The following is a 144,179-nucleotide window of genomic DNA, read 5'->3' as shown; positions in this document are numbered from 1 at the left end:
TAGCATTACATCTGGGTTCCTATCCCTTGTAGAACCTATGAAGGTGGGTTTGTGTTTTGAGACTTACCTATTCAGGGCACGCTGTGGGTACTGACATCCTTTGCCAGTATCCATGGGGCCTGGACTGATAGGTGCATGCCACCCCTAGCAGGTGGTGCATTATGTCATGCTCAGCATGTCTTCACAGGCTGAAACACATTGGCTCCCCTTTGACTAACTGCATTACTTCAGCCAATTATTGCAATTGATCATCCCATCGTCATTTTGTGGCTTCATGCTTGGTGAGAGTGGATGTTAGTCAGGATGCTCAGGTGTGCATATAGTACATGGTGTTACATTACGTAACACATAGCATTCATGCCTCAGGTGGTGCTGCAGGGCTGCCTCTGTCGGATGCGCATATTACACTTCCCTGTACATGTTTGTGAGCAGGTCATGTCATTTTAGGCATCCATGTTATTATTTGAGTGAGTCAGAGGGGGTATCATTCCCAGGGTTCCTACTGAGCCAGTGTATGTGCTATGCGTTGCCTCTTTGCCAAGTCCAGGGCATACTGGGCACGCCTCCTTCTGCCTACTGGGGCAGGCTCAGGTTGTTCCTCCTCCGAGTAACGCTCTGCCTGTGATGGCCTTGGCAATGGTGGGGGGCTGTTTGGCCCGGCCCTATGCTGGTCCTGCTGCAGCTGTTTTCGCAAGATCATATTATGTAGCATAGCACATACCATGACAATTTGGGTACATGTAGTTGGTGTGTACTGCAAGGCTCCACCAGATGTGTCCAGACACCGGAACCATGACTTGAGCAGCCCAAACACATGCTCTATTACATTACGTGTTTGTGCGTGTGCCTCATTATGGCCTTCCTGTTCAGGTGTGTGTGCGTTTCTGATGGGTGTCATCAGCCACGGCTCCAGTGCATAACCTGCATCCCCCACTAGGTGTCCGTGTGGGATGTCCCCATTGGCAAATGTCTGGTACAGCTGCGTCAAATGCCAGATGTGGGAATCGTGGTAACTCCCAGGTCAGCCAGCACACACATTCATTATTATGCCCTGGGCATCACACACGACCTGGCAGTTGATGGAGGGGAAGCCCTTGCGGTTAATGTAGGCCCTACCCCGCTCACCGGCTGGTGCTTTGATGCATATGTGCGTGCAGTCTATTGCACCCAGTACCTCAGGGTATTCCGCTATTTGGTGGAAGAGATGCATATTGCTGGCCAATACCTCACGGGCATTGGGGAAATATACATAATCACCGACATGTGCTGACATGGCATCCAGGAACTGGTGCAGTACCCTGGAGGCTGATGCCTGTGATATCCCCATCATATCGCCAGTTGGTCTCTGGAAGGTACCTGTTGCTAGTATTCTTAGGCCAACACATACCTTGGTTTCCACTGGGATGGGTTCCCCTCTGTTGGTTCTGTGTGTGAGGCGTGGCCTGCACAGCTTAACAATTTGCTGCAGGAGCTCTCTATCCACTCTATAGCGCTCTACTATCTCCAGCTCATGTATCCCGTGGTAGGTGACCCTGGGCCTGTACACTCTTCTCCGTCTCCTCACTGTAGGTTGTCTGGCACCATCTGCATTGTCACCACCCTCAGTAAGTCGCCTATGTCTCATTATGACAGCTATGGCAGCCCCTAACATTTCTGCTCTGAGTGAAGCTTTTTCACTTTTCACTTCTATTAGCTTACTCCTGTCTTGCAGTGTCTTTTAAGGGAAACATCCTGCACTACTGTTTGCAGAGTTTTAAGTGCTGGGCTGGGCTACTATTCTGCCTGTGTAATTGCCTGCTTCTAATTGTTTTCACCTGCTAGCTTCAGCAGTTATCCCTGCTAGCTTCCTATTAATTCTGTTGCTTCCTTTTTCCTCTCTGTTTCCTCCGGGGGGAGCAACGTGCATACCATCAGAAACACGCTCACAGTGGCTTACATGCGTGCACACGTGCTTACACGGTTCAGAATCTACTTATTCGGGTTAAAACGCATGTACACCCACGTAAACACTGTTACACATCTGCCAACAGCCTCCAACATACTCAGCCTGCCCTACACACGCGCACACCCGCACAAACAGTGTTAAACATCTCCCAACATGCTCCCACATGCTCAGACTGCCTTACACACGCGCACACTGTCCTGCTCGCGCTTCATGACGCGCACACGTGCGCATGCACGCCCAGCAAGAAACTTTGGTGTAAGTAACAGTGTACACCTTCCATTTCTTGACTTTCCATGACTTATCTAGTGGCACACCTTTTTCCATGATCTGTGCCTGTCATCTGTCATGTTACACTGGCCTCCAAAGAACTGCATTTCTTTCTACCATTCCCCCCTGTGATGTCACCTATCTCCTACTCTATTCCTCCCCTTATGTATCTCTTACACTACTCAGACTGTGCTCATTTGCTATGTGACTGTGAGATTCAGTATCCATACCCTCATTTACATGAGATTGCCTACTAATGCTTAGTTACATGTCTTAGACTCAGCTTCCCCCCTTAGCAACCACTACACGTGGCCATGTTGTTTTTGGTCTGCTGGTCCCTGCATTGTCATTCCATGTATTGCATGAAACCCACATTTGTGGGTTTATAACCTTCTTTTTTATGTTTTTATAAAGCGCAGCCCGTTTGCGCGGGGCTGCGCTGGGTTTAAACATTGGCGATCGCCGAAAAAAAAAATTATAATTTTATTATTTTGGCATCGGGTTATTTTGCCAATGGCCACATATTTGGCCATTGGCATGCTGCCTGAGTCATATGCAACCTTTTTTTGGAGCTGACATGGCTCCGTTGCGGAATTTGCAGAAATGTACTCGGTTGTCAACTGAGTACATTTCTGCAGCTAAAACGTCTCCTACACGGACTGGTTTCTGCTTCGTGGATCGCTAATATACCTCATTTGCATACCTTTCGGATGCAAGTGAGGTATTTAGCATGTCCACGCCCAGTCCGTGTATGAGACGTTTTAGCTGGTTTCTTACACAGAGCTTAGGGCTGTTCCTGGATCGCGAGGCTTGCATGGAGTGTTGCACGTCTCTTACACTCCGTGCAAGCCTTCGTGAATCCTGCCCTGGATTTGTATGCTTGAAGTCACAAGATAATACATTTATGTTTGTGATAGCTTTTTTTCTATTTTTTTCCCATATGAGCACAAGTGTAACTGGTTCAACCAGCATCCCACACCCTCAGCTCTTCAAGTGAAGAGTTAAATAAATTTAAAAAAAGCGCTTCACTGTAATAAGCAAATCAATACATTTGCTTCCCCCATTGGATCTTGATTTAAAGAGAGATCAGGACTGGCTGATTATACTACCTTCCAACATTTTGTGCCCACAGCAATTGCAACTCTCACCCTGCCCTAGCTACACTACTGCAGATGAAAGCTAAAAGCTGCACATTTGTTTCAAACTGACTATTTTGTAAAGGAGGCAGTTTGATAAATTCAGTTCATTCTGACATTAATTTGACCATAACTACAAATTACAACCTCTCTGTTTGCTAATTCAATACATTATTCTAAAATTTTCAGGCCAGTACAACTAGATGGTCAGACTTGTACTGCACACTACACAATCTGACCATAATTAAGGAAAGCAGAAAACAGAGAGCCAGATTCCAAAAACATTCCTCTCAGTGCAAGTCAGCCCTGATTCCAAAAGACCTGCTCTTAATGTGACTTACTTTGGTGTATGACTTATCTATAAACAGGCTTACACCAGAGGCCAGATTCCAGAGCACCTGCTCTCAGTCTACTCTCGGTGTAAGTGGTCATTTACCCTGAGAGCAAGTCTTTTGGAATTGGGCCCAGATTCTTAAATATATACATGTCTGCCAGAAGAAGGATGCTGTACTGACATGGTATTACATTTAAAGTGACAGAAAATATCAGTTTTCTGAGAAAGGAGTTATATTTTGCTTTTCATGGAAGGAAAACAAGCTAATGATATGATTCAGATATATTCTAATTTTGTTAGCTTGTAAAATGTCAAATGTGAATCTTGGTTGTGAGCCAAATGTACAGAGTACTCAAAGCCAGTGGAGGACAACTGGTGGTGCTTAGCATTACAGAAATATATCTCTAAAACAGTTTAGCATATTTTAATAAACTTGTCAGAATAATATGTCATGGTCCCCAGCTACTGAATACACTTAGTTGAGGATTTAAGGTGTAAATACTTATACCCAACTATATCTTCTTACAATTTACTTCACTGCATATGAATCTGATGGAGGCGATCATAAATCAAGTCTGCAAACATTCCCTTTTCAGGATCTATGCATAGCAGTTTTACTTAAAATATAATGAATATTAAGTAAAGATGTATTTGAAATAAGCAGTGCATGCATTAGCATAAGGAGAAGTCATATATCCAACTCAGATAAAACTGAGTATAATACAGCGTGCTGGACTACAGCAGCAAAATGCAAATGAAAGCCTACATTTCTTATGCAAGTCAAAAAGGCCATTTGTCAGACTCTCTTTGAAATTTGTTCATACCATTTTAAGGGGAAACAAAAGAATTTTCAGCTAAAAATACACATATTCACTGAAATTTTCCCATTATGAATATCATTCTAGATCAGTGCTGAAATTGGTGTCTGCAAATTGTTACCTTTAGCCAGTAAAAATTTGGACATGGCAACCTTGCAATCAAAAATATTGCTTTGTCAAATTAAATATATAGAATATTTATTTCTGAAGCAACAACAACACAGTCAATATATACAATAGATATGCGTGTATACCAGTGTCTGAGCAAAATACATATACCTATCTCATATACAATATACAAAAACAGTTGTTTCCATAATAAGTGTCCAGGTTGTTCTTAAAAATATCTAAACTATTGCTTGCTTTAATGTAATCTGGTAGTGTATTCCATGCACCAACTGCAGTCACAGAGAAACAGTTAGTATACTTTTCATTCCCATAGAATCTTCTACATGGGTTGTCGGATTATTTTCTACTACTTTTTGATAACCCCAAACATTCCCAGAGGTAGTTGTCTCTAAATGCACTTTTAACCTGAATAAGGGCACATGTTAAATATCTATATGAGACACTGTACAAGTTGAGATATTTTAGTCTCTCATAATGACTTAAATTTTCACAACCATTGATGCACTTGGTACATTTCCCCTGTACTATTTCAAATTTATTTATGCTTGTTTTCTTATAAGGTTTCCGTATTGCTATTCCATACTCAGGTTTAGGTCTAATGCAACTAACAAATAATGACGTCATAATTTCTGACTTCCTAGACTTTATAAATCTTTTATGCAATATATAGTTCTGTAACTATCATTAACCAATTGGTTGATATGATTAGAAAAACTCAAAGCTGGATCTACCCATGTACCTATGTCCTTAAATGAATCTACAGTTTCAATCACAGTGTGCTGTATTAAATATTCACCTTTCAATTTATGTCTCCCAGCTCTCATATTTTTTTGTTTTTGATGTATTTATCAGCAAATTATTCTCCTGTGCCTAAATGGTCAATTTATTTAAGTTCTTTTGTAGACATGCCCTATCTTTAACACATGTTTAACATATCTTTAACACATGTAATCAGTTTACCCAGTTTCACGTTATCTGAATGCAGACTTTGGAACACCTCGTACAAAAAAGATACATCTGAAAAATACACCCCAGGATTCATGAAGCTGAAATCTCCATGCAGGAGCAGTGCAGGTGCTCCTCCACGGAATATGGCCACCGAGCGATCCAGGAAAGTGCCGTTTTGATGTGCACGAGCCTGCCTACAGAAAAGCCTTGCAGTGTGCTAATAAGCTCATTTGCTGGTGAAAACCATGCAAATGAGCTGATCTAGTGATTCAGAAAGTAGGCAGGTCTCTATGCAGGAACAGTGTAGGGTGCAGAAATGTATTTGGCTACATTTCTGCAAATTAGAAAACAAAGGCATGACAGCCTCAAAGAAAGCACATAGTCCCTTAATTAGGCATGCCAATGGCCAAATACATGGGCATTGGAATGAAAAATAGTTTATTTTTGGTAAAATAAAAGTTTTTTTTTTTGGCCAATCTCGGCCATTTAAGCATAGGGCAGTGGCGAGCAAATGGGATTGTGCTGAAAATACAAAAAAAAAAAAGGAAAAAAATCAAGTTTGAGAGAAATCTGCATTTTGCCATAATAGTCAATGGCATGCAAAATGAACACAATACCAGTGCATAGTGGTTGCTAAGGGGAAAGACTCAGTGTAAGTGTGGTAACTCAAGAGTAAGGCAGTGGGGTATTTATACTGAATCACAAATTTCTTTTTTAAGTGTCGGACTGCACCTAACCATGTAGGTGCTCCAACACCATGGTGTAGACAGGAGGAGAAGCTAACATAAAAAGGGGGTGTATCACAAATGCTGTAAGCACATTGGAGCTCAGTGGCCCATGTTTGTCCTTAGCTAAGCACAGCTAAGGCAGGGTGTGTGTCAGAGGCTATATTTCCTTATTCCATGAAATGCAGAGCGTGCTCATGTCTAGGATGTGCCAATTCTTCTGAAAAATATTTACTTTAGCTATACAGGTGTGTGTGGCATGCACCAGGCCTAAAACACCAAAAATAAAATCTCACAGGGAATAGCAGAACTGTTGACATTTGAGCACCGGGAATGCGTGGTGCACATCTGGGCTGCAATGGGGAGGAAATGGGAAAGGGAAACTGCAGAAGGAAGGCAATCAAGGAGAACAATCATAGCTGGCAGGTGGAATGTATCAGAATCAGTCAATTACACAGGCAGCAGGCCAGTGCACTACTATAAACTATGCAAACACCTTTCAGTTTGGCTTTTCCCACAGACTTTACACCACTGCTGTGCACATTCGGGGGAATTTTAAACTGACAAAACTAACATGTTAGGGGCTGTTATTGCTCTGAGCTATCAGCATGTGCTAGAGACTAAGGGTAGTGAGGAAGAAAATGCTGACAACCAACTCAGACCAAGGAGGAGCAGAAGAGTGTTCAGACCCAGGGTAACCTACCAGGGGCTACATGATCTGGAGATAGAGCAATACAGGGTGGACAGGGACATACTTCAGCAACTTTTTGAGCTATGCTGGCCTCACCTCAGAGCCAGAACCAACAGAGGGGGGCCATCACAGTGGATACCAAGTTATGTGTAGCCTTAAAAATACTAGCTACAGGTACTTTCCAAAGACCAACTGGGGATATCATGGGGGTCTCACAGGTATCTACATCCAGGATACTACACCATTTCTTGGATGCCATGCGAACACATGCCGCTGACCACATTCACTTCCCCAGCACTCATGAGGAGAGGACCAGCAATATGCATCTCTTCCACCATGTAGCAGACTACTCAGAGGTACTGGGTGCCATAGACTGCACGCGCATCCACATCAAAGCACCACCTGGTGCATGGGGTAGGGTCTACATAAACTGCAAGGGCTTCCCCTCCAACTGCCAACATAAACCACAAGGGCTTCTCCTCCAACTGCCAGGTCATGTGTGATGCCCAGGGGATTACCATGAACATGTGTGATGGCAGCCCTGGAAGCTAGCACGACTCCCACATCTGGCATTCGTCACTGCTGTACCGGGTGTTTGCCAGTGAGGACATCCCATATGGCAAGCTGGTAGAGGATGATGGCTACGCACTGAAGCCATGGCTGATGACACCCATCAGAAATGCACACACCCACACAAGGATGCCATAACAAGGCACACGCACAAACAAAGATCATTATAGAGCATGTGTTTGGGAATACTCAAGTCACAGTTCCGCTGCCTTGACATATTCGGTGGAGCCTTGCAGTACTCTCCAGCCACACGTGCACACATGTTCATAGTATGAGCCATGCAACACAATATTATCCTACGGAAACAGCTGCAGTAGGAACAAAATGGGAAAGGGCCACACAGCCCCCCACCATTGCCAAGGCCTCCACAGGCACAGAGTGACTCAGAGGAGGAACATCCTGAGCCTGCCCCTGTAGGCAGATAGAGGCATGCCCAGTATGCCCTGGCCTTGACAAAGAGGCAATGCATAGCACATACACTGACACTGTAGAGCCCTGGGGACTGATCTCTCTCTCTCTCTCTCTCTCTCTCTGTCTCTGACCTGCACACACAGTAAAATGGATGCCAAACATCACACCACCTATACCTGACCATGTATAGCAGTGTATTGCATGCATCCAACCTAGTCAGCCCTCAAGCACCGCCCTCACAACAGCTGCAGGCACAAGGTAAGCCAGTCTCTGTAACAAAATAAACTAATGGAGTTGAATTTTCTGATAGCATATCTAAGGTATTGATCAAGCATGTAAGGGAATGGGGTGGCTAACTGGGTTAACAGCAAACAACTGACAGCTCTGTGGGACAGCAGGAAGTCTATCCCCAGTGCTGCCCTACCCACACCATGCAGTACCACCCTAGTTGACAAATACCACTGCAGTATATGTGGTGCACCAAATAACTGGGGGGGTCATAGGTCAAGTGCATGGATGTCAAAGTGGGGGTCCCATACCCACCACCAACCCCACAAAGCAGATAAGCTGTAGAAAACCATACAGAAATGCCTGGCAAAGGTCCCCACATGACGACATCCATGAAATCCCCACCCACAGACTTTTACACAGTGATATCACAGCAGGTCTGGCAATGGCAGTATGGCTTTGAAAGGTAATAAGTCTGAAACTGCAAATGCATATGCCAGAACAATCTGACCTGTGGTTGATACTGTTATGCCAGTAGTCTGAAAGATAGGGCACATCACTATGCTAAATGGGACCAACATGTTAAGCAAATATCAGCACAGTCTGTGCAAATGTGTATCGTGTACAGTTGTCACCCCCCCCATAGTCCCATAGAAATGCAGCAACCTGTTCCTAGCCTTAAGCAGCATCCAGCTGTCACCCAGAGTGATGGCACAATAGTAACAGAAAGCAATTGTCAGTGACCCCCACAATCAACTTACTGGTGCCATCCCAGGGGTGTTTCCTGCCAGCAGCCTGGGAACATATGAGCATTAGAATGCACTGCTCTACTACAGATGGCCTGCATCTGTCACACCTGGCCTACAGGCTTCTGGCAAATGCCTATGCCTCACCCACAGTGCCCTTTAGGGAGCGTCATGGGGTCCATAACACCAACATAACACAGTCCACAAAATGCAAAGAAAGGCCATACTGATAACTGCTAGGAGCAAACCTGCCAGCCTCAGGGAGCCAGAAATATTGACAAAGCCATGAATAATGGGATGATGAAGATCCAGAGAGAAGGACACCTGTTAAATACTGCTCTAATAATGTTATAAAGTTGATGGAATGATTTGTATTAGCATGGAATGTCTGGTGGGTATGAAGTCTGAAACTACAATGTCAACTGTCAGTAATATCTGACTTCATCCCTGAGTGACTTGCAAAACACTTTTGCTGGAAAACCACACTTGTTTGGGTAACCAACAAGATATATGAGTCATGGATGTGGACATTCTGTGATACTCTGTACAGTCGACAGGCAAGGCCAGGAGTTTAAGCATGGGAATGCACTCACTGCAGGCAGGCCTAACCCTGGAAGATGGTGACATGTCTGCACCCACAGTACCCTGGGCCACAGCCATGGGGAGTAACACACCCCTCCCTCATCACTCATCTTATGCAACATCCCGACCCCAACATGTGGCCATCTAAGCAAAATGAGGTGGGCCATATGTATACATGTGTGACAAATACACCCCTCCAGGCTGGTCAAACAGTCTGACATACACAAGACCCTCCAAGTGCAGTCAACCATTGAGGAGAATCCAAGGCAAAGTACTGGTAGCTATAGGCAAACATGTCTGCTAAGGACGCACCCCCCCACATATCCTATCCCCTACAAAGTTATCTGGAGTCTGCCTGTCACCCTGATCCTGTTTGACTTATATTACCCAACTGTGGACTGGAAATTAGACCAGGCCAGAACATAAATGCACAGAGATTCCACCATTTTAATATATCACCAAGGTGCTGGACCATTTCCACAGCACCAGCAGTCAATTGCTTGTAGGCATGCTCCACAACAGGCTGGATTGTGCAAGAATGCATAGCATTTGGCTTATAAACCTGGTAGGTGTATCATCCATCCTGTATTCTTCTGGTAAATCACTGTGATGATCTAAGGAGGTATGTCACGAGGTACTGAAACAATACATGACAGTGTCAAATGACATATATGACAGATGTATGCTAAAACAAGCCCTGTAATCCTAGCAACCCATTATTACTGAGATAAATTGTCACAATCACTGTATGGCCCATTGTCCCCACATTTTGATAGGCTATCTCCAGATATATTGCACCAACAGGTTGAGAGGTATGGCTGTAGCACAAAACAAACTACTGGAGTACAACAATCCCTGTAATGGAGTCCCACATATACTATAGAAGAACACAATGGGCATGCTCATACACTTAGAGAAATGTCAGTAGGATCTAGGAATGAACAGGCCTTCCCCACCCAGTGCACTTCCCATCTCCCCACCTTAGCAGTTCTGAAGATGTAAAAGTGTGTGTGTGTGTGTGTGTGTGTGTGTGTGTGTGTGTGTGTGTGTGTGTGTGTGTGTGTGTGTGTGTGTGTTCACAACTAAAAGCTTTATGGTCCATTCAAACCCAGTACACTTCCCCTTTCTCTACTTTAACAGTCCTGCAGATATCAGTCATCCTAGAAGTGTCTTCCATCAGGCCTTAGCCCCATAAGCTCTATGGTGCGTGCGATAACTGTATAACACAATAGTACAAATAACTAGTTAGGTATTAATTCTAATCTCAGTCCTGCAAATATATAAGTGCGTGTTGGTGTGTGTTTGCAACTAAAAGCTTTTGGGTCCATTCAAATCCAGTACACTTCCCCTTTCCCTACATTAGCAGTCCTGCAGATATCAGTCATCTTATAAGTGCCTTCCATCAAATCTTAGCTGCATAAGCTCTGTGGCACATGATAACTGCATAACACAATAGTACAAATAACTAGTTAGGTAGGAATTCTACTCTCAGTCCAGGTGAATGTAAAAGTGTGTGTGTGACAGTTGTGTGCTCAAGACTAAATGAATTGTGTGTTTATTTATAGGTGAAACAGTTTTATGCCATTCCCACCCACAACACTTCACACTGCCCCACCTTATCAGGCCAGATGATGTTAGTCCCTTATCAGCAACTTTGGCCAGCTCTTAGCCCTGTAGGCTCTGCAGCACATGCTGTAAGTGTGTAACACTATGGTACAAATAACTACTTAGGCAGGGGTTTTACTTTCACATCTGGTAAATGTGTGTGTGTGTGTGTGTGTGTGTGTGTGTGTGTGTGTGTGTGTGTGTGTGTGTGTGTGTGTGTGTGTGTGTGTGTCTGTTTTATAGAACAAAGTATTTTGATAAGTTTAACACCCACTGCCCTACTTTTTTCAGTCCTGCTGATGTCTTTCCCCATATCAGCACCTTTGGCCAACTCTTAGCCAAGTAAGTTCTGTAACACATGTGATAACTTTGTAATGCTATGATGCCAATAGCTAGTTATGTAGGGGTTCTACTCTCACATATGGTAAGTGTGTCTGTTTGTAGGATAATGTATTTTGATAAGTTTAACACCCACTGCCCTACTTTATCAGTCCTGCTGATGTCATTCCCCATATCAGCACCTTTGGCGAACTCTTAACCCAATAAGCTCTGTAGTACGTGCGGTAACCATGTAACATTATGATACAAATAATTAGTTAGATAGGGGTTCTATTCTCACATCTGGTGAGTGTGTGTACGTGTGTCTCTTTGAAGACCAAAGTATTTTGATAAAGTAGTGCAGTGGGTGTTAAACTTATCAGTTCTGCTGATGTCTTTCCCTTTATATGTTCACAAGTGTGTAGTAAGCTAATGGCCCAGGAGCCTTTAAAAGCCTAGCACATAGAAGGGCCCTGCCATTGTGCCACCCAGTGTTACTTCCCAGTGCCTGTACCAAGTATAGCCACTGCAGTGATCCTTGGGTTGAACTGTCTATTACCCATCCACTCATCAAGATTTCTCTGGAACAGAGTCAGCTAGCTGTTCTGCATAACATGTATGGGAAGTGTATTCCAGGGCATGTGCAGTCTCTTGGTGAGGGTCCTGTCCCACCAGCATGTTGTGGTGATTGTGGTACTGGGTAGAGATCTCTGCAGTGTGTGGTGTGGATGGATTTATATGTAGCATTTCTAAAACAGCTGGGTCAGACATGACTTTGTAAGTCAAGCACAGATGGCTGCTAATTAGGTGATATGACGCAGAGAATAGCTTGGGTCTTCTGAGTCTGTCTGTATAGGATGTGTGTTTAATGCCTAGGAATGCCTTTGTAAGGTGCTTCTGTGGCCTCTCTAGCTGTAGCAGTTGTCTAATGAGGTACATGGCAAATGGGCCATACTACTTGAGGAGTGGTCTAATGAGGGAATAGTAGACAGAGATCATTGCCTCTGTCTTCCTGGATGCAAAACCCTTGGTTATGCACTGTGCCATATAGAAGGACTTCCTGACCACAGTGGCAATGTGGTGCTTGAAGGAGAAGTTGCTGTCAACCTGTGTCCCCAGATCTCTTATAATGCCTACAGTGTTCATTGGGCTCCCATTGATGTAGTACTTACTGGGAACTGAGTGTTTTGTCAAAGGGGATGATTATGCATTTTGTGGTGTTAAGCTTCTAGCCATGGTTTCCACATCACTCATTGGTCTCAGTGAGGCCTTTCTGTAGGATGTCTGCATCACTTGTGGAGTTCATGATAGCTCCCAGCTTGCACTTCTCTGAGAACTTGGACAGCCAGAGTTCCTCCGTGTTGGGCTGTACTCCTGAGAAGTCAATGCTGGACAGGACACTATCCAGTATTGATCCCTGTGGGACTCCACTCGTGACTGCTTGCCAGTCTGACTTGGAATTTGCCACTATCACATTGTGTATTCTGTGAACCAATTTGCAAACCATCCACTGATATACGGGTTGATGCCTAGTTTTTTGGGTTTATTAATAATTCCTGACTGAGGAATGGTATCAGAAGCCTTGGCCAGAATGTGGTAGGCTATATGCAGTGCCTTACTGTCATACATAGCCCTGGTCACTCACTAAAAGATGTCAACCAGGTTGATCTGCCATTCACAAAGCCAAACTGTGTGGGGTCCAGAGTTAGGAGAGCACCCATATTCTGGTCAGTCAGGTCCCTGATGATGAGGTCCATACCTGTACATAGTAGACTTGTCAGGCTAAGGGCCCAATAATCCCCAGGGTCTGTAGATGCTACCCCTTTATGGAGAGGGATGACTGTAGCAGTGTACCATTTTGGAGGGGCAAAGCCTGAGGTGAGGCTGTGACTGAACAGGGCACACAGATGTGGTGCCAGATCTCTTTGTATGTCATATAGAACACAGCCACTGATATGTCAGGGTCCCATGGAAGCTATATTCTTGCTTATGGACAATGCAGGTCTAATCTGGCCTGCAGTTATGCTGGGTGCCTGACATTCATCTGCCATTGTGATTGTCTCCTTGGGGGGGAGAGGGGTAAAGCTGGTACTGAATATGTTGGCAAGCCTTTGGCCAATATCTGTTGTCTCAAGATAGGAATTAGCATTGTGCAGTAACTCCCAGCACTTGTGGTTATTGCTGTGGAGGTTGTTGATATAACAATCAAAGGCTTTTGTGATTGTTGTCGGTGTCTGCTGCAATTCTGCCTTCATAGCTGCCTGTAGGTTATTCCATGAGGAATCCCAAGTTGTGTTTGAGGATAATAAGGGGGTTCTCCAGTCTTGGGACACCACCTTTTTCTGCAATAGTGTCCTCCTACTGTTGTACACTTTAGTAATGGCAGGGGACCATCACATTGGCTTCCAGTGTTTAGAGGACAGTGTCTGGGTTCTATTGGCTATGGTTAGTACCATGCATCCATGCACCTGTTTGTGCAGTGCATATGTGTATGATTTGACAGTCATGCAGCTATTTCCCATTGGCATGGGTGCAGTGAAGTCATCGACCTCTGTTTTTATGACTGCAAAGTCTGCTTTGGAGAGGTTTTGCAAGGTGGTTACCTTTGTGGGGGGTGTGGGTGAGATGTTAAGCTCCATGTTGATTACATCATGTTTGGATCTGACCAGGTGGGAATTAACAACTGTGGTCAAGCAACAGTCCCATATGTAAGTAATCAACACAGGTCAAGGTTGTTGCATCATGTACTAGGGGTCAGTATGAGCCAGTCCAGGCCATTTGATCTGATGAATTCCAGGAAGCATTGGGCCAGCGTCCTGGTGCTTGACTACTTTCCCCAGGTGATGGAAGGGTAGTTGAAGTCTTCTACTTTGTCAGTGTTGGGTTGTACATTCATAGATGCCAGGGTGTTGAGGAAAGTGCATTGACAGACTAGGGACATAGATGGGACCGATAGCAGGTTATGGTGTGGATTGCACTATTACCCAAAGACAGTTGTTCCGGAAATACCTCTGATGCATTATGCTGGGATACTAGTCTGGAGGTGTGCATATCTATTATGAACATGGAGACAACACCACCTGTGGAGGTGTGGTCCATGTTTGGGGGCTGACAGCTGTGGAATGCGTCATAGCCTGTTAGTGCATGGCTGCTATCTGCTGCTGTGAACCACCTCTCTGTACAGCACAAATGTCAATGTCCTCCACTCTGAGGAGTGCCTTAAGTGACTGCATCTTGACAGTTAGATGTCTAATGTTGAGCAGCATGACATTCAGATTGCATACATGCCTAGCTGTTGCGGTGGTAATTTGATTTGGAACACTGCCTAATAAGGCACCATAGGGGTGGCAAGACACTTACCCTGGACCTAGAAACACAAGGCTGACAGATTTAGGTCATCTCTGGAAAGGCATTGAGGTCTGTATTTCAACTACCCCACCATTAACTGGGAAAATTACTCATGTACCAACTCTTTTGCTCAATGTTTTCTGTAATTCATAAATTCCAATGCCTTGGATCAACTTATCCACACCTCCACCAGGGGCAACAATTTCCTAGACCTGGTCATTACCAAAATGGGTGACCGGTGTTTCACACCAGAGGTGAATTCGTCATTGGTCAGATCCGACCACATGCTAATCACCCGAGACATCCACATCCCGCCGCCACTTCCCATTAGGGAAACCACAGTAAAAATTGTCTCTATAGCCAACTTCACGCTTCTTAAGACAAAAGTGGCAAACTTCACGGCACCCATGCAGATGATCAATAGAGGTACAACTGCTGAATCCTATACAAATGCACTTCATAAGCACTTACACAAGTGCATGGATCATGCTATCCCTAACAGAACCAAGATGCTATCTTCCAAAAAAAGGAAGTCAATCTGGTGATCCCGTGCCATAAACAAACTCTACAACAGAAGAAAGAAACTGTTGCAAAAAAGAGTAAAATCCCATGATTGGAGGAGCTCCCTGGTCAGCCTCAGTAAGAAGCTGAGATCCCTCATAAAATCCTCCAAAGCTAATTATAAAAACAAAATTTCCACTGATTTTAAAGACAACCGGAAAGCATTCTATAGCTATGTCAAGAATCTCAATGGCAACACTCAGATCTGCTCTGAGTTACAGCACAATGGCAAAAAATATACGGAACCAACTGATATTGCCAACATCCTGGCAGATAGGTTCAGTGCCTCTCACCCCCTAAAAGGATGATCTCTATACTGGAAGAATGCAAAGTTCCTGTAATCATGGCAGAACAGGTAAAAACCACACTCTCCAAAGCCATGAAAACAGCATCCATGGGACCTGACAACATCCCAGGCTGCATTCTACATGAACTGCAGAATGAACTGGCACCCCACCTAAGCACCATGTTCAATCATAGCCTCACCTCAGGCTTTGTGCCCACTGAATGGTGCACAGCGATGGTTATCCCACTCCACAAAGGGGGAGCCACCATGGACCCTGGGAACTACCGCCCAATTAGCCTAACGAGCCTGGTCTGCAAAGCCATGGAACGTATTATCATGGATCTTCTACACAAAGACATTGGTAATCTCCAAACTCTGGACCCCACCCAGTTTGGGTTTGTAAAAGGCAGATCATGTCTCCCAAACCTGATAAACTTCTTTGAAGCAGTCACCAAAGCCATAGACGAGGGTAAGGTGGTTCATACAGCCTATCTAGATCTCACCAAGGCTTTTGACACCACCCCCCACTCTGGAATTATAGATAAACTCACTAAGCTAGATATAAATCCCTATGTCACAAGATGGGTTGCCAACTGGCTCACTGACAGAACCCACACTGTGAAAGTAGCAGACACCAAATCTGACTTCAGACCAGTGACAAGTGGAGTACCATAGGGTTCAGTCCTTGGTCCTCTCCTGTTTGGTATCTACTTTTCTGAATTACAGATTAACACAGAAGATCTCTGGCTAATGAAGTTTACAGATGACTGCAAACTAGGAGCCATAATTGAAACTCCTAACAATGTGGACATTCTACAAAGGGGCCTCATGGAGACAGATGCCTGGTGTCAAAGCCATGGCCTCAAGCTCAATGCCAAAAAGTGCATTGTCAACCCTTTGGTAAAATCTCTGTACTCATGAGCTGCCACATAGGTAGTAGTCTACTTAACACCAAAAGTGTGATAAGAGACCTTGGGACACAGATGACAGTAGTCTCTCCTTTGATAATCACATTGTCACAGTAGTCAGGAAATCCTTCTACATGGCACACCTCATCACAAAAGGTTTCTCATCCAGGAAAAAAGAGGTCATTGTTCCCCTCCACTCATCACTCATTAGACCCATTATTGAGTGCAACGCCCCCTTTTGGTATGTACCTCAAAAGACATGTACAACAACTGGAAAGGCCACAGAAATACCTCACAAAGAGGATTACCAACCTCAAACAGATGCCCAAGACAGACCATCTCAAAAAAACTCCAGCTTTACTCCATCACATATAGCCTACTCAGAGGCAATCTCTGCCTAACATACAAAGCTATGTCAAATCCAGAGCTGTTGGACATGCTCCACTTAAAGAAATCCCAATCCCTCCAAGCTACACACTCTAGGGACCTAAACCTTGTCACCACAATAAACAGAACATACTGGAGGGATAGATTCCTGTCCCAGAGACTTCCCATACTCTGGAACAAACTACCTATCTATATCAAACAAAGCTCCTCATTAGCACTCTTCAAAAAAAATCTTGATGATTGGATGGAAAATAGAAAATTCACCCTGGGGATCACCTCTGTGGCTCTGCTCAACAGGGGCACAGGAAAATAATTTTCTTGGGTGGCGAAAGCCAGGGTACATTTTTTGGCTAGGCTTATATAGGCCCTAGGGCCAGTAGCCTATACTTATGATCCTATGAACCTATGTTATCCAAAACAGTGTAAGAAACTTCTCTGTGTGGAAGCTTTTCAGTCCATATATCTCTAGTTAATCACTGTATATTAATCAGATCAGCCAAAAGTAGTAGAAGTAGCAAACAAACTCATCTTAAGTAAAAAAATAATAATAATAAATGTATAATTGTACAGAATTACTAAGTATTTGAAAGTAATCCAAGCAAGGCAGGCAGTCTGTTTCCAGTCAAAAATTCTTTATTAAGTACACAAATAAGTGATCCAAGTAAAACAAAAATAGAGTAATAGTTTCCTCACAAGCTTTCTAAATATATATACACACACACACACATATATCTATATCTATATATATATATATATATATATATATATATATATATATATATATATATATATTCTTTTTATCAGGCAAGGGAGTGGTTTATTGTGCTGTAAAACAAAGTGTTATTGTTACACATGTTAAATTCACATCCCTTCCCGCATCAGTGTGACATTCAAGATCGTCCTGACCTGCTTAGTAGTTGTCATAATAATATAACCCTTATGTACTTTAAATAAAATTTATAATGATGTGGTACCTCTTATTTAACCAGATTATTAAGTAGATTTTTAAGTCTGTGATTTTATCCAAGACAATTAAATACATACCTGGAAATATGTCAACCTTAGTCCATTTGGAAATCAAAAAATATATATACATATACACTTTGCAGGTAAAAAAAAACAATTGTAAATATCATATTCTATTTTCATAACCTATTGTTAACAAAGATTGCTTTTGTCCTTCTAGACTTCTTCAGGTCTGTGTATAAGAACCCTAAAATCTATCTATAAAATATATATATAATTGTATAATTAGTTATTATTGTTATTACACATCATTTTGAATAAGGTAGAAAAAAGAGAACCAGAAAAAGAAAAAAATAATAAGAAAAAATGTATGATGATGGAAACAAAATATACACTTAAATTACAACTGATTTAAAATGGTACTTAAAACCAACTGGTAGAATAAAATAAAATTAGTCATGTAAACAATGTGGCAATTTTCTAAGTTCCAGTGCACTTTTAATTGAACAGTAGTAGTTTAGTCCAGGCTTCCTAAAATAGTTCAGCTTTAATTGCCACGAGTTCATGTTTCTCCAGAATATTTGGGATGTCTCATTCATGATCAATCATGTCTATGTGATCCAGGATTTGGAACTTAAAACCTGTGTGTCTTTTATGAAGAGAAAGGTGCTTGGCTAGTGCATTATTTTTATATCCAGAGTGGATTTCTGACAGATGACATGAAATCCTACACTTGAGTTTATTTACAGTCTTGCCCATATAGAATGCATCACATTCATTGCACTGTGCCCTGTAAATTACTTTTGTAGTGTTACAGTCATCCCCTGCACTGGTCTTAATGATTTTCTTTAAATAAGGGCAATAAAAACTATCACCTTGCTGTATAAATATACAAAATGTACAATTAGTTTCACATCTTTTAGTGTTCCTCCCATATGGTCTAGGTTTAAATCCTACAAAACTTCTAATGTTCCTGGCCTTCCTATAAACAAAGGATGGGGATTCACCTAAGATTTTAATCAGAAAAGGGTTCCCTGTGAAAATGTCCCAGTTTTTTTTCAATAACATTTTTGATACTGTGATAGTCCAAAGTGTATGTCAGGATGCAGCTATTTTTGCATTTGTTATTCTCTATGGAATTTCTTAACATTCTCCGACAACACTCCACAGAAGCCTTTGACATCACAGAAGAATCAGGACAAGAACATAAGCCACAGAGGCAACCAGAACCAACAGAATGTTCTACAGGATGAATTACAGGACTACCAGGACAACCAGAACCACAGACAATCCAGCTACCAGGAGCAGCAGCACCTTCACAGAGACCAGTTTCTTCAGGAAGACCAGTATTGACAACATAGACATCAACCACCACACCAATACCAAAGCCAGCACCAGTAACAGAACAAGAATGATGACCACCACCAGAGCCTCTCCCCCTTACAAGGTTCCCCCACCACAGCCACAGTGAAGCATACTACTACAACCTACCGAGATTCCAGAAAGCAGAGGAGGAATTCCAGAGGTCTCATACTCTATCCATGAACCCCCAGGGAGACAGGAGAAACAAACAATGGAAAGGGGTGAGGGAAATACAATACCTGGGCAATCCCAACTGGAACCCCAACTACAACCCAGGTCCCAGGCTTACAGAGAGGAACCAGCCACAATAACAGGTACAACAGCAACAATAACAGGTTCCACAATAACAGGTGCTCCACTTATCTGGAACCACTCTGTTAAAGCACTGACTGAATATGAAGAGTGTGTTGTCCAAAGGACTTACTTTTGTACCAAGCTGCAAGAGTGAGGTTGCTCAGATACTGATAGACCTTAAAATGTTTGTGAGGAAGCTCAACTTAAGGGTACAGTTTCATGGCAAAAGTAATGACATTGAAAATAAGCCTATTGATGAAACTTTAAAAAGGCCTAGCAGCTATTGTCCACAACTACATCAAAAATTAGCTGCTTTTGAAGTGAAATGTGAGATAGATATCAGGAAACTCCTTAAAAAAACTCCTAAGACAAAACTTTATAGCTTAACACTGGGAGAAAGAAAAGCATTGATTGAGCTAGGCAATGATAAATCCAGGCATGTAATGAAGGCAGACAAGGGAGGAGGTATACTTGTGACTGATGCCACTAGCTACAACCAAAAGATAGAGAACATGCTGGAGGATAACAGATTTTATGAGTTATTTACCATGGATGACATAAAAAGAGCATATGATTTATGGAACACTAATCTCACCACATTATGGTAAGAAAAACTTATTACTGAAAATCATTATAATTATTTATGGAGCCCTTGCCCACGTTTACCTTACTTTTTTGGAATACCAAAGCCACACAAGAACAGAGAAGACCCACCTTATAGACCGGTGTTAGCAAGTGGAGGTTACCTTACTGAAGCCACAACCATTTATCTTGATTACTTGCTGAAACCTTTAGCAGAAAAGACTGTCATACATAAGAGATTCAATGGATTTTTTGAGGAAAATAAAAAACATTACAGTGAAGCCTGACAGTATTTTATTAACTATTGATGTGGAATCCTTGTACACAGTGCTCCCTTACAATTACTGTATAACAGCAGCTATGGAGTCTTTTAAGAAACATAATCAAGGTACACAGACATAACTGCAAAAGTTAAGCAAGCTCATAAATCTTGTACTGGACTTCAATTTCTTTACTTTCAATGGCAAACACTACAAACAAAAAATATAGCAATGGGGGCTGCCATAGCTCCCAGCATAGCTAACATAGCCCTGGGCAAGTGGGAGGAGGACTTTGTTTTAAACAACACAGACGACATGCAGCATATCACTTGCTATTTATGTTTTATTGTTGACATCTTTATTGTGTGGGAAGGTGACACCTTGCAGCTTGGGGATTTTATCATTTACCTCAATCAAACAACCCCCTTCTTGAGGTTTACCTCTTCCTATAGCTATACTTCAACCACTTTCTTAGATATGCAGATTTTGAAGGACACCATCAATAACAGAATCACCACTGATCTATTCAGAAAACCAATGAGGGTTAACTTATTACTCCACAGTAAAAGTCTTCATCCTACAAAAACCAAGTATAATGTAGTGAATTCCCAAGTCTATAGATTAGTTAAAATTACCACAGAGATGGAACCAGTTTTCAGAAACCTGAACAACTTAGAGAATGATTTTCTAGTGGAACCCATTATAGAACTGAAAAGGATTAAAGCACCTTAACTCAACCTCACCAGTAGGAGAATGTTAAGAAATTCCACAGAGAATAACAAATGCAAAAATAGCTGCATCCTGACATACACTTTGGATTATCACAATATCAAAAATGTTATTGAAGGAAACTGGGACATTGTCACATGAAACCCTTTTCTGATTAATGTCTTAGGTGAAGCCCCATCCTTTGTTTATAGGAAGGCCAGGAACATTAGAAGTTTTGTTGAACTTAAACCTAGACCATATGACAGAAACACTAAAAGATGTGAAACTAATTGTACATTTTGTATATTTATAGAGCAGGGTGAAAGAAAATCATTAAGACCAGTGCAGGGGGTGACACTACAACAATAATTTTCAGGGCACAGTGCAATGAATGTGATGCATTCTATTTGGGCAAGACTGTAAATAAACTCAAGCATAGGATTTCATGTCATCTGTCAGAAATCTGCTCTGGATGTAAAAATAATGCACTAGCCAAACACCTTTCTCTTCATAAAAGACACACAGGTTTTAAGTTCCAGATCCTGGATCGTATAGACATGGGTGATCTTGAAGGAGACATACTCTAGAGAAACATGAACTCATGTGGCAATTAAAGCTGAACTCTTTTAAGAAGCCTGGACTAAACTACTACTGTTCAATTAAAAGTGCACTGGAACTTAGAAAATTGCCACATTGTTTACATGACTAATTTTATTTTGTTTTATTTGATTTTATTTTATTTTATTCTACCAGTTGGTTTTAAATACCATTTAAAACAGTTGTAATTAAGTGTATATTTTGTTTCCATCATCATATATTTTTTCTTATTATTTTTTCTTCTTCTGGTTCTCTTTTTTCCACCTTATTCAAAATTTTGTGTAATAACAATATTAACTAATTATACAATTATATATATTTTTATAGATAGTTTTTAGGGTTCTTGTACACAGACCTGAAGAAGTCTAGAAGGACAAAAGCGATCTTTGTTAACAATAGGTTATGAAAATAGAATATGATATTTACAATTGATTTTTTACATGCAAAGTGTATATGCATATATTTATATATATTTTTGAATGCCAAATGGACTAAAGTTGATATATTTCCAGGCATGTAGTATATTGTCTTGGATAAAATCACAGACTTAATAATCTACTTAATTTTTTTTCTTTTGGCTTTTCCCTGTTATGGGTCGACACAGCAAAACTCCAGTCCGCTAATGATTGGAAGTAGATTTTTACAGGGCCGAGGTGCCAGCCTGATGCCCAACCTTCAATGAAGGCATGCCCATTCACGCATATCTTTCGAATGCCACTCGACTGCGGGGAAGACATGCAGACTCCACACAGACAGCACTCCAGCTGAGACTCGAACAGGAAAACCTCTTGTTGTGAGGCAACAATGCTACCGCTGCACCACAGTGGCTAATAATCTACTTAATAATCTGGTTAAATAAGAGGTACCACGTCATCATAAATTTTATTTAAAGTACATAAGGGTTATATTATTATGACAGCTACTAAGCAGGGCAGGGCCATCTTGAATGTCACACTGATGGGGGAGGGATGTGAATTTAACATGTGTACCAATAACATTTTGTTTTGCGGCACAATAAACCACTCCCTTGCCTGATTAAAAAGTATATATATATATATATATATATATATATATATATATATTTAGATAGCTTGTGAGGAAACTATTACTCTCTTTGTTTTACTTGGATTGCTTGTCTGTGTACTTAATAAAGGATTTTTGACTGGAAAAAGACTGCCTGCCTTGCTTGGATTCATTTTGAATACTTAGTAATTCTGTACAATTATATATTTTTTATTATTTATTTATTTATTTTACTTAAGACGAGTTTAAGTTAGCTACTTCTACTACTTTTGTCTGATCTGATTAATATACAGTGATTAATTAGAGATATAAGGACTGAAAGTCTTCCACACAGAGAAGTTTTTTACACTCTTTTGTTTTTGGACCCACTACACTTCTTGTTTTGAGACTTCGGGGATACCACGGAGATTACTTTTTTTTCAGTCATGTTATCCCAAGCAGAGAGATACTGGATCCCATGAGAATGACACACAACACGTACATCAGTGTTGCACTCAATTATCTGTTGATAGTACTGCAGCATCATTCTGGGTGATGGCAGTGTACTGCTCAGGGCTACTGTCACATCTGCTTGGATCACATAATCCGAGAGTTAAACCATGTCTCCTGCCATGTAGTCTAGGGAGGTGTGTCACATGCAATTCACACCAACATGGATGATGGCAGAGTGATACTTGTAATTGTTGTGGAGTGGCCTGACTGGGTGTATCATGAATTGGATGCTGGCATGTGATAGACAGTTGGCTGTAACCTCCTCCATAATCAACTTAGTGAGTGGGAGATCTGTATGTTGCAGTACTGAGTTACCCATGATCACTGCATTTTGCAAGGTGGTTAGCCTTAAGAGCTTAGGTTGAGGGATACACTGTGTAGGTCACATATGTGTCCTTTGGCATGTGCTATGTCTTGCTGTCTGAGTGGGTGCCTGTCTTGCTGGTCGGTGCTGTTTGTGTAAATGTCCATTGAGTGCCTCTGTGAAGGTGGATGTGTGGCTTTTTAGTGTATGTCAAGGCTGTCATAGTGGGAGTTGTGGTGAGTTGTGTGTTCCACATGGTGTGGGGCAGGTGTTGATCTTATCCTCTTGACCAACTAGTCAAGTTTTTGCTGGAGAGTGCATATTTCTACATTTATGATATAGGAGTAATGCTCACTGGTTTGAGTGTTTGGAGTTTAGAGGTGAAGGTTCTCTGTGTACATGAGGCAGTAGCAACAGTGTCTCAGAATGGACAAGTGCACCAGGTTAATGTGTTAAAGCACAGAAAACTGCGCTTCAATCATGCCAGGAGGGGTGGTCATAACTAGTAAATACTGGGACTAATTCCATGATGAATGAGTACTGCTGATGGCTCCCAGGTGTGATACACTTATTGATACAATAACCTGTTGAAGTGCAAAGCTATAATACTATTTGAAGTGACTAGCAAGATGTAAGGAAGAAACTGAAGGCAGACTTCTTGTAATACTTTACCTCAGCTGTGCAGTTATCAGCACATTTGGCCAGTTGTAAGTCCAGTAATCTCTGTAGTGCCTGCAGTAACTGTGTAACACTATAGTACAAATAACTGGATAGGCAGGGGTTCTAATCTCAACACTGGAAAGTGTGTGTGTGTGTGTGTGTGTGTGTGTGTGTGTGTGTGTGTGTGTGTGTGTGTGTGTGTGTGTGCATGCATGTGTGTGTGTGTGTGTGTGTGTGTGTGTGTGTGTGTGTGTGTGTGAATCATGTTACTGTGTAAGTTATACCATTTTTGACTTGTGTACCACCCTTTACACTTCCCCTCACTCCACTTTAGTAGTCCTGTTGATGTCATGCACCTTTGAAGTACCTTTAGACTAGTTAAATTGTATAAGCTCCATGGCAAGTCTGATAACTGCATAACACTACAGTGGAAATAACTAGATAGGTAGGAGTTCTAACCCCAATACTGTGTGTGTGTGTGTGTGTGTGTGTGTGTGTGTGTGTGTGTGTGTGTGTGTGTGTGCATGTGCGTGTGTGTGTGTGTGTGTGTGTGTGTGTGTGTGTGTGTGTGTGTGTGTGTCTGTTTGTGTGTGTGTGTGAGAGAGAGAGAATCAAGTACTGTGTGGGTTATACCATTTTTGACTTGTGTACCACCATTTACACTTCCCCTACCCTACTTTGCTACTGCTGTTGTTGTTGTCATTCAACTTTAAAGTACCTTTGGACAAAGTGCAATTGTGTAAGCTCTGTGGTGCATCTGCTAACTGTGTAATACCATGATGCAAATAACTAGATAGGCAGGAGTTCTAATCTCAATACCGGCAAGTGTGTGTGTTTGGATCATATATTGTGTGGCTGATACCATTCTGATGTGTGTACCATACATGGCAGGTGACCACCTCCTGATAGCATTACTTTATATAGTGTGGCAATGGATACTGTTTCACATGCAGCATATGAAACTATTGTACAGGCCATACCAGTCCTCTGTACAGGTGTATCTGGAGCATCCAGATGTTTGGAACCTATTAGTGCTCTGTCTGCCTTAACAATGCCAATGTATGTGATATTGTTCCCAAATATGCCACAGTGAGTGTAGTGACATATATGGCAGCATCAAGCATCATGCCTGACTGAAACAGAATGCTGACACAATGTCTGCTACTCTCACACTTGTCCAGGCTTGTAGGTGCAATACATGAGTCCAGATGCTTGATTCTACAAGCAAATTGTTGATGTCATGGGTCACATTAAAGGCTGGGAAAGGTGTGGACTGACATATTGTGGTCTCAATCAGTATATATCAGAAACAAATGACATCTTAACAAGTGCATGTATACATATTATATCTACTGTTTAGCAGTAATGCTTCATGCATGTCTTTACCTTAGTCAGTTTGTCCAACACATTTTGCTGGTGTCTGTCCAAATGTCTTGCACTGACAGGTTGTGAGGTATGCTACAGGAATGTTACATTCCCTTCAGATAGGCCCCTGCGGTGACCACTGTGATGCAATACAATTAACCCCACCACAATTGAACATGCACATAAAGCAATATGGCTATTAGTCATAATTGTGTGCACGGTAAATTGCATGCCCTCCACATGCCTGGTGTATTGCCAAAGCACAACTTAACAATTCCATACTTAGCAGCTTCAGGCTGCTGTCCCATATGCAGACCAGAGTGACCTATGTAGTTGTGAGAGAGAGGTATTGTCAGCAGACTCACATGTGCCCTTGGTAAAGGATGGGTGCAGCATGTCGGCACATTTACAGTACAACACCCAATACTCCACAATTTGCTGTCCTTCACCATAGATTTGCACTTCTGTGCACTACAAATCCCCATCCACAACTGCAATCTGACCTGGAACATGCATGTAGATAATGTACAGATACAAGTATGTCTCATACAGTAGTCTACTAATCCCCACTGGGACCTTACCTGCACGCTCCTTGTCCATTGTGTGGGTGCTACCCACCTCCAGCAACTGGGGCTTTGTACCCTGGTTTTGTACTATGATGGGTGGCCAAAACTTGGCAAGGAGATCCTCATTTGGTGTCAGTGAGAGCTGCATGGCTGGGCACCCACCTGTAGTTGTTGGGTCCCTGGCCACAACAGCGCCCCTTTGCCAGGCCTGGCATATGAGGTTGGTGGCATGATGCCACACCTGCTCATATGTACATGCATGTAAGCCCACCTAATTTACCCTGTGGACAGGGTCATCCTACAGGGTGGTCCTCTCCCACAGATGTTGCTGGCTTTGGCCCAACAGTACTGTGTGGTTCTATATTATGGCTTTCATTATCAGGTTGCACTCCGCTGGTGAAAAGGTTTCCCACCAGTGATGTCACATTGCACATGGTAGACACTAACAGGGAAACACATCACAGGGCCACATACATTTGGCAACATGTTGTATGTCCAGTACCTGCACATGAATACCAGTATCCAACACTCACACCCATATAAGTAGCCACCACTCATAACCACACCATACCCCTGTAATCTATCAGGACAGTGTCTGCTTGCACTGCACTCCTCATCCTGATGAGTCATATTGCCCGCAGTGAGGGCAAGTTGATTGCATAATCCATCATTCCTCATTCAGGTCTGTGTAAATGGATGAAATTAGCCATCTTCCATGTGGAGGGTGTGTAGATGGTGCTGCAGCTTGGTGTGACTACAGTGTGTAATGCAGCTGGGAGCACATGCCTGAGTTCATGTAGGATGCAGACAGGGATGATATGAAGTCCCATGGAAACTTACATTTGTTGCCTTTCAGTAGACAATATGTACCTGCTCATTGGTGATAAGGGGAGGGGTGTGGGTGCAGTACATATCCACCTATAATGCTGATGAGGCAGGGCGTGATGTTTGCCCTAACCCAATCTGCAGCAGGTTGTCTGTAGCTATGTTGTATGTGTATGTGATCTGATTGGCCACCATTACAGGTTGGGTTGGTTTGTTGCCTCTGAGATTGCAGACATATGAGAAGATGGCCTTGAGATTGCCCTCGGTGGATATCTCCAATTTGTACTCATAGTTGGCCTTACAGTAATCCAGCTGTGACCTTATATGCTTGTTCAGACAATGGCTGACTTGATGCCAGGTTGGTTCCTGTCCCTACTTTGCCCTGCACAGCCACTATAGGGACCAAGTCTGTGGTTTGTGTATTGCTGCTGTCCAACAAAGGGGATTACTCTACTGTGGTGGAGGCAGGTATGACAAGTAAGGTATTGCTGAGTCCATACAGTCATGTATGTGTTCAATCAGTTGTTTGTATTGGGCATGGCTACAAAGTCATAACACAGTTGGACACCCCTCCAATTTAGTAATGATAATCATGCTTATTGTACTAGCCATGGCTGTGTCAGGTCAATGCAGCAACCAGTAGCTGTAGAAATGTCACTCTTTTGGGTGCACAGTAACTAAGATTACACATGTGCACAACATGTACAGCTTTTGTAACTGACATTTTGCATTCCATGTCTATTTTCATGAGGTGGACATATACACCTACTCATACTGACATGTGCATGCATAATACCTCACATACATGTCTGTTCTATGTCAGTATGGCACACTGTATTCACACTCTTGCTGAGCAGTCATCCATCTCAACCTGTTACAGCAGGACATCTGTAGGATGCCATGCATACATGAGTGCAATGGGACAAAATCAGTGATAGTGTCTCAATATTGCTGTAACATAATTGAGTCATTCAATAGCACAGTAGCCTTTGCACTGACAGGCATCCCCTGGAGGATGTCCAGCAGTCATATGGCAAGAAGACAGGAGAAAGGCTAGGAGGGTGGTATTGAGGGTAGGAATTGTTAATGTTGGCAGTATGATGGGTATAGGGACCAGGCTAGCTGATATGGCCAGGGGATGGTTGATATATTGTGTGCGTGCAAGAGACCACATTAAATTATGGCTGGGTGTATGGTAGGCAGGTCACAATTGTGCTATCATGGTGTGGACTGGAGGAGGAAGGGGGGGTTGGGCTTCTGCTGAAGTAACAGTATGCCAGGAGTATTTTTTGGAGGATAACATAAGCATCTGATAGATTGATGTTTCTGAAACTGTAAGCTGAGGGTGTAATGAAGACTGCTGTTAATGCATATATGCAAGTTGGGCGATGGATGAGAAAGAGAATTGTGAAGTCAGTTGGATGACATGGTGATGACTTTTCCCAAGGGTGACAGACTGGTCATTGCAGCAGATGTCAATAGGCATGTTGGTGAAGGGAACAGATGGGATGGGGAATTGATGGGTATGTATGGTGTTAAAAGGAATGGAGATGAGATGGTAGTGGATTTTGCAAAAAGGATGGACATGGCTCTGGTGAATACATGCTATAACTTGAGGGAGGAGCATAGGATGACATATATGAGTGGAGTAAGATGCACACAGGTGGAATATATCCAATGTAGGAGGGCCAGTTTGAAGGAGATTGGAGACTGTAAAGTGGTGACAGGGGAAAGTGTATTTACATAGCAGAGAATGTTGGTATGTAAGACAATGTGTGGGAGCAGCACCAAGGATCAAATGGTGCAAATTGGTAAAGGGTGATTGTGAGGTGGAGTTCAGGGAAGAATTGAGACAGGCACTGGGTGGCAGTGACAATCTAACAAATATCTGGTTAAGTACAGCAGAGCTGGTAAGGGAGACAGCTAGAAGGGTGCTTGGGGTGAGATGTGAATGGAAGAAACAGTACAAGGACACCTGTTGGTGGACTGAGGAAGTACTAGACAGTATACAGAGACAGAGGTTTGGGAAAAAGGAGTGGGATTGTCAGAGAGATGAGGAAAGTAGGCAGGAATATGATGAGATGATGTGCATGGCAAAGAGAAAGGTGACAAAGGCTGAGGATGGGAATATGAAGAGTTCTATGACAGATTGCACACTAAGCAGGGATGAAAGGAATTGCACCAATTGACTAGACAGATGCACTGAGCTAGGAAAGATGTGCAGCAGATAAGGGTGTTAAAGGATGATGAGGTATATGTACTCACAAACAAGGACAGTGTGTTGAGCACATTGACAGTGTACTTTGAGAGGTTGATGAATGAAGAGAATGAGACAGAGAAGATTGGATGATGTGGGCATGGTGAATCAGGAAGTGCAATGGCTTAACAAGGAGGATGTAAGGATAGCTATGAAGAGGGTGAATACTGGAAAGCCTCTTGGTCCACATTACACACCTGAGGAAGTATGGAGTTAATGGAAATGGCAGTGGTATGTTAGCCAGACTGTTTACTGGTATCTTGGGAAGTGTGAGGTTCCATGAGGAGTGGAGAGAAAGTGCTTGGGTACAGTGTTAAGAATTAGATTGATGTGCAGAGCTGTGATAACTACAGAGGGATAACATTTACCAGTCACAGCATGAAGTTGTGGATAAGAGTAGTGGAAGTTAGGTTACGCAGGAAGGTGAGGAGTACTGGTCAGCAGTATGGTTTCATGCCTAGAAAGGGCACTACTGATGTGATGTTTGCTCTTACTTTTACTGGTGGAATACAGAGAAGGTCAGGAGTTGGTCTGTGTCTCTCTGGACTTATACAAAGCATAGGACAGGGTGCCTAGACAGGAGTTGTTGTATTGTATGATGAAGTCATGAGTGGAAGAGATATATGTAAGAGTGGTACAGGATATGTACAAGGGTGGTCTGACAGCATTGAGGTCTGCATTGCCATTGTGGATGTGTTTAAGGTGTAGGTGGGATGACATCAGGGATCAGCTGTGAGCCCTTTCTGATTTGCAATGGTGATGGACAGGTTGACAGACAAGATCATATGGGAGTCCTCATTGGCTATGTTGTTTGCAGATGACATTGTGATCTGTATTGAGAGTAGAGAACAGCTTTTCGAGACCCTGGAGAGGTGGACATATGCTCTAGAGAGGAGAGGAATGAAGGTCAGCAGCACTAAGACAGAATATCTGTGCGAGAATAAGAGGGAGGATAGTGGAATGTTGAGGATGCATGGAGTACAGTTGGCAAATGTGGATGTGTTCAAATGATTGGGATCAACATTTCAGAGTAATGAGGACTATGGAGGTCAGGTGAAGAAGAGAGTACCGGCAGGATGGAGAGGGTAGAGAAGAGTGTCAGGAGTGATTTGTGAAAGACGAGTACCAGTAAACATGATATGTAAGGTCTACAAGAGGGTAGTGAGACCACCTTTGTTATATGGGTTGAAGACACTGGCATTGACAAAAAGGCAGAAGTCAGAGCTGCACATGGCAGAGTTACAGATGCTATGATTTGCACTGGGTGTGACACAGGTGCATAGATTTAGCAATTTGTATATGACAGGCTCAGGCCTTGTTGGACGGATATGAGACAAAGTTGGAGAGGCAGCATTACATCAGTTTGGACATGTGCTGAGGAGGGGTGCTGAGTATATTGGGAAACAGATGGTAAGGATGTAGCTGCCAGGTAAGAGGCAGAGAGGAAGTCCTCAGATAAGGTTTCTGGATATGGTGAGAGAGGACATGCAGGTGGTTGGTGTGAGAGAGCATGATTCAGAGGACAGGCAGAAATGGCAGCAGATGATCCACTGTGGCAATCCCAAATGGGAAAAGCCAGTGGACAATGGAGGAGGATGTTATAATGTCAGTCTTCACAGATTTGGCAAGGATTTGACAGACATAACATAACTCTATGGGTAAATGACTACAAATACGAGGCACACATATGGTCAGTGTGCAGAACACTGGACAGTTGAATGGTATGAGCTCAGTATATAACATGCAGTTCAGCACAAGCATCTGCAGCAGTACTTTACTATGCAAATACCATGTATAGGTGTCTCACATTTTGAGACAAACAAGTATATCCTAATTGTATTCACAAGTAAAATATGGATATGTACAAAATCTCAGTAGCTGGCCCAGCATTGTCAAAATCAGTATTGTTCAACACACACTCCAGCATTATTCATATGTGAGCCATCCTTTCCTGTGGCCTTACCTATGATCTATGTCACTGCAAACAGACCCAGATGCTATGGCCATAGGTTCTGATCAGCAATATATTAGTACAGCAAGCTTTGTTGAGACATACATGTTAAACTTCCTCTTTACCATTCTTAAATACCCCCTACTGCAGTTCATTAAATGTTTACTTGTTTGATATAACCGTCTTTGTATTTGTAAGTGTAGGTGGTTATATGCTGTTATTTGTTTTCTTTTCCTCAGTTTCTCACTTTCCCTCTCCCACACATGTAGGGTGTATATCTGTTTTGCATAGGCAGCAGCTTGTCTTTTGTAGGTAATGCTCATGACCAGCTGCTGGCCTGTGCACCAATTATTGTCCCCCACTTGCTAATTGCATGCAGAACAGCTGTGTCATTATTCCTATAGACAATGGTATGGCAACACACTGCTATAACTGGATACTTCATGTGAGTGTAGTCCCTTTACCTTGCCTGTGAGGGGAACTTCATGGAGGTGTGTGAATAACAGCATCACAGAGGGAATGTCATGTTACTCACCTTACACTTACTTTGGAAACTCACACTATGAGCTCTGTGCCTCCTGTGATGACTGCATAATACTGCACTACCACTAACTAGATGAGTAAGGATTTCAAACCCAACACTGGCGATTGTGATTGTGTGTGTCTGTGTCTGTGAATGGTATTCTATGTGTGTTGGATGAACACAATACCATCTGTGTGTGTGGAAACTACAAATCTGAAATGTGTTCCTGCCACTGCACTTACCATAATCCACTGTACAAGAGGGGCTGATGTTATCCCCCATACACTCACCTGTATACACCCCTCAGCCCTTTAAGCTACATAGCACATGCAAAAACTGCTATACAGACCTGTCAATTGTGTAAATCTGTACCCTGGATATGGCACACTCATGTTACCACACTGCCATACTCCTTGTCTGCACAGACACATCCTGCTGATACACAGGTACCTAGAAGACAAACAGAATACAGTATGGAGACTGCATGCAGTCATCATTAATAACACTAATGCATCATGGCTGACAGCTACATACTCTGACGTGTAACCATTAAACATGCTGGCTGTCAACACTACACAGCATTACATTGCTAAACTGTACTAAGTTGTAAGTTTACCCTGTACATCAGAACCATATTAGCATGCCCCTGCATCAGTGATATGGATGACAGGGATGTGGCATAGGTATCATATTTACAAGGTGTGGTGCGAGTTTGCTGGTGGTCTTGACTAGGCCATTTGGTTGACATCATCTGTGTGTGTTTGGGGGTTGTATGTGAGATTGGCCATGCAGAGGTGGTGTGTGTAAGTCTGGAGGTTACCTTGCTGTGATGGTGATGTGTGTGTGTATGGATGCACACAGTCATGCCATGTGGCTGCCCTACACAGGGGGTATGTTGGACAGCTGTGGACCATAAATGGCAGGGTGTACAGTTCACCATCTCTGGCCATGGACATGAGAACTGTGGTTGCCAGGGGACTCACGGGCACCATCAGGCCCAAGGCCAGATGCACTACTAACTCCCTGATGGTGACTGGCATCTGCTGGATCCACGTCCCTGTTGGGACCAACCAGGACCATGTGCCCATGGCCTGCTGTGTCATAGTGTGGACAGTAATGACCCCTGCAGTTGTGCTGCTGGCACTGCCACTATGGGAGAAAGAAGTTGCATGGCCACTTGGACCCTCAGCTGTTTGTGATGCTATCCCACAACTCCCACCACATGCTCTATCACAGACATTCCACATTCAAGGACTGACATGCCACAGTTTAGGATTCACACCATCTCCCCCAACTGTCTATCCATGACCTCAGCATTATAACTCTGGGCATCAGCAAGATCATGGAGGTTGTCACGCATAGCAGGAAGAGTAGCATTCACAGCCTTGAGAAGCTGTCTGGTGTTACATTCACTACTTGCCTGTGCCTCCATGACTGTCCGAAACATGTGTCTGGTGACACTTGCTGTGGCACTTGTTAAAGGGGCATGTCATGCAGCAGGCCCCCTTCAAGCACCCCTGCCCGTCTGCCTGTGTGGGACCTCACCTGTTCTGTGGCTATGGCTGGTGTCTACAGACACACTTGCTATAGTCACCACACTTGCCTGTCCCATGCCACTACCCACCAACTGTCCATCTATGGCCACTGGTGATTGGGTATGTGTGGGCATTGTGTCTGTTTGTGGGGATGGGTGGACAAGAGTGGGATGCCAGCCAATGGCACAGATTCAGCCCCTGACAACCCAGCCTGTGCCACACTATGGCTATCATCATTGTCAGAGTCTGCAGAGACACTGACGTCACTTCCCAAGTGGGAGGGACCCCAACCCCCATTGCCACCTGTGGGGGAAGGCAAGAAATGTAAATTAATACCTGTACATTATGGTTGGCTGCCATGCACACAGTCATGCACACAGACACTTACTGGTGAGTTGGCACAAAGCTATTACACAGACCTCACATTACCCAAAACGTGACATGCATGACACACAAAGCCCTCATCATCAGGCATTGCAGCCATTCTCAATCCTTGTTACTAACAATACACATGTCTGGGATGCATGAGTACTGTTAGTAGGTGACGCCCATTCACCTAGCACACACTGCACCCATGTACACATAATTGCTGTTCACCTGTATAGCACAGCGGCAGCTACTGTAGACAATACCTCACAACTGTACAGATAATTGAATAATGTGTAGATGTTTGGCACATGTGTTTGCTCTGTCCCTCACAACCTCTATGTGTTTGTCTGACACACAATTGAGATCATATGATGACTGATGTCACTAATTAATGACATACATTTGATTTGCACACATCATCACCAGCAGTGAATGTGGGTGGCCATGGTGATGCAGCAGTTAGCATTGCCGCCTCACAGTAAGAAGTTTTCTGGTTTGATCCTTGGCTGGGGTGCCTTCTGTGTGGAGTCTGCATGCCCTTCCTGTGGTCGCGTGTGTTTCCTCTGGGTGCTCCTGTTTCCTCCCACATCCCAAAGATATGCTATAGGTGGATTGGACACTCTAATTTGGCCCTAGGCATGAGTGCGTGTGTGTGTGTGCCTTATGTGGAAGGTTTGGTGCCAGGCTGGCAACTCGACACCGTAAAACTCCACTGCCACTCATGTGCGGACAGGTGATCTGCTGTGGCAACCCCTAACCAGGAAAAAGCCGAAAGAAGGAGAAGGAGAAGAAAGATCACCAGCAGTGAATGTATGTTCAAACAAATCCTGTTACAGGTCCTGTAAGCTTAACATGGATATAAGTGTACACACCCCTGTTAACATGGCAGGCTCCTGTATCATATAAAATGAGACCACAATACTGCATTCAAAAACATTACCCACCTTAAATTTGACATATGACCTGTGCAATCCAATCATGAATATATTGTTTGGTTTTATAAGTAAATTGTTCATGTTATGGTCACATTACAGGATGGAAAAGGTGTGGAATGCAATATTGTGGTCTCTCATTGTATATATCAGAAACACTTGGCATTCTGACAGGAGTGTGTATATTGTGCTATCTACTGTATAGGATTAATGTTTCAGACATGTCCCTACCATAGCCCATTTGTCCCCCCAGTTTGTTGGTCTGTGTCCACGTCTTGCACTGACAGGTTGTGAGGTATGCTGCAGGAATGTTACATTACCCCTAAGATAGGCCCCCATGGTGAACATTGTGATCCACTGCATTTAACACCACCACAAGTGAACATGAACATCAAGCAATATGGCTAGGTGTGCATTGGTAGAGCACAAAAAAACAATTACATACTCACCAGCTACAGGCTGTTGTCTCAGTAGACCAGAGGAAGCTAAATACTTGTGGGAGAGAGGTGCTGCCAACCTATGGCCTTGGTACAGGAGGGTAGCAGCATTTCTGCACATTAACAATACAACCCCCAATAGTACAAAATATGCTGCCCATCACCATAGATGTGCACTTATGTGCATTACCAAACCCTGTCCATAACTACTATCTTATTTGACATATGCATGTAGATACTCTACAAAGTACAGGTTATGTATGCTAAAGTACTCTAGTAATGTGCACTAGGGCCTCACATGCATGCTCCTCATCCATTGTGTCAGGTGCATCTACATCTGCATTCTGGCTTCATGGAGATGTTCTGCTCTTGGGGGGGTGCCCCAAGGTTGGTGAGGAGCTGTTCTTCTGCTGTAAGTGGGGGCTGCATGAGTGGGCCCCCACCTGTGGCTGTTGATTCCCTGGCTATGGCAGCAGCCCTTCACCGGGCATTACATAGGAGGTTGTTTGCACAATGCCGGACCTGCTCATGCATTCTTGTGTGCAGACTGGCATCATTTACCATGTGGACTAGATCATTCCACAGGGCGGTCCGCTCCCGCAGATGTTCCTGGCTGCATCTAAACATCATGTTGTAGTGCTGTATTTGGATTTCTACAATTTCAGTGGTTTCTGCTACACTGTATGGGGGATTCTGAATATGATGCATCCTGCCTGGAAGACAAACAGTGAAACACATCATAGCACCTTATACTGTTGTCAACAGTATGGACAGAAATTGCACATCAACATTGGCTATTTATTGCCATCACTCAGCTACACCATACCCCTGCAATCTATCAGCACAATATTATCTTGCATTTCAGTCCTGGCCCTGATGTGTCATATCCCCCCAATGATGGGACAGTTAATTGCATAAACCTATATTCCCCATTCATTTCTATGTAGAGGGATGACAGTGGACATCTTCCATGTGGATGGTGTGTGGATGTTGCCAAGGCTGTGTTTGAATATGGTGTGTGATGGCACTGTGAGTACTTGCCAGAGTTTATGTAGGATGCAGACAGGGATGTTAAATGGCCCCACGGAGAGTTGCTGTTATTGCCTTTTAGTAGGCAATATGTACCTGCTCACCATTGATGAGGGGAGGGATGTGGTTGATGTGCATATTCCCCTATAGGGATGGGGGACAGGGGAGTATTTTCACACCTAACCTGTCTGATGCAGGTTGCCTATATCCATGGCATGTGTGTATGAGGTGTGATTTAACACCAGTACATGGGGAATTGTGTTTTTGCCTCTGGGACTGACAACATATGTGAAGACACCCTTGTGACTGGCTTTGGCAGTGTGGATATGTGTGATTTGTACTCATAGCTAGCTGTACATGGGGTCACCAGTGACCTTACATGCTTCTTCATATAGAGGTGGACATGCTTCCAAGTTGTTATCTGCACCTATATAGCCCTGTACAACAGTATAGGAACCTATTATGTGGTTTGTGTATTACAGCTGTCAACCAAAGGGGATTACTCTACATTGGTGTAGGCAGCTTTTACAGGTCAGGTATTTCTGAGTCCATACAGCTACCATGGATAAATAAGTGTACACACCCCTGTTACAATGCCTGGTCTTTCTGCTATTGTAACTTGACAGCACAATAACTCATTTCAAAACAATTCCCACCTTTAATGTGACCTATAGCCTGTACAATTCCATTGAAAACATAACATCTGTTGTGGGAAAATATATGATATGCAAATTGAAATCAGTACAATAGGCTGTTGCATCAGTGTGCACACCCTTACACAGATACTTTTTGGAAGCACATGTTGCGATAATGACAGCATTCAGTTGTCTTAGGTCAGAGTCTATCATCATGGCACATCTTTACTTGGTAATAGTTGCCCAGTCCTCCTTCCAACAGCACTACACTTATGTCAATTACTGAGGGCATATCTTGTGCACAGGGCAACCCACAGATTGTCTGTTGGGTGTAAGTTTGGCTGGCACATTCCCAAACTGTAATTTCCATCTGGTGAAGCCATTCTTTTGCCGATTTGGATGTATGCTTGGGGTCATACTCATGACAGACAAAATCCCTCTTCATCTTCTCCTTTTTAGCAGATGACTGAAGGTTTGGGGACAAAACTGGTTGGTATATGCAACTGTTCATAATTCTTTCCATCTTAAGTGGAGGCCCAGTTCCAGCTTTTGAAAAGCAATACCACACCATGATTCTGCCACCACAATGCTTCACCAGGGGGATGGTGTTCTTTTGGTGATGCAAAGTGTTGTGTTGGGCCAAACATACTTCTTGGAATTGTGGGCTAAAGGTTCAACCTTGGTGTCATCAGACCATGACACATTGTCCAACATGCTTTTTGGAGACTTCTACTGCTTTGCAATGTTTGTCCAGCCCTGGATATTTTTCTTTGTAAGAAAAGGCTTCCATCTAGCAACCCTACCCCATATGGCAGACATATGGGGAATACAGAAGATTGTTGTCACATGTGGTACACACGCAGTACTTGGCAGGCATTGCTGCAGCTCGTTCACTGTTGCTGTCAGTCCCCTGTCAGCCTCCATGGCCAGTTGTCATCTTGTCATGTCATCCATTTTGGATGGATGTGCAGGTGTTTGCAGTGTCACTGTTGTCCTATAACTTCTCCACTGTCTGATGAGTGTCTGCACTGTATTCCATGGTATATCCAATGTTGTGGACACTTTCTACTCTTCTCCTGACTGATACCTTTCCACAATGAGATCCCTTCAATGCTTTGTAAGTTCTCTACCAAACATGTCTATTGCTGTGGCAAGCAACTGGGTAAATGTCAAATATATCCTACTAGGACAGTTGAACATTATTTGGGGTTAATCAGAGTCTTGTTAATTGATGGCATACTTGTAACCAAAAAGAGAATGCTGTGATTACTGTAAGAGGTACATCAACCAAGTAGTGGTTTATGTGTGTGCACATGTATGCAACCAGTGTATACAACATTTCTTATGTTTTACATTTTCTCCCCTAACAGATTTGTTTGTCAATAGAATTGTACAGGTTATGGGCCCCATTCAAGGTGGGAAATGTTTTGACAAGATTTTCTGTGGTCTCACTTTTGTATAGTACACAAACCTGGCATTTCAACAAGGGTGGGTACACTCTTGATATCCACTGTATGTAGGTGTTCTGATAGCTGTTTGTGGTAGGCATGGACAGAAGGTCATAACACAGTTGCACACTTCTCAGATTACAACCTGATAATCATGCCTATTCTACTACCTAAATTATTGTCATGGCAATGCAACAACCAGTACCCGTAAGCATTTATGTCTGTTGTATGCACCGAAAATGATTTAACACACAAGCAGAATACGCACAACTTATTTACACACATAAATAAGTAAGTTGATTGCACACTAGGCTTTGCTATCACAGTGCTAACCTGGAGGATGCCCCACATTCATATCTAGGCTATTATGCTATGGTGTCATTGTTAACAGACTTGTCAATGATTTGCCCAACATAACACAAGTCTATGTGTAAGTGACTACAGATATCAGGCACCCATGTGCTTATAATACTGTACAGTTGAATGGTATGCACTCACTATATCACAAGCATCTCAACACACACTTCTGCAACAGTACTTTACACTGCACATGCTCTGTATAGTTGTCTTATATTTACAAGACAAAATGTGTATCATAGTTATATGCACACATAACATATGGATACGTACAACATCCCAGTAGCTGGCCTAGTCACTACAGACAGAGCCACGTGCTATGGCCATCAGTGCTGTTTAGCAGTACATCAGTACAGCAAGTCTTGTTGAGACATATGCTTTCAAACCCCTATTTTCCATTATTACAGACCACCTACTGCATTCAATTACACGCTTACTTGTTTCACGTAACTTTATTTTATGGATTATTCACAGGTATATCCTTTGTTTTCCTCCCACTACTTCAGCTTTGCACTGATGGACTGTCTATGACAGAGGTGGTTTGAACAGATGCCAGCTTGTCTTTTGTAGGTAAAGCTCATGACCATGTGATGGTCTGAGCACCAATTGGTGTTCCCCAGTTGCTGATTGCATGCAGAGCAGCTGTGTAGTTATTCCAATAGTCAATGTCATGGCAAAACACTCCTATGACTGAGTACTCCATGTGGGCATTGGCTCTTTCCCTTACCTGTGGGGAAGACATCCTGGAGGTGTGTGAGCTAATACCTCTTAGAACAAGACCAGTGGAGACAAGCCAACTAAATGGTGGAGAAGATTCAAGACTTGGGGGCAGAATGTGAGTATTTCTATTATATGTTTTGAGTACTTCTTGTTTAACAGGGTTTGTCTGAACATGCTACGTCTGCATGTGTTTCAGTCTGACAAAGACTGTAGGGCTATCCACATAATGGCCAGAGGTTTGCCTGTTATGTTTGGTCTGTTCCCCAGACAGGTGTTGTTCTTGGCCAATCAGTAGCATACTCTGGTAATTGCAATCAGTAAATGCTAACATCCATTTGTGTTTCAGACTTTATATCCCTTAGAAAAGATGTTACAACAAACCATGTAACATCAGAAATGTTCTCAGTGTATAACAGCAATATTTCAAGTATGGCCATGTTTTTGGGCCTCTTTCACAGATTATGTCAGGCTTTGTACAGATACCATACAATAGGAGGTTAATAGGTAGAGTCTACAATTATTTTGTTCTGTCATTCCTGCTGAGGGGAAAGGGTGGACAACATGTGGGACTCTGTACATTCAAGAGGTTGGTGTGTGGAGAATGCTCTTATGCCCTTGTAACATATTTTATGTGGGGGAGAGTAAGAAGTGTTTTGAAACTAGGCTGTTAGAACACATGAGACATATTACTGATGAGAAAGAAGGCAATTCTAAAGCAGTACATTTTAATAATTCTCACCATGGGGGTAGTAGTCATGAAAGTACATTTTTATGTACAGAATCTGTTTAAATTCTTAAATGTGTTACTTTATCCCCTAGGGGTTAAATGAGTAGTGTAATTAGAGGCAGTGTATATGTATGTAATTAAGTGTAGTGGGTTACAAGGTACTGCTTTGGAAAAAGGCTGTTTCTCAGTTTGATCAAACAGTCATAAAAGAATAATTGTCATGTACAGAATCAATGTATGTTTTTAAATGTGATACTTTATCCCCTAGGGGATTGAATGAGGAGTGTAATTGGAGGCTGTGTATTTAAATGCAAATAGTTAATTGCTTTTTCTAATTAAGGCAATTATTTTTTGTAATGTGTTACTCCTTGGAGGCTTTGGCAAAGACATCAGAGTGAAATGAACTTGTATAAATTACTGGCTGTTTGTATTTTTGTTTACTATCTTCACTCATTGTAGTTGTTTTTCTAAGATGTAATTGTATATGTCTGGCCATTATGTATGGCGTATCATGATTTTGTAGCAGCATACTATTCATTTATTTGGACTGGGGGGCAGATGTGAGTGTCATGGGCCTTTTTGTATCCAACTGTGCATGCTGCCACAGTTATGGGTGGTCTATCAGCAGCATATGTTTGCATGGGCATTTAGAGACATGTATGTATTTATTTTTATACATACATACATATACACATCAGTATTTCTGGGTAATATATCTATATATTATACATATATATGTATCTCCACACATATCTGTCTATCTCTCTATATATGTAAATATTTTTTCACTTCTATATTTGTAGATAACAATCATTCCTGATTGTATAGTGTGCCTATCCTATTGTAAACTGACTGTACTGCATGATATGTTATAAAAAAAACTCCTAGTATCTTATGGCTAAGATGGCCTAGTGGTAAATTGCTGTGACTATTATGTATAGCTTCACAGGTTCAAGACTGAGCACTGCTAATTATTCTTTTGCTGGTGAGAAGGAGGGCTGCTGGATACAGAGGGATTAAGGCACTTTTAAGCAGTTGTAAGCAGGTTTGATTGGGATTCCATGGTGCTAAGTGGTGCTAAAACACGGTTAAACCAATAGATGCTTAAACTGTGTACGTTTTGCTTACCGATGCTTACCAGTGTGCACATATGCTTAGCAGAGCAAACTACTGGTTATCATTCACATTTAAGAAATGTGTAAACCTGCTCAGCATAGCTCAGCCCTGGTAACCATTGCTCACATTCCAGTCTCATAAAATAGCAGAGTAATGACATCATGTAATAAGGTGATTTAATTTCCTGTACATAAAATGCTTTTACATGCTCTCATTACAATAGCAAAGGGTGTGGCTATACAGTACAGGGCACTTGGGTATACATGGGTAGTATCACATGTTTTTTTTATTATTATTTTTTTTATACATGGGTAGTATCACATGTTATATGCACTCACACATGCATGTTACACCAGCTACAGTACACTGGTTGACAAATATGATTCCACACATATTGTATTATGAAATTAGTACTTTTGACACTGATCTTCCATGTAAAATTAAATTGTCTATTGTAGTACTCCGATAATGCAGCTCTGCATGCAGAGCTGGGACTCTGAGTACTACGCTAACATGTTCTTGGTGTTTCAGCTGTGTGTTTTTATGCATCTCCTATTGGATATTAATATGATATTATTATATTAACCATAGAGTACTATGTTTTTTGACCATGTCATTGAGGTCTGCTGTCATATAGTAATGGCATACATTTCAGTTTCAGACTTCTATCCTTCAGGACATTCATCCTAATGCATAACATGTTTGCTGTCCATGTTCTGTCTGTCCTCTGTGCAGATGTGCAGATGTCAGGTATTGCTAAGGCCATACAGCTATGTAGGTGCCCACATAGTTTTGTACTGTGGGCCTGGACACTGTCGCTAGCTCCAACAAATGGGACGTCCTTCATGTGGGCCTTGGCCCTTTTCCTTGCCTATGTGAGGGACATTACAGAGGTGGTGGGCTACAGATTCACAGACAGTAGGTGGGAATACTTCACAGGACAGGACATTTGGAGACAGCAAAACAACATGGGGGACATATCTCCACAATTGTGAACAGATTCTATATCATAATCAGTGCTGTTATACACATGGTGGGTTGATAGATTGACAGGGTTTGTGTGGACATGCATTTAGTGAGGGACTTCATGTCTGACAGTGATAGGTCTCTGACATACCTCTCCATGGTATGCTGTCCACAGACTGGCCACGTCTGCCTGTTATGTTGTGTCTGTTCCCCAGACAGTTGTTGCCCTTGGAAAATCAGTTAGGGACTCTGGGGAATGCAGTCAGTAAATACTAAAATCCATTGGTATTACTGACTTCCTATTCCTCATAAAGGATATGTTACAACATATCCAGTAACATCAATAACTGTCTACATTTCTGACAGGAATATGTCCAATCTTTGCCTGGATTTATGCCTCTGTCCCCAAATGATGTGAGGCTTTGTCCAGATATCATGCACTATGAGGCTCAGCCGTATATAGTATCATTATTTCTTGCCTTCATTCCTCCTACCATCCCAGTGATGTAGTAAATCCACAGACATGTTAGAGGGAAGAAGCCATATATATAGCAGTCCTGATCCTATATATTCTGAAATGAACTGCACATTTGAGACATCTGTGTATGTCTGGCCATTGTTGACAGACTGTCAGGATTGTGTACACATGTCATGTGTACATGTTAGTTGGGCTGAGTATGGAGGGGGGTAGATGTAAGTGTTATGGCTCATTTTCTTATCTGACTATTCATTCTACTCCAGTGTCTCCTGGTCTATTGGCTGTATGCCTTTGTAGGGGCAGATTGAGACATGTCCTGTACCATGGTCAGGATTCAGACTACACTGAGAATTGGGCCACTATATGTAGGGTTAGTGTGCGACTGGAAAACAATTATGTATTTATTCACACAGTCCATATACTCTACTGTTCACCTGACCTACCAGTATGTGACTGTGACTGTGGTGGAATTGGTTGTGGGTATGCACTTTCACACTGGTGTCTGATTTTTGGTCTTGTGACATCCCTGTAGTGCCTGACATCCCAAAGGTGGATGACAACACATTCTTTGACATTGAGCTTAAAGCCATGGCTCTGACACCAGTTATTGGTCTCAGTGAGGCCTTTCTGTAGGATATCAACATAATTTGGGTAGTTAATACCCTCCCAACTTGCAATTGTCTGCAAACATTGTCAGCCAAAGTCTCTTCATGTTGGCATGAACTTCAGAGAACTTGATACCAAACAGGAGAGGACCCAGGACAGAACCCTGTGGAACTCCATTCGTGACTGGCTGGCAGTCTGACTTGGGGTCAGCTACTTTCACACTGTGGGTTCTATCTGTGAGAGAGTTTGCAACCCATCTACTGTTATAGGGGTTGATGCGTAGCTTAGTGAGTTTATCAATGATTCCTGAGTGGGGAATGTTATCAAAGGGCTTGGTCAGATTGAGGTAGGCTGTATGAACCACCTTGCCTTCATCCACAGCTCTGGTGACTGACTCAAAGAAATCGACCAAGTTGATTGAACAGGCATGATCTACCATTCACAAAAGCAGACTGTGTTGGATTCTGAGTCTGGAGATTCCCATATCCCTGTTTCTTAGGTCCATGATGATGCCTTCAATAGCTTTGCATGACAGCCTTGTCAGGCTAATGGGGTGATACTTCCCAGGTTCTGCAGCCATTCCTACTTTGTGGAGAGGGATAACTGTAGCAGTGAACCAGTCATTAGGGACAAAGCATGAAGTGAGGCTGTGATTGAACAGGGCACACATGTGAGGTGCCAGTTCACTTTGTAGTTCATGCAGAAGACAGCCAGGGATATTGTCAGGTCCAATAGAAGCTGTATTCTTAGCCTTGGACAATGGTGTTTTAACCCAAGCAGCAGTAGTACTGGGTGCCTGGCAGTGTATTGGCATTGTGATTGGCCCTTTGTGGGTGGGGAAATGGCTAAAGTTGCCACTGAATCTGTGTGCCAGTATATTGGCAATATCTGTTGGCTCAGTATAGGAGGTACCATTGTGCAGTAGCTCAGAGCACATGTTGGTACTGCCATGGAGATTCTTTACATAGCTATAGGAGGCCTTGTGGTTGTATTTACTGTGTGCTGCAATTCTGCTTTCACAGCTAGCTTTAGAGTATTTGATGAGGAATGTCATCTTTTTGTTGAAGCTGATAAGGGGATTTTTCCAGTCTTGGGACTTCACCTTATTCCATATCAGTTTCCTCCTTCTTTTGGAGAGTTTATTTGGGCAGGGGACCACCAGATTGGCTTCCTTTTTTGGGAAGGGAGCATCTTGGTTCTATTGGGTATGGTGGAATCCATGCATTTGTGTACGTGTTCGTACTGTATTGGTGTGTGATATGTAGGTCATGCAACTAGTATCCATTTACATGGGTGCCATGAAGTTAGCCACCTCTGTGTTTTGGAGGGCAAAGTTAGCTTTAGAAAGGTTGTTCATGGTGGTTACCTTTGCAGGGGGGTGGGAGGGATGTAGATTTCTAAAGTGATGACATTGTGGTCAGATCTAACCATGATGGAGTTGATTATTGGTGTACAGCAACAGTCGCCCATGTTAGTACTGACTAGGTCAATAATGTTGCTACCTGTAGTGGGTGTAGAAATGAGCTGGTCCAGGCCATTGGAATGAATTAATTCCAGGAAACATTAGGCAAGTGCATTGATACATGAGTAGCTTTCACATTTGATGGAGGGGTAGTTGAGGTCAACCATTGTGAGAGTGTTAGGCTGGACAGTAATATTCTCCAAAGTGCTTAGGAACCTGGGGTTTGACTCTTGGGACATGGTTGGGGACCTATAGCAGGCTACGACTTGAATTGCTGTCTTACCCTTTGTTAGCTACACCTGCATAATCTGTGATGCATTATGTTGTGCTACCAATCTGGACGTGTGCTCATCCTTTGTGAATAAGGAGTGCTTTGAGTGAGTGCCTTTTGAGATTTAGACTTCTAGTGTTGAGCAGCATGATCCTCAGATTGCATTTGTTTATAGCTGTTATATATTTAGGTATATTTATGTATACATATTTGTGTGTTTGTATTTATATACTTTTCTATATATGTGTATGTGTATATGTATATATTTTACATGTATATCTATTTCTTTAGATATATTTTGTGTCTAGATTTGTCCACATATATGCATCACCATACAAAAATACATATGTGTATATATATATATATATAAAACCTGACTGATTCTACAGAATCTTTTCCCTACTGTTGAATGACTCTACTGACTGATTTGTTTGGAAAAGCATCTGTATTTTATGGAGCTCACATGGTGTAGTGGTGCATTGCTCTGACTGTGGTGTATAGGGCCCTTGGTTCAAGACTTAGCAGGACTGATAATTTTGTTGCAAGGCAGAACAGTTGCTGCTGGAGACAGAGAGATAAGGGCGTTATTTCAAAAAGGTCCCTATTTTGGGCCCATTGACCCACATTCTGACATCCTTTGGACAGATTTGTTACAGGAAGAGGTTTGGGGTATGGATCTGATGTACAACTCTAATACATATATATGTAAACATATAGGTTCATAGGTGTGTACTAGGCTAATGGCCCTGGAGCCTTTACAAGCCTAGCCTATAGAATGACCCTGGCATCATGCCACCCGATCTTAGTTCCCAATGCCTCTGTCGAGTAGAGACACTGGAGTGATTCCTGGGGTGAATTTTCTATTTCCCATCCACTCATCTAGATTTCTCTTGAAGAGGGCCAGTGAGGCACTCCGCTTGACATATATGGGAAGTTTATTCCATAGCATAGTCAGTCTCTGGGTTATGTACCTGTCCCTCCAGCTTGTTCTGTTGATTGTGGTAATGAGGTTGAGGTCTCTGGAGTGTGTAGTGCGGAGGGATTGGGATTTCTTTACATGTAGCATTTTGTAACAGAGCTGGGTCAGACATGGCTTTGTAAGTCAAGCAGAGATCACCTCTAATAGGCGATATGAGGCAGCGAATAGTTGGAGTTTTTTGAGTCTGTCCATATAGGACAAATGTTTAAGGCCTAAGATCCCACTTTGTAAGGTACTTTTGTGGCCTCTCCAGTTGTTGCAGGTATCTAGTGAGGTATATGCCAAATGTGGCACTGTACTTGATGATTGGCCTAATAAGGGAAGAGTAGAAGGAGACAATGACCTCTTTTTTTCCTGGATGCAAAACCCTTAGTAATGAGATGTGCCACATAGAAGGACTTTCTGACCACAGTGGCAATGTGGTGGTCAAAAGAGAGGTTGCTGTCAATCTGTGTTCCCAGATCTCTTATGACGCCTTTTGTGTTCAGTGGACTACCATCGATGTGGTAATTCACGAGAACCAGATTTTTCCTAAAAGGGATGATGACACATTTTGTGGCATTGAGCTTAAGGCCATGGTTCTGACAGCAGTCGTTGGTCTTAGTGAGGCCTTTCTGTAGGATAACATCACTTGGGGAGTTAATTATGGCTCCCAACTTGCAATCGTCTGTGAACTTTGTCACCCAGAGTCCATTCGTGTTGGCCTGGACTTCAGAGAAGTAGATAAGGAGAGGACCCAGGACCAAACCCTATGGGACTGCACTTGTGACTGGTTGGCAGTCTGACTTGGAGTCCGCTACTTTCACACTGTGGGTTCTATCTGTGAGCCAGTTTGCAACCCATCTAGTGATATAGGGGTTGATGCCTAGCTTAGTGAGTTTTTCAATGATTCCTGAGTGGGGAATGGTATCAAAGGCCTTGGCCAGATCAAGGTAGACTGCATGAACCACATTGCCTTCATCCACAGCTCTGGTGACTGACTGAATGAAGTCAACCAGGTTGAGCAGGCATGATCTCCCTTCACAAAACCAAACTGTGTGGGATTCAGCGTTTGGAGATTCCCTATATCCTTGTTTATTAGGGCCATGATTATATGTTCCATAGCTTTGCATATCAGACTTTTCAGACTAATTGGGCGATAGTTCCCAGGTCTGTAGTTGCTCCTCCTTTGTGGAGAGGGATGACTGTAGCAGTGCACCATTCAGTAGGGACAAAGCCTGAGGTGAGGCTGTGATTGAACAGGCCACGCAGGTGAGGTGCCTGTTCACTCTGTAGCTCATGTAGAACACAGCTAGGGGACATTGTCATGTCCCATAGAAGCTGTATTTTTGGCCTTTGACAGTGCTATTTTAACCTGTGCAGCTGTAATACTGGGTGCCTGGCAATCTACTGATATTGTAATTGGTCCTTTGGGGGGAGGGGTAAAGTTGGCACTGAATCTGTCGGCCAGTATATTGGCAATGATTGTTGGCTCATTATAGGAGGTACCATTGTGCAACAGCTCCGAGCAAATCTGGGTATTGCCGTGGAGATTCTTTACAAAACTATAGAAGGCCATCTGGTTGTCTTTACTTTCTGCTGCAATTCTGTTTTCATAGCTAGCTTTACAGGATTTGATGAGGGATCTCAACTTTTTGTTGAGACTGATAAGAGAGTTTTTCCAGTCTTGGGACTTCACCTTATTTCACATCAGTTTCTTCCTTCTGTTGTAGAGTTTGTTTATGGCAGGGGACCACCAGAATGGCTTCCTTTTTTGGAGGAGAGTTTCTTGGTTCTGCTGGGTATGGTGAGATCCATGCATTTGTGTACATGTTTGTACAGGGGATTAGTGTATGATTCAGCGGTCATGCAGCTGTTCTCCAATTGCATGGGTAGCGTGAAGTTAGCCGCCTCTGTTTTTTGGAGTCCAAAGTTAGCTTTGGAGAAGTTTTTCATGATGATTACCTTTGCAGGGGGTGGGTTGGGATGTGGATTTCCAACGTGATTAGTTTGTGCTCGGATCTTACCAGGGATGATTGACTATTGGTATAGCGCAACAGTTGCCCATGTTAGTAATGATCAGGTCAAGGATGTTGCTACCTCTGGTGGGGGTAAGAACAAGCTGGTCCAGGGCATTGGAATTTATGAATTCCAGGAAAGCATTGGGCAAGTGTATTGGTACATGAGTAGTTTTCCCAGTTAATGGAGGGATAGTTGAAGTTGCCCAGTATGGGAGTGTTGGGATGAACCCTAATATTCTCCAGGGTGCTTAGGAACGTGGAGTGTGAGTCTCGGGTCATCGTTGGGAACCAATAACAGGTTATGACCTGAATCGCTGTCTTACCCAATGTTAGCTGCACCTGAAGTATCTCTGATGCGTTATGTTGGGCTACCAGTCTGGAGGTGGGTGCATCCTTTATGAATATGGAAACACCACTGCCTTTGAAGCTTTGGTCCAAGTTCTGGTGCTGAAAGGTGTGGAATGAGTTATAGCCTGGTAGTGCAGGGGTGCTTTCTGCTGCTTTGAACCAGGTCTCTGTTACAGCACAAATGTCGATGTTCTCCATTTTAAGGAGTGCTTCGAGCGAGTGCATTTTGAGATTTAGACTTCTAGCATTGAGCAGCATGACTTTCAGATTGCATTTGTTTGTAGCTGTTACCATGGTGATTTGGTCTTTGGAACACCACCTAAAAAATACACTATAGCGGTAGAAAGAGCCTTGGCCAGTTTCCGGAAGCCCATGGGTGATAGATGCAGTCCATCTCTGGCAAAGCATCAAGGTCTGTTAATTATGTCATCCCAGGCAGACATATACTGGATCCCCTTAGAATGACACCAGAAACTTAGCCAGTTGTTGAAATCAGTCATTTTCTGCTTGTACTGTGGTATCATTCTTGATGATGGTAAGAGGCTGCTCAGGGCTAGGGTTATACCCACCTGGGCTACATAATCTGAGAGCTCCTCCATGTCTCTTTTCATATAGTCCAGGTAGGTAGGTCTCTGGTCATTCACACTCACATGTACAATGACAGAGTTATATTTGTACCTGTTGTTGAGGGACCTGAGTGTGTGCATTATGTGGCAAATCCTGGCACCTGACAGGCAGCTGATTGTTACTTTCTCCTTATTCAACCTAGTGAGTGGGACATCAGTGTGCCTCACTATCAAGTCACCTATGACCTGTGTGTTGGGCTTGCTGTTTTGCCTTAGGGGCTTTGGTTGAGTGGGGCACTCTTTAGGAGAGTTATGTGTCTCGTGATTATTGTTGTGTTGTGGTGGTCGAATGCGTTTCTGCCTTGGAGGTCTCTGCTGTTTGGATAGAATTTTGTTGAGAGCCTCCATGAAGGTAGGTGGGTGGTTTGTGTTTTATGTGAAGGCAGTGCTGGTGTGTGTTCTGGAAGGCTATGTGTTCCATGTGGTGTGGTGCAAGTGTTGACCTTCTCCTCTTGACAAGCTATTCCAGTATTGGCTGGAGAGTGCGTGGCTTCCAATTTGTATATATAAGTGCATCCCTTGCAAGTATGAGTGTTGGGAGGTAAGAAGAGAGGGTTGTCAGTGTACATGAGGCAGTTGTTACATTGCCACAGGATGCCCAAGCTCACCAGGTTGATAGGAGGAAGCAGAGGGAACTGACATTTAGACATGCCTGGAGGAGAGGACATTAATAATAAGTACTGGAGCTGTTTCCTAGTAGAACATTTAGTGCTGGTAGCACTTTTGTGTGCTACAATAATTGCTACATGAAGTCTGGTAAAGTGGTATACTAATAAGCTAGTAAAAGTGCAGCAGAGGAGAGAACTAGCAGATGTAAGGGAAAAATTGAAGAGCAGACTTTCTGGCACCGCTCAGAAACTTACAAACAGTCCTGCACACAGCAAATCTGGATCTGGACTACACTAGTTACAGGAAAGGCAGGAAACAGTATATATATATATATATATATATATATATATATATATATATATATATATATATATTTTTTTTTTTTTTTTTTTTTTTAGTAGAAAGTGACAGAAGATAATGAGATAATTCGATATTCAGAAGCTAAAGGGGTGGGCCTTTGCTAAGTTCTCACTATAAACAATAGCAGGAACTGATGTAATGTGATGGGGGGGGGGGCATGTCCAGTATCAACTTTATACTAGAGGTGGGCAACTCAAAGCCACCAAGACATAAGACCACCACAAGAACTGAGTGGGGGGTTAGGAAAAACAGTTGTACAGATTACAGATATATTAAATCAAAAGTGCAGAAGATAATTGAGAATAAACACTTATCTTTTCCCAATATCACAGTAGGCAGTAGTTCAGTCTCTCTACTGCTTAAAACAGCTTCAGCAAACAGGTATATTTGATTTAAAACACTGGCTATTAAAGGTAGAGAAACTGAAACCTATCCAATCAACAATAACAATTTTGCAGACATTCTCCTAGCTAGATTAAACCAGTCCTGTTTACGCTCTCCCACAGAGAAAACAGTTATCTTTTCCCAGTATCACAGTAGGCAGTAGGTCAGTCTCTCTACATACATATTCATATATATATATATATGTATATATATATATATATATATATATATATATATATTTATATATATATATATATATATATATATATATATATATATATATATGGGTCTGTCTCACATGATCGACAGTTCATATGACTGACATTCATTTGGTCGACAGTTCATTTGACTGACAAAAAGTATTCAAGGCAAAAACCTGGGATTTGCCCCCCTCCTCACTGTTGTGCAACCGTGGAGTTGTTATATATAGTTGTGGGGGTGTGGGGGGCACAGCCCCCCACCTATACATTTTTGTCAGTCAAATGAACTGTCGACCAAATGAATGTCAGTCATATGAACTGTCGATCATATGAAGTAGACCCATATATATATATATATATATATATATATATATATATATATATATATATATATATATATATATATATATATATATATATATATATATATATATATATATATATATATATATATATATATATATATATATGTATAAACATGTCTGTATGTAGATATATATATATATATATATATATATATATATATATATATATATATATATATCACGCTCCCCAACATCCAGCACCAACAAAATTAGTACACAAAAGAAGAAATAAAACATGCTCCAAACAGGAACTAGGCTGAGTGCTGCCATGATTTTAATGTCCAGCTCACCAAGAATCCAAATACACAATACAAACAATACCAGGCTCTAAATAGACCCTGAGGCCTCATGGAGCAATATTGGCCGTAACATATGCTTTTAGCAATTTTGTGTGCCAAACATTTGCTCTAACCTTTTTGGTAATTTCAGTTAACCGAATAAACTGTGTCTCCATATTAGTTCTTTCATATCTGCTAGTTGATATTTATGTCCCTGTTCCCACCTTGAATGCAGTCAAATCATCATTATTAATAGCCAAAGTTTCTAAAAAAGTTTTTAAATCCTGAGCCTCAGCCATCCTTAAATATATACATTTTTCTTATATTAGCTCCTGAAATAAAACTCAGGTTAATATACACCAATATCAAAATTTGTAAAAATAATTTTTTAAACTACTGAAAAATAGTGTCATCATTGCTTTATTGACAGACCCCAAGGCCACACCAATGATTCAGCCAAGGGAGACTGGTTCCAACATTTATATGTTATATATAGCATCAAGAGAACTGCTCCCATTACTAACTTGACACCTACCAAATACAACTTATGTCCATACTAATGGGACATCCAAGTTTATATACTGGTGTCATAGTTTCTATAATACAATCATTAGATGTTACCAAGGTTTAACATAGTGGCCAAAATAGCTTTATGTTAGAGAATAAAGTTGTTACCATCTAGTCTAAACAGCTGAAAGACAAAATACTATCCAAGAGGTAAAAATATTAACCTCTATAGTATTGTTCTAATATAACTGCTGAATACACTGGCTGTGAATATACCGAGTACATAAGACTGTAACTAGTGTTTTGTGCATTCTATTTTCTAATACATATATTATACTATTATCAAAAAAAGACCATTTTACTTCGATTTATATGTATTATTCATGTTACCACAATCTTGTAAACAGCGTATTATATTTACTTGTAGAGGTTGATGTATCGCATGAACCCTTGAAAAGATTTTAACTTACATAAAGGTGACACTATGTGTCACTCAAAAATATAGTCTTAAGTGCATGCTTGTTGTACATTCAACATGAATGACTACCACTTCACCACCATAAATTTGATGGTATAAGGCCTATTGCGTTAATGGCTATACCACCCAAGGCTGTTGTGCAACTATACCATAGGAAACAAACAAGTATGGCCCATAAAACTATGTTAAACCTTGGAACATCTAATAATTGTATTATAGAAACTATGACACCAGTATATAAACTTGGATGTCCCATTAGTATGGACATAAGTTGTATTTGGTAGGTGTCAAGTTAGTAATGGGAGCAGTTCTCTTGATGCTATATATAACATATACATGTTGGAACCAGTCTCCGTTGGCTGAATCATTGGTGCGGCCTTGGAGTCTGTCAGTAAAGCAATGATGACACTATTTTTCAGTAGTTTAAAAAATTCTTTTTACAAATTTTGATACTGGTGCATATTAGGCTGAGTTTTATTCCAGGAGCTAATATAAGAAAAATGTATATACTTAAGGATGGCTGTGGCTCAGGATTTAAAAATTTTTTAGAAACTTTGGCTATTAATAATGATGATTTGACTGCATTCAAGGTGGGAACAGGGACAGAAATATCAACTAGCAGATATGAAAGAACTAATATGGAGACACGGTTTATTCGGTTAACTGAAATTACCAAAAAGGTTAGAGCGAATATTTGGCACACAAAATTGCTAAAAGCATATATTACGGCCAATATTGCTCCACAAGGCCTTAGGCTCTATTTAGAGCCTGGTATTGTGTGTATAATGTATTTGGATTCTTGGTGAGCAGGACATTAAAATCATGGCAGCACTCAGCCTAGTTCCTGTTTGGAGCATGTTTTATTTCTTCTTTTGAAGTTATTCACCCATTTGGGTGTACTAATTTTGTTGGTGCTGGATGTTGGGGAGCATGATTTGTATTTAAATCTGAGCACACGTTATACCGAGCATCTGTTGTTTGTTGGCGTATATATATATATATATATATATATATATATATATATATATATATATATATATATATGTATTGGTTTACTTTTCTCTCTATACATGTATTTCTAAATCTATATATTTTATATGTATATCTCTACATATATTATGTATTTATTTGTCCATATGTATATGCATCTCAATACACATATACATTTGTGTATGTGTGTGTGTGTATATATATATATACAAAACTTGATTAATTCTACAGAATATTTTCCCTACTGTTGAATGACTCTACTGAATGATATGTTTGAAAAAAACTAACCCGTCTATACAGCTCAGATGGCTTAGTGGTAGATTGCTATGGCAATGGTGTGTAGTGTCCTGGGTTCAAGACTTGCAGGGCCTTGTTGTTTTGTTGCTGGGCAGAACAAGAGCTTGTGGATACAGAGTGATTAAGGCACTTTTAAGCAGTTGTAAGAGGGTTTGTGAGGGTTTGCGTGGCTGTAAGCAATGCTGACTTACGGTTAACTATGCTTACACACAGTTAGCCCTAAAAGTGCTTATTCTGAGTTAGCTTTGCTTAGCACAGCACAAACACACCTACTCCCACTTTCCCATGTGCTAATTTCTTTAAAAGAAAAGAAAAAAAGGGGTGATAGGAAAGTGGTGAAAAAGGGGGCACAAAGTGGGAAATACAATATGAAAGATAGCTAGGGATGTGCAGGATGGGTGTAGGGAAGGTCCATAGCTGTCCATTTCTTTTACAACAACAGCTGTGCATATATACAGAATTTGGAGGTAAATTTGGAAACTCAAACCCCTGAGAGAGGGGTGACGAGAACAAAATGTGTTGTGAAGCCAGTTAGACCAGATTATATGTCCCCAGTGGACACGTGCAAAATGGAAGTATGGGGCGACATTTTTTTGTGGGTACAGATTGCCCTCTTTTTTTTTAATGTGAGAGTGGGATGTTGGGGAAGGATAGTAGATATATTTGGGGAGGTAGGTTGGGTAGGTAGACAGATAAGACAGCAGATTGGGGCAGTATATGACACATGTGGGGGGTAAAGACCTTGGATGGGGAGGGGTGGTTGGTAATCGGATGCCCACGAGTCCCCAAATAGATACTGTGGGACTAAGGTCCCCACCCATGGGCAGTCACCACTTCACCTTCACGGCCCCAAAGGTGGCTGTGCTGGGGGCTGAGCAGGAGGGACAGGCTGACCTTCTAGATGCACCATATGGCCCTCAAGCTGGTGTAGCAGATCTCCAAATTCCTTGCAGAGCTCGCTACGCACCAAACCCCGGACCTGGCTTCAGATGACAGGATCCTGTCCATGCTCATGCCCAGGGGGGACAAGTCCTATCCTCTGAGGTGGTTCCACCTGAAGGTGGTGCAGGACCAGCAGACGAGGAGTTCCTGGGGTGGGTCCCAGATGTGCTGAGGCCTGGTGCCATGGCCAGATGAAGCGGGAGAGGTGAATCCACTGGGATCGGCCTTCCCTCACATGCTACGGTGTTGCAGTTGAACATATGTTGGTTAGTCATGAAAAACACATTCCAGGATTAGTTATAACAGCATGCATGAGTATTCCCATTAACCTAAAACAACAGATTTTAAACAGTTGCATAGCAAACAAAACACTTGTATATATGGAACCACAGTGGGCATTATAGTGACATGCAGGTTACAATGATAGCAACAGGCCACCAATGATAGTATAACAGCGAACATTAATAGAAAAACATTTCAATATTTGTAGAACAACAGGACACATGTCCCAAGAATTGGTTTGGTGAAAAACATACCCATTGATTTATGTGTTTAGGTTATTGGTGCAGATAAGTTGGAGGAGAGAGAGAGAGATATCAGTTAACAACTGTATATGCTTGAAGTACTCATAACTTTAATGATCATTGCTCTAATCATTACTCTACAGGTATTACCTCACTTTACATCAACCTATGGCCTTAGTTGGGCAGTGGTATGTTTGTACACAGTGTATAATTACAGGCTTTCTACATCTCATTTATACCTTTTCCTACTTGGCAGACCTGTGGAGGAAATATCTGTTAACACTACCTGACTGTTTCTACACATATTCACATAGTCAAGGTTACATATGTGCACTCATAACTGTGTGTGTGTGTGTGTGTGTGTGTGTGTGTGTGTGTGTGTGTGTGTGTGTGTGTGTGTGTGTGTGTGTGTGTATGTGTGTATGCTAGTGCCATACTCCACCTTGATTTCTATCGGTCACCCTGGGTGTTGGCTGCAGTGACCACTAGCTGGGACAGCGTGACACTTGAGGGACATTTCTTGGAGGGGACTACTTGGTGTATGTACTTCTCTTGCTGTCATTTGCAGCCTTGGGGTTAGACATTGAGTGTTGTACACAGTGTATAATTACAGGCTTCTTACAGCTCATTTATACCTTTTCTTACCTGGGACACCTGTGGAGGAAATTTCTGTTAATAATACCTGACTGTTTCTACACAGATTCTTGGATGAGATTATGCATACAGTTTAGTAGCACTCCCGGGATTCAAACTATGCTGGTTTGTGCAAAAACAGAACAAAAGGTTGTGTTTCTTCACAATGAGCTACTGCTGTGTTTTTCCTGTCTGTTTTCAGTATAATAGTATGTTGTTTGGACAATCTCTCTTGAAATGTTTATATTCATGCATGGCAGGTGCTTGTTATAATCTGTAGTCAGACCTTGACATATTGAGTTATGGAAACAATGGTTAATACAGCATTACTATTCAGGGACCAGATCCTGGTGCATGGAACATTTCTTATAGCTAATCTATTAATGTCAACATTACATCTACATTCAAACTACCATAAACCAAAGTACACACAACAGTCTGGTGTTTAGTGTTTTATTGACAGGTACTGCTACACTTTTACTGATATATCCTGTACATCAATATTACTCTGCTAATGTCTTGTGTATTCAGTACAAACAGTACACATTACTAACTATTGGCATGTGACATTCTACTGCATTCTGTTTATTTGCCCTGACTACTGCTAGCCAGATTAGTACTCACCAGCCTCGCAATGCAGCCTTAGCAGCCTACTGACATGGCCTTCCAAGTTCACAACCCTCTCTTCTGCAGCTGTACAGGAGATAGAGAAACATTTATGCATACTTTTCCATGTCATAACTAGGCTGGACTTTGATAAATGAGAACTGATAGTGGTACTTACACACTGTTGGGACATTCCGCATCCGAGCATCTTGAACCCACTGCTCCAAGATGTCCCTCTTCCTTCTCTTCAAATCAGCATAGTGATGCTGTACCTGCTCACCAGTTCAAGGGATGCCAGTTGCACTTGTGAGGTCGCAAGCGAGACTGTGCCAAGCCTCCGCTTTGTATTGGTAGCCCTGGTACTGGTCCTGCATCAGTCGCCCTTCATGTTTTTTTATAAGGAGTTTAACCATGACCCTGGACTTCTGCATGCCCCAATGCTGCATCTGAAAGTGCACACCTTCTCCAACACCAGCCTGCAGTGATCAGCTACAACTGGTTATGGTTATATTCCCACCTGTGGGGTTTAAGTAGGGCTGGATTCCTGCCTTTTGCCATGATTGGTCTATTTTGAATATACTAAGTTAAGAGATGGGCAACCCCACTTAGCTGAGATAAACATTGCTTACAGAGGTAGGTAGTAAGCACTGTTTACCAGTGCGCAAATCTGCTTAGCTATGCTAATTATTGGTAAACATAACAGTTTAAGTGCTGTTTACTCTGGGTAAGCATAGCTGAACATAATTAAATGATGTTCAGCTTCCATTTTATGGGCTATCAGGATTGTGGGATCAATTCCTTCTTAATGCCATCTTATGATATGTATGTTTCCCTTCTATGACATCCCCCTATGTGCTTTCATTACATTACATTCTTTTATGGTTATACTGTATGGGACACTTGTGTTTATATGTGGGTTTCACATCTTTACAACACTGACACCTCACAATAGGACCTGCTACACTACCTTGGTCAACAAATATATATTATTCACTACCTATTTATAAAAAAATATATATTTTAGTCCTGTTTCACATATGAAAATGAATGAATTGTATTGGGGCTCAAACTGTGAATGCCTGCATGTTAAGTAAAAGCTCTAACCACTATACTATCCCACTTTGACTATTTTGGCTGTAGTCTATATTTCTATTTAGCTCCTTTAGATGTTTACATTCTGCATGCATAGCTTCGTGGCTCGCACACCCACTCAGCTATGCTTAAACTTTATTGGGAACAGAAAAAAAAGTTGAAATGGTTTTCTATTTTTATTTTCCTTTGGATATGCACATTGCTTTATGACTCTTAGGTCAGGACATCTGGACAAAGCATAACATGATGGGGAGACAAATAGGGACAGATTTTAAAAATTGCTCTTGCCAACTTAGAAAGTTGATAGAATAACAGGCTTTGCATTGGCATGACTTTTCTGAAGGGTATAATGTTTGAGACTCAAATGTCTCTTATTATTTTCCAACTTTTGACTTTAATGATTTTACACTAATTTGTGAGAAAACAATTCTTTTATGGAGAGTGGACCAAATATATGAGGCTAAAATCTGGCATTCTGTGAGAATCTGTACGGTTGAAGGTATGTGTGTGCATTTGCACACATTTCCTGCTTCTGCAGGATGGAGTAGTGCCATATGGTGCTTTAGCAATACAGGGGGTGTGTTACAGAAGCTGTGACACACCCCCTGTATTGCTTTCCTATTTGCCAATTTTATTTCAGTGTCCGCGGACACTGAAATGATTTATTTTAGATTTCAGTTTCCTTGGACACTGAAATACTGGCATAATATTAGAGTCACGCTTAATATTATGCCAGTATGGCTTAGAAAGTGCTGTATGGCACTTTCTGAGTGCAGGGGGCGTGTTTAGAATCCGTGCACTGCACGGACATGCCCCCTTCACTCGTACATGGATTGTGTCAGTGTAGAGAATACAACAGCATGCCTTCATTAATATGCAAGGCATGCTGCTGCTCTACATGAGCATGGAACGCTCTGTGCAAGAATATCACTATTCGTGCATGGAGCTTCCTGAATCCTGAAGACAGTCTAAACAAGTATGGGCCTAGGACAGAGCCATGTGGGAGACCCTGATTGTAACCAATAAGTTCACCTGCCCATTTGCTGTATGATACTTGTCATGTCCTATTGTAAGCCATGCAGCTGTCCATCCTATCAGGAGTACATTGATATCTAGTTATTCTAATTTATTGATTATTTTTTTGGGAATGACTCTATCAGATGCTAAAGCTATATCTATATAGATTACATCACAACACAAATTTTCATTTATAGCTGTTATTATATTGTTTAGAATATCATGTTGCAAGTAGTAATAAATCTATGATCAACACATGCATGCTAATATATGGTTTCAAGTCACACCCATTCCAATTATTTTTTTTTTGTTCAAATAATTTTATTCAGAAAACTTTTTTTTTTAAAACAATACATAGTAAATATAACAGATCAAATAAAAGTGAATTGAATGAACTATTTACAGAATATACAATGGCCTCAGGTCAGACAAAGTCAAAAGGAATACAATCATAGATACACAGACAAATAATAAAGGTTATTGTACAAGCATTAACACAATTATAACTTGCATTCTTGCTTTCTCTTTTCTTATGAAGATAAAATTGTGTACATTTTGACTGTTTCTATTAGGGAGAGAACTTTCTCCCAAGGATTGTTAGTCCATTTCTTCAGAAAGATCCTCATTTCCTTGACTTTAATTTCCAGCAGTGTTACTTCTTTCAATAGAGTGAGAAAATCATCAATTGTTGGGATGATAGAAGAGTTTCACTTCCTAGTGATGCATTTTTTGAGATAGCCATTATAGTCCAAAGAAGATAAAGTTCCTTCTTTTTCATAGTAGTGGTTTCAATTTTATTCAGAAGAATTAATGACTTTGACAAAATGAAAGAGTCAGTAAAAATGGCTTGCAGAAATTCACCAATATCCTCCCAAATTTTTTTAATATGAATACAGTCATATATAATATGTGACCAATCAGCATTACATTTTAGATTACATCTCCAGCATATTGCCTCATTAGTATTTTTAAATCTAGCTATTTTATTAGGGGTGTAAAGGGCTCTATGCATGAATTTCCATGCAAAGATTCTCCAACTTTGCATATTTGAAGTTAACTTAATATAATATAGTATGTTTATTTGTGATTCCTTGGTTAACAACAATGAACAATTTTTATTGATAAAATTCCAAAATTTCTGGTTAGAATTTGTTTTGTAACTAATAATAATTTTATATAACTTTGAGGTTAAATTTGTCGAATTAAAGTCTCTATAATACTTCATGTAGATAAAATATAAATTTAGGTATGGAGTTAAATTAATAATTGTCTATTGTTCTACACATATCTTGCACATATGGTACCAGACTATTAAGAACTAACCAGTCACTACTTGATAGACTGAATGTATTAATTACCTGATTGACATTCATGACTGTTAGATTTTCTATACATTGATACCAACATGAGACATTATTTCCTTTCCATGAGTTGAGTATTTATGGAAATGTTATTAACAAAGTTTTTTGTAATATTAAAAGGAGCTAATAACTGAAACCATGATTTACTTCTCAATATTATTGTTTATAAAGTTCCTGAAAGTGTTATAAATGTGATTTACATAATTTAGGTTAGTAGGCTTGGTGAAATTGTAAGTTGATACAGATGATATTCCAGAGTACATTGTTCTGTCCAAGCAGTTGTATATTTTTTGCTAATTTATTTTCTTCCTGAAAAATAGCAGTATGTAATGTTTTCCAAGCAGAAGAACTTTTGGGATCTATCCAGTTTATAACTGTTTTAAGAATAGATGCTTTAATGTAAGATTCTAAGTTTATGCCCCCCATTTCCCAGGGTCTAATATAGTTTAGCAAAGCAATCCTATTTTTTTTTGGGATGCCAAAGGAATCTTAAAAAGATTCTATTTAATTATTTTAAAACTTTTTTACTAGGCATAACAGGTATTCCTAAAGCGATGTAGTATACCTTTGGGAGAAGTACCATCTTTATTAACTGCAATCTGTCTTCAAATGTTAGGAACAATTTATTCCATTTCACTATTAATGATTTAAATGTACCCAGAATATTATTATAATTTGTAGATAGAGTTAATTCTAATGTTTCACATAAAACAATTCCTAAGTAATTTAGAGAAGAAACCTGTTTCCCAACAATTGGATTTATGTTAGAAATTGAATTATTTTTATTATTTAATAACATGCGTTTTGATTTGGAAGCATTAATCTTTAAACCTGAGATGTGATAACATTTTTCAGCTAATAAATTTAGTTCACATAGTGACTCTTCTGAATTTAATAAAGTGAGTAGAATATCATCAGCAAAGAGCATAATTTTGGAATGAATCTGATTATTAATTTCAATACCTTTAATTTTAGGGTTAAGATGAATAGTGGAAGAAAAAAGTTCAATTGCTAATGCAAACAACCGTGATGACATAGGGCATCCTTGTTTGGTACCTTTAGTGATTTTAATCGCATCTGATGTGAAAGGGCTTAATTTTACATAAGCTAGATTATCCTTATAAATGTTTTTTATTAAATTAATGAATCTTGAGGGGAAATTATAAATTTGTAGTATTTTGAAAAGATAATTCCAATTTAGTGAATCAAATCTAGTCCTATATCTATTTTATTATGAGGAGAATCATTAATATTATAATGCTTTGTGAAATGGAATTTGAAGGCATCTAATATATCACCTATATCTGATACATTTTTCTTGTTTTCCCCTTCATGAATTATATTTGTAATATTGTTTGTATTGTATTGCCTTTTTAATCTCATTGCTAGGCTATGCATATATTTTGGTGAAACAGCGTATGAATTTAATTAAATTTTTTCCAATGCCAGATTGGTTTTATGCATTATAATGTCATTGTATTTTTTATTCAATTCTCCAATTTCTTTTTTTTTTCAGCCAGGTTCTCCACATCCTTGAGGTTAATTTCTATAATGTGTTTTTGAATATTAACTAATTCAGACTCCCATTCTTTTACTTTATTGTTACACCAGGAAATGATTTTACCATAAAGATATGCTTTTAGTGAATCCCATAAAATAACTGCATTTACGTCACCAGTATTATTCACATCTAAATAATATTTTATTTCCAAATCTAACCAAGTCTTAAACTCATTTCATTTAGTAAAATATGCAGGAATTCTTTTAGTAAGTGTTAGTTTCTTAAAATTCATTTGAATTCTAAGAGTAAGTGAATTGTGATCAGATATGGGGCAGGGAATTATGGAAGAATGTGATATTTTCATTTTTAAATCTTGGGATACATATAATTTGTCAGTTCTTGTTTGGGTATTGAATCTATAATCACTATGAGAAAATTGCAATGAACTTTCATTTTTAAGACTAAAGGAATCTAATAACCGCATGTTATCTAACTATTTCTTAAGAGTTCTTCCTGTAGACGTTAAATGAAATGGCCATCTACTTGTAGTCTCCTGACTATCTAAGATACAATTAAAATCCCCTCCTACAATTAGACTACCTTTTGAAGTCTTATTAATAAGTTCTATGTGCTTCTTAATTGTTCCTACTCCTATACCTGGAAACCAATAAAGATTCACCAATGTCCAAATTCTATTACTATATCTTATTACTACTATTGATAAAAGGCCATCTTTATCTTCATAATTATATATTACTTGAGGACTAGTAATACTTTTCCTCCACAATGTTAATACTCCCCTGTTTTTTACTGTATAAAGAGCTAGAGAGTTTTAAGAAATCATTTGGATTACAAATGAAATTATCATTAGCTTTAAAGTGAGTTTCTTGTAGAAATATTAATTGTGCTGTGTTTACTTTTAGATATTTAAGTAGGCTAGATCTTTTCCTTGGAATATTTAAACCATTCACATTTAGTGAGAGAAGTTCTATACTCATCCAGTTAATTTATTGATTGAAGAGTTCTGATAGGAAACAATAGCAAGTTATTTTGTTACTTATTTGCTGCATATCTTCCATTCATATATTAATAATGTAGTAAACCTTTTTATTTCCTTTTGAGTTGTATAATATGTATACTAGAAGAGGCCAAAATGTAAGACTAACAAGAGTACAATAGTTAATTTTATACACATGTATACACAAATATTTAAAATGATCTTTTAACAAATATGAATGAATATCATTCCTAATCAGAAAAAACTAAAATGTTCAGTCAGATTAACCCTCATTACTAGCAATAAATCAAATAACATTGAAAAGTTAGAGGCTCCAATATATGTTATTCTGGAGATAATAAATAATCGACTCCATCATATACTTCTAGTTTGATCCATGCACATAAGTATGCATTTATTATAAAATTAACTTAATACAAAATTTAGGAGATAACTGGAACAAATTTACTTTATGCATAGTAAATCAAATATGTATTTCAAGCAAAATCAAATATTCATAAAATGTAGGTAAAAATTTCAAGAGACATTTACTACACCAGTTACCTTTCAACTTTCATGAGTTTCTGTAAAGTGACTCATTCATTTAGTAATTACCTTATATAATATACTATGACCAACCTTGTAAGACTTTACTACAATAGTATCAACAATCAATCTAGTGAGCCATTGTAAATCCACAAACCACTTTTTCTCTGATGCATTAGTTGAAGAGTTCATATTGTATTGTTTTAGACATGTAGTAGTTCAATACATATATAAGTACTACTCCAAACAGTACTTTACATAGAAATTTAATGTAATAGAGCTCAATATCGTATTTCTACATTACTCCAAACTTCAGTAAAGAGCTCCTTTGATACTCTTGATGTAGAGCATTAAATAGAATAGATCATATGTGACTGTTCACTGTTATACCTCAATATTAAACACACAATACCATTCTAGGCATTATAAATTTAATTGAACAGCTACCATAAATGCCAAATAAATGATACCAAATGTTAAAAACATAGGTAACATAATCAATCTGTCAGGTTTTTGAAATAATAACTTCACAACCCCGAGCCTTTTTAGCAGTAAATTCCTTTTGAATGCATTTAATGATTAGAATGATTACCTAGATGAATGAGAATGCACAAACTGCTCTTTGCTTGCATTCTGTCACTATTATATCAAGTGCGAAGTAGTGTTACATGGAGTTTCCGATAATATATACCTTCATAAAAATCAGGTATCAGATAAGACCTCACACTTTTGTTTCCTCTTCTTATTGTGAAGTCAATTCCCAATTTTAAACTATCTTCTCTCAAAACCACCACAAAATATGCAATATACAGGTGCCTTAGAGTCTTGTTATTATTTATTCATTCAATAAAGAATGCAAGTTCATGAATAATTTGAAAAACCAAAGGTAGTAAAATGAGTCAACTGAAAAATGCATCAACTACCCTTTCTATGTTTTAATGGTTCCATATGTATACATCTTGTCTTTATATTTCATTTACCTCCCTTTTTTCATATCTTGAGCAATGTTTAACAATCACTTTCCCCTTTTTTTTCATATGTGTCAGTACACACCTGCACACAATCTTACATGTTAACAGGTTTCAAGAGTAGAATTAGAATGCATTTGTACAAGTCTCAATTTATTACTGTAAGTGCATGTCAACTAATATATTGCATGTATTGTCACCTGTTTGAAGTTCTACTAATCCTGGAATTTCAGGCCTCATCAGCATATATTCAGTGAACTTGCAGAATATGTTCTATTAGTGTACTTTTCCCATTATTACAATTGCAAGACCAGAACTCACTTCCTTTTGTCCCATACTATAATGCTAATATGAAACTTTAAATAATGAACCATCCAACTTGCATCTATTGAATATAAACATTATGCAACTTACATATTCCTGCAGCTCACCCGTAAGTAGTTTACCTGCTATTTTCACTAGACAAACACTCCACATTTTGTCCATCTTTAAATAATTATAAATGTGATTCAGAACCAGTGTAAACTGATATTAGTACTAATTTCAACCATCATTGTTCTTAGCCTTCTTTATTTGGATGAGCCCTGTCCACAAATATACCATTATAGGTGTAAACATTATGGGTGTACCTAAAATTATTCCTATGACATCAGTGCAGTATAGAAATAAATAAATCAGGGACAACCTTTGCATTGATAAATGAGCATGCACAAATTGCTCTTTGTATTCTGTCAATACTATATCAAATGAGAAGCAGTGTTACAAGTATGGAGTTTCCGATAATATATAGCTTTGCAAAGATCAGGTATCAGATAAGACCTTATACATGCTCTTCCTCTTCTAATTGTGAAGTCAATATCACACTATTCCTCCATTTAAAAATGGATCTCTCATGCTTGTTGTTTGTGAACGCCACGTTTGTTTGCCAGCTATTGTTTTTTTAAAAAAGAAAGCATGAGCCCACATCACACTATACAATTGCTATACATTAGTATCATTTTTTAGTTAATTGTCCATAGAGTGTTTGTAATAGGAACTTGTGTGGTCAATTGGGCATGTGTAATTCAATTTGCGTGCTCTAGGGCAACTTGCGAGCTAATATGTTCTGCAAACCTGGGCGTCTCACTGCTATAGCCATTTAAGAAACTGTATTTGCTGCCGTTTTACTGTGTTACATGCTCCCCAAAGTGCCTCCCATGTAGAAAAACAACTCTGACCATGACCAAACATCGTTTGATGTCTGCACTTGTGCCCTGCTCCTCCGCTGATACACTGCCCAAAGTCCCCTCTATACTCGCTATTGGTGCGAAACACCCACCCTGAGTTTGTTAGTCAGGGATAATTAAATTCAAGAATATTTTCTTTTTACCCAGATGCATATCTTAAAGAATGTGATTTTTAAAATAATAATTTGGTGTAATGTCCCCTGCTAACATATTTTTCTTTTGTGATTTCTTGAGATGTAATGTTGGCTTTCCGGAGAGGATTTGGCCTGTACCGGTGGAAGCTGAAGTGTGTAAGTTTGCTTTGCTGAATTTACGAGGCTTGTATATCTTTTGGGAAGAGGTAAGGTAGTCAAACACATGTCTCAAAAACCTTTTAAGCTTATATATCTTGAGCATTGTGACTTATATCCCCCCCCCAACACAATGACTGGCAATAGCTATATCATAATAAGCTCTTCAAACCCACAATGACAGTTTCCTCTAATTAGGAGGATCTGCCTTTGGCCTGATTGTGTATATGGCCGCTGTTCTAATCCATAATAAAACTATCCCCAAAGTTTCATACCATTATTTAATATACTCTATGCTGCAGTCATCTATTAAGTGAAAATAACTTATAGAGATAGATGTTTATTCTATATTTACAGCCTTTCTTGTTAGCAGTGCGTGTTGTCATAGGCTGTGTAGGTACAGTGCTTTGGGTCATCTTTGAAAATGAATACCTGGTGTCATGTATATTGTTTGAAATTTGTAAAAATCAAATCCCTTTTACAGAACATCTGTTGACTAGCCAGCCACACAAACACACACACAGTAGCTGACATGCACCATTCCTAAGTGTAATCAAAAAATCCACTCAACTGCACAATTAGACTAGAATGGGAAAACCCACCCATTAGACCGTAAATGGCTGGGGGACAATGAAGAGAGCCCTGCACTGAGCTATCATCACACACCAGCACCGAGTCACAGTTGTCGAATACGGGAGAGCTGGCAGGAAACCAAATATGTTCTAACAGATGACAGATTGTTTCTCCAAAGCATTCTTGGAATGCTCCTTAATATCAACAATAAAGAAAAGAACTGATCTGCACATACATTACTGGGTGTTTTGGGAATAGTTTTTGCTCATAACTAAAGGGTTTTATGTTCTTCGCCTGTGGGGAAATAGGAATATCTTTTCAAAAACCTATGCAAGTCTTCACTGGCCACAAGACACATACGCTTCATATAAGCATCAACAACAATGTTCCATGCCAACTCCGACCCAAGCAAAGACAAAGCAGGCTACTTTTAATATTCCTGCACTTTATACAATGGTGTTCGATAAGGAGACAAAATGAGATTCCAATTAGTGTAACGCTTAGCAATTCAATATATTTTAACTCCTCAAACAAAAAAAAAATTTTAAAAAAGGGGAGGAGAAACATCCAAATAAACATTTAATTGTATCAGAAATAAATTCTATGATTAACTAGAAGGGCAAAGTGATATTTATTTAATGTGTAGGGTTTATAGTTAGAAGTTAAATGTCAAAAGGGCTCTCTACATTCATGACAGTTTGCAAATGCACTGACAGGCTCGCGTAAAGGGAACTGAAGATTTCCCTACAAGTCTCGTGCATTTAAAAAGCTTCCTTCTTCGTTTTAAAAATAAACGTTCAACTGAAATCATGAACTTAAGCTCCAGTGAATATGCGCAGACTTTGTATAAATTAATCATAAAACCATATCAATGACTGAAATTAGTCATAAAATACAACTAAACCCCACCCATTAACTAGCGACTAATATTAAGAAAATTAAGTTAACTAAAGCATAGCTGTTATTGTACTAAAAACTACAATGTATATTTAGCATTTCCTACTTAGCAAATCATTTATTTTCCCCTGTAAAATACTGTCATGAACCAAAGTAAACTAACAGAGTCAATGAAATGATTCATGTAATATGTCACTTATGAACTAAACTTTGACTCTAAAGTATGCAATAGGTGTATTATGAGTTTATAACATAGAATTTACAGCATGTTTAGAGAAAGAACAAACAATATTAAATTGTTACTTTTAGCATATATTTTTAGTTTTAGTTGATACTTTGAGAGAGGTAGTGGAAGGGATATTTTTTGAGTCAGTTCTCTGCTTCTTTTTTTTTTACATAAATCCAATTATTTTTTCTGGAGATCTTTTCAGTGATGTAGTTAAAACCCAGTCCATTTCCTCCGGGACTGTAACTATATTATTGCTTTTGATAAAGGTAACTGCTTCTTCAATGTCATTAAAAGTTTTTATTTCATTTGAAGTAAAAATCCTTATTTTTGCAGGGTATGCCAGTTGTGCCTTTATTTTATTCTGTTTAAGTAATTTTACAAGTGGCCAGGCTTTCTTTCTCATTTCCAAAACTCCAGAGGAAAAGTCATTGTCAAATCTAATTATATTTTGCTTGTATTTCAGTGGGGATCTTCTCCAAGCACATTTAAGGACAAGTTCTTTATCAAGATAAGAGAGACATTTAACCGCTATTGACCTGGGAGTGGATGATGGTGATAAAAGAATAGGTTTCCCAATGGCTCTATGAGCTCTTTCTATACCATAAGAGAATCCTTCTTTTAGATCTAGGATTTTGGGTAACCATGAATTAAGAAAGGAAATAATATCATCTCCTTCAGATTTTTCTGGTAAACCAAAAATTCTCACATTAGTCCTCCTTTCTCTATTTTCCATGTCATCCAACTTGATAATAAGCCATTTATTTTGCTGCTGAAGGACATCTCCCTGGATTTCTTCCTCCTTGAGCCTTCCATCTATATCAGATAAAGACTCTTCAATGCTTAATATTTTAGTTTGATGCTGTTGAAGTAACTCTTTAAAGGATTCACTTTGTTTATGACAGCTTTCTCTCAAGTTGTCTAAGTTGTTATTGAAGCTGTCCATCCTAATAGATAGTTCTTGTAAAGTAGAAGACATCAACTGAATTTCTTTCTTCAAAGTAAATTCTGCATGTGAGTTCTTTGAGCTACTCATCTTCAGGGAGCAGTTTTAAACTCCAGATAATTCTGACAGGAAATTTTTGAAGAATATATTCCAAACTCGATATAATGTTAGCAAAAATGTTAAAGAACAATAGTTAATTGTTTTTTTCTGTGAAAAAAATGATTATTTCCTGTTATTTGAAGTATTTTTGAGGAGCTCTAAAAAAGTGCTGCTTTCAGAGTGCCATCCAGGCTCCGCCCCACCCATTCCAATTCTGACAATAACTTATCCAATATTACCTTCTCCATAAATTTGAACCAATAAGAAAGTAGATGTAAGGGTCTGTATGAGTCTGGGTATGCTCTACTCCCCTTTCCCTTAAAGACATGTTTAATAAGTGTATGTCTCCAATCTTGAGGAATCTCCCCATACTTATACGAACTCGTAAATAATAGACATAATGGTAAAAGTTCTTGATGAAGCATCCTCAGGTCATTATTTCTAACTCCATCTCCTCTCTGTGCTTTGTTTGGATCCAGTTTGCTTAGTTCTTTTTCAATATAATCTAATTTTTTTCCATATCTGAGGTTACCAGGATGTCACTAGGACAGCTTATCACCTCCTTTGTGGAGCCAAACTGTTTTGCACAACATTTTTTAAATATATTACATTGTATTCTTATTCTTATTTATTGTTTATTGCTTCTATTTTCTTTTATTTGTAAACTTGTGGAGCTTTCCTCCCTGGGCCTCCACTGAAAAAGGGCTATCAGCTCAATCAGACAAACCTGGTTAACAAATATAAAATAAAATAAATAAATAATAAAATAATAAATATATATATAATCTGTTCATTCTGAGAATACATTTTAGAATCTATACATAGCTTATCAATGTGCATGTCTTTACTCCTTCCACATCTTATGCATCTGTAAAATGATTTCCTATTATACTCAATATGTTATATATTTTTTCTTCAAAATGTTTTTGATCTTGCCTTAGACTATGCTTAATTTGTTTGACCAGATTGTTTATTTTATTTTTCAAACTTGTTCAACCTGCTTTCCATTTCTTATATTTTTTATGTCTCACCTTAATCAATTTTCTTGTTCTTATGGAAATATATCTTCCTGACATTGCATGCCTTGATCTTGACATTAAACATTTTTTTGTTATTTTTGGCATTCAGACAATTTTTCTTTCAAAACTTTTCAAATTCTTTTTGCAGATTTTCCACTGAATGCATCACTGATATTAGTTTTAGATTGTGACTGTTTTGCTTTCATATAGTCTGTTATTCATCTTCTGTACATTGCTTTAGATTTAGTTTAGTTAGTTTTAGATTTCAGTTTGGCAGAATTATCTAGAAACAAGTTAACCTTAATAACCCCATGATCACTGCACATCAATGGTGGCAAAACCTGACATGAATTAGCAGTAATTTCTTTAGGAACACAAACAATGTCTAGTATGCTCCATTTCTTGGTAGCTTTGTTTACAATCTGAAGCAATTGTTGTTACTGAATGTATGTTGTGAATAATTTCCTTACTATTCTAGCCGAATCAATATTAATCCAGTCTGTTTCTGGTTAATTTAAGTCCCTGGCCACTATTATTCTTCCCTGTTGTGTTTCATGCAAGAAATGTATAAATTCCTATAGGTCATCAGCACTTGGCGTTGGTGATCTATACACACCAACAATTGTTTTATGTTCCAGGATTGTCTTTATTGTCACAGTTACACAATCGATAGTACTGGTGTTATCATTGAATATGTAATAATCACAAGCCTCATAGCTATCTTTAATCCCTATCATAACACCTCCTCCTCATGCTTCATTAGAATGGCTGTTCCAATAAAAACATTTATACCTTGTCAGAACTGGTTTCCAGTCATTGTTCTTTAACCATGTCTCACAAACAATAACAACATCAATCTTGTGGGATTGTAGCACATTTTTCAGTTAAAAAAAGCTTTATTATTAATGCACTCGCATTAACAACCATCAGAGATGCATGAAATGTTGCTACCTGTGAACTATTCAGTTTTCGACCTGGCAAAAATTCTGCGCTGTGTTTGTCAAATTTTGCAAAATATATGCTGCAAAAATTTTCTTCCCTGAACTTGACAAGTGCACACCATCCTGTCTAAATACATGTGTGCCCCAAATTAGGCTTGGATGCTCTATACATCTCCATTTTTTAAAACAAGACATTTTTTTCACGGGGGTATCACCAAAAAAATCTTTTCATTCATAATACATGACTCTTTTTTCTATATGTGATTTGTAAAAAAATACATCCTGATGCCTGTACAAGCTATGCTGTCTAAGAGGGCTGTAAATTCCCTCGTAACAGTCGGAGAGTCCGTGTGGAAGAGATCATCTGTACTAACATGAAAAACAAAAAAAAAAACAGATCTGCACTTCCTTACATGAAGGCATTCTAAAGCCTGCCTCACATCCTCTAATTTTGCTGCTGGCAAGCATGACACTATTCAATGTTCATTATCTCTTCTGCACATGTAAGTATCGTTTCCTCTAATAATTGAGTCTCCAATTACAAGAAAAACATTTCTGACCAGAGCTGTAGAATCTTCAACTTCTAACTCGATAATATCTGCTTTATCAATTGTTACAAAGGAATGATCTTCATCACGATTATCCTTTTTTAATCCCACTGTTTTCATTGCTTATTACATTTTCAAAAATACAATTCTCATCCAGCTGGCTTTGTACATCCACAGCATGAGCCATGTTGTCAACATCTGTCTTTCACTTCTTTTTTCTTGCAGTAATGTTCTTCCATCCTTCCATGTTCAATATTTATTTCTGCCTTTACATCTGTCTCTTGCCTCTTTTTCTACCTTCTCTTTTAAAAAAATGACATAATTTTCAGTAGACCAAAGGTCTTCTGACAGAAAAAAATTATCATTCCCTGTAATCTGTATGTTACAGTTACATAACAAATCAGTGTCCTTTTTAGCATCCATTCTCTTTGATATACAGAAATGTATCAGTTTCCTTTTTTTTTTTCTTAGTTATTTGTTGTGAATGTCTTCCTTTCTTTCTTTTTTTATTTCCTTCTATAGGCTTTGAATCCTCAGATTGCTGAATACTTGTATCCATAATTCCAAAGTTGTCAGTAGCATTATGCTGTTTCATATAGGCTGAGTGATCTTTACAGACAATAGAAACATCCTTTCCTAAATTCATTCTATTTGCTCTTTACCTAGCATTATTTATCTTATCAACCAGTCATTACTATTTGTAAATAACAGTCATTCAAGCCATGCCAATTGCACAAGTGCAATCTTCATCAGTAAGTCTAGATTTAGTACTGATAATGGTAAGCAAATTATCCAAATTTGACATGAGTTAAGTCTGAATGAGGAAGTCAAAACCAGAATTAGAGGGGCTGTGGCCAACTGGCAGAGAGTGTCATGGATAGTGTGTGACAGAAGAATGCTAAATAAGCTTAAAAGTAAGGTGCACAAAACATTGAAACCAGTACTACTGTATGGTACAGAAACCTGGGCAATGAAAGCAAAGCAGATGAGGAAGATAGATTTGATACAGAGGAAGTGCCTGATATAGGTGACAAGATGCACATTGTAGGACAGTCAAAGAAATTAGGACATCAAAGCAGAAGATCATGTAACTCCAGTTCCAGAAAAGGTGAAAAGAACAGATTAGAAAAGTTTGGACTTTTGTGCAGGAAAGTAGAAAACAATCTGGTGAAGAAGATTTGGGGCAGACAGGAAGAAGGCAAGTAGGAATGAGGGTGTCCAGCAATGAGATGGATGGGTTATGCAGGAGAATACCTGCAACAGTCAGGCATGACTGTCAAGAAAGATAGGAGTGTGACACTGAATCAAGAAAGATGGCAACAGTTGACAAAACACCCTACCATAATGTAGAAAATGGGAAAAAGGGGGGTTAATGATGATGATTGTTATTATGATGATGTTCTATACAGAAATAACTGTATTTTAATACCATCCATTTTCTCAATTCTTTTGTATGAACACTTTCCTAGACTTCCATAACCAGCAATAGCTAAGGTAGATGGCAGGCCCTTGACAATATAAGTCTAAAGACTCCACAGTAACCAAGAAAACATGCAAGTGGATCAATTATTTTTTCTTCCATGAGGAATGAAGGTATTCTTTACTTTAACATAATTCCCAAGTAATGCCACATCAACTTCACTGTGAACAGACTCCCAAAATTCCTTTCTACTTAATCTCTCATGGGACCAATAGATGTGATACCTCTAGAGATTTCAGGCCTATTAATACCTTCACAAGCTGTGAATATATTTAGATGCCTTCATCATATAAACTTTTCCAAGTTGGTAATTTCTCCATGAAAATGCTAATATGATATTCTGTATTAGTGTAGAAAACATCAACCACATGTATGGGATCAAATGAGCTATCAACTATTTAGTGTGGAAATTGTATTTGTTCCAAATGTATATCTAAATCTCTACCTGTATCTATATCTATGGCTATATCTATTTCTATATTTGATAGGATCAAAACAATGCAGAAGCTTCAACCCCTGTGTGATGATATAAGGTAGTGCCAGCTATGCCAGGAGAAGTAGGGCAGTAGATGTGTAACACATGCCAACATAGCTAGCTGGAGTTTTGGAAAGAATTATATGTCATTTGTATATCACACTTGTATAGGTACTTGTGTTGAAAATGTTTTGTAAAGCTGCTTGTGTTAAAAATGTACCAACAGTGGGTCCTGATGGACAGAAAAGAAATACACCTGTATGTCAGATTGTATTGTAACTGTTGAAATTAATATATTGTAACAGAGGATACTGGAAGAAAAGAGGTTAATCTCAGTCCAGCTAACTTTGAAAAATAGTCTGAAATTAAATTACCTGGTTTAGGCTATAAAGATTGTATCTTACAGTTCTGACTGCAGTCAGAGACAAAATGTCTGTGAAAACCAGGACTAGTAATCCTACTGTATCATCCTTAGGGGTGAACTAATTGCTACCCTAGAAGGGTGGACATTTTTTAAATGGTTTTATAGCTTTCAGATGCTATAACACATCTTAGTAAAGCTCTATGTGATTGTTTATGGTAACACACAGGTGCTAAATTCTGGTTCAGTTTGTAGTAAAGATGGTAGTGTGGGAACCAGAAGTCAGATCACCAGATGTGCGGAATGTCATTCTGTAAGCCAGCACTGAAATTATGCTTTAATGCTAGATGAGACAGAAGTCTCAGGGCAGTCTGTTTGTGAAACTTGACAAAGGAAGGACTACTCACCAACATTAGCTTGCCTTCCTCTATTTATTTATTTATTGACATTTGTTACCCAGGTTAGTCCAGCTGGGTTTTTGGCCTATTTTCAATGGAGACCCACGGCAAAAAATTCCAAGTACAGACAGTTTCAGAAATAAAATATTACAACATTTACAGTAACAAATGATAAGAAACAGAGTTATACAATCTCATAACAATACAAATCAAAAGTATGCACACAATATTGTAGTTGAGCAGTTTCAAATATTTACATATTTGCAAACATGTGTTTGATCCATCAGAAAAGAGGCATCATCCAGTACCGGGTTTTCTATTGTTGGGAGGGGAACTTATTGAGCTGAGGAAAATCAAGAGTGGAGAGGGGAAGTCAAGTTGGGGCTTTGCAAGAACAGATTTTGGAGTTCTAGTAAGTGAACTTGGGGACAGTAATTCTTTAACTCAGTCAGGAAAATATAGTGAGATTAGTTAAGTTTTTTGTTTCTGTATCTGTGTGAATCTTCTCATCAGTGTTATTTTTAATACTTCCTATGATTGAAACTCTGGTGTTTATTGTAAACAGATATTTAGTATTTTGATGTTCTTTTATTATTAAATATATTTAAACTTTTCATTTTGGCTGATCTTTTAGAGAATAGTGTAACCTTTGAGAGTACCTATATTTATTTGGTGAACTGTGGTTGCTCTTGAAAACCTTGCTGCATTGGTCAAACACCACCATTTATAGTAATGTTAATTTTGCTCAGTATAATTGGGTACCCTTGTAAGAGTCTTAGAGTAGCTGGCTTTGGAGTGTTCTGGTGGCAGTATCTACCTAATAGTCTGGGCAGAGAGGGCATAGCTGGTAAAGCTGTGTCAGCCTTTCCCAGGTGTGTGTGTGTGTGTGTGTGTGTGTGTGTGTGTGTGTGCGTGTGTGTGTGTGTGTGTGTGTGTGAAAATCAAATCTCAAAGAGTGTGTGTCAGCTACTTGGAGCAAAAACACAGAGCACTGATTTCACAGAGAGGGTCCTGGAGGACTTGGCTTGGAACTGTCAGAAGGGTATTCAGCTGTACAGCTGTATCAATGAGGAGTCTTATTTGGAGGCCTATATATATATATATATATATATATATATATATATATATATATATATATATAGACAGAGAGAGAGAGAGGGAGAGAGAGAGAGAATGAGAGAGAGAGAGAGAGAGAGACAGAAAGAGAGAGAAATACAGCCCCAGGGCTGAGTGTGCTCCCTGTGTGCTCTTAAGGGAAATTCTTCTTGGTGCAGAGAGCTGCATCTGGAAATACTGTGTGCATCTATTTTCATTCCAAGTGAATGTCCCTCATCCGGGGCAGTGGTGAGGATTGAGGCTCTTTGATTAGTGGCCCAGAGGAGGGGCATGACACCCTGCACTGCTTTGCTTAAAATAACTGACTCATGGCTACATAAGCCTAATTTCAAGAAACAGGATTTTGACTAGTTTTGCATTAATGCTAAACTGGTCTTTATGCAAAGCAATGTCTCCCTTCAGTGATGGTAAACTTACATGCAAGAATCGTTAATGATAAGTTGTCTGCTTTTGCAGAGTATTTCAGTGTATCTGCTTGTTGTCAAATAACACACCAGAACCCTCTTTTCTTATTCAGTGCTAAGAAGCCTTCTAGTGCTTGAGTACAGGAAAAAATGAAACATAATTCACACAGCTGATTTAAGTCTTTTTCTTACTTTTATGCTGCTTTCTTCATTCATATGCTATTTATTCCCCAAGTATAAGGCAATATAACTCACCGGTGGGATGTCAACATATCTCTCACGGGCGCGCACACACACACACACACACACACACACACACACACACACACACACACACACACACACACAAAATCACACGTAACATGCACAGCTATTTAATTTATTCCATGGCATTTCTTTGAGATTTGAATATAAAGCTTAGCACTTAGCAAAAACCGAGTGTAGACAGGGAGGGCATGCAGACTCTATACAAAAAGCACCCCACCCAAGAACTGAACTGGAGAAACATGCTCTATTTCATCCATCCATCCATCACAACCCGTTTTCCCATTTTTGCACATGGGGTCGGGATGTCATTTCAGCAGTGACACTCATCTAGAGCCAAAGATCACTCTTCTATGTGGCCATGGCTGTTTTTCCATACTGCATACTCACATGCACACTCAGACCTATGGCCAGTTTAGAGCATCCACTCCACATACTACATGTCTTTGGATTGTGGAAAGAAACCAGAGCACCTGGAGAAAACCCACACAGACAGAGGGAGGACATGCAGACTCCCCACTTTTGTCACTGCATTATGCAGAACATTGTAAATACAATAAAATAACATTGAATGAATGAATGAATAAATAAATAAATACATAATATGCCAATGAGTTACTTAGCTTCAGTTTCACTCTCAAGGAAATGGAAGTCAGTAAATATACCATCTGACACAAACTGGCTTACTTGACCATTTCACACATACCTCTTTGCATGACCAGCCTCACTCCTGCTTTTCAGAAAGAAGAACTGTTGCTATATGACACAGCTAATTATACAATAATGACATAGGGAACCTCCAGACTATGGATTCAACCCAATTTGGTTTCATCAAGGGCAGAATATAGGATCATAGGAGATTACTAGGCAATCAATCAGTAGGTCATTTTAAGCCTAGAAATTTCAATGCAATGTAATACCCTATAGGTACTAGTCAATACCCAAGATTGCATTTAGTGGTGGCTACCGATGTCCAGGAGGGTTGTGGGTGCTATCTGTGGTAAGAATTTATGGTGCCCATCCACTCATCCAGATTTGTCTTGAACAGTGTCATAGAGGTGCTCTGTTTCACATGAATTGGTAGCTTGTTCCTAAGATGTGGCAGTCACTGGGAGATAAAGCTGTCCCTCCAGCATGTCCTGTTTAAGTGGCAGGCCATATTTAAATCCCTGGAAATGCATGACTACTCACCCTGGTGGACTTCTTTGAGAAGGTTACCAAAGCAATGAATGAGGGCAAAATAGTTCATACTGCCTACCTCGATCTGGCCAAGACATTTGGCACAATTCCCCACTCAGGCATTGTTGATAAACTTAAGAGGTTAGGTACAAACCTTTATGTCACCTGGTGGATAGCCATTTGGTTCACAGATAGGACCCAGGAAGTTATAACTGGGGATTCCACCTCTACAAAGAGGCAAGTCAGAAGTGGAGTCCTTCAGTGATTGGTCCTAGGACCACTCCTTTTTGACATTTACTTCTCTGAATGACCTGTCTGACTAAATTTGCTGACAACTGCAAATTTAAGAGCTGTCATTGACTCACCCACTGACACAAATATTCTCCAGGAAGGGTAGACACAAACAACTGGTGTCAGAGCCATGGACTAAAACTAAATGCCAAGAAATGCATAATAGTGTCCTTCAGGAAGTCATCCATCCCTGGTAACTATTATATTGACAACATATCCCTAAGAGCTGACCCAGAAGTCAGGGACTTGAGGACATACATAGACAGTAATCCAGCCTTTGACCATCATGTGCCTACAATAGTGAAGAAATAATTTGATGTTGTGCAACTTAAAAATAAAGGTATGGCATCTAGGTCCAAGGAAGTCATTGTTCCACTGTATTCAGCATTCATCAGACCTATCATTGAGTACAATGCCCCCTTTGGTATGTACATAACCAGCTATATCCAACAATTGGAATGCCCACAGAGGTTTTTCACTAAAAGAATGCAGGGTGTAAGAACATGTCCTGTGTTGACCACCTCAAGGCCTATCCCTGTATTCTGTCTCCTACAGGCTGTGGAGGGGAGATATTTGCCTGACATACAGGGAATTGTCAGACTCCACCCTGATGGACCACCTGCATATCTGCAAAACAAACAGCACCAGAATTATCCATTCTAAAGACTTAAACATTGCATGTGATATAAATAGACATGCTGGAGAGAGACAAGTATTTCTCCCAGAGACTACTACTTCTCTGGAACTGGCTCCCCATCCATGTGAAGCAGAACTCCTCTCTAACCCAATTCAAGTGTAACTTGGACAGTTAGATGGAGAACAGGAAATTCATCCCTAATTTAGCACCTGTGTCTGTAATGGACACAGGCAGCCTGTAAATGGTTCATCTCCCAGGACCCTGATTGTAAATGTTTCTCCTCCCAAACTCCTGCTTATACTTTTAAAGGGTACCAGAGCTTGTTGAACATTTGGGATGCATGGCTAGTCTTAAAAAGTCCCACAGGGTCATTAGGCTAGTAAAAACTTATAGAACTGTGAACCTATACCTATGTCCATGATCAGAAATGAATCCAAAATATCAACATAATTTCTGGTAAATGTGCTCAAACCTTTCCTTACCGGGGTGATGCAGCCAGCATAACAGGGATTTGTTAAAGGACTTGATCTTATTCATCTGTAGATTAACATTGCCAAATGTTGCAAGGACCATGATATCCTAAACCTGTTGTTTGTTTGGATTTGCAAAAAAGATTTGATACATTAAATGGTCCTTTATATGGAGATCTTAGCCAGTATATGGAATTAAAAGTACTATTATATCCATGTGTCAAATTTTCTACACAGACCTAATAGTGTAGGTCATTATCAATGAGACCAGTTAATATCCACTTCAGTAAGAAAGAAACCCTTAGCAGGCATGTCCATGTTTGCTTTTGATCATTTTTCATGGCCACATAAACCTCACCTGTTAACATAGACATGAAGCAATTAGTTCTCCCATTCCTTTCAGTGATCTAACTGTGGATTGTAGATTATAGGGTGAAATGGCTCTATAGTTTAACTACCCACCTTCCACATATCCTAGGAATATTGAACAAGCTTGATAAACTTTTTGTCTTAAAGCAAACAACAAGAAAATAGTTATCATCCCTTGAAAAAGGTATGTGCTATACATATTCAATAACATTCGTCTTGGGACTCAGAAGTATAAATGGGCTTATATGACTTTCTCATGACCTCAGTAATTTCATTGAGTAGAACATTAAGCCATTTCTGAATGACCTGTCATACAATTTCAACAACTCAAAATCCTGTGTTTAGCATTTGAGATTAAACAGTACAAGGTTAAAATTACCTGTCTGCCTAAATTTGTATTCTTAGCAAAGTATACACTTCACACTTGTAATTCTCCCTTCTAATCCTGAGTACAAAATTTATATCCGATTTTTTTATGGGATAGCCATCTACAGGGGATTTCAAGGATCAAAATGACACTGTACTATAGGATTTCAAGGAGGAAGGTGGTGCTAACATACAAAGCATGAGTTTTACCAGACTTCCATTTGTATGCCACTGTTGCTGACTTATGTCAAGCACTGCAGGTGTGAATCACATCACAAGCCACCTGACTCCTTCCAGCGTTATCAGTCAGACACACTGATCAAGCTAGGACTACACTAGGAAGAAGAAGAAACAAAATATGGGAACCTGTGAGTTTTGAATTATATTTGTAGAAGAGATTCTTCAATAAAATGCTTACTGTCATTTTAGAATTTGAGAGTCTGTCCAAAATATGGACATGCAGGTATATTAATTTATGCTGGCTGCTGTGACTCAGAATAGCAGCATTATTATTTCATCTGGCCTTGGTTTTAGAAAATATCTATCATTTATTAATGGAATTGAATATTTTCATGCCATTCTTCACTATTTAAATATGGTTATAATTAATGATTACCCGCTCAGAATTTTTAAATCCTGGCAAAATTTACTGCTTGGCTGAGTAAGCCATTGCTGATACTATGAGCACATCAATATCTTTGCAGTTAATTTTAACATTTCAGCTGAAGTGTCATGGAAGCTTGCATTCAATGAAATGTGAAGTGCATCAGTTCATCAGAAGGAAATAGTTTGCAGCTTCTGAAACACAGAAACAATGCATTCAATCTTACACCACATGGTTAAAAGTTATATCTGTAAGGCTATTAAATGAGATGTGTTGTGCGTGTGTGCGTTTGTGTGTATGTGTGTGTGTATGTGTGTGCGTACGTGTGCGTGTGCATGTGCGTGTGCGTGTGTGTGTGTGTGTGTGTGTGTGTGTGTGTGTGTGTATGCACAAGAGTGTACTTACAGATGTGAGTGCTTACCATGTGCTTGTATATTTGTGTGTGTAGGGGGGAGTGGAATAACTATTTGAATATATAAAAAGGGCGGGGATATCTTTTATAATAAATATGTGCTAATTTTACATTTTGGTATTGGCTAATATTGTTTACTTATTGAAATGCAATAGTGTATTCATTCTAGTGAGTATGGATTGAAATCCATTTGCAAAACAGTCATTCATTTTGATGTTAACAAGAGAATATGAGCAATTTGAAAACCTGTTGGCATTAAATTTAAACTTAAAGACTGATCAAATTCTGGGAATCATTTAAATACAATTAAACATGTGCATTAGTGTGAAAAGCTTTGAACTGATTTTAATTATTAGTTGTGTGTATTTGTGTGTGTGTGTGTGTGTGTGTGTGTGTGTGTGTGTGTGTGTGTGTGTGTGTGTGGGTATTTATATATGTATAAAATTATTAAGATGTTTATAAAGCCACATGCAACTGTTGAGCTCTGATTTAGGAACAACAGATGTTCTAAAACCCAAGTGGCAGAACACATTAGATTTTATGCTTATTACAGTAACTGCTATACAAAGCATCCAACTGACAGAGAGACAAATGTGTTTACTTCCAGCCTAATAAGACAAAAAGACTGCTTTGATAATGTGGCAATTTTAATTATAAACACGTTTAGAAATAACCAATATGGATATTATGATTATTAAAATGCATACAAATCCAGGATTAAGCAGTGAGTTTGAAATGCAGCCCATTTAAAGAGGACCTAAGACTAATTATTGTGTTTCAGGATTACCTGCATTTATAAATATTTCTGAATAAATAGAATCTTGTATTAAAACTGCAAAGCATTTTGTGACTAATTCAGTTGCAAAGAATTCCTTTATGTATGTGTTATTATTTAATGAGTGCATAATTTTAGGTTGTTTTTAGCAATTAGATTTATTCTAATTATGATCTTGAGTTCAGCATGTCTGATTAAGCTATGGCAATGAGTTCCTTAGTTCAGGGCACCATTTGTATATTCTTATTAAAATACTAGTTTTCAGATTGGTGAAATATTTAATTTTGATAGTCCACTGGAAGTTTTTTTTCTCAAGTTCTTTTTTCCAGTATACCACAAAAGAAAATCAGTAGCTTCCGAAAAATGCTTAACATATTAAAATGCATCACAATATAATTGCTTAGGAAAGGAACGACAAGAGGTTGTTAAAGTGACTTACTGTATATACTCAGATGGTAAAAATGTTCATCCGCACCTTATGCTTTACACAATTTGATTCCGCTTGTTCCTCTATATTAAAATATATGCAGGATTATCACACTTGCCATCTTAGTGTTTCCCAGTATACTTCTGCAGACTTCAATGGATAACAAGCAACTAACTTTATGCCTATGTTTTTAAGTACCATCAATTACTTGCTGATTGCAGTATATTTCCCCTTCTAAGGTAACACTAGTAAAAATATGCATGGGATTATTTTGTTTGTGTCATATTTGTAAAAATACCCAGAAAAGGCATGGTTGGCATGCCTCATGTTTGCAAATTAAATCTCGTTCTGATTAGAATGACTGCAAAGTTATCTCAACTATTATCTTTTAGTAGATTGAGTTTAGCAACAGGGAGGCAGGACTGGCTTTCCATGAGATAGACTCCGCAGAATGTGAGCAGAAGGCTTGTTTATTTATCTATTTAGTGATATTTGATTACTGAGAAAGTCTGGCTGGGTAGGAGCCCATTTTCAGTGGAGATCAACGGAGAAAAGCTCCAAAGTACAGCAAAACATTTAAAGAACAAACAATAATTTTTCAACCTTCAGAAATAATACAAAAACATCTGTAGTTTAAATAATTATACCAAACTAGATATAACATGAAAAATAGTTAAAAATAGGTACACGTTATATGACAATGATTTAATATTTAGAGAAATTTTAGTCAATTTATAGAGAAATTAAAGGTAAGTTAATATAATACAAAGAGGAATTGTAATATGAACTGAGAAGAAAAGCAGGCATATGGGGTCTATATCAATTTGTCGAAGATTCATTTCTGAAAACCATTCTTCATTGACCTGAAACCACTGCATGTTCACTTCAGTGAATATTCACATTGAAAAAACATGTAAACAGGGACAGGAAGCAGTTGGTCAACACCGCTTTACCAGAATGGCTCATCCAGACTCTGCTACACTTTGCTGTGAAGGAAAGGTTAGTTTGCTGTTATTTTTTGTATTTCTGTATTGCCTTTCTATATTTTGAATACTGTAGTTTGTTTTCTTTACCTTGTGTTTTGCTTGCATTCTGTTTTAACAGCATATTAAAACTTCAAAAGAGACCACAGCTCTCTCTGTTCTGAGTCAGGCAGAATTTTTCCCTCCCTCCCACCCATTTAAGTTGTCTTGTTAAATGCCACTGTCTTTCTAGTTGCCCGCCTCTTATGTTAATCTGACCATATATCTCATTTCTCTCTACTTTCACTGGCTTATGTGAGTAATCACAAAACCATCACTTTTGAAATCCCACCCCTTCAATTATTTAAATTTATTGGCCATCCTACAGTATTTCATAGTACCAAAATACACCCCTTTCAGTCCATCTTGCTGTTTTAAAAATAGTAACTTTCCACTAAACCTTAACTTTTTAAACAGGTAAAACTCAAGTTACCTACTTTCATATCTAACTTCTCTAGTGCACACTGCAGAGTGCATTCTTTTCAATCTTACCTTTAAGCATCCCTGTTACTAGCACTTTCTCTAATACCTAAAAAGATCATCTCTACTTGACTCCAAGTAGACTTTTCTCTATCTGTTAAACCTAGCACTTGCTCCTACAGTACTTATTACCTTGATACAGCACTCTTATAGATAGCACCCCAAAAAGGCAAACCCCCATTTCTCGGTCACCCACGTCCCCCGGAATCTCTTTTAAAGTCTTTTTGTCTAGTCCTTCTAGCATGTCGAGGGATCAGTTGCTAGTGTCCTCTCCTGCTCAGCTGGTGAACCTGGGAATATTGAGGCAATGTTACAATTGCCTCATGTACACAGACAACCCTCTCCTCCTCCCACAAAACACAAATACATGCGAGAGATGCAACTATACGGCCAAACTGGAGGCTGAGCTCTCTCAACATAGGACTGGCAAGACCAGTCAGGAGGAGAAGGTTACCACACACACTATAGACCCAGTCTCACATAGTACCATCACAACCTCAAATCATACACATAAACACACAAAGACATACTCGGCTCTGATCAAAAATCTACCAAAACAGCAGAGGCCACCAAAGCAGACACCCAAACAACCACCACCTCAGAACACAACACCTGCAACACATAGACCTCACAGTCAGAGTGTCAAACAGTCACAGCCCTTAAGGCCAAACACAATGCCAGACACACTAGTCATTGGTGACTCCATAGTCAGACACACTGACGTCCCGCCACCAGACTGAGTAAGGAGAAGGTCACAGTAAGCTGCCTGTCGGGCGCTAGAATCCGCCACATAACGCAAGCACTCAGGTCTCTCAACAGCAGGTACAAATACGACTCAGTCATTGTCCACGCTGGTGTAAACGACCTGAGACGTACCTCCTTGGACTACATGAAAAGAGACATTGAGGAGCTCTCTGATTATGTAGCCCAGGCAGGTATGACCCTGACCTTGAGCAGTATCCTACCTTCACCAAGAATGATGCCACAATACAGAGATAAGATGATCAGCTTTAACAATTGGCTTAAACTCTGGTGTCATTCAAAGGGGATCCAATGTCTGTCTGCCTGGGATGACATGCTGGACAAGCCACGCTGCTTTGCAAGGGACGGCTTGCACCTGTCACCCCTGGGATTCTGGATATTGGCAAAGGCTCTTGCCACCCCCATAGTGCCTTTTTAGGCAAGGCTCAAATTCTAAACCTACCACCCTAGAACACAAAAAAGGAAAAAAACTAAGGGTAATGCTGCTCAATGCCAGAAGTCTAAATCTCAAAATGCACGCACTCGAGGCCCTTCTCAGTATGGAGAACATCGATGTCTGTGCAGTGACAGAAACCTGGTTCAAGGCTCCTGAGAGCACCCCAGCACTATCAGGTTTTACCTCTTATCATGCTCCGCCCCAAAATCCGCACAATACCAAGAAAGGAGGGGGCCTATCCATATTCATCAAGGACACCCACACCTCAAGACTGGTGGCAACGCACGATGCATCGGAGACCATCCAGGTGCAATTAACCATAGGCAAGACTGCTCTGCAAATTGTAGCATGTTACAGGCCACCCTCACAAACTCAGGAACCTCACATGGCCTTCCTGAAAACACTAGAGGGGATAAATGTATGACCAAACACCATCATACTAGGTGACTTCAATTACCCTAATATAGACTGGGAACACTACTCAAGCCCAAACACCCTAGCCCAAAAGTTCCTGGAATTCATAAACTCAAATGCCATGGAACAACTAGTCACCATCCCCACAAGAGGAGAAAACATACTTGATCTCATCATCACGAACATGGGAGCACAATGTTCAACACCGAAGTATACCCTCACTGGTGAGATCAGATCACAAACTAATCTCGCTGGAGGTCCTCATCCCACCCCCACCTGAAATAAAAAGACCACAGTAAAACTTCTCGAAGCCGACTTCACACTTCTAAAGACTAGTGTGGTCTCCTTTAAGGCCCCCGAGTCATGGAAAACAGTACTCAAGCCGCTGAATCACTTACAAATGCCTTCTACCAGCACCTGCAGGACTGCATGGATAAGGCAATCCCAAGCAAAACAAAGACTCTTTGTACCAAAGGCAAGCGTCCAGTCTGGTGGACCCCAGCCATAAACAAACTCTACAACAAAAGGAGGAAGCTACTACAAGATAGAGCAAAATCCTTAAAAGGTAAGACACCCTTGATCACTATAAGTAAAAACTAAGAGCTCTCATAAAATCATCCAAAGCAAATTTTGAGAGAAAAATAGCTAAAGACTCAAAAGACAATCATAAGGCCTTCTTTAGCTATGTTAGAAACCTGGGAGGAAACTCCCAGATATGCTCAGAACTAGTTCAAAATGATGTGAAGATTACTGATCCTACAGACATTGCCAACATACTGGCTGACAGGTTCAGTGCAAACTTCTCCCCTCCCCCAAAAGGAGAGATATCTATACCAAGCGATTGTAGCCCCCCAAACATCTCCAACGCCCAAGTGAGAACTGCTCTCTCCAAAGCAAAAAACACAGCATCCACGGGACCTGATGGTGTCCCCGGCTGTGTGCTCCACGAACTCAATGAGGAATTAAACCCACAGCTAGGACAGCTGTTTAATCATAGTCTTACCTCTGGATACGCACTCCAGGAGTGGCGCACTGCAACTGTGGTCCCACTTCACAAAGGCGGTGCCTCCACCGACCCTGGAAATTACCAGCCCATTAGCTTGACAAGCCTTATCTGCAAAGCCATGGAGAGGATCATAATGGACCTCATAAATAAAGACATAGGAAATTTGCAGACTTTGGATCCATCCCAGTTTGGCTTTGTCAAAGGCAGATCATGCCTTCTAAACTTGGTTGACTTTTTCGAAACAGTCACCAAAGCCATTGATGAGGGAAAGGCAGTCCATACAGCCTACCTCGATCTGGCGAAGGCCTTCGATAAAATACCCCACTCGGTTATCATTGAAAAACTCATCAGCTTAAATGTTAACCCATACATCACAAGATGGGTTGCAAACTGGCTGAGTGACAGAACCCACAGGGTCAGAGTTGCTGGCGCCATGTCAGACTCAAAGCCTGTCACAAGTGGTGTACCACAGGGCTCAGTCCTGGGCCCACTCTTGTTTGGCATCTACTTTTCCGAAGTACAAGCAAACACAGGAGGGTTATGGCTGACAAAGTTTGCAGATGACTGCAAACTGGGCGCCATAGTAGAAAACACATCTGACACAGATATCCTTCAGAAGGGTCTCACAGAAACGGATAACTGGTGCCAGAGCCATGGCCTAAAGTTAAATGCCAAACAATGCATAGTCATACCCTTCGGGAAAAACAAGGTTACCCCTAGCTACCAAATAGGTGGCAATCCACTGAGCACAGAAGAAGTTATCAGGGACCTGGGGACCCAGGTTGATAGTAGTCTGTCATTCGACACCCATGTAGCTAAAGTAGTTAGGAAGACCTTCTACATTGCCCACCTTATCATGAAGGGATTCTCATCTAGATCAAGGGAGGTCATAGTCTCCCTATACTCATCACTCATCAGACCAATGATTGAGTACAATGCCCCATTCGGAATGTATCTGACCCGACACTTGCAGCAGCTGGAGAGGCCACAAAAGTTCCTCACCAAAAGGATAAAGGGTCTCAAACATCTGTCCTATGCTTCCCGACTGAAAGAACTCCAGCTCTATTCAGTCGCACCGCTTGCTCAGAGGTGACCTTTGCCTAACATACAAGGCCATGTCAAACCCAGATTTGATGAATATGCTTCACCTCAAAAAATCTAGATCCATCAGAGCCACAAGGGCGAGAGACTTAAACCTCGACACGGCTATTAATAGGACATGCTGGAGGGATAGATTCATCACCCAAAGACTCCCTATGCTGTGGAATAAAATCCCGGTATATGTGAGGCAGAGCACCTCGCTGGCCTTGTTCAAGAGAAATCTTGACCAATGGATGGGAGATCGCAGATATACCCCAGGGATTACCTCAGTGTCACTGCTCGACAGAGGCACAGCAAAATAATGGGTATAGTTCCCCATACTAAAGGGGTGGCGTAAGCCACAAAACTATGGGCTAGGCTTGTAAATGCCCTTGGGCAGATAGCCTAGTATGAACCTATGAACCTATGAACCTATGAACTATGACTGTAACACACATCACAGTATGTCATAACCATCCAATTGGAGGGGATGTGCCCCCCAAACCCTCCATGTGAGAGGCTGCGCCACCCACAGCTCCCTAATGATATATATACCAACTTTGAGATCATACTACAGTGGTAAAAAGGGCAAATTTCTGCTGTTGACTAACTGCTTCTTTTCCCTGTGTGAATCTTTCATAAATGTGAACGTTCACTAAAGTGAACATTCAATGGTTTTGGATGAGTGAAGAAAGGTTCACAGAAGTGAACATTCAACAAATGAATATAGACCCGGCTTATAATATAGTTAGACAGAAAGACAGGGAGTGAAATTGATAGAAGTAAGGAAGAGAGTGAAGAAGGGAGAGAAGAGATGTATAAGGTATGAATAGGTACTTGTTCGCATTTAGAGATATAGTTTATCCTGTGTTGAGCACGAACCAAGCCAGATTTTGGTTAGGAAGTATTTCAGAATAGTCTTGAAGGATAGGAAGGAGGGTATTGACCTGATGGATAAAGGTAATGAGTTCCAGGTCTAAGTAATATGATATGAGTACAGACAATGCTCAGCAGATTTGATAGGTTTGTGGTCATTGAATTATAAGACTGTCTGGAAACATAGTTGTGTAGAATTGCATTTAGTAGAGGACACACAGATGGATCATGGATAATTTTATAGATGATAAGAAGCTGTGAATATCTTATTGGATGGGATAGTTCTCATCAGTTTAGACTTTTTAGTGCTGCACAGTGGTGGGTTCTGAAAGGGATTTTTCCTGCAAATTTAACAACTTTGTTATAGCATTGTTTAAGTTTTGATTTTTGGGATGTCATAGGTTCATAGGTTCATAGGTAGGTACTAGGCTATCGGCCCTAGGGCCCATACAAGCCTAGCCAAAAAATGTACCCTGGCCTTCACCACCCAAGAAAATTATTTTCCTGTGTCCCTGTCGAGCAGAGCCACAGAAGTGATCCCCGGGGTGAATTTCCCATTTCCCATCCAATCATCAAGATTTTTCTTGAAAGTGCTAATGAGGAGCTCTGTTTGACATAGATAGGTAGTCTGTTCCAGAGTATGGGAAGTCTCTGGGACAGGAATCTATCCCTCCAGCATGTTCTGTTTATTGTGGTGACAAGGTTAAGGTCCCTAGAGCATGTAGCTTGGAGGGATTGGGATTTCTTTAAGTGGAGCATGTCCAACAGCTCTGGGTTTGACATAGCTTTGTATGTTAGGCAGAGATAGCCCCTGAGTAGGCGATATGTGATGGAGTAAAGCTGTAGTTTTTTGAGACGGTCTGCATAGGGCATCTGTTTGAGGCCAGTAATCCTCTTTGTGAGGTATTTCTGTGGTCTTTCCATTTGTTGTAGATGTCTTGTGAGGTACATACCAAAAGTTATACTAATAGTTATAATAATATGAGGTAATAATAGTTAATAGTTAATAGTTGTACTCTATAATGGGTCTAATGAGTGATGAGTAGAGGGGAACAATGACCTCTTTTTTTCTGGATGAGAATTCTTTTGTGATGAGATGAGCCACGTAGAAGGATTTCCTGACCACTGTGGTGATGTGATTATCAAAGGAGAGACTACTGTCCACCTGTGTCCCAAGGTCTCTTATCACATTTTTGGCATTAAGTAGACTACCAGCTATGTGGTAGTTGATGGGTACAGAGTTTTTATCAAAGGGGATGACAATACACTTTTTGGCATTGAGCTTCAGGCCATGGCTTTGACACCAGGTATCTGTCTCAGTGAGGCCCTTTTGTAGTTTGTCCACATCGTTAGGAGTTTCGATTATGGCTCCTAGTTTGCAGTCATCTGCAAACTTTGTTAGCCAAAGACCTTCTGTGTTGGCCTGCACTTCAGAGAAGTAGATACCAAACAGGAGAGGACCCAGGACTGAACCCTGTGGTACTCCACTTGTCACTGGTCTGATGTCGGATTTGGAATCCGCTACTTTCACAGTGTGGGTTCTGTCCGTGAGCCAGTTGGCAACCCATCTTGTGACATAGGGATTTATACCTAGTTTAGTGAGCTTATCTATAATTCCAGAGTGGGGGATGGTGTCAAAAGCCTTGGCGAGATCTAGATAAGCTGTGTGAACCATTTTACCCTCATCTATGGCTTTGGTGACTGCTTCAAAGAAGTCAATCAGGTTTAGGAGACATGATCTGCCTTTTACAAATCCAAACTGAGTAGGGTCCAGAGTTTGTAGATTACCAATGTCTTTGTTTATGAGTTCCATGATGATACGTTCCATGGCCTTGCAGACCAGGCTCATCAGGCTAATGGGGCGGTAGTTCCCGGGGTCCATCGTAGCTCCCCCTTTGTGTTGTGGGATAACTGTCATGGTGCACCATTCAGTGGGTACAAAGCTTGAGGTGAGGCTATGATTGAACATGGTACTTAGGTAGGGTGCCAGTTCATTCTGTAGTTCATGTAGAAAGCAGCCTGGGTTATTGTTAGGTCCCATGGATGCTGTGTTCTTGGCTTTGGAGAGTGTGTTTTTCACCTGTGCAGCTGTGATTATAGGAACTTTGCTTTCTTCCGGTATAGAGATGGGCCCTCTAGGGGGTGAGAGGGGGGTAAAGTTAGCACTGAACCTATCTGCTAGGATGTTGGCAATATCAGTTGGTTCTGTATATTTAGTGCCATTATGCTGTAACTCAGAGCAGATCTGAGTGTTCCCATTTAGATTCTTGACATAACTATAGAATGCTTTGTGGTTGTCTTTAGAGTCAGTGGCAATTTTGTTTTCGTAACTAGCTTTGGAGGATTTTATGAGGGATCTCAGCTTCTTACTGAGGTTGATCAGGGAGTTCCTCCAGTCATGGGATTTTACTCTTTTTTTGCAACAGTTTCTTTCTTCTGTTGTAGAGTTTGTTTATGGCAGAGGACCACCAGATTGGCTTCCTTTTTTTGGAGGATAACATCTTGGTTCTATTAGAGATAGCATGATCCATGCACTCATGTAAGTGCATATAAAGTGCATTTGTGTAGGATTCGGCAGTCATACCTCTATTGTCCGTCTGCATGGGTGTCATAAAGTTTGCCACTTCTGTCTTAAGAAGTGTGAAGTTGGCTTTTGAGAAGTTTTTTACGATGGTTTCCCTAATTGGGGCTAGGGATGGGATGTGGATGTCTAGGCTGATTAGCTTGTGGTCAGATCTGACCAACAAAGAATTTCCCATGTTGGTAATGACCAGGTCTAGGATATTGCTGCCCCTGGTGGGGGTGTGAATAAGTTGATCCAAGGTGTTGGAATTTATGAATTCTAGAAAACGTTGAGCAAAAGAGTTGGTACATGAGTAGTTTTCCCAGTTAATGGTGGTGTAGTTGAAATCACCCATTATTAGGGTGTTGGGTTGTACCCTAATACTTTCTAGTGTATCAAGAAATGAGGAGTGTGAATCCTGGGGCATGGTGGGGGGTCTGTAGCAAGCTATAATTTGGATTGCGGTCTTGCCCAGAGTTAGTTGCACTTGGGTACTCTCGGATGCATTATGCTGTGCAACTAGCCTGGAGATGTGGATATCCTTAATGAATATGGACACACCTCTGCCTTTAGTGCTTCTTTCTGGGTTAGGTGGCCGAAAGGTGTGGTATGAATTGAAGCCTGGTAATGCAGGGGTGCTCTCTGGAGCTTTGAACCAGGCCTCTGTCACTGCACAGATGTCAATGTTCTCCATTTTAAGGAGTGCCTCAAGTGAGTGCATTTTGAGGTTTAGACTTCTAGCATTGAGTAGCATTACCCTCAGATTTTGCTTGCTTGTACCTGTTACGGTGGTGAATTTGTCATTTGAACCTTGCCTAAAAAAGGCACTATAGGGGTGGCAAGAGCCTTAGCCAGTATCTGGAATCCCAAGGGCGACAGGTGCAGGCCATCTCTGGCAAAGCATCGTGGACTGTCGATCATGTCGTCCCAGGCAGACAAATACTGGATCCCCTTAGAATGACACCAGAAGCTTAGCCAATTGTTGAAGTCAATCATTTTGTCCTTGTACTGTGGTATCATTCTGGGTAATGGCAGGATTCTACTCAGGGTTAGGGTCATACCTGCCTGGGATACAAGATCGGAGTGCTCCTCCATGTCTCTTTTCATGTAGTCCAGGGAGGTACATTTCAGGTCATTCACACCAACATGGACAATGACAGTGTCATAGTCGTACTTATTGTGGAGTGACCTGAGTGCATGCGTTATGTGCTGGATCCTGGCACCTGACAGGCAGCTGATAGTAACTTTCTCCTTGTTTAGTCTAGTGAGTGGAACATCAGTGTGCCTGACTATAGAGTCACCTATGACTAGAGTGTTGGGTACGTTGTTATGCCTTATGGGCTGTGGTTGAGTGGCACACTGAGTTTGTGGACTATGTGTCATTTGGGTTGTGTTAGGGGGTGGAGTTTGCTTGTGTTTATGCTTTGGATGTCCCTGATGCTTGGGCAGGTTTTTATTGAGAGCCTTCGCGAATGTAGGTCTGTGTTTTGTGTTTCTATGTGTGTGTTTTGGTGGTGTAGGTTTTGAGGGACTATGTGATGAGTGTGGTGTGGTGCAAGTGTTTACCTTCTCCTCTTGACTGTCTAGTCCAGTCTTGGGTGAAGAGAGCTTTGCTTCCAGTTTGGCTATATAAGTGCATCTCTCACAGGTTGTAGTGTTGGGTGGTAGGAGGAGAGGGTTGTCTGTGTACATGAGGCAATTGCTGCATTGCCCCAAGATGAGAAATCACTGGGAATGTCTGGAGGATAGTAAGGATGGGAGTGCTATAAAGAAATGTGGGGAGCAGATAAGTAGTGACAAGCATAGTTTTAGTTGCACTGGTGAGAAAGTTTCTGGCTCTGTTAAGTATCCCTACTGTTTGACTTGCTTTTCTTATGCAATTTTGTATATTCTGGTCAAATGTAAGATTTTCATAACATCCACTATTGTCTATAATAATTTACTATGAAAAGTGACTTTAATGGCTGTATTATCAGGAAAGAGGACATTACATTTTGTTTTTTCATGGGAGAAGAATTTGGAGAGGAACAGTAATAATTTTGGGGGGTAAAACATGAGTTGTGAGTTACAAGGCCATGTTTTAGTAGCAATTAATCCACATAGCCAAAATGAAGCCAGCAACCAAAGTGGATCCGATAAAAAATCCTTTAATGTTAAATAAACATCAAAAAAGCTCAGACCGGTTTCAGCTGGCAAAAAAGCACAGCCTTCTTCAGTGACAAAAAACACAAATCAATTGATGTAACTTAAATAGTATTTTAAACATATCCCATTGGTTCAATTAAAATTGCTCATTTAATCCAGGTGAAAAAAGAGCACCTAATTTAGTAATCCATTTCTTTTCCTTTGTATCTAACATTGAGTGCCATCCTGTTTTACTAAATTTAATACCCTTGACCAAATCAATCACCATAAAGGAAAATTTAGCAGTGTGATGTTTCAAAGTGTGTTTGTACAATGCATTGTTTATTTTCTTATTTTTAATATTGCTCATATGTTCAGAAATCCATAGTCTTAAAGGACGAGATGTTTGACCAACATAAAAGGAGCCACAAATGCATGTGGCCAAATAAATAAGCCATTCACTGCTGCAATTTGCAAAGAATGAGATGTCATAGACCCTTGGGCAATTCCTACTGGTAAATTCTTTAGATTTAGCAATTTTATCACAATTACTACAATGACCACAGGGGAAACACCCCACTAGAGGTTCCCCAGTCATAGTAGTTTGTGAAAATTGTGCAATGCTAGCATGATGTGTATGTTTATAATGATTGAAACATGAGGCTAGATTATTTCCCTTGCAGAATAAGAATAAACATTTGTCCGGTAATATATCTGATAATTATGGTAGACTTAACAAAATGTTCCAATTTCTCTGTACACTATTCATGAGTACATCTGAATTCCTAGCATATGTTGTTAAGAACCTGATTGGCTGTGTGGTCCCCTGTCATTGTAGTAATTGTGAAAAAATTGCTAAATATAAGGAATTTACCAGTAGGAATTGCCCAAGGGTCTATGACATCTAATTCTTTTCAAATTGCAGCAGTGAATGGCTTATTTATTTGGCCACATGCATTTGTGGCTCCTTTTATGTTGGTCAAACATCTCATCCTTTAAGACTATGGATTTCTGAACATATGAGCAATAATAAAAATAAGAAAATAAACAATGCATTGTACAAACACACTTTGAAACATCACACTGCTAAATTTTCCTTTATGGTGATTGATTTGGTCAAGGGTATTAAATTTAATAAAACAGGATGGCACTCAATGTTAGATACAAAGGAAAATAAATGGATTACTAAATTAGGTGCTCTTTTTTCACCTGGATTAAATGAGCAATTTTAATTGAACCAATGGGATATGTTTAAAATACTATTTAAGTTACATCAATTGATTTGTGTTTTTTTGTCACTGAAGAAGGCTGTGCTTTTTTGCCAGCCGAAACCGGTCTGAGCTTTTTTGATGTTTATTTAACATTAAAGGATTTTTTTATCGGATCCACTTTGGTTGCTGACTTCACTTTGGCTATGTGGATGCTTTTGCTTTAGTTGCCGTGCAACTTTTCTCCGTGCTGGAGGATTTTTTGATTAGTAGCAATTAAAGCTTCCTGAGTAATTTTATGAGGTGTGCTATGTTGTCAGATATGCAAACAAGTGAAGAGTCATTTGTGTACTATATTGGGGAGGCCTATTGTATGGCTATGTGGAGGGTGTTGCTGAGAATGTTAGAGGAGTGGACCAAGGACAGGGCGTTATGATACAATGGGTGGAAACTGTGGGGGGGGGGGTATGGAGAAAGAGTGAAGTGCCATTTTATTGACTTATACCTGTTGGACAGGTATCTATTGAATCATGGAAGGTGGGCTTTAAGCGAGATAATGAGGACATTTGAAGTAGAAGTTTGCTGTGACAGACTGTGCCAAAGACTTTAGGCAAGTCTAGCAGTAAGGAGGAGACTAGTTTGCTGTTATCTCTAGTTTTAGTGACAGTATCTATGAAGGATAAAAGAGCAGTGTTAGTACTATGGGAAGGATGGAAGCCATGGTGTGTGGGGGATAGGAGTTTTCTTGCAGGAGACATTCTGTCAATTGTTTTTAATACATTTTTCAAGTATTTTGGAGAGGGTGTATAGGATTTCTCTAGGTCTAAAGTTGCAATATCTGTTGAATATCCTCCTTTGTACAGAGGGATAATGTGTGACTTTTTCCAGAGAGAGGGAATGTGGGATTCCTGGACTGACCTGTTTATAAGGATGAGACAGGATGGGCAGTGTTACTGCCTACAGTTTTAAGGTACTCAAAAGATCATCAGCTGAAGTAGAGTATGTTTGAGTTTTAGAGTAGTTTCATATATCATGTAGCTACAGGACTGAAGCTGAAAGTAGATGTAGTGATATGTAGCTGTCGGGCAGAGTTGGGATTAGATATTGTGGAATCCTTTGCTAGAGATGCAACACTCTCTATGAAATCAGAACTGAATTGTATTCTGGTTTCAAGTGGTGAGTTACTGGGAAAGGGATCTGGGCTAAATTTGTGGCTGGGATGCAATATCTCTTTAATGGTTGTCCATAATTTTTAGGGTTGTGTTTAATATTATTTTGTAAGTTATTATAGTATATATTTTATCTTCATTTATTTGCTTTTTAGCACAATTGTGAAGCTTTATGAATTTTTCAAGATACTGTGGTATTCTATAATTTGCCATTCTTTCCATGCTTTTTCTCTATCCTGCATTAACAGTCTACTCTTTTTGACAGCCAGATTGCATTATTTGTTTCTAGTCATTTCCTTTTAGGAGGTGCAAGGTTATTTAGGATATTCTGAAAAGTTGTATTGAATTAATTTACAGTACCATCTAAGAGATGTATTTTAGAAAGTTCTATTTAATAGATGATAGGTTAGAAATGAACATTTCTGGGTTAAAATTAAAAAGGTTGCACACTGTTTTTTTAAAACAAACATATATATATATATATATATATATATATATATATATATATATATATATATATATATATATGTGGGTTGACTTCTAGAACTCAAAATACTGAAATCTTGAATTTCATTATTTCGAGTCGAGAAGGTTGAAAGCCCACAAAAACGAACACACATAATACGTAAACCCAAAAATAATGAAAAAAAAAAAAAATCCAAACCTCCCTCTACATAACACTATCTTACATTTCTCCCTACATAACACTACCTTATGTTTAAGCAGAGGGGGACAAGCCCCCCCGCTACTTATATATACCAAATGCAAGGTCGCACTAACACAAATAACACACAAACACTATAAATGTACACCCCCACTTTCAACATTTACACACACACTCTAACCTACCTACTCTAACCAACTTCTAATACCTACCCAAAAACGAAGTCAAACCAAAATCCTATCCAAAACCCTAACAACATACAAACTTACCCAAATCTCCATTAATAAACACAAATCGGCCCACATGCATGGAACACAGAAACAACGCAGCATTAAAGGGGCAGCACACTGCATGACACACACCACACGACAACTACTAAAACTTCGAAAAACTAAGAATCGAGAAAATGCAGTTTTGAAAAACTGCACTTTCCACATTCTCGATTCGAAATATGGAAATTCGAGATTTCAGTATTTTGAGTTTAAGAAGAGGACATATATATATATATATATATATATATATATATATATATATATATATAGATGGATAGATAGATAGATATATATAGACACACACACACACACACACACGCATTAATTGCTTACACACACACACACACACACACACACACACACACACACACACACACACACACACACACACATGTATTAATTGCCAAATAAGGCAATCAGTTTCATATAAGTTGTATTTTCAATAGTTCTAATTGTTTCAATAAGTCTTTAATACTCTCCTTGTAAACTTTCCTCTAAGAATGTATTTACACAATATAGATGAGGCATTTGCATAAAAAATGGACTGAGCACTGAGTTCATTCTGACAACGACACAGAAATATCAAAATTGTAAAATAGAGATGTTGCAGAGTTCCACGACCTTTTTACCTTTTATTGTATGAAAAGAGAAGTAAGCGCTTTCGTGATCTACCCAGATCACTTCATCAGACTATATTACAATGTCATACTATCTAACCAAGCAATTTAAAACGTTAATCATTAATACATTGCAGTTAATTGATCATAATTATCTAATTAAAGGCATAATGTTAAATTATTTAAAAATTCCTTTCAGTGAAATTTAACACAAACTTCTTGCCTAAAACATTGCATTGCATTAACTTCTATAAAAAATATATATAAAAAACGTCTCCACAATTAAACATAAAGATGTTGGTAAAACATTTTCTATAAAATTATATATATATATATATATATATATATATATATATATATATATATATATATGTGTGTGTGTGTGTGTGTGTGTGTGTGTATATGTGTTATTATGATATAATAAGCCTCCTATCGAAACTAAATTTTGACCGTTTTAACAGACAAAAAAATAAATAAATAAAATCTATATGATATACACTTAAAATCAATGTAAATATAGACCTAAAGCAAAAACGGCATACTGCATGATAAAGTATGGATTTGATTAAATAAAATCATGGAAAGGCATCAATATCTATTTAGTGCTTCAGATGTCATGCCTTTAAGAAGGGTTTGAGTGATACTGCATCATTTATTCCTGGATACTAATCAGCATTCAATTTTATTATCCACTTTTGTTCAGATTCTTCCGTTTTATTTTTTATATCACCTCCGCTTAGGCCTTCCTTAACTACCTCAAGCACAAAGAATTTAAAATTATGATGTTTACCTTCTTTTTGAATATGATTGGCTAAAGCATTAGTTTCTTTACCTGTCGCAATGTCTCTCATATGTTCTAGGATTCATTCATTCTTTTAACGTCCTATTTGTTTTACCTATATAGTATGCTTTGCATACTTGGCAAAAACTAAAGTATACTATGTTATTAGTTCTGCAATCTGCATATATATTTCCTTCTATTTTAAATTTATTTACTGGATGAAAAAAGCTAGTGCAGGAAAAAATGTATCTGCATGCTGTGCATTTTCTACAGGGGTAGGTACCTTTCCTCTGTGATGTAACTTCATGTATAGTATTATGTGATTTATAACATAACTGTCTTTTTAAAGACTTTTCGTTAATGAAAGAAAAGTGTGGTGTAGAGTCTATCACTGTTTCTAATTCCTTGGATGCAGTTAAGATGTTCCAATTATTTTTATAAACATCACAAAACACATTTATGTTGCTGGTATAAGTAATAGGGAAATGCAATCTTGTATCATTTTGATGTCTATCCCTTGTCTCTTGGTTTTCTAATCTCTCTGAGAAATAAGGACGACCTTTCATTACTCTTTCAGCTCGTGCTTCATTAACACATGCATCTATACTTTATCATGCAGTATGCTGTTTTTGCTTTAGGTCTATATTTACATTGATTTTAAGTGTATATCATATAGATTTTATTTATTTATTTTTTTGTCTATTAAAACGGTCAAGATTTAGTTTAGATAGGAGGCTTATATACATATATATATATATATATATATATATATATATATATATATATATATATATATATATAGGTTCATAGGCTATCTGCCCTAGGGCATTTATAAGCCTAACCAGAGTGTGTTTGGCTTTCACCACTCATTTTAAATTCATTTTGTTATGCCCTTTTTCAAGGTTAGTATACTGTGCCTCTGTCTAACAGTGACACAAAAGTGATACCCGGGGTAAACCTATGGTCTCCCATCCACTCATCAAGATTCCTCTTGAAGAGAGTCAATGAGGGACTCTGCCTAACCTGGACTGGGATTTTATTCCAGAGTGAAGGGAGCCTCTGGGTTATGAATCTGTCCCTCTAGCATGTCCTATTTATTTCAGTGCTGAGGTTCAAGTCTCTTGAGTGCATAGCTCGATGGGATTTGGATTTTCTGAGGTGCAGCATGTCCATTAATTCCGGGTTGGACATGGCTTTATACATCAGGCACAGATCGCCTCTGAGCAGGTGGTATGCCACTGAGTAGAGCTGGAGTTTCTTTAACCGGGCAGCATATGGCATCTGTTTGAGCCCTTTGATCCTCTTGGTGAGGTACTTTTGGGGTCTTTACAGTTGCTGCAGGTGTCTGATAAGGTACATCCCAAAAGGGGCATTGCACTCAATTATGCGCCTGATAAGGGATGAGTAAAGAGGCACGATGACCTCCCCTGATCTAGCTGTGAATCTCTTCATGATTAGGTGGACTATATAAAATGTTTTTCTAACCACTTTGGCCACGTGGTTGTCAAATGAGAGATTGCTATCAACTTGGGTCCCCAGGTCCCTAATTACTTCTTCTGTACTTAATGGATTACCACCTATGTGGTAATTTGTGGGCACTTTGTTTTTGCCAAAGGGGATGACTATACACTTTTTGGCATTTAGCTTGAGGCCATGGCTCTGGCACCAGTTGTCTGTTTCTATGAGGCCCTTTTGGAGGATGCTTGTGTCGGCTGGAGAGTCGATTATGGCACCCAGTTTGCAGTCATCTGCGAACTTGGTCAGCCACAGTCCTTCCATGTTGACCTGTACCTCCGAGAAATATATACCGAACAAGAGAGGTCCCAGGACTGAGCCTTGTGGGACACCACTTGTAACTGGTTTGGAGTCTAACATGGCTCCAGCAATTCTAACCATGTGGGTTCTGTCCTTGAGCCAGTTTGCAACCCATCTAGTGACATAGGGGTTTATATTTAAGCTGGTGAGCTTATCTATAATGCCCGAGTGGGGTATTGTATCGAAGGCTTTTGTGAGGTCCAGGTAGGCTATGTGGACCACCATCCCCTCGTCAATGGCCTTGGTGACTGTTTCAAAGAAATCAACCAGGTTTAAGAGGCAGGATCTGCCCTTAACAAAGCCGAACTGGGTAGGATCCAGTGTTTGTAGGTCCCCAATATCTTTATTTATGAGGTCCATGATGATCCTTTCCATAGCTTTGCAGACCAAGCTAGTCAGGCTTATGGGGCAATAGTTTCCAGGATCCATTGAGGCACCACCTTTGTGGAGAGGGACCACTGTTGCTGTATGCCACTCTTTGGGTACATATCCTGTAGTAAGGCTGAGATTGAACAGTTGTTCTATGTTTGGGTTTAGCTCTTCTTGGAGTTCATGTAGGATGCAGCCTGGGACACAATCTGGTCCCATTGATGCTGTGTTTTTTGCTTTGGAGAGAGCGGCTCTTACCTGAGCATCTGAGATGTCAGGGGGGGCAGCACTCTGCTGGGATAGATATTTGCCCTTTTGGTGGGGAGTTTGCTGAACCTGTCAGCTCGGATGTTGACAATGTCTGTGGGTTCGGTGTATTTTTTGTCATTTTGGACTAATTCTGAGCATATCTGGGAATTCCCACCCAGGTTCCTAACATAACTAAAGAAAGCCTTGTGATTGTCCTTAGTGTCCTGTGCAATTTTTCTCTCGAAGCTGGCCTTAGACGATTTTATGAGTGCCTGTAGTTTTTTGGTAATACTGATCAGAGATGCCTTCCCTTTTTGGGATTTTGCTCTATCATGTAGCAGCTTCGTCCTTCTATTGTATAGTTTGTTTATGGCTGGGGTCCACCAGACAGGACGTCTGCCTTTGGAGGATTGGGTCTTTGTTTTATTTGGGATTGCATGATCCATGCATTCCTGAAGGTGTTCATAGAATGCGTTTATAAAGGATTCTGCGGTCTGGGCTGTATTTTCCACAGGCCCAGGGGCTTTGAAGGACTTCACCTTGGTTTTGAGGAGTGTGAAATTTGCTTTAGAGAAGTTTTTCACTGTGGTTTTCTGGGCAGGGGGTGGGGTTGGGATGTGAATATCCAGTGAGATTAGTTTATGGTCTGATCTTACCAGTGAGGGATACACTTCTGGTCTGGAGCATAGAGTCCCCATGTTGGTGATGATCAGGTCCAGTATGTTTTCCCCTCTTCTGGGAGTGTTAAGTTGTTCCATAGCATTTGAGTTTATAAATTCTAGGAACCTTTGGGCTAGGGTGTTGGAGCTAGAATAATGCTCCCAGTCTATGTTTGGGTAGTTGAAGTCACCCAATATAATGGTGTTTGGAGAGACCTTCATATTTTCCAGTGTTCTCAGGAAGGCTGAGTGGGGTTCCTAGGTTTGAGAGGGTGGTCTGTAGTAGGCTATAAACTGGAAGGCAGTTTTACCCACTGTTAGTTGCATATGGATAGTCTCTGATGCTTCTTGCTGTGCCATCAACCTGGAGGTGTGGGTATCTTTGACGAATATTGATACTCCCCCTCCTTTTGTGGTTCGGTCCAAGTTTTGGGGCCATAAAGCATGGTATGAGGTATAACCTGGTAGTGCTGGGGTGCTCTCGGGAGCCTTGAACCAGGTTTCTGTTACGGCACAGATATCGATGTTCTCCATGCTAAGGAGAGTTTCGAGTGCGTGCATCTTGAGGTTTAGACTTCTGGCATTGAGTAGCATTACTCTTAGTTTCTTATCCCTTGTGATACCTATGGAGGTGGGTTTGTCTTTTGAGCCTTGCCTAAAAAAGGCACTATGGGGCTAGCAAGAGCTTTTGCCAATATCCAAAAGCCCAGGGGTGACAGGTGCAAGCCGTCCCTAGTGAAGCATTGTGGCTTGTCGAGCATGTCATCCCAAGCTGACAGGCATTGTATTCCCTTTGAATGACACCAATACTTAAGCCAATTGTTGAAATTGATCATCTTGTCTTCATATTGTGGCATCATTCTTGGTGAGGGTAAGATGCTACTCAAGGTCAGGGTCATATTGGCCTGGACTACATGCTCAGAGAGCTCCTCTATGTCTATTTTCATGTAGTCCAGGGAGGTACGTCTCAGGTCATTCACACCAGCATGGACAATGACTGAGTCATATATGTACTTGCCTTGGAGTGACCTGAGTGCTTGTGTTATGTCACGGATCCTAGCACCCGACATGCAGCTCACCGTGACCTTCTCCTTGTTCAGCCTGGTGAGCGGGATGTCAATGTGCCTGACGATAGAGTCACCTATTACAAGTGTATCAGGTGTGTTGTTTAGCCTTAAGGGCTGTGACTGTTTAGCACACTGGCTTTGTGAGCTATGTGTTGCATGTGTTTTGTTTTGGGGTAGCAGTTGCTTGGGTGTCTGCTTTGGAGGTCTGTGCTGCTTAGGCAGATTTTTATTTAGAGCCTTCGATTATGTTTTTGTGTGTTTATGTGTTTGGTTTGCTGTCATGGTACGTCTGTGTGAGACTGGAATTGTAGTGACTGTGGTTTCCTTCTCCTCCTGACTGGTTACGCCAGTACTGAGTTGAGAGAGCTTAGCCTTCAGTTTGGCTATATGGTTGCATCTCTCACATGTGTTGGAATTTGTTGGGAGGAGGAGAGGGTTGTCTGTGTACATGAGGCAGTTATAACATTGCCTCTAGATTCCCAGATTCACCAGCTGGACCGGAGAGGAAATTGACAACTGACCTTTGGACATGCTAGAATAGTATTGGGAATTCCTTTATAATTGAAAAAAAGAGCCAATGGGGAACAAGGTACTCAAGGGGAGTTTGTGAGGGTGTAGTGCTTTTAATTTTTTAGTGCTGACTTATATAATTGCTTTAGTGAGTAAGTGCCAGGTAACTTAAATGCAATGTGTTACAGGTAACTTAAATGCAAAAACGACAAACAGTAACTTTCTTTCAAGTGAAACAAGGAAATAAGTACAGTAAGCAATGCAGATATCACTAGGGATCCACAAAAGTGCTGAAAAGCTGCGTTTTAGGTGGAATTAGTGTTTCAGGGAAATAACAAGCAAACAAACAACAAGCATACAAACAAAGCTAGATTCAGCAGGCCTGGATCTAGTCTATGCTACAGCAAACAAGGTGTACCAATTTCAGTAAGAAACAGTTCAAATATGCAGGCACTATAAGCCTTTAACCAGAAATTCCCAGCTCAGAAGGGCAGAGTTCAGCCTCTCCTCCCACAAGAGTGCAGACCACGAACCTTCTTAATGTAAAATAACTGGCCTGAAACCCAAGTGCTTAAACCAGAACTAATACACTTTTACAATAACAGACACTGAGCCCTCAGTCAGCAGTTCCCAACTTAGAAGAATGTAAGCTACCTGTCCTGCCACCACAGTGCAGGCCACAAACCTTCCTAATGTAAAACAACTGGTCTGAAGCCCAAGTGCTTAATCCAAAAGACTTAGAATGATAGCTGCACTTTAATCAAGTTACTACCAAGCAGTAATAAATACAACTGAATACTTTAAAGAATGCCTGGATTAGTGCTCAGGTTATACAAACAAAGCTAGATTCAGCAGGCCTGGATCTAGTCTATGCTACAGCAAACAAGGTGTACCAATTTCAGTAAGAAGCAGTTCAAATATGCAAGCACTATAAGCCTTTAACCAGAAAAATATATAATTTTATAGAAAATGTTTTACCAACATCTTAATGTTTAATTGTGGAGATGTTTATATATATATATATATATATATATATATATATATATATATATATATATATATAATATATTTTGCGCTGTCTTCTATATGTATTTGATTTGAATATGATAGAAGTTAATGCAATGCAATGTTAATGGTAAGGCAAGAAGTTTGTGTTTTAAATTTCACTGAAAGGAATTTTTAAATAATTTATCATTATGCCTTTAATTAGATAATTATGATCAATTAACTGCAATGTGTTAATGATTAAAGTTTTAAATTGCTTGGTTAGATAGTATGACATTGTAATATAGTCTGAAGAAGCGATTTGGGTAGATCGCGAAAGCGCTTACTTTTCTTTTCATACAATAAAAGGTAAACCTGTCGTGGAACTCTGCAACTTCTCTATTTTACATAGATGAGGCATTCACTGCTGAAGGTATTCTAGACTATTCAAATTTGACTCCTACATCTCCTGTTAATTTAAAATAATTCCCCTCCAATCCATAAGTGACTTATCAGACATCAATGAAGTGATTGCTGTGAGGCATCCTCGTAGTACAAACATTGATGTGCATTTTTAGCTGCTCCAAAGATATCATCCCCTCTCCAGTTGTGCAGCCAGTGCCAGACTTCCAAACTTTAGGATATCTAACAATCCCCTGCCAAGTGAAACACAGCTTGTCACTAAGTTGATCCAGTTAGAAAATACAAAGAAATAACGCAAAGAGTTATAAATATTTTGGAGATTGTAGATATTCTAACTTCTCCATATAAGAGGTGGTGGCATCATCATCTATAACATAAATAACCAAGAGGATACTACTGAATGGGGAAAGTTAATTTCTCCAGCCATAGCATTCTCACAAAATCAATATTACTTTAAAGCTAGCATTTTCTTTTCAAAATGACATGACTGGCAACCATGTTTTGCTTAGATTTGATACCTGTGCTATAGGTCTGTTGACTTCAGTTTCTTCCTTTGCAGCAGCTGCCCATTTCACCTGCATGGGAATTAGTCCTGGATACATTTTTGACATCTGACTGTGCCATAAATACTTCCTTTGCTTAAGACTTTCCTGTCTGGCACAAGTGGATAGGTGTTACCAGATTCAATCCCTGCCTATCAATCTACACACACTACAAAGCTGTGTATTGACTGTGTCTCTACCACATGGCATACCAATACAGCCTGTCACAAACACATGAAATTAATGTGGGAAGTACGAAAGGAAATTTGAGGATGATTTATAGAATATGATTTTCTTAGAATGATGGCAAAGAGGTAACCATGCTAATGTTCACACAAAATGAGAGCTGTAGAATATCACTGTTTCTGATCTAAGGAAGCTGTTCCTGCTGTTTTGAAAAACTACACTGTCCAAGAATTGAAACACACTGTATCTGTTTAGATGTGCTATAGAAGTAATTGCTGAAACCATGCAGCACAGAAACATTCATACCACGATAGCTACAGAACAACTGTTTCACTGGCAGGATATTAAAATGACTTTATCCTTCATTCTCAAAGTACAAACTGAGAATAATAACTTCATGCAGTGTTGTTTGTGTAATTTCAGTACATTCAGACTGTTGCCTTTTGCTGTAGTTGAACGGCAGATCATGTAAATCCACCAACTACCAACGTGTATGAGTCACATGCGGTACAGTGGAAGTCTTAACAAAGCTCTGTAATTCTCAGCAAAGCTGGGAGACAATCACATGATTGTGTTGCAATTTGTATGAGTTAAAAGGGCTGGGGGAGGTTTCTACCACTGTAGTTGTATACATTACAACATTTATGGATGTCATTTATGCTTAAAAGCATTAGGACACACTGTGTTTACAATCAGTCAGTGTGGGTTTTGAACACCTGATTGTGTTAGTGATGTATATTGAGACAGCTCCACCTTTAGTCCCTGCCTGTGCAGTTGGTGCTCTAAATGTATTGAACTGCTAAGGTTCTCTCTGCAGCTTTAAAGCATGTCTCAGTAACTGCACAGATGTCTGCATTCTCCAGGGTGACTAGAGCTTGGAGGGAGTGGAGCATCTTGTTTAAACTCCTGGCACTGAGCAGCAACACCTTTAGATCCCCATGGGTTGATATTGCTATGTTGGAAGGTTAGTCGATTTGGCATTGCCTAAAATAAGGCTCTTTGAAGGAAGGAAATGTTTTAATAATCAAAAGCATAGAATGGATAGATATAGACTATCCTTGGCAAGGCAATGTGGTATGTTTATCATATCCTCCCATGCTGACAAATATTGTATCCCCTTAGAATGACACCAGAAACTAAGAAAATTATTGGTCAATCATCTTTTGTTTGTATCGTGGCATTATCCTTGGTAAAGGTAGAATGCTTCTCAGTGCTAGGCACATGCCAGCCTGTGACACATAGTCAGAAAGCTCCCTAATTCCTCTCTTCATATAGTCTAGGGAGGTATGTCTCAGATCATTTAAACCTACATGAAATATGCTTGTGTTATACTGACACCTGAGTGTAATGACTTGACTGTTTGCATAACTTGGGGGATCATGGCTCTTGATAAGGAAATGACTGTTATTTTCTCTTTGTCCAGTCTAGTGATTGTGGCATCAGTATGTAGTCCCCTATGACTAGATTCCTGGCTAGTGTTGGTAGCTTGCCTTATGGGCTTTTTAGTTGAGAATCCACTGAGTGTGCCTCTGTGTGTACTTTTATTTGTTGCTTTTGTTTAGTGTTTTTGGTTTGCAGAGGATATTTGCACAGGTGGCATGTTTGGGAGGTATTTGGGGCTAGAGAAGATTGCATTTAAGTGCCTCAGCATAAGTAGGTCTATGTGTGAGATGCATACTACATGTGATGGGTGTATTATGTGTGTTTCTGACAACCTGATTATTATTCTGCATCTGTTTCTTTAAGAATTAAATTATTGTCAGTGAACATGTGACAATTGCTACATTGTCTCAAGATATGCGCGTCCACCAAATTGGCTGAGGAGAAATCGGGAAGGTTCATATCCATGATGTCAGGATCTTTATTAGGTGAGCTACAAGGGTGTGGCACATGAGGGGCTAAAAGAGGGGGAACTAACAGTGCTTTTAGGTCTATGGATTAGACCAGGCAATGTAATAGTAAATTTAAGGGGCAGAGTTACTCAGCACACAAACTAGCTGCTCTAAGCTCCTTAATGAGCAAAACAGTTACTCTACAATAACCAAATCACTGGGTACAGTTTCAGGGGTAGTTCTATAGAGAAACCACTTCTAGGTATCTACAAGATGAGCAGCTACATGTGCTGATTTTACACAGTCACTCAAAATACAGAATAATTGCTAATAAATCCTCTAGCCAGTAAACACCTACACTTAGAGCCCTTCCTGTGTCTTTCCCAACTTGGATAGACCAGCCTACCAACTACTGCCACTAGATGAATTATCTCAGCCCTCAATGAAAAAACACACAAAAGGTTTACAAAGACCAATGCTATCTCAGTAATTCAACAGCTAGCTAGTCACCGCTTAATAAGATAATCCAACAGCAAGGTGATATAAGACACTGCAGCAGTCAAACAGTTTAAAATGCAGAAAAAAAGCACTAGGTGCAAGAAAATCTCTTCTTAAATATGGGCAAGAATGCTAAGCATTGGTGAGCTCTGTGGAAATGAGCACAGTCGAATTGTTCAATGGATACATGCTAGTACTGGTATCTTACAACTTTGTGTAAGGAATGCTTACACAATTACATATATATTCCTTGCTGTATGTTTGGACATTCGGATATATATATACATATATATATATATATATATATATATATATATATATATAGATATCGATATATATATATATATATATATATATATATATATATATATATATATCGATATCTATATATATCATATATATATACATGCATACATAAAATAGACAGATAGACAGACAAATAGATAGACAGATATGGACATAAATATATGCATATATGTATATACTGTACCAAGAATTCTGGTGTGTGTATGTGTTGCACCGATCGTATTGCCATATTCACATGTGCCATGCCAATGGATGCAGATTTGTACTTGGTGTTTACTAAATGTGTTTTCAATGATAATTAACACATTAACATATTTGTTGATGGAATAATTATAATGCCTGCAGTACACAGTGCACACCTAGAAAATGCTCATAACTGGCAAGTATAGGGACCTCCTGCACCAAGTGTCTTGTAATGACAGATTTCATGCTCAAAAAACAACAAACATGTCCATTTCCATCCAGAAAATAGAATTTTACCACATAACTGTCTTCTTGCAACATATATCAATGCCTACTTCAAACACTGTCACTTATACGGTGACTACAGTGCCAAAAAGCTATATTCAGACCATTTATCCATCTATGTAGCACACAGATAGGAATTAGATATTCTGTAGTAATTCAAATCAAATATCTGTTGTGGTAGTATGGATGTAGCAAAGATGATGTGCTGTCCAACATATTACAGTTTTTCACAGGCCTATTTCCAATGCCACAGACACGGGTGCTAGAGTGTGGACTATTGTTCTCAGTGCACTTCTTTAGAGGACTTTTACACAATTTATCCAACCACTCTTCTGTCTGTAGATAAAGCCAACATTGCATGTAATTATACTGGTTACTCAATGGATGGTGGTCTGGTAGATATAATTAGAGAGATTTTAGCCAGAGGTTCTACACCTTGGAAGACATTATGAGCAGGGTGAATATGGTGAATGACTATGAAAAGATCATGAGGGTCTGCAGGAGAAGATGACCTGGCATGTTCTCCCTTGTTGTCATGAATGCATGCAACCACAGGCAATGCCAGGATGCCACTAGAAGTGGTCTAGCACAGCCGCCTCCTTCTGAGAATGAAACATTTTGTGCTCCTTTCCATTATAAGTCTGCAGACAGACACATTGCTGAATGGTTACATTGAGACTGGTGGTCTCTCTCACTCACACACACACACACACACACACACACACACACACACACACACACACACACACACTCAGGTATGTCATGTATGTAGCTTAGCCTGTGATGTGCACGCTATATACATATTTTGCATTAGAACTGCTATGTCTGCAGAGGTGCATATTGCTTCATATGAACTGGATAAGGTTAGGTAAGGTGCTAACTGAAGGCATTCTACAGTTAGGGCATGCATGTGTGTCTGTTCTGTTGACATCCATTTCATTACAGGTTCTTCACACACTGCTGCATTGACCATACATACAGCATGTAAGTATACAATCTTGTTCATAGTGTAAAATTCAGTACCAGAGTACTGTGTGCTTCTGTATTTCTTACCGTCTATGGTATTGTTGTAGAATATTTATGAGACTTTTATTTTCTAACATTTCAGCTTTATCATCCCCTGCGTCCTCCCCAGGAATTCCATTGAGATTGAAACAAGGGATGATGTGTTAAATTCACAGGTCACAGTCCATGACACACAGGCAAAGTGCTGTTCCCAGTCATGCAATGAACATTGTAGCTGGCAAGGATTTAGTTTCCTTCCCAGAGGGCAGTGCATTTGACCTTGCCAATGACTGTCACATGTTAGAAGAAGGAGTAAATGGAGACCACAGCCAAAGGTCCTCTCAGTGGTGGTATGCCTCCATATCAGACTCCAGAGTACTAACACTTGCCCATGTGACAGAACAATGTGGGTGCCTATCTGCTTGTATACACAAGTTGTAAACACATGAACAATCTTAACAATGTCATTATACATCACAGCAGGCACTGATAAGGGTGACTGATGATGTGACATATCAAATCCATGCAGTACAGAACAGTCAGACACTGGCATGCCGATGTAAATCCTCGGCACTGTAATTTCCAACAAATATAATGTACAGCAAGGCAACAATTGTTGAAATCCATCCAAAATTTATTAAAATTATGAAAAATAGAACTTTGCGCTTTTGTCCCTTAACTGATTTGTATTGCAGGACTTCATCAGAGTTCATTAACACTTCTAAAATCCCTTCCTTATATTTAAAACTCTATTAACATAAACCTATGGGGTCTACTTCAGAAGACTGCAAAACCAAAAGACTGAATCCCAAAAGGCTGAAAATTTAAAATACTGAATGATGGAATTTTCCCCTTCTCCACTATTGTGTAATCTTGGAGTTGGTATAAATAGTTAGGGGTGTGGGGGCACAACCCCCCCCCCACATGAAGGGTGCAAGGGGGCTTGCCCCCTGCATTACAAATGTGTTCAGTATTTTGAATTTTCAGTCTTTTGGTTTGTCTGTCTTCTGAAGTAAACTCATAAATTTACTTATCATATAATCCTCTCCCTTAATTTTAAACATTCTGTTAAAGAAACCTTGTCATTAACTCCTGGATTCCTTGTGGCATTCATCTATGTGTATAAACCCCTCTTTCATCTACTACCACCCTGTCAATGATGAAAAATTACATTTATTGAAGCCTGTACAAGTGAATGTTTACAGAGTGCATTGGTCTCTCTCTGCCGCTTAATATCATTGACATGCTCAGAAATTCTATTCTGTCGCTCAACTTTCTCTTAGGATCATATGATCATAGGAGATTACTAGGCTATCAACCCGGAGGTCATTTCAAGCCTAGCTGTCTCATCCCAATATATACCATAAAATACCATAGAAATGATATTTAATACCCAAGATTGCATTTAGTAATGGCTGCCCATGTCCAGGAGGGTTGCGGGCAATATCCCTGGTAAGAATCCACTCATCCAGGTTCCTCTTGAACAGTGTTATAGAGGTCCTCTGTTTCAAATGAATAGGTAGCCTATTCCAAAGACATGGCAGTTGCTGGAAGATAAATATGCCCTTTCAGCATGTCCTATTTAAGTTGAAGGCCATATTTATGTCCCTGGAACTGGTAGTCCTAGTCCCCTTTGATTTACAGATATGCACCAAGTTCATTATGTATGGGTCTGAGATTGCTCTGTAAGCTGGGCATGTCTCTCCTAAGAAGTCTATAAGATACTGAGTATAGTGACAGGAACTTTAGTCAGTCTGTGTATGGCATGTGCTAGAGTCCTTTGATCTTCTTAGTTAGAAACCTCTGAGGTCTCTCCAATTACTGCAGGTGCTTTGTACAGTAAATGCTAAATGGGACATTATACTCAATTATGGGCCAGATTAGTGCAGAGTATAGAAGGATTATAACCTCTTTTGCTCTCGAGGTGATGCCTTTACTAATCAAGTGTGCTACGTAGAAAACTTTCCTTACTACAATAGACACATAGTGGTCAAAGTTAAGGTTGCAGTCAACTTGTGATCCCAGGTTCCTTACCACTTTGTGGGTACTTGGGTACTGTTGTTGATTTGATAGTGTGAATGGAAATTGCTTGTGCTGAGGGGAATGATGATGCATTTCTTTGCATTTAGTTTGAGGCCATGACTAAGACACCAGTTGGTTTGTGTAAGACCCTCCTGGAGTATACTGACATAATCTGGGTATTCAATAATTTCACCCAGTTTGCAGTCATCTGTAAACTTGGTCCGCCACAACCCCTTAGTTTTGATGTGAGCTTCTGAGTATATACCAAACAGTAGGGAGACCCAGCACTGAACCTGTGGCACCCTGCTGGTAACAGGTCTGCTGGTTGATGTCGAGTCATCCACTTTAATAGTGTGTGTCCGGTTTGTGAGTCAGTTGACAGCCCATTTTACATTAAAGAAGTTTACATTTAGTTTGGTAAGTTTATCAGTAATGTCTGAGTGTGGGATTGGGTCAAAACCCTTTGTCAAGTCAAGGTATGCAGCTTGCGCAGATTTGCCCTCATCAATGGCCCTGGTCACATTTTCAAAACAATCCACCAGATTTCACAGGCAGTATCTGCCCTTGATGAAGCCAAATTGGGTAGGATCCAGGGTATGGAAGTCACATAGATCTGTATTTATAAGCTCTATAATGGTATATCCCATGGTCTTACAGATTAGGCTGGTCAGGCTTATCAGTCTGTAATTCCCTAAGCCTGTCACTAGGCCACATTTTTGGAGGGGAATAAGTGTTTCAGTTTTCCATTCTGCAGGAACAAAGCTTGTGATTAGACTATGAAAAGGCAACTTAATGGGGATGCTAGTTCATGTTTAAGCTTGTTTAGAAGGCATCCTGGGATGCCATTTGGTCCCTTACAGGCTGCGTTTTTACCTGTTCTTCAGATATGTGGGGTGAGAGGCAGTTTGGGGGAAGGTTTGTGATAGGTTTTGAGGGGATAAGGAAATTAAATTGTCACCAAACCTCTTAGTTTTGCAAACATAGAATCTGGCACATGAAATACAAGTTGCTAGGTAGACCACCATCGTGGTGTTGCAGTTGCATCTTCCTGGGCATTTTAGAGCCCTATCAGCACCTTCAACCCTTACAAAGGTCCATTGTTGATAAACCTACAATATCTACAGCTTCAGAATTTCATCATTTGGGAGGCTAAAAATCAACTCTGTGCTATGGGGTTCCCTTCCAGACAATTCTTAATATTTTTCCCCCTGATGTATACTACTTTGGAGCCATTACCTAATATATTTTTGTACTGTTTTGTAGTAATCAAATTCAACAACTGAACATAACTTTAACCAACCTAGGGAACAGCATGTTTATGGTATCAACATAGCCCCTTTCCTTCTGGTGTCTACCACTAATTTCTGACTTTCTGACATATCTTTCCCAGGTGCACAATTGTCCACTGTACCAACTCTTAAAAGGAGAAAATGTTGTCTTTCTCCCTTCAACTACTTCTGTCTTTATTTCTTTCAATAGATTGTCAGGGTAAAATCTTTCCTTAAACAAATTGATCAGGAACTCTTAATTCCTTCTCAAATTTGCAATTCTCAGAACTCAAACTGGAAAGGCACACCATCTGCCCCTTTACCTCACTTTTTTCTGTTTAAAAGGGTAACAACTGTAAAAATGTAGGAATGTGTTAGAATAACTTGCCCCTTGATAAATATTGGAGATATTTGTATTCATTTCAACATCTTTTTCTATAGTGGCATCTAAATAGTTAGTTTCTTTTGGTCACATGTGAAAGTGAATTTAAAAAACTCAGTGGTTCCTTCTAAAAATCTAACAATCTGTTCAAAAGAAATATCACCCTTCCATAAAAAAAATCATATATCATCCAAAAATGAGAAATATTTGTATAATCTACCTTTAAACAGGCAGTCCATTAACTATTCATGTTCCCATTGTGGCAAAACTAAATTTGCATAAACGGAGGCACATTTTGTCCCCATTGCTGCCCCTAAAATCTGTTGGAAAATTTCACTATCAAAGTGTACAAAATTGTTGGTTAACACCAATCTAATCACCCATACATTATTCACACTCATTTGACTGTCACCTAAAAGTGCTTCTAAAAATATTCAAGACCAGTGTGATGTGGAATCACTGATAAAAGGTTGATTGCATCAATAGTCCTTAATATTAAATCATTACTGCAGTCCACTTCTTTCAACAATTCCAAAATATGCCAAGAGTTTCTTAAAGTATGAGGCTCATTCTTCACCAAGTGTTTAAAATTAAAGTCCACAAAAGCAGCTAATGGTTCAGTCTTTGATCCCCTTGCTGCCACTATAGGTCTTGGGAGAGGAGTCCAAACAGCTTTTGTACACTTTTGGGATTCCAAAAATTGCAGGTATAGATGTTTTTTCCACCCTTAAAAATGGTAAACATCCTGAGTAATAGTCCCTTGACTGAACATATCACTCAGCACCATATCCAGTTTGTAATAGGCCAATGCTATTTCATTTGTGGAGACCAATTTGTATGTATTGATGTTGCATAGAATGTCCACCATTTTTGACATGCAAATAATAGTCCATTAAACACTGTCCCACCCCCTTTATCAGGTTTCATAACCCTCACTGACCTATACTTGGATAAATGATACCAAAGTCAGAATGGTAGGTGGTAGGATGAACGTACTTTTTCTATTCAAAACAATGTTGTTGACATGTGCAATTTTGTCTTTAAAATTAATTCTCAAATTCAACTGTCGAATATGCATTTTTAGTTCCAAACACAAGTGTGATATGGTTGTAGTGAAATTAGGGACAAAAGTAAACTCTTTGACAAACAAAGAGTGCATATCCTCAGTTAATGATAAAGAAAGCAAACTGTACACTTTGAATTGAGACAATACCTTTTTTAAACACCTTTACTGAATTATCACTTGTGACATAAGCAAATTTACAAGTAATCAAACTGTATTAACAAGTTCACATTTACAAGCATTATACTTCACATATATTGTTATATATCATATAACCTAAGCAACAATACGTAAATTATTCAACTCCTGACTCTTTTTTTAAACAAGAAACATAGGTTCATTGGTGTGTACTAGGCTAATGGCCCTGGAGCCTTTACAAGCCTAGCCCGTAGGATTACCTTGGCATCGTGCCATCCGACCTTAGTTCTCAGTGCTTCTGTTGAGTAGAGCCACTGAAGTGATCCCCTGGGTGAATTTTCTATTTCCCATCCACTCATCAAGATTTTTCTTGAAGAGGGCCAGTGAGGTGCTCTGTTTGACATGTATGGAAAGTCTATTCCATAGCATGGGCAGTCTCTGGGTTATAAACCTGTCCCTCCAGCAAGTTCTGTTGATTGTGGTAATGAGGTTGAGGTCTCTGAAGGGTGTGGTGCTGAGGGATTGGGATTTCTTTAGATGTAGCATTTCTAACAGAGTTAGGTCAGAAATGGCTTTGTCAGTCAAGCAGAGATCACCTCTAAGTAGGCGATATGAGACAGAGAATAGTTGGAGATTTTTGAGTCTGTCCATATAGGACAAGTTTTTAAGGCCTAGGATCCTCTTTGTGAGATGCTTTCATGGCCTCTCCAGTTGTTGCAGGTGTCTAGTGAGGTACATGCCAAATGGCCAGATGATTGGCTTAATGAGGGAAGAGTAGAAGGAGACAATGACCTCTTTCTTCCTGGATGCAAAACCCTTAGTAATGAAATGTACCACATAGAAGGACTTTCTGACCACAGTGGCAATGTGGTGGTCAAAAGAGTGGTTGCTGTCAACCTGTGTTCCCAGATCTCTTATATTGCTGTCTGTGTGGTATACCATCAATGTGGTAATTCATGAGAACTGGGTTTCTCCCAAAGGAGATGACAACATTTTTTGGCATTGAGCTTAAGGCCATGGTTCTGACACCAGTCGTTGGTCTCAGTGAGTTCTTTCAGTAGGATGTCAACATCACTTGGGGATGTTAAACCATCACTTATAACATAGGCAATCATGCATTTATATAAAGTAAAGCAAACCATACTAACACAATCCTAGTTGCAAGCATTTTACATCACAAACCATACTGACACACTTCCAGTTGCAAACATGATATACATCACTTAAAACTTACTCAGTCATTTTCAGTCAACAATTACATAGCTCATTTAAGTCCTGCCTTCTTTTAAACCAAATTCCTTCCCTGTATTTATTGTTCCCACATTTCCCATGTTTTCCTATGTAGTTTGCTCCTACCCTTTTCTAACGACCTCAATTCCAGTTGTTTTATCTGCCTTACTATATTCACTACTTCTAGTTTAGTTGGTTTAGATTTTGATTTCCATTTTCTAATAATTGCTTTTTTGGCAGTCACCATAATTAGATACAGCAAGGCCTTACCATATCTAGGCAATTCCTATTCTGTAGCATAGCTCAGAAAAATCATCAACCACATCACAGCAATATGTCCACCCAGCATCTCTGACAGTGCATCCCGCAAGGAATCCTTAAAGTCCACCAACTCACCGCAGTCCTAGACAATATGTTCCTAATTACCTCTTTAATCCTCCCGGTCACACATCCAACATTTGCTGTCTACCTGAGGAAACATTCTATGGAGTCTACTTGGGGTATAAAAATATCAATTTAAAAATGTCCAAGCAAAAGTCCTAAATCTTCTAGATGTTGTTGCATATTTGGAAGACATACACATATCTTCACATTGTTTCTTTTTGAATTGCTTATCCAATCTCTCTTCTGAATCCTCTCTAACCTGCTCTGATTGATTTTCATACTTAACATGCAATATTTTATATGCTCTACTAATTATTCCTTTTTTAAGGGCAGCTCCTGCTCTAGATTCTACTAAAAACTCTATCAGTGCTGGTCTTTCATTTAAGACCCCCCCCCCATTTTTTTTCTCTTTACTTATACTCTGGTATCAATCCTTGACAGGGAAGGCAATCTGTAACCTGCAGTACAATAAATTCTTGATGTCTTCCCATTCTATCATCTATCCATCTCCAGCTATTTGCTCCCAATACCTTGGTTCCTTTGCCAGTTTTCTCCAATAAATTCCAGCCCCCTGTTTCTTTAACAGGATTTTAAAATTAAGGGAGAAAATTATATAAGTACATTCATTGATCAATATACACATTTTATATGGCATGCATTTTTGTAGTTAAGTTTTAATTAATGATGAATTTTAGATTAATTGTATTAATGATGTCATAGGTTTATGTCAATATAGGTTTAAATATAAGGAAGTGATGTTAGAAGTGTTAATGAACTCTGAGGAAGTCATGTAATACAAAGCAGTAAAGGAATGAAAGCACTAAGTTCTATTTTTTGTCATTGTAATAAATATTAGACAAATTCAACAATTGTTGGCTTTATGTGCATTATATTCATTGGAAATTGAGGAATTACAGCACTGAGGAGTTACATCGTCATGCCCATGTCTGTTATATAAGTTTTTAGTGTAGTTTACATAACAGGAATACAGTGATGCAGAGATCATGGCTGACACAGACTAACTGTGTGACAGTGTGGTAAGGATCCCTGCCTCAGGGAACAGCATATTTCTATCAACCATACCTGCCTTCACATGACTTATATCTGTGCCACCTCAGGGTAAGGTTGAATGTGGTCATAGGCATCCCACAAATGGCATATTCCTGCAGGCTACGTATGCAGCAATGACCATAGGATGAGGGTATTGGTCATTATATGCAGACACAGACTGACACTTGTAGGTCTGTCCTAACTGCTGACATTAGCACTAGCAATGTGTCAAACAACTCACCCATGACTTCAACACTGGACATTCAGTCCCCTCAGAGGGGGAAGTGGATCCTCATGTGATGGTGTCACAGATATAATGAAAGCTGCAAGTATGGGTGCCTTGATCTCTGATAGTTTATTTCACACACTGATCCCATGCAGCATGCTCAAGTGTCACCCCAATTGTGGGGATAATCACTCCTGGACCTACTACAGTAAGCTATGCAGTTGTTTGCTCATACTCATGTTTGATCTTTCTGGACATTATGCAATTATAGCATAACCATTATAGTGTGTAGGTTTTGTTGAGTTGTTTGCACATGAGAGCACAATTGGCCACACAGTGTGTTTTGCAACCCCACTGCAGTTGCATATGACACCCACTATATTTCACCTCAGTAACATTCCTATCATATTGTTTGCTCTGATGGAATTATGTTGCATCCACATATTCCAAATTCAGGTCTATATCACATCAGCGAACGCTAATATATCCAACTTCAAAGTCCAAAAGCTGAAAATTGAGAAGGGGAAGGGATCAGCAATTTTTTTCCCAGGAAAAAAATTCACTGATCCAAAAAAAAAAGTATACAGTCAAAATTAAGTGGGGGGCTGTGCTCCCCACACACACCCAACCTAAATATACCAACTCCAAGATCGCACCACAGTGGAGAAAACAGCAAAGTCAGGAGAACCACACAGTAAATGTTTTCCCTGGGACTATAGCCACAGCACTTAACCACTAAGCCATCTGAGCTGTAAAGATATCCATCACTTTTTCAAATATATCGTTCAGTACATGTACTGAATAGTAGTGAACAACTGCTTTGACTACTACAATTGTTTACTACTTGTTAGTTCCTTCGCTGTTTCTAGCTTTTGTACTTTGAACTTTTATATATCAGCATTCGCTACTTTTAACATTCGCTGATGTGATATAGACCCTCCAAATTCTATATAGGTATTACACACATTACTCCTGTATTGTAGAGATGCCTGACACTCCAGCATATGGGGGTATGCATAGTACTGCACACTCATTTTCACTATGAGTAACCAAATTACAAAGGGCAAACCTAGCAGACTCATGTGCATTCCAAATACTTTGCTAGTAACACACCTGTGTCTTTATAATAATCTTTAGTTTTTTTTTGTTTTTTTGATCATCTGTCTGGGGTTCTTGACATAGTTCAACTACTCCTTGGGCTGTAAGGTCAGCATGTTTGGATGTTATCTTTTATGCATCATAGCTCACACTGTGCCCATCTTTGCAGCATCCTGTGATGTATGCTAGAGTACTCCCCAGAATGCATCCAGGTACAGGAATTAGAGTTTTAGCATACCAAATTACCAAATACCCGGTCAGTTTTATGTGTTACAGTCTGTGCTCTTCTGAATATAACTTAAGCAGGTGTGGATGGAAATCTGATGGGTGATATAAGCCATGTCTCTACTAGATAATCAGTCACCTGTTGATAGGGATAATTGTAATTTAGTGGTGCATCTCAGCTTAGTAGCTACCAAGGCCTATGCAGTGAAGTATCATAATAACTACCAAGTAGTAACTACTCAGGGATATCTCCTGCCTAAACATTGCCAATAGGGTCCTTTCCTCTCCATACAGACATATCAGGAACATTAGTAAGTATGCTGCAATGAGGTTTATGATAACAATCAAGCAACTTCACCCATTCCAGTTATAGTAACTGTGATGCCCCTGCACTAGCTCAGTAACCAAAGAGCCTCAATCCTCACCACTAACACCAGTGAAGGACATACACATTGGGAGGATGACAAGTACACACACAGTAAAGTACAATTTCACTTAAGAGCATACAGAGATCACAGTAAGTCTGGGGCTGGTTTCTCCCTCTCTTGCCAGATCCCAATACGTCTCCCCACTGGCACAGCTATAGGGTTAAGATCTCAGCTGAGTGGTCAAGCCAAAACCACCAGCTCCCTCTCTGTCCAGCCAGTGCTTCGTGTCCCTGCCCAAGTAGCTGACACGCACACTCAAACACACATGCACACATGCACACTTTGAGATTTGATTTATATCCAAACACACAGACACTCCTGGGGAAGGTTGGCACAGGTTCACTAGCTATGTTCTCTTCTGCCCAGACTATAAGGTAGCACCAGCTGCCACCAACCACTCTTATCAGCTACTATAATGCCCTTCCCAAAGGGTGACCAATTCTACTGTGTGATGTTACTATTATCCAAATGGTGACTGTGACCAACAACAAGGCTGTTTAGGAGTGGCCTATACAGTGTCACCAAATACATATGCAAGTACTCTAAGAGCTTAAATATCTCTAAATAAACCAGCCACAATTGGTTTAAATATATTTAATAATAAATAATAAAAAAAGAACAAGGCAATAGTCAAAAAATCAAAACAGTGATAACAGAGTTCAGAATCACAGGAAATATTTTAAAACAACATTGCAGGACAGTCTCAAATAAATACAGAAAACATCTAAGCTAATCTTTACTGCATTCCTATCTATATCTAAGAGATATTATGCCCTAAATGACTTACTTACAGAGCCAGGCAAATACAGATGAGAAGTGCTGATGGGAGAATGTTTCTAGGTCCAAAGTCAAATACAAAATGCCCAGACTTTCTCTGAGAGAGAGTTTTTAAATTAATAATACACATTACTGTTGTGTTAGCTGGATGACATCACTATTTGACTCCTCTGGCTTCAGTTCCTAGGCTAGTAGAAACTTAAAATGTTAAAACCTCTGGGTCAAAAATATCTCTTAGAAGTTCACCTGGAATTGGAAGTCGTAAAGCAGTTACACACTTTTACCTTTGAAACCTGTAATTATTTCTGTTTCCAGACAATAGTAACAATTTCTATCTGCAGACATTCTGTCTCCAAACTGAGATAAACACCATCATAAACAATTCACTTATTTTCTTAGAGTTTACAAGTTAACTCTGTTCTTTTCCAGCAGGGTACACTGTGGTTGCATTCCTGAAGCTCAGCACATAACATACAGTTTAACATAACATATAGTTTTCTTACATTTGTATGACAAGAATACAAACCATATTACTATTCCCAGTAATATAGAATTATTTACAAAATTCCAGCTAGCTGGACTGGCAGCATTCACAATTCTTCCCCCATGAGAACTCAAGCTAGTTTTTCAAGTGACCCATGAGAAATGCTGCTTGAGAGGGTTGAGCCTATCTGGGAATACCTTACCCCATTCCCTGCCTTCAGACCCCATCTGTGTTGGCATTGCTAACCTCACTGCAGTGCTGCACTGTCATAGTATATGCTTGCAATCATAGGCTCCACCTTAGTAATTGGCATTTTGCTGGCTGGCTCGATGTAGCCATGTTAAGGGATTGTGGTCTGTAACTGCAGTTAATTTTCTTCCATACACATAATTTTCATGTTTCTGCAGCGCCTGCACTATGGCTAGACATTCCTTTTCTACAGCTGCATAACATTCCTCCCTGGGATGGAGCCTATGACTGAGATAAACTACTGGGTGCTCTTCTCCCTCTGAAGAAATCTGGCTAATTACAGCCCCCATCCCACCCCATGGTTTAAAGCATTCACCTGCACAACAAATTATTTGCTGTAATCTGGACTGGCTAACACAGGGGGTCCACCTAAAGCTCATGTAAGCTTCTGGAATGCCAGCTCACATTATGTGGTCCACACTACCTTATCTAGCTTGTTTTTCCTTGTCAGGTCTGTGAGGGAAGCAGCTATGGTACTATAACTGGAGACAAACTTTCTGTAGTACCCTGCTGTCTCTCAAAATGCCCTCACCTGCTTTTTGGTAACAGGTGTGAGCCATGCCTGAATGGCTTCCACTCTATCAGGTTCTGGCCTGATCTTACCACTCCCCACTCTATGTCCCAGGTAGGAGGCCTCTGCCATACCCACCTGACATTTGCTGGGCTTAATGGTCCACCCTGCCCCTGTAGTCTGCCAAGCACCTCCCTGACATGCTGAAGGTGATCTTGCCAGGAATGGCTGTAGATGGCAATATCATCTAGGTAAGCAAGGGCACAATCTCCTGCTCCTGCTAGGATATCATCTACCAGCCCCTGGAAAGTCGCTGGGGCATTTTTCATCCCAAAGGCATCTTTGTCAACTCATACAAGCCAAAGTAAGTCACAAAGGCTGACCTCACTCTAGCTCTGGGAGTCAAGGGCACCTGCCAGTAGCCCTTGGTAAGATCAATGGTGGTAACATACTTAGCCCCACCTAGCCGCTCTAGTGTTTCATCTGTCCTAGGCATGGGGCAAGCATCTGACTCTGTGTCACTATTTAATTTCCTGCAGTCCACACAGAAACTGGTGCTATCCATCCTTTTTTGGTACTAGCACCACTGGGGAGGCCAGGGACTGCTGGACTCCTGAATTACTCCTAGTTCCAACATTTCCTGTATCTCCACCCCTCAGAGTTTGTTAGTCTCTCTCAGGCACCCTATAGGGGCCTGCCTAATAGGTCTTTGGGATTCTGTATCCACATGGTGCAGCACCAGGTGGGTGCACCCTGGTTTCCAAGTGAACATGTCCCCAAACTCCTGTAACATTGCTTGGATTTCACAAGCCTGTGTAGGAGATAGCTGCTGGGACACTGCTACCCCCTCCACTGAGGTGTCAGTCCGAGCCTCACTGAGGAGATTGGTCACCAGATCTCCCTCAGACACCTCCTGCAATCCACAGCAAATACTCAGCACATGGGCCTCCCTATCATGGTAAGGTTTCATCATGTTACCATGGTACAATTTGTGCCCTTGCCTAGCAGTTCCACTATGTAGTTAACATCACTGACCTTCCTTACCACCTTGTAGCATCCCTCCCAAGCTGCTAGGAGCTTGTTGTGTCTGACAGGAATGAGAACCATTACCTGCTACCCTACAGCATACTCTCTAGCTTGAGCATTCCTGTCATACCAGACCTTTTTCTACGGTTGGGCTTCTGACAGGTTCTCCTTGGCCAAGCCATGAGTTCCCTGAGCCTTGTCCTGAGGTTTAGGGCATATGCCACAGCAGACTCCTTGTGAGATTCACACTCACCATCCCTCTCATCTCAAATTTAATTTAGAGGTCACCTCACCCTATGCCCATACAACAACTCAAAAGGGTGAAAAACCTGTGGATTCCTGGGAAACCTCTCTGTAACCAAACAACAGATGGGGCAGATATTTTTCCTAGTCCCTCTTAAACTGGTCTGCAAATGCCCATAGCATGGTCTTGAGTGTAGAGTTTAACCGCTCAAGACCATTAGTCTGGGGATGGTAGGGGGTTGACTTTAGGTGCTTCACCCCACAGAGCTTCCACAGACAAGCCAGCAGGTCTGACATGAAATTGGCACCTTTGTCAGTCAGTATTTCTTTTGGGAAACCTACCCTGCTGAAAATCTCTAACAAAGCATTTGTCACCTTTTCTGCCTCAATGGAGGACAGAGCCACTGCTTCAGGGTATCTGGTAGCATAATCATCTATTACCACTAGGATATACTTTTTCCCTGTGGAACTTGGGGTACTCAGAGACCCCACAATATCCATAGATGCCCTCTGAAATGGCTCCTCAATCACAGGCAAAAGCATCACAGGACCTTTCAACTTGTCTCCTGCCATGCCTACCTTTTGGCAGTGCTCACAGGTCCTGCAGTACCCGGTTACATCTCTGAAAATCCCAGGCCAATAGAAGTTCTGCATAATATCTCTCTTTGTATGTTTTATGCCCATATGACCTGCAAAGGGAATATCATGGGCTATGGGTAAAAGTGGCAGAGGGTAGGCTCTGGGCACTACCAACTACTGCATTCTCTCACCCTCTAACCCTCCCTCAGGGATCCACTCTCTATACAGAATCCCTTTGTCCCAGTATACAGATTCCCCCTTCCCTTGAGAATCAGGTGGTTCACTAACTACCTCTCTCAGGCCTTGTAATGTAGGGTTTGAGAGCTGAGCCTGTCTCAACTCTCTCTTAGTGACCCTTCCCAGTTCCCCTTCCACAGGAAGTCTGGTATCCTCTGACAGTGGTGCCTCACTGTCAGCCCTAGGTACTACTATTCACCTCTGCCCTACAGTCACTCTGTCCAAGGAAACATCAGTACCCACAAGCAGCTGTGGCTCACCTTCAGTCTCACTGCTACAGGGTAGTTCCCTCCCTGAAGTAATCACCTCACCAGTCCTGGCTGCAAGTGTGCAGTCTGTCTGGGTCTCCCACAGGCTACTAGACTCACATGCTTTTCTCCAAGCCTGACTGCATGTAACTGCATGAACACACTGCACTGCATTATCAAAATCATTCCCTATCAGGACATCTGCAGGGATATCCTCAAACACACCCACTTGCTCGCTTCCATTTCCACCCTCCCAGTCAAGGTAAACCCTAGCCAAAGGTATTTGGAATGGGGTTCCTCCTAAAGATCTGACTGGAGTAGACTCCCAAAGCAAGTAGTGCTCCTCTGTAACCACTGCGGGCTTTACAATGGTTAGGTCAGAGGCTGTGTATCTCTCTCTTAGCAATGGCCTCTTTCCCATTCACTAAAATAGGATATAACCTTTTGTGGTAGTTTGGTACCCTTGTTATCGCAAGACCAACTACTGATGGTATTTTGTCATTCCCACTTAGTGGCTCTCCCACCTTTTATTCCCCTCCTTGTCTCCATGGGCATATATATGCTACATGCCCCCACTGGTTGCATTTAAAACATTTAACCCTAAGTACTGGACATGTACCTGGGCTAGTAGCTTCCCCTGCTATTGACAGACTCTGTTCGGGCAGTCTGGGATGCCCACCATGGGTTCCCATAGACCCATGAGCATCACTGGGTGTACCTTTCCTGTGCAATGATGCCCTGCTTGCTAAGTACAGGTTTCCCCTCTTCCCAAACTCATCTACAGCAAGCCATTGTCTATCAACTACAAGATTCTCCTGTCCTAAGGTAAAGTGCTAAGGGCTTGTTCCCTCACCAAAAGGTCTGCAAGCCCTTAAAAAATGGTGACCTGACATCCACTCACCCACCTATAAAAATAAGTGCTTAGTTCAGCAACATATTCACACACACTTTCATCTGCCTTGCGTCTATGCTCACAAAACTTTTTTCTATAAGCTTCAGGTGATAACTTAAAAAATTATAACAAACAATTCTTTACAACATTATAATTTACGCAATCATTATCAGACAGTTGGGAAAGAACAGCTACAGCTTTACCATGGACTAAGGTGGTCAGGAACCATACCCAGAGCCCTTGGTCAACATTTATTTTATTTATTTATTTATTTATGTATTTATTTATTTATTCCAGTTTGATGACCAAGGAGGTCCACTCGGCTCGGGGAGCACGTTTTCAGTCGAGGCCCGGGGATAAAAGCTCCACAATACATAGTTTAGTTACATGAATAATTATAAAGAAACCTTGCATTACAAACAACAGGTAGTTTTCAATAAAAGAAAACTTTGCATTACAAACAACAGGTAAAAGCAAAGAAAACTTTGCATTTCAAACAACATATAGCATTCATAAAAGAAAACAATCAATTACTGTTTTGTTTAGGGGAGAAAGACAGGCAGAAAGCCTGGTGGCTAGATTTCACAGTTTAGTTATTTATACAATCTATGTTTGAGAAAGGTTAGCTAGGTGAGAAGGTTAGCCAGGAGTCAAAGTGGAGGAGAGCTTGAGAGGTATGGGGTGAAGAGTACAGTTGCATTTCCTGTTTAAATAAGGGAAGGAATGAAGAAGAGTTTTAAAGTTTTCAGGGTTGTCACAGGTCCTCAGTGAGGAGGGAAGAGCATTCCATTTTTTAGCTAAGGAGAAGGATAGCAGAATTTGATCAGCTGGGCGCTTGAGTTTTTGGACGGTGATTAGATTGTGGTGGGTAGATCTAAGGGTTCTATGGGGGGTATATGGTTGTAGGATATTGGAAAGTGCAGGGCACTTAGTAGGTTGGAATAGTAATCTGTGGACTGTGGTGATTTGGAGAAAGTCAAGTTGGCTGGGGAGTTCGAGCCAATTTAATGAGTGAAGGAAGGAACAGTGATGAGAGGAGGATTTGGCTTTGGTAGCAAATCTGGAGATTTTATTGTAACATGCTTCCAGTTTGGAGGAGAGTGTGGAGGATAAATTAGTGAGCAGAAGGACGCCATACTGTAGGGAGGGAAGGAGACAGGTTGTGGTGAGAGTCAGTCTGGTAACAGGAGAGAGGAAGTAGTTGTTTCTATAAAGTAGGCCGAGTTTTATATGGATTTTCTTTATGTTTAGTTGGATGTGAGTGTTAAATTTTAGATGTTCATCAATGGTGACACCAAGAAGGTTGGCAGAGGGAACGACCTCTATAATGGAGTTGTTATGGCTAGTTATTTGAAGTGAATTTTTATCAATAGTGGAGGCTTTTGAAGGAGATAATAGAAGGATTTTAGTTTTGTTGGCATTTAGTGAGAGGTGATTTTGCAGCATCCAGTTTTCGGTGGTTGAGAAGGCTGTTTGAGTCAGTGACTGGAGATCTGTTAGGTTGGAAGTGTAGCAGATCAAAGTAGAATCGTCGGCACATTGCATAATTTTGGTATTAGGTATGGCTTTGTGAAAGTTGTTAATAAAGATATTGAATAGCACTGGGCCAAGTATGAGCCTTGGGGTACTCCAGTGGGGGTAGGAAGGAAGGTGGAGGTGCTCTGGCCCCATTTTACAGCCTGTGACCTGTCTAAAAGATAGCTGGAAAACCAGGAAAGTGTTTTGTGTGAGAGACTGAGATTAGACAGATGATTTAAAAGGTGGGTATGGGAGATGGTATCGAGTCACGGGCTAAATTGACAGTATGTAAGAAGGAGAGAAGGGCGGTGTTGGTACTGTGTCCTGGGTGGAAGCCGTGTTGGGTAGGAGAAAGTAGCTGGTGTTTGGTAAGGAATGGCAAGAACTGAAGGTGGATGCATTTTTCAAGAAGTGTGGAGATTGGGGAGAGGATGGCTATGGGGCGGAAATTTGAGACTTTACAGTTTTTGCCACCCTTGTGAAGTGGAAGAATATATGCAGTGCACCATAGTTTGGGAACATAAGTTTCAAGTAGGGATCTATTAATCAGGATGCTGATAGGGAGAGCAATACCTTTGGAGGTTATTTTTAAGGAGGAAGGAATGTTGTCAGGGGTGTTGGAGCAAGGCTTTAGTTTAGAGAGGAGTTTTTTTATTAGGTGGGTGGAGACATCATCATGTTTACATACCCTCTCAAACATATGAATGAAATTATCAAAATTATACCCCTCTGTAAATTGTGGAAGAAATGTACTGATCTTTGTTGCTTCTGGGGTTTGGTTACTCCCTTCCCCATTGCCTCCATGACTCTGACGAAGAGTCGTCATCTCCTTTTCATGTTGCCTCTGCCTCTCCTTCTCCTCAGCATCCAGGCATCACAGTTTCTCATTTTCCTCAGTGTCTAGATGCCTCAGTCTCTCTGCTGCTTCTATTTCTCCAACTAAAGTCTCTTTAACTCCAGACATATTTTTAAGTCTTCTGTGGAAAGGTTGAGCTGTCCATTTTCTGAGAGATGTACATCTCCCTTGCAGTCTGTTTGCCCTCCTGGTTGCTATTCTCTGATGCAGCTGTGACTAAAGCTGCAATCATGTCTGCTTTAGTCAGGCTGGCATGTACCAGTCCTTTTGCCTGGTACATCTCAGCCAAATGGCTCCTTGTCAGCTTGCCATACTCCTCTGCTGACATGCTTGCCTGCTCTCCTTGACTAAGATAAAAGAATAAAACAATTGTGATATGAACTCTGAATGTTCACTGCATTGATGATTAAGAGTACAAACACCTTCAGTGACCAATGCACACACAAGCTACAGGAATTCAATATCCACATCACTACCAGCCAATTAATATGTGATGTGGCTAACTCACCAATACCAATTAATATGTGATGTGGCTATCCCACCACTGCCCAACGATTAATATGTGATGCCCCTGCACTGGCCCAGTAATCATGGAGCCTCAATCCTCACCACTAACACCAGTGAAGGACATGCACATTAGGAGGATGACAAGTACACACACAGTAAAGTACCATTTCCCTTAAGAGCACACATAAATCACAGTCAGTCTGGGGTTGGTTTCTCCCTCTCTCTCCAGATCCCCGATAAAAATCCCCACTGGTACAGCTATAGGGCTAAGATTTCAGCCGAGTGGTCAAGCCAAAACCTCCAGCACCCTGTCTGTCCAATCAGTGTTTTGTGTCCCTGCCGAAGTAGCTGACACACACACTTTGAGATATGATTAATATACAAATACACAGACACTCCTGGAGAAGCCAGGCACAGGTTAACTAGCTATACCCTCTTCTCCCCAGACTATAAGATAGTACCAGCTGCCACCAACCACTCTTATCAGCTACTATAAGGCCCTTCCCAAAGGGTGACCAATTCTACTGTGTGATGTTATTATTATCCAAATGGTAAGTGTGATCAACAGCAAGGCTATTTAGGAGTGGCCTATACAGTGTCACCAAATACATATGCAAGTACTCTAAGAGCTTAAATATCTCTAAACAAAAAAGCCACAATTAAAAGGTTTAAATATATTTAATAATAAATAAAAGAACAAGACAACCCAGTGACAATAGAGTTCAGAATCACAGGAAATATTTTAAAATAACATTGCAGGACAGTCTCAGATAAATACAGAAAACATCTAAACTAATCTTTACTGTGTTCCTATATATATCTAAGATATACTATGCCCTAAATGACTTACTTACAGAGCCAGGCAAATACAGATGAGAAGTGCTGATGAGATAATGTTTCTGGGTCCAAAGACAAATACAAAATGCACAGACTTTCTCTGAGAGAAAGTTCTTAAATTAATAATGCACATTACTGCTGGGTTAGCTGGATGACATCACTATTTGACACCACTGCCTTGAGTTGCCAGGCTAACAGAAACTTAAAATTTTAGCACCTCTGTGTCAAAAATAATTATCTCTTAGAAGTTTGCCCGGAACCAGAAGTCGTAAAAAAGTTACACACTTTTATATTTGAAACCTGTCATTACTTCTGTTTCCAGACAATAGAAAAATCTTCTAGCTGCAGACATTCTGTGTCCAAGCTGAGATAAACACCATCATAAACAATTCACTTATTTTCTTAGAGTTTACAAGTTAACTCTGTTCTTTTCCAGTGGGGTACACTGTGGTTACATTCTTGAAGCTCAGCACATAACATACAGTTTAACATACAAATAGTTTTCTTATATTTGTAAGACAAGCATATAAACCATATAACTATTCACAAATAACATAGAATTATTTACAAAATTCCAGCTAGCTGGGCTGGCAGTCTTCACAATAACATTCAGCATCTTCACTGGTTAGGAAAAGGAGAAGTTGGCAATGGCACAGAACCATTCCATGCCAGTCCGTTAATGTCATGGTGTACTTGGGAAATGGATTTATTTACCTGTGTGGGTTACAGGAACCTTTCTTAAATGTGACTAGACACTGCCTGAAACACCACTACAGTATCACCTGTGTGTCACTGCAATGTCCTTGAGGCCAGTAGACCAAGACATAGGCTTACCATAGTTTCTTCTGGGGCTAGGATATACCATGGATTGTGTGAGTTCATGTGGGGTGCTCACATCCTGCAGGGAGTCTGCACCAGATCCTCTGCCAAACCCTTATCTGTCTATAACTTCTGGGCTAGTGACCTGGATTAACTGCAGCCTGTCTTGTCAATGAGTTTTCTGACCATCATCCATTTACAGGACCTCATCAGTCTCATCTGCAGTATCCCCACCTGCTATATTTCATTGTCAGGGTGCTTCATTGTTCCCCATTATGCTAGATATTCTGCAAAAAAAAAAAATAAAAAAAAAAAAACCTTTTTCACAAAAAGTAAATGGTCTCCACCATATAACCGTCTGGATATAATGGCATGTCTCACCCCTTGCTTTTGTCATTGTTTATTTCAATATGTTACAGAACATTGTGTTTAAAAATCATGTGTTATAATATATGCCTACTTTTTATGGAATTAACTATGCTTTACTTCCAGCAAAGACTGCCAAGCTTGCAAGGTACATGATATAACAATGACAGATTTATTTAGTTTTTATTTATTTGTGTTTAAAACTTTTTGGCCACAAAACCAAGACCGAAACACTAAAGGTGGAGGAGTGTCCATATTCACCAAGGATAGTCACACCTCCAGGCTAGTTGCCCAACACAATGCATCTGAAATTCTCCAGGTGCAACTTAACACTAGTTAAGACTCAATCCAAATTATAGCTTGCTACAGATCCCCCACCATACCCCAAGATTCTCACTACACCTTCCTAAACATACTGGAAAATATTAAGATACAACCAAACACCCTAATACTAGGTGATTTCAACTACCCTGCCATTAATTGGGAAAACTACTCGGGTACCAACTCCTTTTCCCAACGGTTCTTGGAATTCATAAATTCCAATGCCCTGGATCAACTAATCCATTGTCCTACCAGGGGCTCCAATATCCTAGACCTGGTCATTACCAATATGGGAGATATATGCTCCACACTAGTGGTCACCCACTCATTGGTCAGGTCTGACCATAAGCAAATCACCCTTGACATCCACATCCCACCCCCCACCCCCAGTAAGGAAACCTCCTTAAAAAACTTCTCCAAAGCCAACTTCATGCTACTGAAGTCAGAAGTGACAAACTTCACAACACCCACGCAGATGGGATCTGGAAGTTCGACTGCAGAATCCTACACTAAGGCACTGTACGAGCACATCCACTCGTGTATGAATCGTGACATCCCAAATAGAACCAAGATGCTCTTCTCCAAAAAAAGGAAGCCAATCTGGTGGTCCCATGCTATAAACAAACTATACAACAGAAGGAAGAAACTTTTGCAGAAAAGAGGAAAATCCCAGGATGCAAAAAACTCCCTCACCGGCCTAAGTAAGAAGCTGAGATCCCTCATAAAATCCTCAAAAGCTAGTTACGAAAATAAAATTGCCAAAGATTCCATTGACAACCACAAAACATTCTATAGTTATGTCAAGAATCTAAATGGCAATGCTCAGATCTGCTCTGAGCTACAACAGAATGGCATTAAATATACTGATCCCAAGGATATTGCCAATATCCTGGCAGATCGATTTAGTGCCAACTTCACTCCCCTCTTACCCCATAAAGGGCCCATCTCAATACCAACAGATTGCCAAATTCCGATAATCACAGCCACACAGGTAGAAACAGCACTCTCCAAAGCTAAGAATACAGCATCCATGGGACCAGATGACATCCCAAGCTGTGTACTACATGAACTACAAAATGAACTGGCACCCCACCTAAGTGTCATGTTTAATCATAGCCTCACCTCAGGCTTTGTGCCCACTGAGTGGCGCACAGCTACAGTTATCCCGATCCACAAGGGAGGATCCACCTTGGATCCTGGGAACTACCGTCCCATCAGTCTGACAAGCCTAATCTGCAAGGGCATGGAATGCTTTATCATGGAACGTATAAACAAAGACATTGGCAACCTCCAGACACTGGACCCCACCCGTTTGGGTTTGTGAAGGGCCGATCTTGTCTCCTGAATCTGATTGACTTCTTTGAATCGGTCTCCAGAGCTGTGGACGCGGGTAAGGAGGTCCACACAGCCTATCTGGACCTTGCCAAGGCCTTCGACACCATCCCCCACTCTGGAATCATAGATAAACTTACTAAGCTGGGCATAAATCCCTACATCACTCGAAGGGTTGCCAGCTGGCTTACTGACAGAACCCAGACTGTAAAAGTAGCCAACTCCAAATCCAGCTCCAGACAAGATGAGTACCTCAGGGTTCAGTTCTGGGACCACTCTTGTTTGGCATCTACTTCTCTGAAGTACAGGCCAACACTAAGGGACTCTGGCTAACAAAGTTTGCAGATGACTGCAAACTGGGAGCCATTATTGAATCCCCATATGATGTGGATATTCTACAAAAGGGCCTTACAGAAACAGATGCCTGGTGCCAAAAGCATGGGCTCAAGCTTAATGCCAAGAAATGTATAGTCATCCCCTTTGGAAAAAAAACATGTACCCATGAACTACCACATAGGTGGCAGGACACTAAACATCGAAAGTGTGATGAGAGACTTAGTGACACAAGTGGACAGTGGTCTCACTTTCGATAACCACATCGCCACAACAGGAAATCCTTCTACGTGGCACACCTCATCACTAAGGGCTTTTCATCCAGAAAAAAGGAGGTCATTGTCCCACTGTACTCAACCCTCATTAGACCCATTATAAAGTATAATGCCCCATTTGGTATGTACCTCGCAAGACATCTGCAACAGCTGGAAAGGCCACAGAAATACCTCACTAAAAGAATCACAGGCCTAAAGCAGATGCCATGTGCTGACCGTCTAAAAAAAACTCCAGCTATACTCTGTGGCATATCGTCTATTCAGAGGTGATCTCTGCTTAACATACAAGGCCATGTCAAACCCTGAGCTGTTGGCCATGCTCCACTTAAAGAAATCCCAATCCCTCAGAGCCACACGCTCCAGGGATCTAAACCTTATCATCGCAATGAACAAAACATGCTGGAGGGATAGGTTCCTGACCCAGAGACTTCCCATACTCTGGAATAGACTGCCCATACATGTCAAGCAGAGCACTTCATTGGCCCTCTTCAAAAGGAACCTTGATGATTGGATGGGAGATAGGAAATTCACCTTGGGGATCATGTCAGTTGCCCTGCAAGACAGGGGCCCAGAGAAGTAAATATTGTGGGAAAAAATTTCCAGGGAACTGTTATGGCTAGGCTTGCATAGGCCTTAGGGCCGATAGCCTAGTACCAACCTATGAACCTATGAACGAGGTAGAGCACTGATCAGATGTGATCATTTGCAGGCTTAGTCTGGGTAACATACATAATACCAACAGTATAGTAACAGCAAAGGTATAAGTAAATTATACAGCAAAAAGACATAACATAGATGTAAAAAATATACAGATATTTATGAGAAGGTTTTAAAAAGAAGTAGGATCAGGAATATACAATGCATTACACATGGGTATAGTATATACAAGTATGGAGGGAGATTTTAACAATGAAGTCAGCAGAACTTGTGGAATACTGAGATTTGCAATAGAATAGATAATAACAGGAGAAGTAGATATACTACAGTGAATGTACTCTACTATAAAGAAAACCATTGTACAGTAGTATTTAATGATATTGCATTATCTGAATATTTATAAATGAAAAAAGAACAACGCAATAAACAACATATAGCACATGATGCTGATACACATTAGTTAGCATTCCTCTTATTAATATCCAGTAATATCAAACCTATTTTCATAGCACATAAGCATGGAAACGTCCTAAAGAAGTTAAATTACCACATAGCAAAAACATATACACTGACACAATAAAATGACAGCAGTAGAAAATAAACATTTCAAAATATTTCTATGTACATTTGCAAATCATAATACAAAGTACATTACTCTGTACAAACTGCTTCACAACATTATGAATATAGGGAACCACCTTCAGAAAAGTAACAGTCACAGGACATACATAAACTCTTATCCACAGTCCCACAATCAAATGATCGAACTACTAAGGCCACTACTGACTTGCTACAATACATCATTTCTTGTCTAACAATACACAAATAAATATGATGCAGTTATCCACTCTATTATATTTTATTTACTGACAAACTGAACATTGGTAATGGACAATTACTATGGTATTAACTAATATATAATGCACTGAAATATAAAACTGAACACATTTATATGATGAGATATAGCAATCCAGTACATCAAAACCTACAAACATCACTACAGGAAACCCAAACTGCAATGCACTGAGACATTTCAATCATGTACATAAAGTGCACTGATACGTACATAGAAGCCTGTACAAAACCCAAACTGTTAGAGTTGAAAAGATAAAGAATACATTACTAAGTATTAACACATCAACAACTTTATCTATAATAGTTCTTGACATCTTACAGAGTGAATTAAGATAACAAACTATAGTTTATACATAAAATACTAAATTTTATATACTATATACTAATATACTAAAATTAAGTCTAAATATCACTTTTTCAACCTCAAATCAACCTCACATAATCAATCCCTTGTAACCTTACTATGCCCTGGTGATATTAACCCCATCCCAGGTCCATTCACCAACTCTTCCCCCCCATAACAATGGTGATCCCTTCCACATCTGATTGGTGACCCCTAAAAAAACTCCCATTTCCTCCCCTGCTGCCCCCATACAAACTTTCTCCCACTCATCCTCCAAAAACCTAACTATTCTCTCTCTCTCTCTCTCAATATACAAAGTATAACAAAGTCACTTCTCTTGATTATCTGATCTCTCTCTACATCTCCGACATCTTCACCCTCTCTGGAACCTGGCTACAACCTCATATAACTGATTCTGAAATCCTTCCCCCCAGCTACAATATCATCCACCAGGACAGACATAAGAAACAAGGGGGAGGTGTTACTATTTTATACTCAGAACAACAATCCCTCCTCCTCCTAACTTTCACCCAGCAGAAATCCTTATTGTAAACTGAAAACTAAATAACACAAAAAGCTTGCCATCATAGCCATCTACATTCCACCTGGTAATATCCCTACCCTTGAACACTTTCTCTCCTGAACCTCGGAAACTATCACTTATGAGACCATTATCCTGGGTGACATTAACATAGACTGGAATGCTCTGAACTCCTACTCTCCAAATAGTAGCATTAACCTCTAAGGCTTCTCCCAACTAATCTCATCCCTCACACATCTAAATAAACACACCAGTATCAGCACCGCACTTGATTAGATCCTCACCTCTAACCCAAACCTATATGACAATGCCATTACTCTGCCTGATTCCCTTAGTGACTATCTTTCCACCTTTGTTCTAAGGCACTCCCTTCAATTGTACAAACCCTACCATTATAAAGACTGTCAGAAACCCACAAACCTTAACCCAGATACTTCAAACAATCTACTCTCCTCAATTAACTGGTCCTTCCTCCATGCCTTTCCACTTGATGAAGCCATTACCAAATTTAATAACATTTTCCTTAAAATGCTAAATTCCCTGGCCCGCACCAGAAAAAAATCAGAGTTAAGTCCAACTTTGCACCCAGATTAACTCAACCCACTCATAACCTTATGCTCAAGAGAGACAGTGCATGGAAAAACTGAAAAAAAAACTAAATCTCCTACTTATCTCCAGTCTTAGAGGGAACTCAGGAATCTTACCAAGAAGTAAGTCGACCTTAAATAAAATCAGCTCTATTAAAAACCACTTAACAGTTCCCACTACAACCCAGATAATTTTTGTATAATATCAACTAACTCCTACATCCTGGCATCCCTTCTACTCCTACCCCTGTCCCACTAGCTCCGCCATTGATAGAGCCACCTTTGTAAATTCCTTCTTCATTGACTGTAATAAAAATGTGACTAAAAAGACAATACCAGCCTCCCCACTATTGATCCTACTCTCTCTACCCCTACTACCCTCTTCTGTTTTAAACCCTCCCCTACAGCATATATTAGCTCACTTCTCAGCAAACACTAAGCCTTGTTCCCCTTCAGCTGACATCTTAACCACCACTATTTCTCAAACTTGCTGCTGAATCTATTGCATATCACATCTCTATATTTGTCAATAGATCCATTCCAGAATACACAGTTCCCAAAATTTGGAAAAGATTCTTTGTCATACCCCTTCACAAAGGTGGTAATTCTACTGACCCTGCTAACTTCAGACCTATTGCAGTACTATCCCTCCCTATCAAAAATACTGGAAAAATGCATTCACAAGCAGCTCCTTGATCATCTAATACAGGAAAACATCTTAAACCCTACCCAACATGGTTTTCTCCCCCATCACAGCACATCAACTGCACTCATTTTATTCACACAGGCCATTGCAAAATCTCATGACAATAACAAACTAGTCTCCTGTCTTTTCCTTGACCTGGGTAAAGCCTTTGACACTGTTTCCCATGAATTGCTTTTCTCGAAGCTTACTAACCTTAACCTCTCCTACTCCACAATTCAGTGGTTCTCCAGTTACCTTTCTAACAGTTTTCAGTCTGTTAGATGGCTCTCTGCCTACTCCCCCATCCTCCCTGTTTAAAAAGTGGCTCCTCAAGGTTCTATTCTTGGACCTCTGCTTTTTAACATTTTTACCAATAGCATATGCAATCCCTGCCCTCACTCCTCTTTAATTAAATATGCCAATGACTCTACAATTATATTATGTTCTAACAATCTCCCCCACCTCCATACCCTTACCTAAGAATCACTCCTCTCTGTGGAAAAATGGCTAACCAGTAATCAACTCCTATTCAACTCTCAGAAAACCAAACTTCTCCTCTTCCACAAAATTTCTACAACAACACAAAAACACCTTCACTGTGACATCCCTTAATAACACAACGATCTCGGTCAAACCTCATACAAAAATGTTTGGATTTATTATCAATGACCAACTAAAATTAAAAATCCATATTCAATAGGCTATCAAAAAGACACACCAAAAACTAGGGTTGTTATATAAGCACAAAAAATACCTCACCAGTGAAGCTAAGCTTTCTTTAGCCCAGGCCTTTCTACTGCCCACCCTATTTTATGCAGCACCTATCCTCACTAACATACAATCCAATCTATCAGCTAAACTGGAAATCACTTATAATAAAATTGCTAGATTTGCTGCCAATCTTCCCTACTGTTCCAACCACTGCACAGCATTAAAAAACCTGCAGTCGCTTGAATTCCAACAAAAATTACTTCTTCCTGAGCTGCATCTCACTCACTCTATCTTAAATAAACTTACCCTCTGTCCTGCTCTCTCTACCCTCTCTCCCTACATCCCAAAAGATACTCCCCACAGCAATGATCAACACCTCTTAGAAATCCACAAGTTTAATAAAAACATAGGCAATCTTCTGTACAGCTACTTAGTTACCAATGCTTGGAATAAACTTCCCCTTTGCTTAAGAACCATCACCAACACTTACAGCTTCAAAAAATTTCTAAAAGGCAGCCTGCTTAAATCTTAGTCCTGCCCTTGCCCCACTGCAACCTAAACTGCTTCCTGTGTTCTCTTCACTTCTTCCATGGGATCTCTCTATACTTTCAGTTACTACTACATACATATGCTCTTTACTACATACATATGCGCTTTGTATATTTTGTCTCTCTTAACCTTGAGTCTTACCAGTGTTAATTTCTAATATGCTATTTGTTTGTAAATAATGTGTAACCTCTGACTCTTTTGTTATTGTAAAATGTACTACTGCATTCTACTTGGATTTTATACTGCATTTTATTCTGTATTTTAGTATATGCTGGAACATTTCTCCTTGGGTCTCTGCTGAAAAAGGTCTACTTGCCCAGTCGGCCTAACTCATTTAACAAATATCAAATAAAAATGCACGTATGTATATTTATATATATATATATATATATAACACACACACACACACACACACACACACACACACACACACACACACACACACACACACACACACACACACGCACACACACATACACATACACACACATATGAATGATGTGTAATTGTGTTTACAATGAGTTGGGACACAGATGACTCATCAAAATGAAGTCACAGCTATCTAGAAGCCTAGGATATGCATTTATTATTATTATTATTTTTTTTTTACAGGGGCAAACCACCTCTGCATCTGCCATGCAGGGGGCTGTACCCCCTTACCTTAATACTACTAATTATAGAAAATCTGTGATCATGTAACACAAAGACAGACCTGTAAAGAACACTGAAACATTTTTTTTTCTTTTGCAAGTAACTCCCATACCTTTACATCTCTAATAATGCACAATTCAGAACTGCACAACAGTGTGGAGAGTACAAATTCCATATCCCCACATAGCTGCAATCTGATAGCATGGGTTTTAATTAGATGTGATTTTAAGAAGTAGTATTGTAATCAAAAGTTTACCTGAAGCCATAATACAGCAGTAACCTTTCTAATAACCATTTAAAGCTATCATATTTATTCTACTCTCTTAAATATCTACAACACCAAAATGTCTTAAATCTCTTCAAATAACTCTAAAACAATATCTTTAAAAAAATAAATAAGTAAACAAAGAAAGAAATAAAATATAGTCCACAACTCCATTCCATTTTATTATAAATATATATATATATATATATATATATATATATATACATGTATGCTGTGTACACAAAAATGACACACAACCCCCACCAAGAACAATCCACCTTTATCAGTACACTTAAAACGAAATGTGTTCATATTAGAATTAAATGAATAAATAAAAGCAAATAATAAAATGTGACATAAAACATGTAACATATCTGTCAAATCAGAAATTGGAATCACCATAATTGTGTAAATGATTCTAATCTAAGTAAAATAAACATAGTTAAACAGAATGATAAGAAACTATAGCACTAACAATTCTTAATATAACCCTCAACACACTAGAAAATACCCATAAAAAATGACTGAAAAGTACATTGCATTTATAGTAAAAAGCCACAAGTCAGATACTCAGAAATCATAAACAAACCATCTGAAGTTCTGTTCAGCAGAACCTTAGTCAGTTAATGCGCTCCACTAAAATGAATGGGGTGGGTCTACTATTATGTAACAAACACAAAAGCAGATGCAAATTGAATATATGGATGTCTGTGTGGTAAGATGCAGGAACTATTTTGTGCTTTTTGACTGAGGAACTCGGTTCACCATCTGTAGCTTCAAAACTGCCCATACAGCATTGCAGTTCCTTTCTGTAGGAACCGCAATGAATGATCATTCTAAAACCAAACGGTTTAATGTAACGAGAAGGTATCCTACAGAAAGGAACCGCAATGAACGATCGTTCGGAAAAGGGGAAAGGACGTCAAAAAAATGCTCTTAGAAATATAGGCAGTAAAGGGGGCGTGGCCAAGATGTCAGAGTGAGTGCAGCAGTTTTTTGTTGCTCTGTCTATAAGTTTTATTTCTGACAGGATTTATTTGGATTTTTTTTAAATACATTGGGAAAAACTACCTACAAATATTCTTTTCATTGCTGTGGATTACCGGAGGAAGTAAAAGTAACAATTTTCAGTGATTTTTCTCACAAAATTCCTGTCAGAACATTAGCAGCTGTATACAGATACTTGAAATATGAGTCATTCAAAGTCATCAGCTCAAGACAGCTCTATGAAAAAAGAACTGCAGTCTGCAGACCATAATTACAAGTACACAGGACCTTTCTACTAAAATGGACAATCTAGAAAACATTATGGAAAATATGAAAAAAGAGAGTAAAAAGCAAATTCAAGATTTAAACGAAATTATTTCAAAGCACTCAGATCAAATAACCAACATAGAAGAAACTATAAATGACATAAATGGAAGACAGATAGAGAATGACAGTCAAATGAATTTCTTATTGAAGCAAAACAATGTATTAACTGAGAAAGTGGAAGATTTGGAGTCAAGGTCAAGGAGGAACAACATTAGAATTTATGGAGTTCCTGAAAAGACAGAGGGAAGTAATATGATTCTTTTCCTGAATAATTGGTTAGCTAAAGTGCTAAACCTACCGGAGTCACTGTCTTACAGAATTGAAAGGGCTCATAGGTCTTTATCAAATCCTTCTGTATCAAAAAATCCAACTTCAGCAAGATCCATCATAGTTAAGTTTTTGTCAACACAGGATAAAAATCTGGTGTTAAAAACTGCCTGGACGAAGAGCCCCATTCAAGAAAATGGAGGAGTTATTAGATTTGATAATGATTATACATCTGTGACAATAGCAAAAAGGAAAGCTTCTAGTCCTCTCATTAAAGACCTTAAGAAAGCTGAAATAAAAGCTCAAATACTCTTCCCTGCTAGATTAAAGGTCACACTTCCAGATGGTCAGAAAATCTTTAATAATATTGAAGAAGCAACAGAATTTGTCAAAAAACATAACTTACTAGACAAAATTGAAGATATGGAACTTTCTACTCCAAGCCTAAAGAGGCAAGCTACTAATGGCAAAATAACAGCAAATGATAAATCCGCAAAAAAACTTAAAGGGAAGTAAAGCATAAGTTTCTCATTTGCAGAGGTTATTCTCCCTTGGAATAGGACAAATAGTGCAAATATGAGGCTTTTTTGCAACTCATGAGCGCACGAAAGCTAGGAAAGCCAAAATAACTGAAAAATGGTATACCTACCTCATGTATGCAGTTCATTTTTGAATACAAAGCTTCAAGAGAACTAAATCATGAGCTATTCATTGATCCATGGTTTTGAGACTGGTGCTCTTTGTAAAAACTTCTAGTGACGTAATTGTTCTCTGAGCCACGGTCGCACATACGAAACAACTGCGACAGGCGATAAGGACGCAGCAAGGAAGTTTTGCAGCTGAGACATTTAAATACTCTACAAAGTAGTTCTTTGACTGTAAGTTTATAATTTCCTAACAAAGCAAATGTTTACTAGTTCTTCTTGATGCCAGAGACTAGATTTAATAACATATATGCTGGAAACTGTTGTAGTTGCAGTTTAATTCAGTATTCTAGGCACAACTATCACTCATTGCTTCCTAGCATTGTTTTGAATTGTTTTGTTTTCTAAACTTATTGACAGTGTGAGATACATGTTTAGTTATAAGGTGAATTCTGGTTAATTGTATGTAGAAATAAAATAACTTACCAACGAAAAGCAAATTACACATGAAGAGAAAATTAACATTTCTCTATACATAACACAGACACTTTAGCTATAATGCAGCTTCACTAGATATTTAATGTAAGGTAAATACAGCTGACTGAAGGGAAAGTTGGAAAACATTGAAATAGAGCATTCCTTTATAAGTTACAGATAGTTTTTTAAAAAAGGGGAAGGTATAATATTGTTGCATGTTAATAAGCCAAGGTAAATACAGTTATCTGATATATAAACATCTAAATATTTTAAATAAAAAAGAAACTGTAAAGAGAACATTACTGATATTTCTCCATAAGTCACTTCTGAAATAGCAATATTAGAAAGTTGTATAAATGGCTTATTATTGGAACAAAAGGGGATGAATGAGATGGAGAAGGGTGTTTGAATAAAGTACGTTTACTACATTAAATAAATTAAAACGCTCACCTTCTTCTTCTTTTCCCGGTTAGGGGTCACCACAGTGGATCACCTTGTCCACTCATGATTGGCAGTGGAGTTTTATGGTGTTGAGTTGCCAGCCTGGCACCCAACCTTCCACAGAAGGCACACACACTCACATCTAGGGCCAATTTAAAGTGTCCAATCCACCTGCAGCATGTCTTTGGGATGTGGGAGGAAACCGGAACACCCGGAGGAAACCACCGCGACCACAGGAAGGACATGCAGACTCCGCACAGAAGGCACCCCAACCGAGGATCAAACTGGAGAACCTTTTGCTGTGAGGCGGCAATGCTAACCACTGTACCACCGTGGCCGCCCAAACATAAAACGCTCATAATAGTTTAAAAATACAGATTGTCATATTTTGCTTAGATCATACATATATAGCCCATAAACAAAATGTATAGAAGGAATAGTTGAGAGGAGAATGGGTGATAGAAGAAGAATGGAAAGGGTTTCTATGCCTTAAATATATAAATATATATTTAATATGTAGTATCATTTCAAATCATATACTTAAACTGGATGTACACTTTTTATTCATAGCTTAATCTGTATTAGGAAAATAATATATTTTTTCATCTTAATGAAAGATTCTGATCTCCTATATTGCTTTTGAAGTCAAGCTTACATATACTGGTTTATGAGAGCATAATCCTGTTACTCTAACTTAGAGATGTTTGTCAAACATGAATATTTAAAAATAATAAAATCACTGCCAATGCACCTGGTAAACGCTCCCTTTCCAGGTGTCAAAATGTAAATAACCAAGTCCAAGGATTCAGGAAACAGAGCAGAAGCAAGAAATAATGTAATATAAACTGATTTATTCACAAATAAATAAATGATTGCAAAGATTAGTGCTTTCACTTCAAGAGCTTCAGTGCATAATGCACTAGCAAAGCATGTAATACAGCATGGGGATGCACACAGCTTTCTGTTTAGAGCTTTGGAGACTATAATTCCTAGCACACGTGAAGGTGATGTTAGGAATCACACTGAATGTAAAGAGAGTGGTTGGATAATAATGTTGAGAGCGGACAAAGGTTTAGGGCTTAATGAGAGAGCCTCCATAAAGCCCATGTTAAGAAAACGTAGGAATATTAAATGATTCATAGGGATAAATATATATATTTTTTTATACAGTATTGTGTTAGTTGTGAATATATATATATATATATATATATATATTTTTATATATATATATATATATATATATATATATATATATATATATATATATATATATATATATATATATTTTTTTTTTTTCATTTGTTCATATTTGATGTATACATGCACATATATACATTTATTCCTTTATATATATGTTTTATATATTTGTCACACATATATATATATATATATATATATATATATATATATATATATATATTCATTATATATATATATATATATATATTTTATGATTGTATATAGGGTATGTAGTTTATTATTTTTATTGTAAGCAATTTTAAACATAATGTAGTTTTTATGTTTTTATGTATTCATATGTAGTAGAACATAGGTCTTAGTATGATAGGAATATTTATTTCAGTGAGTTATAGTGCTTTAAGACTTAATTGGAATATGTATGGGATTGGCTCCTAGGGCTTTGAATTTGATATACATTTGTAAATGTTTATGTTTTTTGTGATAGATCTGATGAAGCTCTTGAAGTGAAAGCACTAATCTTTGCAATTGTTTATTTATTTGTGAATAAATCAGTTTATATTACATTATTTCTTGCTTCTGCTCCATTTCCTGAATCCTTAAACATGAATATTTATTGCATGACTATTTTATTTGTAATTTGTAAAATACTTAATATTCTATCATATGTCTTGAGATGTGTTTGCGCTTTAATAACTAAACATAATGCTACATAATATTGAATAAGTTTAACTGTATACCTAATTATTAGAGGGCAGAAGCAGCAATACAAAGGTTGACTGGTTGTAGGACTGTTAGTGGTGGTGGCTAAGATGATGCTTTCATCAAGCCAGGAAATTAGGTTTCCATGTTTAGTTTTGTATATAGTTATATATGTTATGATTTTCTTATTCATTTCTATTTACCTGCTGATAACTAAATTCAATATATATATATATATATATATATATATATATATATATATATATTTGTTTCATTCTAAATGTTCTCTTGTAAATGTATGTCTTTAAATGTCAATGGCCTTAATAATCCTATCATAAGAGGGAGTATAGTTAGATATTTGAAATTGAATTAAGTAGATATAGGTTTTTTACAGGAAACGCATATTGTTGGCAGGGATATAGATAAATTATCTTTTAATGGTTATATGGCCCTTGTAGAATCCCTTGTAGAATCCCACTATCAAACCAATAGAAGAGGTACATTGATACTATGGAGAAAAACATTACCAATACCTAAAGTCATTGATACTTACTCAGACAAGAATGGCATGTTATGCCTGGCAGTTCTGGAGATAAACAAAAGATATGTAACTTTTGTAAATTCTTACTAGATACCTGGTTTTGGAGCAGTTACAGCAAGGGATCATTTAGAGTTAATAATTTCCAAATCCAAAGGAGAAATAACACATGCAGGAGTTTTCAATTGCCTTCTCACTGAAAAGGATACTACTAAAAATGATAAATTTAGAATTTCCCCTACAGCTAAAATGTTAAATAATTTTATTAATGTATTATATCTTAATATATGATTTAAAAGAAATACACTCATTAGAATACACCCATTATTCATATAGGTATGGTACACAAACAACAATTGATAAATTACTAGTTACTAACAATATATTTTCTAAGGTCCAATAAGTGTTAATTAGTTCATGCCCATTATCAGATCATAATGCCTTATTTTTTAAGGTTAATATCATGCCTAAAGACTTAATAATGTGGCAAAGAATACCTGTCTACATCACTACACTTAATGGATTTAAAGAGTGGCTTCTTGGTGAAATAAAATATTTTTAGACATCAATAATAATAATGAAACTTCAAAGGTTATACTTTGGGATTCACTAAAATCTTATTTATATGGTAAGATCAAAAATTGGTATCTAAACAAGAGAAAACAATGGGAAAATGAATTAATACAAATACAATTAAAAATAGACGGAATAAGGAAAAGTTTAAGCACTAAGGACATAAAAACTAATTCTGAACTTAAAACATTAAATACTAGATATGCAAAAATTGTAAATCATAAAGTGGCAATAAATCTACAAAAATTCAAAATTCAATCTTATTCAGTGAACCCCCAAAAATGTACATAGGTTGGCAGTCAAAGCAAAAAAAATAGCTAGACTAAGTCATATAAAAGAAATTTCTGATAATACAGGAGTTAAAACAAGACATGTAACGGAACACAAAGAAATTCTGGAGGTCTTCAGAGTGTATTATGAGAAGGTATATAATACAAATAGTGACTCTGCAGACAATATGCTTAAGTGTAATTTTTTGAATGAAAATATCAACAAAAGAGTAACAAAGGAACAAAATGCTAATTTGCTCAAACCAATAACATTAAAAGGAATTAAAGAATGCATTTGTAATCTTTAAAACAGTAAGGCACTTTGATTAGATGGGATTATAGGAGAAATATATAAGTTGTTTCCAGAGGACACCATAAAGACTTTATAGGCAGCTTTTGAAGAATTTAGGAAAAATAAAAATATCTTTCCTTCATGGAAGTATGCTATAATATCTCCCATTCTAAAGCAAGATAAAGACCCTAAATTAGTATCATCATATTGACCTATATCTCTGCTAAATGTAGATTATAAATTTTTTACCTCCATACTTACTGAAAGATTGAATCAATTCATCCCCAAAATAATAGCAGATGACCAAACAGGTTTTATTTTGAATAGCACAGTTCAGGACAATGTTATCAGTCTTTTAACCTTAATAGATGTTGCAAATAAAAATAAAAAAAAAACTGTCAATTATTAGTTTAGACATAGAGAAGGCATTTGATTCTTTATCTTGGTCATACCTATTTAAAGTCTTGGAAACATTCAATTTCTCCACAGATTTCATAGAACTAATAAATAGCTTATATAAAAACTCTTTGTCATATATTAAAATTGGGGCCTTTTTATGTAACAAAATTCAAATACTAAAAGGAACTAAGAAAGGTTGTCCTCTGTCACCTTTGTTATTTGCATTGTCAGTAGAACCATTTGCAAATTACATAAGAAATAATAACAACATAAATAGCTTTATTGTTAATTCAAATTATGCTTCTAAAATACAATTATTTGCTGACGATATAATATTAACCATAGGAACTTTAGATTCCTCAATAAGACATATTACAGCAGCTATAGCACATTTTGAGAAACTTTCAGGTTTAAAATTCAACAGCAATAAATCTGAAATATTATTAGTAAATAAAAAAGTAAGTTCTGAATGGAGAAAACACAGTAATTTTTGTTGGGGGAATGACACTCATATATATATATATATATATATATATATATATATATATATATATATATATATATATAAAAATCTAATTGGAAAGAAATTATACAAGTCAATTATAGAAATTTGTTAGGTATAATCAAAGAATATATAAACAAATGGAATAAAATGTTCTTTACTTTTGAAGAAAAGTTAAAATTAATAAAAATGTGTATTCTTCCAAAAAATTTGTTCCTTATTCAAATCATAATTATTAGCAGTCCAAAAAAATAATAAAACAGCTCAATTCACTTCTAATTAAGTTTTTAAGGTTCCCACAAAAACCAAGAATAAAGTATGATTGGCACAATAGAGATTGGGAAAAAGGTGGAATTGCATTTCCAGACTTAGAACTCTATGCTGAGTCACTTATAACTCATATCATAAGCAAGTGGTTAAGAAACAAGTATACTTCAAGCTGGAAAAATTTACACATGAATATTCTACTATCTAATGCTGATGAAGCAATAAACAATGACATTTTTACTGATAATAACAATTTTTTTTAGTAGTAAAGGACTCAGTATATAAAGAAAATAAACATGAGAAGTTACCACATTGTGTTAGCTATATACTAAACAATTTTAGGAAATTTATAAACAGAAACTGCATAACAAGACTTTTTCTATATTAATGTTCCCAATAGCACACACAAAGAATTGTCTAGACTCTTTTAATATGAATAAAATAATGGAAATGAAAGGCAATGGACTAAATTACTGGCATCATTTCCTAAGTACAAATAATATTCATGACACTACAAGCCTTTTAGCAAGGTATAACACAAATCAAGATAATTGGTTAAATATTCAAAATTTCATGGAACAGAACTGCGGCGATGGTGTTGCGGTAGCGTTGTCGCCTCACAGTAAGATGTTGTCCTGTTCTTTTCTCAGCTAAAGCATCTTCTGTGTGGAGACATGCATGAATGGGCTACCTTTGTTGAAGGTTGTGCATCAGGGCTGGCAACTCGGTATGTAAAAATCTACTGCCAATCATTAGCAGACCGGAGTTCTGCTGTGGCGACCCCTAACCAGGAAAAGCCAAAAGATACAACAACATCTAATAAAGAAATTTAAAATGAGCCAGGTGACTAATATTTTATTACAACCTAAAATAATCTTTCTTTTATGTGAATTAAATACATCACAATTTAACATGGGGTTCTCTTTATCTAAGATTTACAAGACATTAAGAGCTGACTTAAAACAGCCTGAAGACTCTTTATGGAGTTATATAGAAAGTATGAACAGATTTAATTTTTCTGAAAATTATACATTATTAAGACTCAGGTCAATCAATCATACAACATCATCTCCATATTGGAAAATATTTACATGGAAGTTTTTACACAAGAGTTTCTTTACCCCACAGAGAATTGCTATAATGTCAAATAAAACTAGTCATAACTGTTGGAGATGTGATGAGAGTCTCTGTGCTGGGTACACCTGTTCCTTGAATGCAGAGTGATTGTCCCATTTTGGCAGAAATTTAGAGATTTTATGAAGGAATTGTGGACTGACAAGTTTATAATAACAGATACACTTTTGTTGTTTAATGCTCCAACGCCAGATTGTATACCAAAGTCACAAGTGCATCTTCTCTGGTCTCTTTTGGCAATAGCAAGAAAAGTCATCACTTCAAACTGGAAAACCAAAACAATTGTATCTTTTGCTGAATTTACATTATTGGCTAAAACAGTATGTAATAGAGAACGTTCAACTCTTGCTTCTAGAATGACAAGAATGGCAAATAGGAAGTTATCCTGGATGAAACTAAAAAAGATAAAATGTAATGATTTCAAACAGAGTAGTCTGTTATGAGCATTTTTTGTATATAGTTTTAATATTTAGTGTTATGTTTATGTATAATTATCTGCATGATGTAAGAAGTTCATGATTTATGAAAATTAATAAAAAGAAAGTTTAAAAAAAAAAAAAACTGTCCATACAAATTCCATAAATTTGCATTACTAGATATGCAACACATTTCATATCTTGCATACCACATCTCCATGTACATATATTTTTATCTCCCTTTGTATTTTGCAGTTATCTCTAAATACAGGCAGGTGTAACTACAGCTAGAAGAACTATTGCCACAATGAAATATTTTTGTGAACAATCTCAAGTTATATTACGGGTTTCATAGGTTCATAGGTTCATAGGTAGGTACTAGGCTATCGGCCCTAGGGCCCATACAAGCCTAGCCAAAAAATGTA

This window comes from Protopterus annectens, chromosome 2.part1 (assembly GCF_019279795.1).
Source record: "Protopterus annectens isolate FY-2018-M chromosome 2.part1, PAN1.0, whole genome shotgun sequence".
Taxonomy (NCBI): domain Eukaryota; kingdom Metazoa; phylum Chordata; order Ceratodontiformes; family Protopteridae; genus Protopterus; species Protopterus annectens.
The sequence above is the reverse complement of the archived record's forward strand: the minus strand, read 5'-3'. Positions refer to the sequence as shown.